Source organism: Amia ocellicauda, chromosome 2, assembly GCF_036373705.1.
Source record: "Amia ocellicauda isolate fAmiCal2 chromosome 2, fAmiCal2.hap1, whole genome shotgun sequence".
Lineage (NCBI taxonomy): Eukaryota > Metazoa > Chordata > Actinopteri > Amiiformes > Amiidae > Amia > Amia ocellicauda.
This window is the reverse complement of record NC_089851.1, coordinates 20046336-20190514: the sequence shown is the minus strand read 5'-3', so window position 1 is coordinate 20190514 and position 144179 is coordinate 20046336. Positions and strand designations below refer to the sequence as shown.

The following is a 144179-nucleotide window of genomic DNA, read 5'->3' as shown; positions in this document are numbered from 1 at the left end:
GAGGGGACCCGGCCGGCGGAGGTGCTGCACTCCCTGAAGGGCGAGGGGTACCTGCACCCGGTGAAAGTGAGTAGCGGGAGACTGGCGTTCAAAGGAGAATAAAAGACAGCGTAGCTTGCATTGAATAATAATATTAATTATAATGTCTACTTTTTACATATAACAGATTGGGCGATTTTAAAACTAGAGTTTAAAACTAGATTTGAAAAACAATTCTTAAGAGCCTTTTTGTTAACCGGTAGAAAGTTGGCTACTAAATTATTATTTGTATGCGAATACAAAGATTTTAATTTTTTTTTTTTTAATATATCTGTTCATGGAATTAGTAAATGTGTAATTTGTTTTATTCATTTCTTATAGCCTCCTACTTTGTATTTGTATAGCTGGCACCTTATTTAATTTAGAAGTATGAATATATATTTATACAATACATAATACAATGTAAGACATCTATATCATTAGTTTGAAATTCTTTAATGGCAATAACATGAGAAAAACAGCTCAAAGTATAAATCTGATTCAATTATGTAATCCCTGCATCCAAAATTCTGATCAATTTCAAAATTGTTCTTGTATAGCTAATGCATTAAAAGAGTTTACCTGTATAAGAAAGACAGAATGGTGGATATGTTGTTTTTACATATGTTAGCATAGCCTATATTTATAGGATATTAGTAACACATTGATACTATGCCAGAAGCTATTTTAATTGCTATTTAGGTACTGTTGTGGTTTACATTCATGGTTGTGAGCAAATCTATTTATTTTTTAAAATATTTTAAAAGGTCTTTGTGTACCTGTACCTGAATCTTATGCCTACTCGGTAAAACCTGAAGGAGTGTACAGCAAATGCATCACTTCAAAAACACTGAATAAATGTTTCTTTAATATAACTCTCTTTATCATTAACTAAAGAAAAATCCCTCTACTCTTTGATGAAACTTAAAATGAAGAAAAAAAATATTCAGTGGTGATGACAGCAAAAGGGATGCAACACTGGTAAAGAAAATATATTTTAACCAGGTTCACATTTATTTATTTATATATTTATTCATTCATTTTCAGAAATGGCCAATGCGATCCCGGTTGTACATTGGTGCCACAGGACAGTTTCTGAATAATTCGGGTCAGGCTGAAACCTCAAACCAAGGCGAGTCCTCGACTTCCCAGACGTAGGTTAAAAACTCTTGTCTTGTGTATGACGCTGTCGTTTACAAACACCAGGGCAAAGACAGTGTGAGCTTCTGCATTGTAGTCCAACTGTACAAGGAAAGGCCTACATCAGAGTTTCACATTTGTAATGGGATTGTCTTGCTGAAGGGACTGTTGAAGACCAGAAGTGACTGAAAGCTGACGGGGTATTCTCACTTTTTGTGGAAAAGGATTGAACAAATGGGATCAAATTATTGCCTTCATTTCAGAGGCTTTTTGGTTTTCGTTTGGTTTTGTTTTGTTTTCTGGAATGATTTAAAGGCTTTGGAGACACAACAGACATGTGAAAAACAAAACCCAGTTCATGAAGACAATGAAGGTCAGTCCTGGTAATGAATGAAAATGTTTAGCAAACCAAATGTGTATAAAAGTACATTAATATATATTTGCCAAAATCTGTAAATAATTAACATAAAACCTGCCATTCTGAGTAATTGGAGTTTTGTTTTTGTATGTATTCCCTCCTGTACGACTGTTGGTGTTTGTTTTTTCGAAATCTCCTACAACTCTGTACTTGTTTTAGATTCTTCCAGAACTATTGTGCTTTAAAAAATTCCATTTGTTAAAGTAATGAGCTTTCATGCTTGACTGGGCGGCTATGCACTTTCAGTTAAAACGTTTGCACTAAATGCATGTCTGAATAACTTAACATTTGTCATGTGAAGTGGTCTGTCAGACTTGACAATAGTGGTAAAAACATCTTAATTTCTCCTATGTTTCTTTTGGTGAATAGTTGTAAATAATGACTATGTATTATTAGATAATGAATTGAAAAAATAAAAACGAGTGTTCCAGTTGCTACAATGAATTCTTGTACATAGCCTACATATTTACTTTGTTCCTCAGTTGCTGCTGTGGCTTGTACGAGTACAGCTTAAGCCTTACAAGGTGAAAATCTATTTGATGTATAATATTGACTGCTTAATCAGGTCTGGTTACAAATAATCCCAGTTCATAGTTTTTATCACAAATTGGCAGAGAAGAAGAAAAGAAGGGGCAGCTCTCATGTTACAAAACACACACAAGCATATTTTTTCAGAATCATCAGAAGAAATGTAAAAAATCTGGTCTTTAAAAGTAATTAATATTCTGCAAATGGAGATAAATATATACCTTTCTTTTTTGGGGGGAAAATCTATTAGCAAATTAAATCCTGCTTTAATGAGAACAAATTACAAAATTAGCTTCATTTATATTAACATGAAAGGGGGAAGGATGTAGTCTTTTTAATGACCCATAACAAATCCTGTAATTTTGTTTTTATGTGGAATTAAAATGTTGAGGATCACTACAGTCGAACCTTTTTGCTGAAAGACAATAAACACTTTGATTTACATTTCTGATACAGTTGCAAAGTGATTGCTTATTTCAGCTGGCTACAAACACAGTATTAATAATAATCAGTAAAAAAGTATAGTGTATGAGATAGTGTAATAATGCTGGCCTGCCCTTATAGTAAATACAAACTGTCTCTGAATGTTTTGCTCTACACGGCAGATGATTAAAAAATCAGTGTTCACTTACATCATTGGAACACAGTCTTAGATTGCAGACGTTGAGGAGATCAAGTTGTAAAGTATCATTTTCATAAACGATCTGTCATCTATAAAGATTAGCAGTCCACTTTTCACCTGTCATTCTGTACAGAAAACAAACGCATATGATACAGGAACCTGCACAGAGAAGATTGAAGAATTCAGCATGCCATGAAGAAAATGTCACAGTTACATTACTGTCCAGTGAAAAATGATCAGAAAATTACTAGAAACCTGTAAAGTATATAACTCTGAGTGTGTGTGTGTGCGTGTGTAAGAGACTGTGTTTGTCATTTTCATATCTTTCACATCTTTATGCACAGACTTTAAAACAATTAACATCTAAAGTACCCTTATGATTTGTTGTTTCTAACATCAGTTATATTATTTGTCACATTATACTTGAGTGTTTTACTTTTTATTTTGATGTTATTAAATCCCCCTTTTGTAGACTCTTCTTGTTATAAATAAATAGATACTCTGAAAGCATTGCATGGAATATGTGCTCAAATGGAACTTTGTGGTAAAAATTAAGAAACAAAACACAATCGGAAAACTTCTGTTATTCCTATTAGAATATTATCTTTATTATGTTTATTGAATATTTGTATAGTGTATGAGGTTATTTTTTTTGTAATGGGGTATCTTCAAAAATGTATTTTAAAACACTTGCATTTAGAATATGAATACGTATAAATTAGATTATTTACCAAACTGACTAACTTTTCTACGCAGAATCATAATGGTGTTTACATTTGTTGATTTATTTTTTGTGCAGTGATGGGGTCCATTGGTTATTCTTATCACATGTTAATAAACAAGCAAAAACAAAAATCACACAAAAAGAAATATGTTTTGATTGAAAGCAGCGAATTGGGACAACAAATTATTTTTAAAGAATTGTTTTTTGAGGCTCATGTTGTTTCTGTTTGAAAACATATTTCTGAAATTTACATTTAAGAATACATTTTAAATTACAGATTTCATATATATATATACATTTTAAATTACAGATTTCATATATATATATATATATATATATATATATATTGTCTATATGTTTATGATGATAATCTATTTTTCTGAATTAGAGAAACAGCAGTGCAGTTTCATCACAATTTATGATTTACATTAAGACCCAGAATATATCCAAACTTCAACCCACACACCAATCACATCTAACAACCCTGATACATAACTGTGGTTTTTTGTTTGACAGGGATATGTTGTTTCTGCCCAATGGAAATAATCAATTTCTGTGTGAGTCATTTGAGACTGGCCAACAGATTGCAGTTTTCATGTTGGTTAAAATGATAGCCAATGATGTTCCAGAATGTTTTTCAAACATCTAATTATTGATATTGATTTTATAAATATTTATACATATTATATTTATATTTATAAAATATATATTTAAACAGAGTTGTGTTTTCCTGCATTCTTTGAATGAGTGATTAATTAATGTTAATACTGTATATTCCTTTCCAAGTGAAGTAGTCCACCAAGTCCAGATTCAGTGTTGAGAATTCAGTCGTGTATTTAAGTCAAACAAACAAAGAAAAACATTAAACTATAAAATAATTCAAGACAACTTTTTTGAGGAAAAGCTGCTACATGTGGGAAATTAAAAATTGCTGTTAATTACTACATTGTGTTCACACTTCTTAAAGCTGAACAGAGCGGTTATTCTTTCACAGAGAATGTATTGAATGTCAAATAGGTGACTCTACAAATGATTTAGTACAGGCGTTAAAGAGAAAGTGCAATAATATTGACATTGTACACTTGGTAATGTGTAATTCTGCTAGTTAAGACTTTTTAAGGTGCTTGGTTATTAACTAAATCAGTGTCTCTTTCATCTCATTTCATCTTTTCATCTCTTACTGAAGATACGTGCAGCACATAAATAAAAGTCTTCTAGGTATAAAATGTCTTCCTGCTTGTGGAAATGGTTGATATAGCTGCCCTCACAAGTTTGTACACATTGAGGAGGACTTGTCTGGTAGACACAGGGTCTGGAATTTCCAGACTGGAAATAATCTGAAATTACTACAGTTGATCAAACAATTTCCTTTTTTTTTTTGTAAATTGTACTTTTTAGCGGTCTGAGTTTAGGATTTGCACAGAATATTAAATAAATAACTTAATAACAAACACAAACACATACCAAAGGCTGAATCATTATATTAGCCTTTTTTAGAGCTTTCAACTGCTCATAGCAGAGCCAAACATTAATGCAAAATATGCTTTCTGTAATGGTATACAAATCACTGTATGGCTTTGAATATATTTAATCAGCTTTTGCAATGAGTTAATTAACTGAATTAATTAAAGAAGATACTCAAGGTAAAGAATGGAAACTGTAGGTTGACAATGAGCATTTGAGTGCAGCCCTTACAGGGTTTGCCTTGTAGTTTATTTAAAAATGTATCTGTAAGATTATGGGGTTTATTTACTATTTTAGAGGGATTATGCATGGATTAGAACAAGTATACTCCCAGTCAAAGAACATTTTATTTAAGCTAAATTAATTGCAAGCAAGTGTTTACTCAATAGAGTCATTCTTATAGATTGTCTGTAACTCCTTGTTAGTTTTATGCCTTAGGACAGTCAAATATGACACAATTCATGTATGGAATGCACAGCGCAGAACAGTGCAGTCTACAATCCAGTGCAGCGACTGCGTGGCTTCAGTCTTGTCCATGTGGCTGCTGTTTACTAAGGATTTGGCTCCCTATCTGGCAAGGCAATAATTCTTGGATATTCTTAAGCAGTTCGTTTTGACACAAAGAAAGCTTTAGGTTAAAGCTGCAAAGCAAACTGTTAAAGCTCACTATCTCACCACACGAACATCTGCATCAACACATTGTCCTCTGCAGGGACAGATTATTTTGGATTTAATCTTCACGAATTCAAAATAAATATTTAAAACACACATGGTTCCTCTGGAGTAAGAGACACGATTTCGGTTTTGGTGATATTGTTCTTATTCTTATTCTTACTATTACTATTACAGCAAAACTGTATGTTCATGTAAACATGTTAAAATCGAGCAGGAGAAGATAATTACATTTTTGGTGCATTACAATGATGCGTCTTTTGCTAATGTCTGGTAAAGCACACGGGTAAGCGATGCTCACACCCAGCTCACATTTAAGAGACAGGACGCAGCGCAGCCGCAGTGCTACTCCACTCCAGCCTCCTATGCCCGTTGGCCGCACGGATTCTCTGCACGGATCTGCGCTGCTCCACCAATGGGATCGACGGGATTCTGCAGACCTGCGCACAACTGCGCAGAGCAGCGCTAAAAGAACCCGACCATTCGCGCCTGCGCCAGTGTTAGCGCTTCCTGAGCAGAGCGCATAAAGACGGCAGTCACGCATGCGCCGCACACTGGAGACGAGCAGCCTGCCAGCATGGCGGCGGCTGCGCCACTCATTTCACAATTGTTGCTACTTTCACCAGGTAATTGTTTTTTGCTTAGGTATGATCTACCAATTCAACTTTTTATTATACTCAATGCATGTAAGCGTAAGTAATTTTATATGAATAATCCGCTGAGTTTAGCTAGCAGATGTGTATTTGTAATGGCGTTTTGACGATCTTCTCAAAATGCTTTTATGAGGCTTATTTTTCGCAAATGTTAGAAAAGGCGACTGCATGGCAAGAGACAGAGCTGTAGACCCACGTCGAGCAGGGCGGCCGGGTTTGGTGCAGTTAGTGCCCTTGCTGGAGCTGATGGCCGGTGCATTGATCGACACGTGTTCCGCATGGCCTGGGGGATGTGGCCCTTGTCCCGGCGGGGTGAGGGCTGCAGGCCTCCGGGGAGCAGTGCTGGGTGATTCTGGTAAATCGGGCCTCTGTCGCCATGCTCAGGGTTTCAGTTTGGTTAAGGCAGGGGTGCTGTGTGCGGTTTTTCCCGCTGAAAAGGGCCGCCATCTCCGCATGGTCCTGTGCGCGCAGACATCTTGGGTGAAGTAACTATTTTAATAATGCAATCCTATTTCAAGCTAGATCCCCACCTCCCTCGCAAATAACACGATCAAAAAGTGACTGGGCTTACCTGGTTAGCAGTATGTTGTGCATTGTTTTGTACATATCGCTAAGGATGTATACTTGTCTGTCTTAATCTGGAGGTTTGAATGTGCAGTTCTGAAATGTGATGCGATCCTATAACTTCGCACATGCTTTCATTTGTCAAGTGTTTTTGTTAATAATACAAAACTGTATTTCTGTAGACCAAAGGGACATCAGTTCTTGTAAAAACAGTATGTCATTGTCAGGTTCCCATAGACCCATATGACAATGCATGCAGTGCTCTTAATCCCAAAGGTCGAGTAATCATGATACTTGGAAAATATAATGTAACCATGTTCAGAGATTCACATAACATGTGACCCATATCCCAGCAGTGTGCGGGAATCACGCATGGCAACTGAGCTGTTTTCCAGCTGTTCATGTGCTGTGAGGCTGTAATGGTGAAAATCCTGGCAAGCAATTACTTGAAAATATGAGGGGGAAATCTGATAAATTGAACAAAGACTCTAATATCCCCACAGTGTCCTCATAAATCATGCTAGCAGCTGGTTGTCCCAGTTCCAGTGATAAATTGCCCCTTTGCCATTTGGGCCCCTGTGGTTGGGGCTGTCCAGTGGCCCTGACCGGGCTGAGTGACGGGCCTCGCATGGCTACTGGTTAGGGAATCTGTTCTTGGGGAAGTCTGACTTTGGCCGTCTCTGAGGTGCTGCGGTCTTGGTAAAGGTCCTGACATTGAGTTGAACCTGCCGGGGAACAACTATCATGGCACTGCTAAGAGCTGTGCTACCAAGCTGTGCTACATGGGCCCTTTGACCCCCAGTTCATCTGTCATCCCTGCTGTCTGACACCATCACGCCTACATTGGCTCTTCTTTCAGTGCATCTTATCTTTTTTTGGAGAGGGGGGTAAAAAAATCAATACCTCTGCACTGGATGAGCAATCCGTCATCATGAAAAATTGTCAGTTTTCCGTGCATTTGTTTTGTATATGATGCACGGGTAACTGAGTTATGTGGTATTGTTTGAAGACCACTTTTATAGTTCGGCTACATATTTTAAAACCTATATTTCAGTTGTGCAATAAGTATAGATTGCTTTCCTCTTAGGCTCTATATAGCTGCAGCTTTTTTTCCCCCTGTAATAACCATTTCTACAATGAAAATGTGCGGTACCTCCTGGGATGTAATGCTATCTAGCACTCCTGTCCCAAAGCAATAATCCATCATTTGGGGTAAATTGAAACTGCTACTTTGTCATGCGTCGGAATGTATATATTTTTTTTAGGCTTATGAGCAAATACTGAGCAGAATCTCTGGAATGTTCACATACTGCACCCTTTATATTTTGGGGGGGAAAAATAATTAAAATTTAGTCAGAAACCGCAAAGGATTCAAAAATTGTATTCGTCCAAAGCCCTAGAATAATGCCATATACTGTATTGTAATGTACAGTTAGTTTTGGATGTAATTGATCTAATAAGAATTGAAAGTGCTTATTTACACTTGTGTATTCGATAATAGTTTAGAGACTTAAGAAAAAATAAAATAATTAACAATCGTAGACTGACCGATTCAATTTAGCTGGTCATTATTTCCGAATTGTGAAACGTACCTAAAGTAATACTGGATTCTGAAAACACTATGATTAACATGCTTTCCTTATGAGTTACTAGTAATGTTCAGTGTTTATTGTCCATTCTAAATATTGTTTTCCCTGCAGGTCTATTGATGTGCTCTGTCGAGAGAAATTGGTCTTCGTGTGAAAGACTGAAACTGTTAGTGACTCCATCATGACAACTTTCCAAATATAGGTAAGGTTTTCAAGTTTTATGGATGTTGACTTTAAACCTACTTCAAAAGGCTTGTTGGCCTAAACTGGAATTTGGGGGGGGGTGGAAAGATACTGAATAAATTATACACTTTAATGTAGGCAAGCTATTGAAGGAGTTTTGTTTTTTGTTTGACCTGGCAAATGGTTTTACACGTTAAGTGCTGGTAATCAATATCATAAGATAAGGATGATGTTGATGTTTCACAATGGAGAATTAACTTGACAGATGCCTTGATTAGTGTAGGCCTATAGTAAATCTATGATCCACCACAATCCATTCAAGCAAGAATGACACTATGAAAGCTGCTTGCCCTGTCAGGGTTTAAAATGAAAGACTGCTCAGCTTACATTTTCATTAATTAATGTCCAGTAATTACTGTGCACTGATGCTGGAGCTGTGATGATTTCCTTACTTTGCCGTTTACCCATCAGACTACTAGCTGGGGTGCTGACACTGTGATGATCTGAGTCTCCAGCACTTGCGCCAACATTCAGACCATATTCTAGCAGTTAATATGCACTGCTATAAAGCACCTACCTGGTGTTTTAGTGTATGAAGGCAAGTAGAATTTCACCTAACTAAGTATTCTCCCTTAGGAAGCGGTGGATGGTGACATTGTGGGGGCTGGAGGACTACTCCAGTGGACCATGGTAAGCAGGGGAGTTGGGGATGTTACAGTTGGGTTGGGTTTGGAAGTCTGGGTGCTGTGTAATGGGAGGTCTGTTCGAAATATCTAGACTTAACCTTCTCTCAATGCTACCGCCATTGTAGGAATACTGGTAACCTGTTCATCACAGATGGTGAATAGTGTTTTGCACCCAGCTATTGGTTAAATCAAAATTGTTTTTGTATCTAGATAAGTTTAGTGGGGACATGGGGTGTTGTGTAATTCTGGTGGTAAAGGGGTGATTGACAGAGAAGGAGTGGTAGTCAATGCTGTCTTTAGATCTGTGGTTGTATTACCATCTGAAGTACCCATATTTGAATGTTTTCCCCAGTCAGTGCATTGCCTTTGGAGCTGTGATGATTTCCTAACTTTGCCGTTTACCCATCAGACCTAATTGGGGTGCTGACACTGTGATGATCTGAGTCTCCAGCAATGACCTAAGGGAGCACCCTGAGTGAGGGGTTTGTTATCCAGCTAGGTTTAACAGAATGTGGTAGCTCTGACATTCCCGATAAATGACCCAGAGAAGGCTGTGCATACGTCATGTTCTGGAATCAAACCAGGATTTTGTTTTTTAGGGAAGACCACAGAACACTGGCCACTGGGAAGTTTCTCGGACCTGATCATGGTAAGTGTGAGATGGAAGGATTTTGTGTTTGTGACGGGCAGGGTGTTGGAAAGCTGAATAATCCAATGTGTACAGGGCTTGTGGGTTATTCACTGCAGCATCCCACTGGAATAAAGGCAGTTTGTGGGTTGGGCGAGTTCCGTGTAGAGGTGATTAATGGGGAAAGAATGATTTAATGCTGTCCTTTGAACAAAGGGGGCTGATTTCCCTCTGTGGAGAAATGTGCTCTGTGTATCCCTATGATCGTAGGTAAAAGTTCTGCCCCTCTTAGATGAGTTGATGTGTAACATTTCTTATGAGTTTAGTATGAACTCGGAACAGTAGTTAAAGGTGAAGAAATGCTGCCTTTGACCTATTACAACGTACCCCTAGAGTCTCCTGGTCAGTGTTGCTGCTGGATCTGTGATGATTTGCTTCTTTGCCGTTTACCCATCAGACTCTAGCTGGGTTGCTGACAATGCACTTATCTGAGTCTCCAGCACCAATACGGACCTAGGTAGACTGGTGTATCAATGGATCTGGGGTCTTGTACAGAATACTGTCTATATGCTCCCTGCTGTGGCTTCTGCATATGCTTTTGAAGTGTTTTTTCAACAGGTACCAGTGCATCGCTTCATCCAGAACATGGCTAATTTTAAACTGGTTGTTTCAGTCCGCAGTGGATCGTGATGGTGAGGAGCACGGAGGACAGCTGACAGCTAGGTGAGTTGGTGGCATAAAACGTATACATTTGGCTGAGTACACATGGGCATATATAGAAAACATTAGTTGCTTAAATTGGAGGAGGGGGTGGGGACGACCTGTGGACTGTTGTAGTCAAAATGGGTTGCTGACTTGTCTGTTAGTCTTTGGTCTTGGCTTGACTTGCTGAGAGGGGTGAGGCGAGTACAAATCAAGCAATTGGCATTATTCTTGCCCATGACTACATTAGTTATTTAGCAAACCCATATCCAGAGCTGTGTGTGGTCTAGGCATTGACCACTACTGCAACAAGTAATTTACACTCTCTTCTGAAGGCCCCGATTTAAAAAATTAGGTGATTTGCATGGTCTGTGTGTTGCTGCTGGAACTGTGATGATTTTTATTTCATTTTGCCGTTTACCCGTCAGACACTATTTGGGGTGGTGACAATCTAATGATCTGAGTACCAGCAGCACTGAATACAATGCTGTCAATGTATAAGGTGCCTTACACAGAGTACAGCATTTTAACTTGCCTATTTTCACCTGTGGAGATACTATGAAGCCATGCATGCTATGTTTTAGGCAGTGGTGGAGAATGACATCGCAGAGTATGGCGGACTGCTCTCGGAGAGGACAACCAAGAATCCATGGAAGAGGTATGTGGAAGAACGTAACTAGTTCTCCTGAATTTGAGAACGGTCTAATTGTTTAGAATTGATTTGGGTATTTTTGGGTACAATTTCTCAGGGTGACAGTGATGTATATCATTTCCATTTGGCTTTGTAGAGTATCTACTGGGACTTCCAGTCTGGATATGCTTAAGTTTTGCAAAGGAACAAATGGTTAAGTTTTTAATTGTATTGATTTAGCTTTGTAATGGATTGGAAAGTCCATTGGGCACTAGTTCCAAAATGAAAAGTTAATGGTATTGAGGTACTGCAGGACTGCTGTTCCTTGCTCTGCATCTATAGTCGGTGTGGTGCTGCTGGAGCTGTGATGATTTACTTACTTTGCCGTTTACCCATCAGACTTAAAGGGGTGCTGACACTGTGACGATCTGAGTCTCCAGCACCAGCACTGACATGTAGAGCATCTGAAAGCCAGCAGCCCAGAATTGAGTATAGTCAAATAGGCATCGTGACCACCCCAGACATCCTGTTCTAAGGGGCTTGTGTTTTTGTTTAACGCAAGCACTGATGGGATGGATGACTTCTGATTTCTGTGTTTACCAGGGTTTGGGTCAATTCTACTTTTCCATTCCAGTTCAGTTTTAATTTATTTTTGCCATTGACACTGGGCTCTATTGCAATTGAATTGAAAGGACTTGGAATCGACACCAACCCTGGAGTTTATGTTCGTATTTCACATTATATTAACATGTTTCCTTTTAGGGATGTGAAAATCCTGTGTTTCAGGACTATCTTGTGACCGGACTCACGTAAGTTAATTTTAGTTGCAAGAGACTATGAAATCAGTAGTTATTGATTTGATAGAGATAGATCCACTATTAGTAGTTTTATAATTGCTACTTTTGGTCCACCACAGTGTACCACAGGTGTGTCCTAGTCAGTGTGGTGCTGCTGGAGCTGTGATGATTTCCTAACTTTGCCGTTTACCCATCAGACTACACGCTGGGGTGCTGACCCTGATAATCTGAGCCTCCAGCACTGCCATAATTTTAAAGAACCACCAATAGGCTCATATAGGAAACGCGAATACATTTTCAAGTGATGATTCTTAAAAATGATCATAGCATTGTGTATACTGTAAAATAGTCTTGTATCCCTGGTAAAGAGGTATACTTTTTATGCAGGCTTTTAAACCTCATGTCTTATAGATTAACTTTCAATAACCACATGCTAATGAAACTACATGTCCTACAGAGGAAGGCTGGATAACCAAGAGGCAGTGTTTTCTGTAATTGCTGGAAAGCATGGGATCTTGCATGTAGTATATAATTACTTCTTGACCACAACTGCTCTTTAATGATGGGATTGGGCTCCAGTGGTTTAATGTTTCTAAATTTAATGTGAATTTGAGGATGTTTTTATTACATTAACTTTTGTACCTTTTATCCTTACTGCTGTGGTTTATTTTTCCAGAGGTGAAGACTGAAGACTTCAGTTGTTGGAGGAGCAGTTTCAACCACCCTCGATTGGCTGGATGGCAGTTTCCAGTGTGCAATTAGTCTTTTGCCCATCTTTGAATTCATGTAGAGGTTCTGACCAATAAAGGGATTCGCATTCAATCCAGAGCATACATCTTAATCACTTATTTTCTTTGTAATTTTCCACTGCAGAGGTCTGTGAAAGTATAGCGGTGAATAGATCACACTGGTGTCTCGCTCTCTGCCCACTTCCTTCTGGTTTAATCGCACATTGTACAATCTGAATTTTGAACCTGAATGATTACTTTAAACTAGACCAGTTAGAACATACCATTCATAGAGAAGTGAACAGCCTTTCTATGGGGGCAGATATGTATTACCCTTGGTGTCATTTTTAGGATTCAGCATAAAAAATAGTCTGGTCTCCACTTTTGGTCACATCTAAAGTTTCTATTCTCTTGCCTAAAATGGATTGGAAACTATTCTTCTGGCCTTATTTAAAGAGGAATGTTGACCCCAGGAAGTTCTAATGCAGATTTGGACATTTTGTATAACCTAGCATGAGGCTAAAAGATTAAGAGCATCTCCATTTAAAAAGTAGATCCAGAAAGTAATTTATGGTCCAGAAAAAAAATGCCAGTTTATACACTGGCTTCAGAGAAGTTGTGTGTAAGCTTTTGACTGCTGCTCAGAAATGGAGCTGATTAGTAATTTATTGAACCTTATTTAAGTGAATTGCAGGAGAATGTTAAAAAGAATGGTGTGAATATTTTCAAACACAACTATGTAGTGGAGGATAAAACCTTGAATGCTGGACAGGTAATGCACTGTCAAAACCTTTCAGAACTGCATGCACTGCAGTGTAAGTTACTCTTCAGAAATGTAAGCTGTGGCCCCAGGTGCGTAGGAGAACACAAACTGCAGGATCTGCTGATGGACCTGCTGCAAGGTAACGTCCCTCCTGTGCAGAGAGTCCTGGTCATGCAGGTCACATGGAAATACAGCATTAGGTGGTATGACCAGCGCCGAGGCACCTGGAATTCCCAAGGAAAAAAAGATGACACACTGACCACCCCTAAGCCAAGCAATGCACTCTGTTCTGGAATATTATTTTTGATTTAAAATGTTTATATATTACTTAAAGCACATTAAAAAAAAAAATGCAGATGTCTGAATGTATACTTCCACTACTAAGCAATGCAGCTAAATAAGAGCTGATCAAAGGTCATTTGGTGGTATTCTCAGTTTCTCACAGAATGCATTCAACTATAATTGGGGGTTTATATTGAGTCTGATACTGATGCTGCCTAAGTGTGTGAGGGCCACAGCGCGGAGCTCACCGTGTTTCAGGGTGAGGGAGTTCTCACACAGCAGGACTGCGATGACTGTGTCCTCCTCAAGCACCCTGCTTCTCAGGCAGAGCTTGGCATGTGCTTCTGCCAAAGAAATCCTTATACAAGCATAAACACATTTTATTTTTAAATCTGAAGCATAAAATGCAAGTAAAATCATAGAAGTGTTCATGTGTGGGCAATGCAATTAATTTAATTTAACCATCACAAAAATGTTATGATATAGAACCTGACTAGACCCTTAAAAAATAAATATATATGCAATATTCCTATAATAACAATGTGTTGCAGCTTGAAATATTTAAATAGTTAACATCTGTGAACAGGTCATGTTTAAAAAATGAAGGAAAAAAACTCCCTCTGGTGGACAAGAAATGTAATTCACAAACTGGTTTGTTTAAAAATTGACTTTCACTACAAGCTATTGGCACCTAAATAAGAAATTCAGAAGAGTTTGCATTTTGATGTTACCCATCGCATGCAGTGAGCTTAACCTCTCGTGTGGTGCTTTGCTTACAAGAGCTTGATGTACGATGCAGGCAGTTTGGCTGTGTCTGAGCGGACTCTGCGGCTGGCCATGTAGTAGCCGTGAATCAGTTTCCTCGCTTCAGGACACAGCTCCACTTCCAATCCTCTGGCATAGGCAAGGAACTGTGGAGACGTGGTCAGATGAATTTTGAATTAGGAAACAGATACCGGATTAACAAATACCAAATTCCTAACAAGAAAGGTCAAGTATTATATTCTACTGCAGTGGATGTCTGATCTGTTCAATATTTGTGGAAATACAGTCTGTAAATAAATGGAGGGTCTGCAGGTTTTTGTGTGGGTACAGATGTGTTACCGCTTCATAATCGTCCGTTGTGAACTGCATACAGGCTGGATATGGGGGCTCTCTCGGCCTCATGGCCCGACGCAGGGTGTGCACAGTTAACACTGATGACCATTCGCTGGCAGCTTCTTGACAGTTGATCACAAGACCAAAAGCATCGCTCATCTGGGAGGGAATTGCACCTGTGTCCTTACCCAAGAAGAAACAGGTTTTAAAATACTAAAACTGCTGCAGCAAGTGGAAGGGCATGCACCGTTTGTTGAAAAAGTGGTTTTATGTTATTGAAAGAATACAAAGGATCTGTTTTGCATTATTACATTTTCATTCTGCCTTTAAAAAGCAGCCCCTAATCCACAAAATATAAGATCTTTGAAATATTATCCCACTTTTACAGAACAGGAGGACTTCATTTATAGCATCTGTATGTTATTTATCAATTAAAATAAAGACAATTCCACAGAGGTGTTAAAATCGTTTAGCATTTTCACTGGGGCCAGAACTGAGTCAATCTGTCCCATTGTTAATCAGTAACAATACAAAAACCCATACTGGAAATGTGACCTGTAAATAATTTCCCAGTAAGAAAGTAAGTTACGTCCACATCCTGTCTGAATTCACATTGGAATATCTAATATGAAGAAACCGTCAACAAACTCCTCCAGATCGAGAGAAATAATCACTTAACGTCGTTCAAATGAGTGTTCATAGGAAACAACTATATTAGAGAACACATGCAATTATATATATTATCGTTTTCTTATAACTTCTCAATATTCCTAATTTGTCTTCACATACCACTGATCCCAGCACGGCACTGTCACACTTCACAGACTTCTTTGCAGACAGTCCAGAATCAGCTAGTGCCCAGAAATTACACTGGAGTGGGAAGCACAGCTGCTGGTCAGCGTCTTCTCCGTACTTCTTCCCTGGAATGAACACGGCAGCCGCCCTGGTTTCCAAAGCTGAAAGGGCACAAAACCTGAGTTAGCTACTGGCAAAGGGGAGTAATGATAAGAAGCAAACAGCTGGCGTCCACATGGTCATAAGCCTTAGATTTATTTGAAATAGACAGAGAATAAATCACAAACTGATAATTGCAAACACAAGATCTTACCTGACTGAAGTAATTCCAGCTTCTCTCTCTTGTAGGAGGCAAGGTCTCCTATGAAGCAGATTCCTCCAGTGGCGAGCAGGGCAGAGCCAGCCTGTATGTTGGCAGTCCCAGTTCCATGCTGGTCTTTAGTCACCGAGGGAAACATCTCACCCAACGACCAGTGGCGTATCGCTCGAGGGACAAGGCCAAGACTGTAGGTCAGTAGCCTGCCATTGGAATAAGAAACTATCTTTGACATTATTCTGCTTACATATGCATCTCATGAAACTCCTTTGAATGTAATTTTCTAAAAATAGACTTTCTGAATGAACCTTGTGTTTTGGATGGTTTATATAATTTACAGCAGATGTCAAAAATCTGCACAAGAAACTATTCTAAATGTTGTAAACTCACTCTTTTACTCACATTGTAAAACACAGTTCTTTAAATCCAGTGCTCAACCCACAAAGGGTCTGCTGCTTTTCATTCTGCATTAATTTAATTCTGCATTCAGTTTTTTATGAGTCAATTAAACTATTATTAATTAATTTCTCTAGGTCTAAAGCAGGGGATGGTGGATTGGGGTCCTCAAAGACTGGGTCTGGAGAATACTGCCATAGAGAGACCCTCATATAATACATGTGTGTATGAAAAGGCACTTGCTATATAAGCACCTGTCTATTATGAGGCTGTCGGTAGTCAAAGCCAGTACATCCAGGTAACCGAGTGTGTCTCTGTCCTCTGCGCTGGTCTGTACCAGGCTCAGTAAGAGGCACAGCTTCAGGGTGGTGTACATGCCAGGTGGAACTACGTGTGACCCAAGAACATTCGCCATGATGGCAGGAAATCTCCACGGAGAGCAGGAAGTGACCCCCAGCAAAGCCTGGAAATTATTACTGATGAATGAAGGACCTGAATTCAAATGACAGAATGGTCATATGTAGATTGACTGCAACTGTGACATTTGAATATTTATTTTTCAAACATTATTCTAGATTTAACTTATAAACGTGGACATACATTCTGGGGTCCAGGGCTGTATGCTATTGGCTTCTACACTCAAGATCACATCTGGCCACTGGTGTACATGTGCTGGGATACCTACTATCCTGTACAGTCTGCCTATTTTCATGGTGTTGCAAAGTTCATCTAAATATTCAAACAAGCAAACAAACAATAAATACACAAGAGGTTAAAAATATTTTATGAAGCTTTTCTCACATACAGATGTGCTCAAATTTGTTGGTACCCCTCCACAAAAAATGAAGAATGCACAATTTCCTCTGAAATAACTTGAAACTGACAAAAGTAATTGGCATCCACCATTGTTTATTCCATATTTAATAGGAATCAGACTTTGCTTTTGATTCTGTTTTTCAACATAATATTTATAAATAATAAAACAAATGAAATTGGCATTGACACAAATGATGGGACCCTCAACCTAATATTTAGTTGCACAACCTTTAGAGGCAATCGCTGAAATCAAATGTTTTCTGTAGCTCTGAGTGAGACTTCTGCACCTGTTAACAGGTGGTTAGGTCCACTCTTCCTGATCAAACTGCTCCAGCTGTCTCAGGTTAGATGGGTGCTTCTCCAGACTGCAAGTTTCAGCTCTTTCCATAGATGTTCGATAGGATTCAGATCAGGACTCATAGAAGGCCACTTCAGAACAGTCCAATGTTTTGGCTCATCATCCTGTTGGAGGACCCATGACCTGTGACTGAGACAGAGCTTTCTGACACTGGGCAGTACATTTAGCTCCAGAATGCCTTGTCTTGAGATTACATTGTGTCCTGCAAAGATTCAAGGCACCCTGTGCCAGGCGCAGCAACGCAGCCCCAAAACATAACCGAGCCTCCTCCATGTGTCCCTGTAGGTATGGTATTCTTTTCTTTGAAAGCTTCATTTTTTTCGTCTGTGAACATAAAGTTGATGTGACTTGCCAAAAAGCTGCAGTTTTGACTAATCTGTCCAAAGGACATTCTCCCAGAAGGATTGTGGCTTGATAATATGCAGCAAATTCCAGCCTGGCTTTTTTATGATTTTCTTTTAAAATTGGAGCCCTCCTGGGTCTTCTTCCATGGAGGCCACTTTCGCTCAAAAAGCGACGGATGGTGCAATCAGAAACTGACCTACCTTCACCTTGGAGTTCAGCTTGTATCTCTTTGGCAGTTATCCTTGGTTCTTTTTCTGCCATTCGCACTATCCTTCTGTTCAATCTGGGGTCGATTTTCCTCTTGCGGCCGCGCCCAGGGAGGTTGGCTACAGTTCCATGGACCTTGAACTTCTTAATAATATTTGCAACTGTTGTCACAGGAACATCAAGCTGCTTGGAGATGGTCTTGTAGCCTTTACCTTTACTATGCTTGTCTATTATTTTCTTTCTGATCTCCTCAGACAACTCTCTCCTTTGTTTTCTCTGGCCCATGTTCAGGGTGGTGCACACAATGATACCAAACGGCACAGTGACTACTTTCCTCCATTTAAATAGGCTGAATGACTGATTACAAGATTGGAGACATGTGTGATACTAATTAAAGAAACTAATTAGTTTGGAATATCACTATAATCCAATTATTTATTATATTTTCTAATTTGTACCAACAAATGTGTCCAGGCCATTTTAGAATATCGCAATATAGAATGAGCAATAATTCATCTCTTTTCACAGCTTTTTTGCTTTATTCTCTGACATATCAAAGGCATGCAGGTATACATGATGCAATAGCTTTTAATTTAATCACTTTTCAGGAGGAATGAAGCATTATTTCAATGAGCTGTAAGGGTACCAACAAATTTGAGCAAGTCTGTATGTCTTAGTGCAGTCATAAGCAAAATCAACTAACTGTTGCTATACCAAGATTCTAGTATGCATAATAAACTACATATTTAAAAGGCATCTTAATAACTAAAGCTGCATTTGAAGGTGTTCACAATAAATTCCCATAAGAAACTGAATAAAAAAAAAGAAAGATAATATTTTGAGCAGGGGGTCCCTGGAAAGCACTGGCATGAACAATATGAATTGGATTTGAGCAATGCATATCTTACAGGGAGGGGTACTGCAAATATGCAGGGCTGTTTTACTATTTTTAACACTGTTATGAAGGATGTCAATTTCTACATTCTGTTTTTTGTGTTGGTCAATGGGAAATGTATGGGAAATTAAAAATCTCTCAATGAAAATAAATATATATGCATGTAGAACTTCACCAACAACCTAAATGTCAAAGTTGAGGGAAATTACATTTCTGGGATTGGAAGTGCAGACTGATTTGAAGTATCTGGGACAGTGTAATGAAGCAGTAAGAGAGCAATAAAGAATATTATGAATTTTACAAGAGACAGTACAGTCCTACCTCGCAGAAATACAGTCATAGACTGATACCTAAAGGAGTCCAGAGGATGTGTTCTTAGGACATCAAGGGCTCCTGCGTGGATCATTTCCACCAGCTGTTTGTCTTTCATAAGATAAACAAGAGGAAATTACAATGTCCTTTCTAACATCTTCAATCCCTGCTGAATTCTCAGGAATGTCGCTAAGGGCTATGTATAGCTCAGGTACCTCTATTTCTGTAGCATTTAAAAGTTATAAAATGTTCCTAAAAATCCACAGCCTACACAGGCTTGTCCATTTCATTGGGCTCATTAATCACCACCTTCAGGGTGCATGGTCAGCCTTACTCACAGCATGAGCACTGCTTCAGTAAGACAAGCCACACATACACATATGACTTACTGAAACTGTTACTATTCAGAACTAACCAATTACTTGTCCTAGTTCAATGGAAATCAGATTACATTAGACATATTTAGACCTTAGAATCACTGAAAGTGTTTAGTTTTTTTAAGTAATAACAATAAAGTCCCCATTAAGCACTCATTGTGAACTGACTATTATGTTTCATGTACAGAAGGCTTCTGCTTATAACTGAACAAATGAAAGCTTTTTTCACATTTCCTTGCTGCATGACTTGATTAAAATGTTAAGTTACAAATATAATTTTAAACATACTGCACAATTTTGATCCGTGGACAAACTCAGGTCAAGCTCTCCATCTAATACATTTACTATGGAACAGGTTGTTTGCCCTATATCTTCACAGGAAAAATAAGGATCTAAAGGTTTTATCACTGTGCTCAATTTCTTCCATTTAAACACCATATAGAAGAAAAAAAAATAAAACAATATGATGTATGAAAGTTAAACTGGTGCTTACCACCCAGCACTCTGAACTTGACATCCTCTTTAAGCGGAGAGCAGCACAATGCACAGCTGAAGTCGTTCCTCACGGTGGCTGACTCTGTGGCTCCGGGAGCATGAACCCGGATATTATGAAAGCCTATAGAGTACAGAACATCAATCATATAGTAAAAAGTAGGTAAGACAGTGTTATAATAATGGGGTATTACCTCACTGACTCACACTACGTGCATTGAAAATGAGGCAATGTATGCATGTTGATATAATGTCTTCATCCTAAAACAGATTTTGCTGTATTACCTAATTATATCTGAAAGCCTTCAGTTGGACACCCTATTCTATTCGTATTATCTTGAAAGATGACTTTCATATTCATATTGTGTTCACTGTCCTATAGTGTGGTTGTACTTATTTGCTTATCCAGAAGGCAGTTACATTTATTGTTTGTGGATACAGAGAAAACAAGTACAAGAATACAACCCATGAGAAAACATTGCACAACAGAAATGCATGTCTTTGGTTGAGAAAGACATCCAGGTTCATCCAAAACTGTCTCACCTTAAAACTATCTGTGTAGATTATTTGCAATCACAATAAACAACTAACTTCACTCAAGGTACAGTTCAGTTTATTTTCAAACCACAATGAGGGACAAGGGAGAGCACCACAACCTACACAAACCTAAATTAATTAGTCTACAACCCAGATTGTGAACTGGTGTGAGTAATTAATTGTAATGAGGTTTGGCTTTTTCTCCTGACTGGGCCCAACCTTCAAACTCCCCCCCATTGCAGGGAATGAGTCAAAGAGCTGCTGCAGAGGTTTTGGACTGGGGAGGAGGTGGGATGTTAAGCAACGAATGTTAAGGGTGCATGACAGACACTGGGTATTAATACATTACTGGGCGGAAGTGAGTGAGCCGCATTGGAGTTGTCTACTCCCAAAATGTGATTATACTTTTCAATAACAGGGTTTAAAAATTACGGTCAGTGTACAGTATAAGGAATGGGATTGTCTTTTGTTCTTGACTTGAAGGCAGATCCTGTGTGGTCTGTAATGTGCTTTTACCTCTGTTAATAGATATCTGAGCGATACCAAAATCAAGGTACAAATGAGAGACTCTCACATTACCTTTGGAACAGGGGCAGGTGTTCTCAGTACACAGGAACCTGGCGCCCTGGGTATACTTTGTCACGCAAGTCATGGCCATCACCAAGCCCTCCATTACAAAGGGCCTCACAGGGCCGTACCCACGGGGGAAGTCACGCAGATCCAGGAAATAGTTTTTGAAGGGGGGCAAGTGTGTCAGCTTCAGCACAACATTAACCTTAAAAAAAAATAAGAAAACTTCTCTTTAATTATCATTAAATGTCAGGAGTATGCTTTCTGTAGTACTTAATATACCATAGGGGATAATGAACACTTTATGACTCTAATGCCTTCCTGAATGTAAACACAATCTGACCCACAAGTTACACACACACACACACTGGAACTCAGTATAGTTTAAGATCCCTGGCATTCATGTTTTTCCTTAATAATGTATTCACACCTTAGCCTCTCTAGAAATTACAGAACAGATGCACTTCACACAGACTTGACACACTATCTTGAACTAATGTCAGATCCTCATTTCATGACGTTCAGTCCGAGGGAAACCTCACCTGGTTTTCTGTGTGTATTTCTTCAATGAGCGAGAGCGTCTTGATAGAAATGAAACACACCTACATGGAAAAAGGGATATTTATATTAAAGCAATGCACTCATTCAAATATGGATTTAAGATCCTGAAATATATATTTTGTACTTACAGACTGAAAAAGGCCAGAAGCTTTAACAGGGTCATGCAACACGCAGTTCCCAAGTCTAGCATCTATTTCGATCAGATCAGAAGGATTTACATGGATACAAAAGCGATACACTGCCACACTTTGCTGAGAATCTGTCAGAACAATAAAGTATCAATACTGGAACAAAACTGATCTTCTTTACTGAAACAAAACTCAGACAATTGCATAGGTGGAAACAACAAACATTTGGGAGAATTGTGGAATTGAAGATAATTAAATAAGATGGGCTTATTTACAGACCCACTGAAATGGTTTAAGCCCAACCCACTGAATATACGTCAGCTATCTAGCCCTGCAATAATGGCCAAGATATGAACTAGTCATTTTCTCGCCTTTTCTATTATCATGGCATTTTCTTAATTACGTCATAGATTGTTTTTAAGAGTCTTTTATCTGTATGCTGTTTCATTAACCATGTTTAAGAGCACATCCTAAGGCCACCTCCCTGACTATTTGATGGTACAATGTGAAATAGGTGGTGAACAATGACCTATCTCAAAATGCGTCATTATTAGCCTATACCGTTGTATTGTTTACAGTCTTCAACCAGCTGCCTGAGGCCGCCGCTCCTGTCCAGATAGGCGAGTACGGCCTCCTTCATCTCTAAGACACCGGCCGCCATGTTTACAACACCCTCGCCACGGCCGTCTCTGATACTGAACTGCGGACGGGATGCAAACACAACACGTCCATGTGCGATAAGATTAAAATATCGCATTTATTTCTCGACCGTTTTAAGTCTTCATGTATTGCAGTGATGGCCGGCGAAGTACACGACACCAGGGCATTTGCCCAATTACTCGACGCAACTCATAAATGTGTTTAAAAAAAAAAAAAAAAAAAATATCTATACACTGGTTGATTTCAGATTCACATTTGTATATTCAGATGATCTTTTCTCCGCTGCAGGGTTTCTAGGAAATGTATGTCGTTGACAGGCAAAAACACTGGCGGTCCCAGTGCTTACGTCACTGAAAACAAGATGGAAGAATGGACAAACCGCCGGCACGACAGACCCTGGGTGTCCGTTTCATATTGTGGACAGGCTCATAATGAAAACAAATACTTTGCATCACAGAAAAGCACTGATTTTGAGATTGCAATCGTCCTCTCCTCCTACATCCTTTCCCTGTTTTAAACTCGGTATACACTGGCTCATTGAGCACTGAAATACCACTGGTAACCAGCAAGCTAAATCATTTCGTTGGGATGCACTGAACAGCATATTGAATATATTCTGTAATGCTGCCCTGAAATCACTGTTTTTCTTTAAGACTTTACAGTGTAATGAATGAATGCTTTTCTCACAGTACTGCAGAATAATAGTGTGCTTTGTGGTGTAATAATTTAGGTTATTGGTACTAATGTTCAATGCTGGAGATAGGGAAGAAGTTAACCAGACTGACGCTCATTTCATGCCGCATCCGACACGTGTGGAAGAACCGGGAAGAACGCAAACCGTCCTAATGACGAAAAATACTGCCGTAAAGAGTGGGATTTGCGACACCGCGATATAGCATAATATGAAACGATAGACGTTTTTCTATCGTCATACGATATATATCGTCATATCGCACAGCCCTAATAGAAACTACTTAGAATAAATACATTACAAATAATAACGTCTAAGTCCCTCTTGGACCATAATATTTATTTCAATTTTACAATTCATCTCAGAAAATTACTAATATTTGACATCTTTTAAACAATTAAGATTTTGATAAACTGTTTGTAACATTCTGCCTCCAGCATTGAAAACATATTTTGGCATGAGCTCTAAACTATATTGTGGCCTTTAAAGAAAGAATGATTAGAGTATAGGAAATTAAATATGAGGAATGAAAATTAATGGAGAAATATTTATTAAAATAAATACTTGATCAGAAATGATGTCTGCTGTAAATAATTGTCAATGTATCATGTTACTAAAACAGAAAAAAAACAAGAATTCCAGACATAAGTCATTATAACATGTCCTTTAATGTTTACAGTGTGTGTCTGTATATATCTATATAAATACTTTTAATTTAAAATGTTTGAAACCATTAATATCATTGCATTACAGTGCAATGTATTGATGTACCAGTATTTTCCATTGCATATTAAGAAGTCTTAAAATGATTGTTTTCATAGAGACATTTTTTATAAATCCAACTTTTAAGGCAGACATGTTTAAAGTTTGGCATATTATAGAAAGACAAAAATATTGCTTCGGTACAGGCAAAACAGACATAAAATTGTGAGACATTAGAATACAAGCATACATGTGCGTCTTGGATGTATAATGTCTACAACAATATTAAATATAAACTGCATAGGTTAATTTGAATGTCTCTGCTTTCAACTTTCATTCTTACAGTACCTCTCCTAATTTTAGGAGAGACTAGTAACTGCTGCAATGAGATGAGAGTTTCTGTAAAATCTAGCCTATGCACAGTTCATCCCATAATATGGGACCCACACTTAAGTATGCTCTTTGTAGGATACTTGTGTGAAATTCATATTTCAATAATCTTTCATATTCAACAGAGGTTCATTTTAAAATGATGCACTGACACATTCGGCTGTATAAACTTTATTCACAAGTGCTTACTCAATATAAAGGCTTTGGCTTCCTGATCTAAAGGTATGATCCTATAGACAAGAGAAATTCATCCCTTTTAGGAAAAGTCCATTTACACGATTTAAGCTTTGAGTAGGAGCTTGATGTTTTGCAGAAAGAAACACCTACAGAACCAGTGTTAGATTTCCGGTCTGTTTTTACAGGAAAGAGTCATCAGAAGGCGGAGCATAGGAAAATCCCAGAAATGCATCATCTGCCTCCAGAACACTGGCATTGAAGATGGAGTGGTCAGAAGAAAAGCACACAGAGTTTGGAACCACTTCCTCAGTAAATTCTGTGTCAAAATTCCCAATGTCATCTGGAGAGTTCTATAAAATAAATCAGTAATGTGATCAACAAAACGTCTGCAAAACTATTTGTAACTTGTTTCTAGGTATGTGTTCCTTACATCACAGATCGTCTATGTTAAAAAGCTTCATCCATCTCAATAAACATTTGTGCTGCATATCTGTCCCAAAAGGTCAAATCCTCAGAATGAGTTTAGTCTGGTATCAAAGTCATAACACGTTTTGTCAAATGTGTCAAACCACACATGAAAGTGTATACTTCCTTCAGCTTATTAGCACTGAAATACTTTTTCAATCCACTCAAAGACAGTAATAGAACAGAAAGAACAGACAATAAGAAAAGTGGTAGAAACACACATTCCTTGCTGTGTTAAAATGTAGTGTTGTAAGAAACCAGTAAGACAGTAGCTTAGAAAAACTGAAAATGTGAATGAACTATAACCACTAACAGACTACATACCACATTTGGATTAAAAGCAGGAGGAATCCTTTTCTGCTCAAGGTCATCCCAGTTAATAGAATTGAAGAAGGAGTGTCTTTTGATCTCATTCTGTGAAACAAAAAAACATTCATAGCCTAATCATTAATCAAATGTATTAAATAAAGGTCACACTAATCAACACTCAGTCTCATATTGAAATATTTACAAGTATTTCAAAAGATGGAAACTACACTTATTAAGATTACCCTGACTATCATGCAGTTACCATCGTAAGTGGGATTTTTACAGTGTCCAAAACAACAAGGTTCCTGCTAGCCATGGTGTTTCATTTGGGGAAATGAAAGTGCTCCCATTTGCACAAAAAAAAAAAAAAAATACATTATTAGGTAACAAAGGAAAGTGGGGTATTTTGTTTTAACAGTTCAGAAAGACAGAACTTGTGGACACATTGAGTGTGGGAAACTAGGGTACTGAGCTGGGGAATACCACAACGTTACAGTTATTCTGAAGCCACTAGGGGGAGGTCCTCCTACACTTACAAAGTCTTCTCTGGAGCCCAGCCTCTGCGTCCGGTCTTTTTCAAGCAGTGCTTCCAGGATAGACCAGGCTGTGCTGGAAGCCCCAGGTCGCATTGTCAGTGTCTTGTGGAGGATGTTATCATACATCTCGTGAGTGTCTCGACTGTAGAACGGTGGCTGCAGGAAAAGCAAACACAACAGAGAACACATTCAGTTGTTACAAAATTTGGTTAAATTATTACAAGATTTTTTTTATGGGGCTCAGTTTTGTCTGGAGTGCATGGCTGTCAATGAGAATGAGGGCATTTGTTATGAAAAACGAAAGCATGTGGCTGCTTCAGAGACCACAATATATTCAATACCCATTGGGGACGAACAGTCCAGTGAAGACCAATGAATAGAAGACTGAGATTACAGATGAGTTGGAGTAATGTCATGAAATGGACACTGATGCTGAGCTGAACCATGGTGACAGAAGAAGACTCTTTTAAATGAATTGCTTTAAAATTAGTTCAAAACTGTAGTGTTACATACAGTGTTGTAACAGACCTGGCAAAGTCAGTTGCATGTCAGCCTCCTAGTGAAAGGCAAGGGGTTGGCTTAATTTCTTATGCACGTTACTGCTGAGCAGAAACAATATTCAGAATGCAGTTTACCTCACAGTAAATGTTAATTGAAGACATTAAGAGAAATGCACCCTGTACTGGCTAAGATATCTTAAAGCTGTAGTTATCATCAAGACAGTCTTACCAGGCCATAGAGCATCTCGTAGAGCACAGAGCCCAGGCACCACCAGTCCACTGTGTTGTCATAGGGCTGCTTCATCAGAACCTCTGGTGCCAAGTACTGGAATTGAAATGAGATGCAGCAATCAAAAAATAAAATCCAATATTATTAAAAAGAAAAAGCACCAACACAAAAAAAAGTCACTACTTTCATGATGTTTTACATAAAACAATAATACTAGTACCAGCTTGGACTTCATCAGAAGTGCATGTACATAATTAAAAATAATTATATCAAGAATCACCCAGAAGGGGTTACTGACAAATAAGATTGTCCATTTATAATTAGAGATGGAAAAAAAAAAAAAAAAAAAAAACGATAAAGGGAATTAAATTAAATGGAATTAATAAAATAAAAAACTTTCTATAGGATGCTTTGCTTTTTGGCATTTAGGTGTTGCCTTAAAAAGTGTCATTAAGAATTTGGCAATTTCACAAAAAGTACACCTTTGTAAATAATTTCGAACACTTCCTTTGTAACACCCGAGTGGGATATCGTTTGTTTCTATCATGCATATAGTTTAGCTACAATTAAATATGACATCATCACATTGATATTTGTTAAATGGAGAGTATATAACAAAATGCGAATATAAAATAAGCTTTTTAATGTTATATTGTAGGCTATTATTATAATTATAATAATAGGGGCATATGGAAAACTACTGAATAAGCATACAGAGAAAATCTTGAGGTAAAGCAAAATATGTAAAAAGGTAGAATTGTGGATATCAAAATGACACTGATGAAATATGTATTAAAAAACAAACAAAAAAACCCACTTACTTCAGGTGTCCCACAAAACGTAGTTGTAGTCTCATCTCGAGAAATGCCTTCTTTGCACAGTCCAAAATCAGTTAAAACGATATGTCCCTTTAAAAAAAGGCAAACGGCAAAAGCATTTATAATTATCTTCATCCAGACAAGCCATGTATTGTCTACAGGAATTTGCTGCTGTCCTGTAAGACTGTCTAATGTCAACCGCCTCCCACAGAGATTTTCTACATATTCTTGAGGGGTTTTTTTCAGTTATCATAATCTGAGTTTACTACAGGGTAATAAACTTTAATATTGTAAGTAAACGTATATAAATGTTTTTTTGTTTGTTTTCAGTTTAAAAGGCTCAGTACTGCCAAAGTATTTAACATTTTTCTTTTCCATTAGAAATAATCTAAAATGCAAGGCTGTTACATATAGAATACAGTTACTGCAGTACTTGAACAACATCTGCAAGCAGTACACATTGACCTAAAATTACATTAAACAATTAATAACAGTTTATTGTCAAATATAAACAGCATTATTAATTATAACATTGGGATAGGTTCTTTGACAGTCAGAACTTAAAAACTACACGATAAAATACAGTACATCAAATGCTTAACTGTGTACTCACTTGGGAGTCGAGCAGAATATTTTCTGGTTTCAAATCCCTAATAAAAGCAGAAAATCCTCAATTCATTAAGAAACAAAGACTGCATCCTCTCCCCACCCTGCAGTGTTAGGTCAACGGCTGGTTACGGACTTGCTTTGACTTATTTACAGCAACCTCTTTTGACAGAGACAGCAAAGAATCTACAATCACCACATTGTTTCATCTAAGTACAGTAAGTTTGCATTAAACCAAAACCCATTGAACTTCAGATCACAACAGGTGTTGAAACTTTAAGAGTTCTGCTTTCAAGACACCAGTCACTGCAATATGCAGTTTAAGTTCTAGATGTTGGATTGACTGCTCCTGCTAGTTGTGACACGTGTACATGCTTTAACCTAGGTACGATTCTGTTATTATTTACTGATCTTTTTAAGTCTCTAAGAAGAAAGAAAGTGGTGAGGATTTTCTTTTCAGAGCTCATAAGCAGCTCATAATTCATTTTCTCAGGAAACACTCCTAAACACACTTTTTCCATGGTGACTATCACAAGTCACCCACTGGCACACCTTGTCCCCCACAAGCAGCCACACAGAGACATCATTATAACATTAGGTAGAAGAAAAACTAATTTGCCTTAGTGGGAGGACTACCTGTCCACACTGCAGGACTTCCTGGCATATTCCCCATATTTGTTTGGGGAAGACAAACAAAATGTGCCCAAAAAACACAAGGTAATAATAAACCCCTCAGCAGTGTAAACACTGAAGCACAGGTTAAACATTCAGATTATCTAGGACATTTGTCCAGTGGAAAATTATAATCAGACAAGGCCTTATAATACCAGAAAATGGCTAGTTTTGGGTGCCTTATTAATCTACTGAATATGCCCTTTTGCTAACAGGTTTAACCTAAAATAATAATGTATAGAAATTTACAAAAACGTCTGTTTTCAAATGATTAAATAAATACATGGAATTTACCTGTAAACAATATTCAGTGAATGCAGGTAGCCGAGTGCACTTGCCATTTCTGCAATGTAAAACTTGGCCCTGGGTTCTGGAAAGGTGCGCTCTCTTTGTAGATGGAAAAAGAGCTGAAATTAGATGGGGGACAGCTGGTCAAGTGGAGCCATTGACACACTGCAAGACATTCTGCAAAACATACTGAAATTACTTATTTTCATTATTTCAATGTAATTAACATTGAGATTCACTTGGGAGAATGACAGGGAACAAGGCCTTTCACTTCCAACTGCTAAGTATTGTATCTTTATCTGAGAAAATGAGTAAAAACCCCTTTCGCAACACCACATCTGCCTCTCTGTTGTCGAGCCAGTCAATTAGTGTAGTATTGCCCGATGGCACACTACACATCCTTTCTGTACATTCCTAGGTAAGTATGAAACTGCGCTCAGCAGTGAAACACAGAAACTCTGGAGATCTTTTGTGGTTTTAGATGTCCTATTTTCCAGGAAGAATAAGGCATTATAAGGAGGATAAAAATACACCAGATACAAATTAGGGACTCAAAAATGTTCCTTCCACGAAAAACACAAATATTAATATGTAACAGCAAAGGCACATTCAGCTGAAAATACAGAGCAACAGACCTGAGCGGCTTCAAAACACTTATATTTTGACAAAACTGGCCTTTGAAACTTTAAGTGAATAAAGATTCCAGAAAACTAACAATATCCTGTCTAAATCAGAAATGTAACCACCAGGAACTGGATTGGCATTTATGAAAATACTAATAAAATATTTTCATACAGCTAGCTTTGCTTACACAGCATGAAGTGGTGCTAATTCACTGATCCCAATCTGTGAATAAATCTCCCACACTGACCATTTTAACTTACACCACAGCCGGGAGGACTAAAGGGCTTGTATCCAGATGGAAAACCTTTTCTTCATTTATTATAAATTGCTATTACAGCTGCCGTGTTGGGAGTCTTCATTAGAAACTTCCAGAACAATGGGAATTCTTTGTAGGTGTAACAGTCTATTTTTAACTGCTAGTTTGCACTGAAGAAACAATACACTATCTCCGCTAAATAAGGAGCTGATACACAAGACAGGCCGAAGGAGCTCTGTAATAAGTCTACAAAACTGTAGTTAACAAAGCCAGTATTGTCTCTACTACACATAGAAAACAAAGATGTGTGCAGATATGCTTAAACAACAGCCAGTATAAGCTTATCATCAGTGTTGGTCATTCCCACTCTCCAGGGCATTGCCAGAACCACCATTAAGGAAAAATCATTCAGTTCTGTCTGGCCCAGCATGCACTTTTAAGCAAGGAACACCAAATCAGACATATATGATGAATACTAGTATTAGTGGTATAGTAATACTGAAAACATAATATTAAGAAATGGTAAGCCAAGACCAGTCCAAGACCAGTATCCGTATTACACAATGAACTTCCTAATTTGCACCACTCGGGGCATTTCTTAATTGTTTTTGTTCCTCCAAAGATGACTCATAACAGTACATTAAAAAATAAGAAGCTTTTTACCTCTCCCCCATTGATGAAATCCAAAACGAAGTAAAGCTTATCAGTTGTCTGGAACGAATAATGCAATCCAACCAGGAATGGGTGTTTGACATTCTTTAGCAACACATTGCGTTCGGCCATGATGTGTTTTTGCTGGGAGAAAAACAAAGCAATGCCAAGTATAAATATACACGTAGAATATATATTTAAAAAGTTGTCACAGACAATTGCTTCCACATGCATCAGTTACCTCTCTTCTGTTCACAATGACCCTTTTCTGTAAGACTTTGACTGCATAATATTTCCCATCCAGTTTACGTTTTGCAAGAAGAACCTTGATGAGAAAAATAACAACATTTAATTACCGATTTTTAAGACACAACAGACAAGTTTGCCAGAAACTATAAGGGGAAACTAAGAAGTGCACCTTTCACTTCCCAAATAGAAATTCCATCTGCTGATCCAATAAGAAGCAAAGAAGACGGGTTAGAGCATCAATGAGAGAGACGTTTTGATCGTCTTGCTCCAAAATGTCACCAGTAGCATACATAAATATAATGGTTTCCACTCCAGTAAACACATGGAGTAAAAACCTTTTCAATAAATACCCTACAGAATCCCCTAGTGATCCACTTTATTTATTCTGATATTGATGCCTCACACATCGAATGCTTTTAAGTCCCAGAATGTGTAAGTTACAGCAGAACCTCAGTAGATCAAAAGAACAGAATTAATAAGAACATAGCTCCTTTCTGATGACAGCTGGTGACAGGAATTGAGTCATTATTTAGTCATGGTCCCACTATCATTGATGAGGAGGGGCATTTTATATAAACAATATTTTGGTTGGGATTAATTTATTACTGCAACAACAATTCAGAGATGCAGTGATACAGGCTCTTGATTCTCCTATTCCACTTTTACAACAGTTGCTTCCATACATACCTTGCCAAAACTCCCCTTTCCAATTACTTTTAGGAAGTCAAAGTCTGTTGGTTTGGCACTGAAATAAGTGACAAAATAAGTACAATTAGGATTCAAGAACAAAAGCTATTTTTTGAAATAGCATTCAGCAACACATTAGGGATCTGGAGTACAGAAAAAAGTAGAAAAATACTGATGTGGATTATGTTGTATTATTTATTTTATTTTATTCTTGAATACTGGGACATAAATATATTACCAACTAATTACTCTATCTAAAAGTTCTGTCCATAACCCTTGCCATGGAGTACAAGAACAGAACTGCATGCAGAAAAATAAAGATTTCCAGGAGGTAAATGGTTGGAATGAATGGTATATCAGTAATTTTGGTGTTACTTTACTGACATGCTGTTGCCACAGCTGGTGCTTTGTTCATTCTATCCCTGCAAGTGTTTAACACTGTACTCTTTATGAACAATCCATACTGTTTTTGTTGCCATATAAACATGGATGAATTGAATTCAGCTAATCATTACTGAGATGGAATAGCTGGCAGAATGCAACGGATGCAGTAATGAACAGTCAAGACATAATTTACAAGAAATAAAATGTAGGTTTTCAATTCCTGTGAGGAGTAAGATTGAATGATAATAAGCAATGTAGTATGGAAAGCGATGTTTTCATTTGAGGAAACAAAATCAAATACAAGAGGTAATAAAAACAGGAATATGCTTAATCTTACTGTGGATTTCCAGATGGTCCCAGGTTTATATTGCTGGAGGTAGAGTTACTCTAAAAAGAAATTATGTCATTAAGACATTTGAACACTTAGGCATTTGTGCCGATCAGGTCATTTCAAACAATCTCAAATGGAAGCATTCAGACAGAATTCCACACATTCCTAGCCATCCCAGGAGCAGATTATTTGCTCCGAATGTTAGATTTCACCCTTTCACTGGTGGCACAAAAATAAAAATAGAAGAGACACAATTGATAAAAAGAAAGGGAAGAAATAATTGTAACGATATAACAGCTTCTTAAATTTTATTGTCTAGAATGTATTTTCAAAAAGGGTGGAAATAAGAAATCTCCACCAAGAGGTGAAAAGATGTCCATGCTAGGTTGAGTCATGTCTAAAAATCAAAATAGCAAGATGGATGAATAAAAATATACAAAGAGCAAAAGCATGCAGTGATTATTTTCACTCTATTACAGTAACACAGTGCAAGGTGCAGCATGTTTCCTCAGTCCTGAAACATTTCACAAAAACACGATTTGAATAAAGAACTGCATTGTTTTTACTTGCAAAATATAAGACAGCAAGAGTTCTCTCTAATTCTGATTCAGTAAATTGTTTATTTTATTATGCTGTATATGCTTTAGGCCTTTGCTTACCTTTTCTTCTTCATCCTCCGAGGCATCACTGAGGTTCTTTGGTCTGTCCATCTGGAGAAAAGCTCTGACATCAGGACTGTCGATGGAGAGGGAGCACAGCGGTCAGGGGGGGGGGGTGAGCCAACTGAGGCAGGAGACTTTTCTTTGTGATAAAATGTCACTGTTGTTTAGAAACTTTACTGACTAGCTTTGTTCTTTTCTAATGTATTTCTTTTTGCCTTTCCTTTGTAGATGCAGTGGTGAGATTAAGTTTCAGTTTCAGTTTTTGTTTTTATATATTACTGCACAGAATATTTTTTAATGTTGTTTTAGAATGTTTAGGGAGATTTTTAGTTTTATTAGTTAACATTTAAGTTAAGTTAATATTAACCTATAGCCTTGATTGTGAATGTGCTTAAAACAAACTCAAAAACAAGACTACTGGAATTTTGGAAGCCAAAAATGAAGTCATGAAGAATCACTAGTGTTGTGAAATAATGCAGCCTGAAGACATACAAGTTAAAGCAATCCACACAGAATGTACTGTATTTCTAGAGCTGTTTTCCAGTAAGGGAAACTTTTACTTGTTACTTTATTTATTTATTTATTTAGAGAATTTTCCTTTCCCCTTTGTAGACAAATCTATTACTATTGCCCTCAAAACATTATCTCCACATATGAAAATGACTGACATGAACTATAGAACTGAAAATGATATAACATTTCTTAAGAGACTGATTGCTGTAAATAAATAATAAAATAAAACTATCTGTAAAAGGTTCTTAAATTGTAACCAGTCCCTTTGCAAAGTGCAGAAGCTCAATAACAATTTAAAGAAAGTGCAAAGTCCATCACAGATTTAAGTCTTTTAACAAAGCAATCTGATCATGTTGGCATCCTGGTTTTACTGCTTTGGAATACGCAACCGTACACGATACTCGTATGTCATACTATTGATTTAGGGCTTTCTTCCTTGAAAAAACAAACAAGATAATGATTGTATGATTCACATTCTAAAAGAAGAGGTGAGGAAAACAACCACAGAAAAACAACTGATACCAAATTCCAGTATAATAAAGCACACTGGCTGACAATAATTTAAGCACATTACAAAGGTATCAAATATAATGCATTTCCATTCTGAGGAGAATACAAAATAAGATTTTAGACATTAACTGAAGGGGAAATTAATTAAACAAATGAGCCAAACAACAACTGAAAAGGAATCAAACAGATACACCCCTACTGTTCCCAGTACCTCACTGCCTCAACTTTACGGAGACAATGAGAAAGACAAGGAAGAGACTTCAATGTACAATTCAAGGATTGTACTGGGCTGAAGATTACCCAACCTATTTGAATGTATAAGGAAAAAAAGGATATTTCTGTATAATACTTTCTTTTTAGATGCTTGTTGTATGCTGAGTTGGCTTTCTTTTACAATTGTAAGATACATATTAGTCAAAAATCTGTCAATGTCAATTTAATCTCAGTAAAATGTGTAATGCCCTAAAACATGTTTTATTTCATATAATTAGTATACTCAATCCTAATAACTACAATGAAAAAGAAGAAAATTCATCATACTTACTGGTTGCTTAGCGGAGGATGCGAGACTATTTTCTGAATGAATTCATGGAGCCCTGTTCTTCTTTGCTTTATAAATTCTGATGAAGAACATTTGCGTTATGATAATGAGGTGTCACTCACAGAACACTATATTACCTCAGGCCAAATTACAGTGTTACAACCTCAAAATAAAAATAGCTGATCCATTTCAAGCTTTTATTTTCAGTCTCACTGTATTTGCCCCATAGACAATATACACAATTCACAATAGAGAGTGTTAAAATAGTGAGCTAATCTAACTCCAAAACATCATGTATGAAAATAATCTTGCTGTGGGTCTAGATAAGAAGAGAGTTCATGTTCTCTGTGTTATAACTACTCCCTGCACCTATTACTCAGGACCTCTATTAGCACAAGTGTCTTCAAAATGTATTTACAAATGCAACTATAAGCCTGTCATCCTCAACACATGTCCTTTGGAAAATCTTTAATATCTGCATCAATTACAGAGAAGGGCCACTTGTCTCGCAATTCAAAAATCAAGAGAAATGTGCAGATGCATGTACATTTTCACTTCAAAGAAACTACCAGCATAATCAGAAGAGGCCTAAGAGCACCCCCCACCCACTCACCCAAACACACACACAATATCTGGTATGAAAGAGAAAAACAATCTAAGGGCCTGGATTAACAAAAACTTTCTTCCACCTGCAAATCAAAAGTTACAAACCCAGTAATTGATAGCAGATTTGTATCAGATAATGTGGAAAAATCTGTGACTGCCCACAATGTCAGTGTGTGGATTTAATCTGCATACAGTATTTTATTTAAATTTTTTCCTTCTCTGAAGACTGTAAATCACAAATGTGTACTATAGATCTGTTGCCTTATCAGAAGCATATATTTTTGTCACAGGATCCATTTTAATGAACGTACCTAATGTTAAACATTCCGTTTATATTGAACTGTAACAACCCACATTTCTTCCCCAGGATTTGTACTTTGAATAATAAATATGCGGGATACTTCAAGGCTGCTAAGAATATACATTGGGGAAAGCAATGAATTCTAAGTAAACTACATCACAGTCAACATTTGCCCATTTACTGGCATCAGACTCCAATAACATACACCAGATTGGTAAATACGGTCTTCATGATGATAGTACTGTCTGTTAAACGAGCTAACTTCATTTTATAATTATTTCATTTAGAGGAATAAAAGTATGATGAATGGATACATTGTTTTTCTGCAGCAATTGAATGACTTTAAAGAACTCCTTTATATAATAGAAACAGGCTTTTGCAAAGCTCAGAGAAAAAAAAGAAAAACTATCTTAATGAACAGAGAACGACAATTAGTTGATCAACAGTAGACAGATTACATCTCTTCTATAGCAATATGCAGGCCACAGGTTGTATATTTTTGTGGTACACCAGAAAAAGTATTTTGGTTGATCTTTTCAAATAATATTGCAATGCTGTTCCTTGAATATGAAGTGCAATTGTCTAGGTTATATTCACTTTATATTCGCTCATGACTCAAACAAACAAAAAACTGAGCTGGATACACTCACTAGTAATATTAATTATAACAAAATAAATACCTGGGTCAAAATTGTCTCCAAATATTCGCTTTGCTGGAATCTTCAAGTTCATGGATGGAAACTGTTTCCTTAGCTATAGAGGGAAAATACATGTTTAAAAGGGCAGGGGGGAAAAACAGAAAGAGTACTATTTTTATCCTAAAATTACAGTTTCAATTCACTATGTGCTGGGACTGTCAAGACCCTAACTCGGATGTTCAGAGAGTTTGCATTTTAATTGGATGATGCAGGAAATGGAGGCCAGTAACACTTCTATTATTTGAGGTAGCTGGACCACAACTAACCTTCAGTTCTTCCCACAGGAATTTCCTTAGGAAGGTCTTTCAGCCAAAACAATTTAACTCTTTAACTCCTTTTTGATCCTGAGCATTTCTTTAGTCATTTGTTTGTCATCTGCACAATAGTAATTACACACAGAAAACCACTTCTGATAAATCTGCTATTCTCTACTGTGTCGCTAGAGCAAAGGATTTTAAATGGCCTCTGGTGTTGATCGCTGCAGAATAGTGAACTTGGGAGTATAATTGAATCCATACCCAAAACGTTTCTTAACAGGAACCCATTACTGAGTGCCGTGTGGTGTTTTTCAAGACCAAACAACACAAAAAGGCACCGGACATTTCTTCATATATTACAGGTTACAATTCATTTAACCAAAATGAAAGAGGAACACAAACGAAAAATAGGTTCACCTGGTACTCACATGTGCAAGGAAATTCAGTGGAACTGTTACTGTATTGTTGCTCTTAAAAGCGGAAGCATTACTCAATCTGAGTTTTGGCAATCACCCGATCACCCCAATAACTTGAGTTTTAATTAAGCAACCAATGGCTTGAGGCATTGAACAACATCTTTCACACCAGTAAACCATTCAAGTACTCTGTGAAACTGGATTACAGGCTCCTTGAAATATGCAAAAATAACAAATCTGTGAGATATTCAAAAACATTAGTGCTACTCACGGTGTTGTACAGTTTGTCGAATTCTGCATATCTCCTGAACACAAACCATTCATATCTTCCAACAGACACCATTACCTTGTAGACCTGGAAATAAAAATAGGTTTTTGTTTTAGAGACAAACAAAAAGGCACCCATATAAACTATGTTGCTCAGTTCAAGTGATTATATATATTGTGGGGGGAATATAGATTATGCTGGATCTCAGACTGTATTCGTATTAACAGTATGGTGTTCCTATGGTTGCTAAGAAAATGTAACGAAAGGGCAGAAGTGTTGGAAAACCAGCTACCAAAAAATGCATTCATACAATGAAACACTACTCAGCATTTGCTAGGGATCAAGATATTTCATACTGTGCCCTTGATTAAATGGAGGGTTATTTTAGGCTATACACTAAGGATACATAAAGTGGATTAAGTCATTATATGGCTGTGCTGTATGAGCCACATGTTCATAACAGGATATCCTTGTTACCTTTAGAAATGACTTGCATCCAACCAGATGCCACAATAACATCATAATATTGATTATATTCCCATAAAATAATTTGCCTCAAACCATCAGGATCTCCAGAATATTTTGTGGGCAGGCACTGTTATAAGTGTGTCATAAAATACAGTCCTCAGAAGCATGATGTTGCACTCACAGTGTACCGCTTCTTCTTGTCTCTCTGTTCATTGTAGCAGGGAATGCTGACATTGGGGCAACTGGGCTTCTCCTCCATCGTGTCTGCTCTCACAGTCGGGTAACAATCGGCAGCAAAAGGTCACAGGTCAGGCATACAGCACAGGTTTCACGACTCAGATTATGTCAAGCACTGCCCATTCACGTAATGCTCACATCCCATCATGGCACTCTGTGGAGAAAATAAATATGATTTTTTTCTGTCTCTGTGAATTAGTGTCTCTTACTAAAGACCACTGAACTGAATCCACACAAGTTCTGGTGGGGTTCTGGGATACAGAGAGTATGCCAAAACAGTCAAAGTCACTAATGAGGCCCGATCTTGCCTTGTCTGAAAGACAGCCTATTAGAGGCAATGCATTACCTCTCCCAAAGAACGAAAGAATAGGCTACTACTCGTAGCCTCCTCTCTGCAGCTTCCATAGTGACCATCAAAAAACAATTAGCTAAACACCCATGTCAATCTCTTTTAATAGTGAATTACTTTACATTACTACAGGTCTACTGTCCTGCTTGCAATCCATATGAGGGAAAAAAGTGACACACAAGAGACTTCTCTTTACAGTACATGGTTCACATCTAAACAATTTCAGATACTGCTTCAAAAACCTTGTCAATCTTAAATCAATGAAAATAAACTACTTAAATAGGAGTCAATAAAGCTCTTTATTCTGCTGATAAGGTATTTCTATGTAGTGTCTTACTGTTGGCATTGCCTTTGTCAGCTCTCAAAGCATGATGACCACTGTCTATCAGCTCTCAAAGAATTATCTCAAGATCAGCATATTACATGCTGCAGCTTACACATGGAGTTGTGTTTCTTGAACAAGCTGTAAATGTGGGTTCACCAGTTCTACTGATAAAGCAAAGCTCTTAGCAAGCCTGCATTTTCAAGTGTACAATGCTCTGCATATTTGCCATAAAAGAAGCTGTCAAGGAGGTCCTGCTGTGAATCATTAAGAGGTGAATACATTATGCAAAAGAAATCCCAGTTTTGTCATCTTGAAATCCCTTCCAATGGAACTGAAGGGAAGGAAATACTGAGATAGCCAAGAATGGATCTTTCAAGAGCAGTGATCCTTGATCAAGTCAAACTTTCACAATGGGGTTTGTGTTTCATGTGTTTTTAGGATACATTTGTATTCTGCATCATCAGAATGTTGACTGACAGCAAAACAGGTTATTTAACATTCCTGAGAAATTTTGGTTAGTTGCTCTGAAAGCCTTGGGCAAAACATGGAATTGATGTTAACAAATTGAAAGACAGTTCAAAGTACTGTCATAATCATCAAGACTATGTTTAAAGTGAACAGGACATTACTTTTAAAAGGACTGACCCAAAAATGTTTGTTAATCGCATTGCAGGCAATCTGGATACTGCAGCTACTAATTCATACATAACAGACAAAAGTCACTTTTCATCAGCCTTCGATCTGTATTATCAGCATTCTTTTATCTTTTATCTATTCTTTTAACAGCCATGATTAATAAATAATGCAAAATGTTAATTACAAATCCTGTTTAAAAGGTTTTGTGCTAACTGCCTACGGAAATAGGCTTAGTGAACTTGCTCTGACTTGCACTAAATATTTGGTAATGTAAAAAAAAAAAAAAAAAAGAGAGCAAGAGAGAGAACACTCCTGCTGAGCTTTTCACACTCTTCTGGTACGCATTCATGCCCAAGCATGCAGATAATTCTTACAGAGCTAAACTGAAGAACTTTTTCAGAATACACAGAAATCACTTCCCTCCAGTAACATGAACCTAACAAGCAAAAAGTTTCAGAACATCTCCTTTTCCAACTAACACCAATTCTATTTGATCATTCTGTGAATTGTGGTGGGGAAAAAGAAATAAACATTTAATATATGACCATATATATAGGGGAAGTAACCCAATTTAGCCCACCAAAGTTTTGCATGTTTTCTTATAAATATGTGAACTTCTTCCCAATAAAGTGGGTATTAAATCAAAGATTTCTCTCTGATAGATTTTGTCATAAATTGACTAAATTAAATTATTCCGGAGTGGGCTTATAAGGTACATATGAACCCTTTAAGCCCACGTGTCCCAAATAAGCCCACAAGAGTTTTAACAGTAAATACATCAAATTGTATTGATTAAGCACTTCATATTTGATAGATTATTGAATTCAGACCTCAAATAACCAACCTAACCAATTAAAATTGTATTTTTATTTGTATTTCTAATTTCCATCACATGGAATTATTGTACTTGGTTGTTGGGGTTGGGGCCGGGGCTGTTGGGTCTGTGGAAGTCTGCACAGGTGCTTCAGAAAATGGAGCATGATTTGTGGACACTTGTCTGTCCACCCGGCTCTGGCTCACAGGGAATATTCCAGTGCTCTCAAAGCCACCGATTATGTTTTCTGGCTTGAGTGCAATGGAAAGCACATCATGTTTTACAGGGAATTCCTCCTTTCGAATGTTGTCCCTGCTAACACCAGAATAGCAGTGCAGTTCTTTCCTCCATTACTTATTGACTGGGGATGCAACGATCAACTGGCCACCGATCGGTATCGGGACGTTATGGCAAAAAATATTATATCAGCTATTGGTGGATTCCTTTAAAATGGCCGATATTTCTGACCGATATTTCTGTCTGATGGTGCGGCTTTTATTGCGTCTAACTAAGCATCCAATTTGATCTATTCTACTCGTGTACTCAAAAGGAATGATGCACACGAACTGCAATGCAGTTCCCCCTCAACCTGCTCTCGTTCTATAGGTCAGTAAATAATAGGAAAATATCAGTTATCAGCATCGGCCCAGAATTTTCATGTGGGTGCATCCTTACTTTTGACTTCACCAAATACTGTCTTGTCCAGTGGCTGGAGGATGTGGGTGAGGTGAGTTGGGAGCCGGAGAAGCATTAACCTCAATAATTTTATATCGAGTTAATGTAAACATGAAATAAATAAAATACATTATTTTTTTAGACTTAGACCATGTATATTATTGTTGGTAGAACACATTCAATAATTATTTTGCTTTAAAGCCATGTGCTAATAGGCTTTTCAAGGGCGCTGTTCCTTTTATGCCCATATGACAAAAACAATTAAACTTTATTATAATAATTGATAGATCATTAAATATTGTTTTATCTGAAGAAGCTTCTAAAATGCTTTGATTTACTATGGTCATCAACAGTTTCTCAATTTGTGTTCTATTGCATCTATTTGTGTGACCATCATTCTGACAGTGTCCCAAAACAGTGCTTTTAAATACCAAGCACATTCATCATATAAGGTTTCACTTGATTTATTAATCTCTTAATTGTATAATTCTTATCAATATTCACCAAGTGTGGTCACCAAATTCCAGAAAAATTGCTTATTGGGAGGCCCCTCATAAAACAAAGTTTTGGGGTGACTTCTAAAAATGATGCTGCACAGTGGCAGCACAAAGTCATACATAACTCAAGAACAAAAAATGAGATTGGCTCCAAATAAAAAGAAACATGACAATAACAACTTTGTGCATTTGCTCTAAAACAGATCATCCTTCTAAAATGTCCTGTCTTTTTTGTATTTCAAAATAAAAGAGCAAGTGGGCTTATGTGGTATGTGGGCTTAATTGGGTCACTTCCCCTATATATATATATTCAAACTTTTAATTAAAATCATACTGATAAACTGTACAGTACTAGACTACATATATCTCAATACTGTTGAAGTCATTTAATTATGGCTGATAAATATAAAGGAAGCAATTACATATTTTCTTGGTGTGGTCATATAACAAGGACCTGATATGACAGTTCTTCTGGAGTTCTGGAAGCAAGCAGTAAACACAGTGGCACCCCACAAAAGCCCTGACACAAGACAGTTCCCAGGATGCACTGTGAGGAGGCTGACAGAGAACACTTCTTTCAGATTTAAACCAATTAAAATAAACTAATCCAGCTGCAGAAACAGAAGAGACACCTGTCATAATTTAAGAAAAACTGAAGCCGTTGTACAATAAAATGTAATGCTTAGGCCTAATGCTATTAACTTTTTCCATGAATATACAGAACTTAGACAAAGCCCAACTGAACCATACAGTAAGTTTCTTTACCTCACAGCACAGAGGGAAAACTGCAGCACACCACACTCTGAGGCAGGGTTTTCAGTAAATCAGCAGAAATAAGACCTGAAAGTACAGCTCCCCAAAACAAGGAAGCACACTGTTTTGATTCCCTCAAACTGCACTTTGTACACCTGATTGTGACCTGACTTTCCCCCCCCTTCTTTCACATCCTGATTACAGTAATGGTAATGACAGCTGGTAAATAAGGTGCAAAAAACCTTCAAACACTCATCTATGTTGGTTTTATCAATATGGAGTTCTTCTATAAATTATGTAGAATGGAGTGCACCCATGTTTTCTTCATTATATATGAAGTTCAGTAAAATGCATTTTTCAGTAGGGATACCAGTGTGACATCTATAGTAAAGGTTCTTATTTAAAATAAATTACTTTAGGAGTTGTTTTTTATGCAAGAACGGCATTACCCTCTTCAAATGTAATGCAGTTCTTCATGTTGCATGTAAAAAAATATTTTATTTTAAAAAGTCATAAAATGTAATGATGTTAATGATTAGTTCTATTTACTGGTTTGCCTATTAAATCCAGCTACAATATGCAGAAACAGGTTGGCACCACATGATAAAGCATTTTGATCATCATTCTAGATACTCAACCCATATTAGGTCTACTCATTCATCCCATCACTTTTTAACATAAAGGGTGTGAATAAGGAAACTAATTAATTAAAAACAGAACTAGGAAAATTAATTATAAAAAACAAAAACAAACAAAAAAGAAACATGATGCAGCTTCTCAATTTGGCTACAAGAAGAAAAAAAGTTGGAATTGTTCAGATTCTCTCCTTCCGTTTTTGAACATTGCAGGAGGATGTGGAATAATCACAATGCGGAAGTGAAATTAGATTTGAAGGCCAGTCGAGTATTGCAAATTTTCTGAGGTCAAAAAGGTAATACTCTACTACAGCATAAAAAAATCGACACTTTGCTGCAGCTATTTTCTTCCTAAAGTAAAGGTGATTGTCTTTCAAGTTTCCTTCTGATAACTTTAAAAGGCTGCAGTATAACTCATGCACTGTGCATTTGTTTCAAGGTGGTGTTGTGGTTGATCATTTTTGCTCACATACATGAACTCGTAACAGAGCAATAGTGACATGCAACATAACGGGGGGGCAAATCATTAGATGGTGCACTGGTAATTTATTTCTTGTTTAAAAATCCTCTCCTCTGGAAAAGCTCAAAGTAGATACCCCACCAGGTTTATGAAAAACATGCTGTATAAGACTGTTTTGGGAAATGAAGAGATGGACCTCAACCTTTTACTGGAAAAAAAAAATCAATTAAAAGGCAGATCTAAACTATGAGCAAAAAACTGCTGTTGTATTACTTGAACAGAGAAAGCAACATGGAGAAATACGATTTGTTATTTTCCCGAAACCCCACTATTTGCTTTCTGTAAGGATTCTTTCAGTTTGATTATTGGCTATTTACTTTCTTTTTGTTCACCCAAGATTCACCGCTGCTTCAATAATACTATCTTGCCAATATGCAGGTTTATACCTTGAAAAAGTATGTTATGCTTAACCAGATTGACTACATCTACATGCAGCTCTTTGTAGGAAGCATGGTGTTAAAATACATGTTACATTATGTTTTAATTGCTTCTGGAATCTGGGTACAATAAATGGAACCTTCTATACACAATATTTTGAATGTTGTTTGTACCTTTTAATAGCAAACCACATGGTCTCAGAATTACTAAATAAAGGACAATATTCCTTGGTGCACTGTATTTTTTCAACAAATGTTTCTACCTCATACAAATTGTTTTATTAGGCACGGTTATACAACTCATTCTGGTAGCAGTGTTACACTATCTCTAATGCACTTGGAAAGGTGCAATTAGGGCCCAAATGAAAGCTGAGATAATCTTCTTAGATCTTGTTGAGATTATATAACATCCATCTTCCTGTTTAGAATAACATAACTTCCCATTTCCAGCCGGAAACTGGACAGCATGTTGTTTTCACCCTTATAGCTCAAAAGGCCATCTATTGTCAAATGGAAAAGACTAGGCCTCAGTCTGAAAAAAATGTCTTTGCTCCCATTAGAATTTCTACAATGAAGTTTGAAATAGAACAATAATGTTCCTTTCACTTTTGTGGGCAAGAAAACATAAATGCATACAATGTTTGTATTCTTACAGTATGTACAACAATAGACCCATTTGATAAATGGTATTTTAAGGCTATAAGAAAACTTGTGTTTAGATGGCTGTTAATTTACATTCCGTCCCAATTAAGAATTCAAATCTAAGTATGTCACATGGTTTCTGTGCATATGGTGTAAAAGAGCATGCACTGACCTCATAACACCCACACTTAATAAAATTAGACTATCACACAAACTCTTTTATTCCATTCAAGAAGACCAGCTTTTCCTTTTTAGGTTTTTTGATCTATGCATTAGATCATGCTACACTGAGCCTCTTCACTAACACTCTCTCACGTTATGGAAAGTTCTCAATTTAATTGACAAACTGAGATGCGTATTTCAAAGGGGGTTGTGGGTGAATTCCAAAGATAAAATATACTGTACTGTAAACATAGTATAGCCCTCATTTATTTTAATTAGTCTTGTCATTTGCTTACAGTTTGGAACACTGAGAATTGTGTGAGGCCTGTTGTGCATTTTAAAATGAGCCCACAGCTGAAGATTCGGGAAAATATTCAACATTATGTGCCATGACTGCATACAATAAATCTAGGCTATACATTTCTTTAGGGGGATAGTGAAGAAGCACTCATTCTTTCAAGAGCAAAATTGTAACATACACCCATATCATTATTACCTGAAATATACAAGTATCATGTCAATAAGAACAATCCGGGAAGCACAGACCTTCAGAAATAAGAACCATGGTCATTGTTCTAAAGGGGTTAATTCTATTCTGGACATAAATCAGGGTACCTAAGTGACATTATAACGATCCACTGTCTTTGATTTAATTAAACTGTTTTCATCTGGCATTGTCTATGGGACAAAATCACATCTGCATTTTGATTGTACCAGCTGTCAGATATTATAGAGACTAAACAATGTTGGTTTTAAGCACAATTATGGTGATCATGGGATAATTTAATTGGCCGTTGCTTATTCAATTATGTTGTTAAAAGTAAAATTCCCTTTTTTCACATAAAAGTTGAATAACATGTAATCTTGAAACTAGAGAGCTGAAAGCTCAAATGTGAAAGCTGGAATCTCGAATAAGGTACATGAAACTAATTCTAACCGAGACCAGTTCAAGAGTAAACAGAGAAATGTGCTGATTACTCAATCAGTCATGCACACAAGCAGAATACCAGCACAGAGGATCCAGAGCCACAGAATGAGACATTTTAGGTTTCCTCAAATAATGAAATCTAAGTAATGCATCAAGCCATGTGACCATTTCCTCAACCAGGAAATACAATATTAGTTCAGCACACAGAATAAAACATCCAACCATGTATCGTAATAAGTTTAAGAACATTTTGTAACCATGCAAGTAAATGTCTAACTAAATTAGGAAGGTTATGTATTGCACAACACAATGTTTTGAGTTGTCTGAGGATCCCATAGTCAGGAGGCAAACATATATTCTGCAGAAAGTGAAGGCAAGGAATTTGTATCAATTATTGAGAATTACATTTTTAAAGAAATCACAAACAAAAATATGCAGGCATAATACTTCCGATATTAATTAGTAACCACACATATTTATCCTCCGTATAAACTTTTTTAAGTTTAAGTTTTTATTTTTATTTAAGAATTAGTCCTACTATTGTAAGATATAGATATAGCTGTGTTGTCTTTAGAATGAATGGTGTTAAAAAAATAAGTTTGTTGGCATAATTTTTGCCAAGAAAATCAGCTATACTTAATGATATGACATTTTTGCATTATTAAATGAAAACATTTAGCCTATGTGATATGAAATCATTTATTTCCTAATTTATACATTGTGAGAACTAGATATAGGATAATTAGCCTACATTCATTTGAATGTTTAATACATTATATTTAATTATTATGAATATACATTACTTGTATATTGACAATTTTCTTAAGCCGGTGACATTTGTTTTCATGCCATCAGTTTGTCCTTTTTGGTGTTCTACAGTACAATGATTATGACTTACAAAAAACAAAAGTGTGTTAAAACATCCCTGATGTTGAGTGGTGTTTGGTAGTATGGCATTACTGTGACAACATTCCAATGAAAAAATAACTCTGACCCCTTCCTCCCCTGAAAAATAAGGGGCGTACGACATTCAATCTTTCAGAAAAACAGCTGGATGGAATCATGAAATGATGCGTTTCTCCTATAAAAATAATAAGCTTTGAAGGGTGGGCTTTCACTACTAATGGTTCAAAAAACATAGCTGCCAAGCAGTATGCCCAATTATACTGAATTACATTTTTCCCAGCATTTCAACAACATTTCCAGCACATTATTTACTTAGGGCTTTCAAAATTGCCCAGGAATATGACAAGCCTTTCCAGTTATCATCTTCTTGAGCAACAGTCAACATAGTTCTGCTCAATGAGACACTGAGTTCCATTTCAATTCAGTTATGTCAACAGATTTGTAAGAGTTATGTCACAAACTAAATATTAATTTCTCATCAGTAGACTAATGTTGCCTGTGCTGTGAGGGAATAGGCACAAACTCTGGGGAAACATGGTTTTCTCTCAGTAGAATGGTTGTGTGAAATTACAAAGTGTAAACATCCCCATAAATCTCCCCACCTGTTCTGTATGGCTGTCTAGATCTAGGCTGTCTAGATAACAATCTAAAAAACTTTTTTTTTTAAATCTGAATCTAGTCTAAGCATTCAGGGAAACAGGAAGAAAACAGTCGAATATCAAATAACACAGAAGTTGATTTCCATCTCTTCTTTGATGCTGATGTTATTCTATGGAATAAGGTGTGGTGGATGGAAATAATTTAAGATGTGTTCAAACATTATTAGAAGTCAGACACACCTAGAAATGGTACTGTTGGGACTGGGAGGTACCCAGTAATACACAACGTCTTGCTGAACTTCAAATTGTAAAAAGCGACCAATGTGTATTACAGCTAGTCAGAGGTAGGAGGGTCAATTGCAAGGTGCTAGTGCCAGCAATTGATCATACTTGTAAAACTGACACTGCTGTGGACTTAACACCATATCAGATCAGTTCAGCCATATACATTTATATGTGCAGTAAAACTCTTTCAGGGCCCAAATAAAAACATTATACTATAACTTACATTTTATAATATTAGCTCGGGTTACAATGAAAGCATAGTAAACTATTTCAGCCACAGTACTTAACTGGCAAGTTAAATAACATAATATAATTAAGCATAGTTACACACTGAGGCAAACAGGAAGATGGAAAAGCTTAGTCCAAAATTGTATAATAATCACTACAGTACTATACAGACATGTATATAGCTTCTTTGAGCCATTTATATATTTTATGGAGGACTACTAAGCTGTAACAGGTTAAATCAGCCATGGCATCATCTTTTATCAGAGGAGTGGTTTACAGAATCTATAATATCATATGTATCTGTCAATTCCGATTCCTCCAATTGATACTGCATTATTAATTACGAGTGCAGGCTATACTGAAATCAAGTGAATGAAGTTAAAAAAAATAATAAGCAGGAAAAAAATTATAATAAATGAACGTGCTAGATTTATTTTTGGAAAAGAAAAGCAGAACTGTGTATAAAAGATTAATAAACTGATAGTTTGTGTTTGTGAGAAGAACCTTGATGAGACAGCCTAATTCAACCACAACTCTTCCACAGAATTAGCAACACACATATAATTAGTAATATTCCTTTCCCTCATTCTAAAAGGTTATACAACTGCAGAACACAGAGCATATTTGTGAATGATCCGGACAAATATCTGTGGACATTATTCCAAGTAAAAGATAGTTTACTTTCTGGGAAGTGAAAAAACTACATTGGATAGACAAATACTGATAGGGAGAATGCACTGTCAGAACAAAAGGCAAAACACACAAGTAGGCATTGACTAAAGCGGGTTCTTCATCTGTTTGGGTAAGGGGAATCCATGTGTATTATAGTATGAGAGTTTAAACTTAATTTAAGATCTTTATTTTATTTTAGAATGTCAATGCCATTGCACTTAGTGGCAAAAAATAAACATTTAGAGTTTCAAGGTAACCTTTACGTGACTTTCGGTCGAACTGGTTTATTATGGCTTTGTACAATCTCCCTCCTTGCTCTGCTCATTAACTGTCTGTTTCCATCACACCCTTATACCGTGCACTGTAGCCCCACAACCAACACCTTTCAGTGGAACATTTCCAAATTCCAACACTGTGCTTCCGGTATTCAGGGACACTCCCCTTACACAAACCACTTGGCACAGCCTTGCTCCAAAAACAGGGGTGCTACTCATTAAACTTCAATGCAGCATCCGCCCGGGCCAGAAGGATCTCACCAGTGAACACACTCTCTCTCTTTTACATTGATTTGGGAAGAGATGTCTTAGTAAAGTCTCACTTTCAACAGCGTGCGGTTTCTTCAAAATGTACTCCAACCCATTTCACTCTTTCTTCCATAATATCTTTATCTGTACTGATTTGTTATCCAAGGCAGACATAATTTTTGACCTTAAGTATCTGATGATCTGCTTCAATTTTCTTATATTTAACAAAGCTGCTGAACATGACTTTGGTTTTACTCCACTTCATTTTAAGTCTAGTTTTATTGCTTTCATTCGAGAGTCCTTTAATTTGAAGCTGCAGGTCTTCAGGTATTTCTGCAAATCAGTCAGTTATTCAAACAAGCTCCCGTTGATCTTGATTCCTTTTTCTTCCCAGTCCAAAGTCTTGAACACTTTTTCAAGAGTTGCTGTGTAGAGTTTGTGTTTCCCTGATGTACTCCTTTGTAGATCATGATCTTGTCAATGTCTTGGTGGAGTCAGATTGTTGAAGATATGTTTAATAAGAGTTATACATGTTTCCCTCCTGACGGAGTTTGTATATTGAATCAAATGCTTTCTTGTAGTCAAAGTCCAAAATAAAGAACCCATTAAAAACCACCGGAACATAAAGCATGCAAAAACATCTCCAAATAGGAAAATTAAATCATTGCCATAAAAAATATGATGGCACAACAATCAAAATACAAAAAAGAATACTAGAGAAACAAAGTAATGACGACAGCAGTAAAGAAAAAGAGGTCTTAAGGAACACAAGTGAAATATCAGATGTGATTGCAGAAGACTTGGCTATGCCATAAAGAAGAAGAATGGTAAAACACCTGAAGATACAGTGGAGATCCTGAGGGAAGCTGGAGACCAAATGCAGAAGATACTTCCAAAACTTTTCACAAAGTGTCCCATAATGTAAAACATCCCAGATGAATGGAACAAGGTAACAGTCTTTCTCCTTCACAAAAAAGGCGACAAAGAAGATCTGAAGAACTATACAGTCTACTACTTCCCATCTTATACAAATGATTTACAAAGGCATTAACACATGGCCTTCAAGACACCCTGGACTTTGCCCATCAAAGAGAATAAGCAGGATTCAGCGGTTGACTTAACACCTTTCCACAAAATCTTTAACTAATAAGCCACTGCAGCTACATTTTATATTACACATGCGCATGTATTAGATTTGCCTCAGCAATACAAAACAGATACATGGTTTTCTTGTTTGTTTATTTGTCAGGACATGGACATGAACAAGACTACAAAGCAGGCAAAAGAGAGGGAAAAAAGTATTTTGGGGTTAACAATCACTTAATGATTAATTTACAAACTTACACTTATTTGAAAAATACTGTGCTATGGGTCTTAGGGATATGAAGTATTACAATCAGACTAAATGTTGTTTTTTTTTTTTAATCTCTATTTAATTGATTTCCTTCACAAATTATTCATTTTCCTGTTAAAGAGAATACCTTTACAAATTATCTTATGTGAATACATTGACATGTCAATTACAGTAATGTGGTTAACAGACAGCTATGCAGAGATAGCACTGTTCGCATTTCATACACTAAAATATTTCAAACATCCACAAGAACAGTATTCACATTGTACTATTTAAGTTAATCAGCTCATTTAGATTGTATTTGTACTGTACTGTTTGTGGAAAAAGTCAAGGAGAGGTCAGTAATATAACACTTACAATTATGATCTAGGGTAACCTTTTTAGAAGGCAAGCAAGTGAATTTTCATACAGTTTAAAATTTGCCAAAGATGGTTTTGTCATTGTTAAACTTGGTTGTAAACAAAGCAATAACTGGATTTGGTTCAGCAACCGCCAAAACACAGAGGCACGTAATGTGGTCGCTTAAGAAACACAAAACATCTCCAAAAACATAATGTGACTTCATTAATTCACAAAATCTCAAATTCAAATACGACAAAGTGAATGAAAACTATACTTTCACTGCTGGTGTGCAGTGCTTGATCAAGGCCGGTTGGTTTCATTTTCAGCACAGAGACAAAGCTTGGAAAATAAACATAAAAAAGCAATATCTGGAAATCCTGGATTGTGTAATTACTTCATCAAAACACCAACTCATAGGTATACAAGAGACTTGCTACTAGACTGGTGTGCAATGCCAAACTGGGTACATCACTTATCTGCCACTGATGAGATACCTGATGCACAAACAGCAATTCAATATTTTATGTTATTCTGCATTTCCACGGTGTTCCAGTTTAAAGGGCATTACAATGTCAGATTATTAAAACAAAAAGCAGGCTACAATTAAACACACTAAAAGGTAAATCAGAAACTTATCAGAACAATTATCACAGATGACTTCAGTGCAGATTTGAGCAGAACTATGATCTATAATTGTATTTTAGAACAATAAGGGTATTTAAAAACGCCTAAATATGGTTTACCATTATTTTGTCAGTAAGAAAAATAATCTATTTTTCTAAACATCTATATTTTAACAGCTAGGATGTTGGTCGTTTGTTTAAAAATAAAAATAAATCATGTTTTATATTTAAACATGTTGCACAATTGAAGAGACGCATGCAAAAGTTTCATGCAATATGAATTTGAATACCTGTAGGCTATTGCATTTGTTAAAAAGCTGTCTTCAGAGACCTGTGCCATATTGAAAGACTGTGCTGTCGTGGTCTTCCCATACCTGCACCGTAAAGTGTGAACGGCAGTCCTGTCAGCCCGCACACATACTGCACTCAAACCTCAAACACACCAAGTCCGTTGTATTTTATTATGTGTTGTCTACGTATTTTCCTCACAACACGAATGAAACTAAAGCAGGAGCCTTGTCGGAAAACCGGCATGGCGTTTAACTCCGAAAGACAGAAGTACATTTGAACTTACCCTCCTGGTTTGGGAGACTTTAAAACGCAGCCTTGTCTTATTGCTCGGCTCCTTCGCACAACTGCCTCCCCCGACGTGCCGGAGGCCACCGTGGCTCATGTAAGTAAGACCAGGATGCAGTATGTTTTCCAGTTTACCAAATGGTCAAGAACTTGTCCCCTCCACGACAGCCCACTCCTCCATGCCGTCCAGCTCTCTGTCAAGTGGCGGCCAGAGCAGGAAACAGGGAAGTCACCCTGCGCGGCCCGGTGGAGGGAGTCATGGGACCGCAAGACATGACTAAACAGCGGCCTCTACCGGCAATGTGCTGGAACGCCACTAATATCAAAGAAACTTTCCAAAAAGGAAAACAATTCACTACTACTACTACTACTACTACTACTACTACTACTACTACTACTACTACTACTACTATTACTACTACTAATAGTAGTAATAATATATCATTCTTATTCTTATTTGTATTAGGTCAGTTTTTCTTGGGCAGCTATAATAAAATATAACAATCATTTCACTCTAACATTTTAACTAGTTATGCAATACTATGGATGCAATTGGCTGTCCCCTATGATACAGTCTTGTCCTCAACCATACTCTCGTTGTCCACTACAACACTTTGTTAGTCCTGTATGACACTACTCCAGCATAACATGTTTTGGTGGCTCGTGACACTTTTTAGTCCTGTATGTAGGTGACATTGGTTTTGATCTTGTATGAACTTGCAGTGTGCTGGAACATGGTCAAATATGGTGAAGTGTAGGGTGGTGTACCGGGGTGAAAAAAATGGACAGTGTATTGTACATGGTATGAATATGGTCAAATGTAGTGCAGTGGAAAAAATAAATAGGGTGGTGCGTAAGGTGGTGTACTATTGTAAAACATGAAAATATATGGTAAAGTGCATTGTAGTAGAACCATGCTTAGATCACTGTAAAGTGTAGTGTGGTGTACTGTGGAAAAAACACAATGACATATACTATTTATTGTGTACTGTGGTAAAAGCACACCCACAAAGGTGTAGAGTAAACTGGAATGTGGTGTAATTCAGATTTTCTGCATCTGCTTCAAATTCTATAATAACCAGTAGTTTGTATGGACATTCATCTGCAACAATAAAATATATATACCAATGCCTTTATTTGAAAATATAATGAATCTGTCCATTCTCTACATCATGCTTATCCTCCACTCCATCTGCTGCTGCAGAGCTGGCCTTTGCACCTGACTACACCACCACAGTCGTGACTAGACAGTGACAGTAATGCAGAATAAGCCCTGTTCCCACTCACTGGGCTCACAGTGTTGTGGTGAGGTGGAGGTCTGACAGTGTTAATCGCAAAGAAGAAGCCGGCACACCCACACACTGACTTACAAACACTAACACATAGACCAGTAGTGTAGCGATACAATAATAAGCAGGTTTTCTATTTGGGCCAAAGATGAAGCAGATGAAGATGAAGCAGCAACCATGACATTCTCCTCTCCCCTACAACACTATTGTCTTCTTACACACTTTTGTGATTGACTGACTGATACAGTGACTTGTTGCCTGTGTCATCTCTCTGGGAGTTTTTATAGTCTACATGTGGCAGGAATGTGATGGATGATGATTAGGACAATCACTTACTCCTTCCACAGCTAATATGAAATATCATGCAGTGAATCTGTAACTTAGGTTGCTTGAGCTTTTGTACCCAATATCATCCAGTGGCCTTAAGACCTAGGCTATCCCAGCCCACTGTACAGCATTGGCATAACTTTCATTTCAGAAGAGTGTTTGTATGGGAGTGCTGCAGAGTTGTGTGTGTAGAGGGGGGGACATGTCAAAGTATACCCCTGCATAACTCCATTGAATGATTGCATTATTCATAAAGTGGCACCTATGATTGAGTGGGATGAATCCTCCCCGTATGCATTATAGATACCTAATATGAAACCATGAACTCCAGAGCATTAGTACCTAAGAAGTTGACTCATCCTTAGATTAGTTCTCCCCACCCAGCTGTCCTTCATTGGGATCAAGCGTAATGAAGTCAGCTACAAAGCAGACAATGTCACTGATCCCTTCCACATCTCCTGTGCTATAGTGGGTTTTATGCAACGGGTTTGTAAATCAATCTGCTTCTATTGAGGTAATGTGATCTTGAAGATGAAAGTAGTAAAGCTATGCGAGTTTGAAGTGTTGCACGCCTATGTATTGCGTTAACTAGGGGTTGATTGATCTTGACGATTGATCTGCAGGGTGAGAAGCGTGGCAACTTTGACTGATAAAAACAAAGCGTTTAAATGTAACGTTTGCCCCTTTTCTGTCCCTCCGCTCATCTAAACAAAAAGCTAAATGTCACTGTGTGCATCACTACACTGGGTTAAGGTAGTCAGTACACATGCACAGTGTTTTATGTGAACTGCAGCTATGTGTCCCTCTTTGATCGTGAGAGAAGGGAAGGTTAGTAATAAAACTGCTTAGACTAACATACCAAACTATAATTGATACTAACCCGCATATTAAAAATTAAAAATAATAATAATGAATCAATAATATACTACGCAAAAACTATTTATCCTAAATGAGGAGAGATTTTCTTCTCCCAGACTTAACCGGATGCAGTCTTGGGTCAATTGATTCTTTACCTTCCGGTGCACTGACGCAACAAAAAGGTAAACAAAACAAGTGACAGTTCTGGGAAATGTGGGAGTTGTAGTTCATTATGTTGCGTTGTAAGGACATACAGATGACAACTATTATAAAAATGAACTACAGTTCCCGTCGACAATGAGCATGTCACAACGTGTGTAACAGATCGCAATTCATTCTGGGATTTGTTGTTAAATATATAACAGAGATCTATTTATCTGAATGGAAGAACCCCGCTGTCGTAAACTACAAATCCCATAGTCCTTTGCTCGTTTGCCTGGTCCGTTACGTTCCGCAGCATATAGTGAGAAAGTCGATAAAAAAAAAGAACCGCTTCCGTGTTGTTTTGGTTTTGCAATTGAGATAAATAACAGCTGCGTAAGGTGAAACGGAATTGATAAATCGCCGGTGAGTAGTCTATAATGGTTTTCTAAAGACAACACACTATAACAATTGTTTCGCAAAAATGTCTTTGCAGCAGGGGTTGAAGAAGAAGGACAAGCGCATTTTGTCAGGTACCTGCCCGGACCCGAAATGCCAGGCGAGGCTGTTCTTCCCAGCCTATGGCTCGGTTAGTATTGAATGTACTGAGTGCGGGCAGCGGCATGAACAGCGAAATCTCCTAAAAGTGGAAGAAGTCACTGATCCGGACGTGGTGCTTCATAATTTACTAAGAAATGCCCTTCTCGGCGTTACCGGCGCCCCCAAAAAGGGATCCGAGTTAGTCAAAGTGATGGGGCTCTCCAACTACCACTGTAAGCTGCTATCTCCAATCCTAACCAGGTACGGAATGGATAAACAGACAGGGAAAGCCAAGTTATTAAGAGAGATGAACCAGGGAGAAATGTTTGACTGTTCACTGCTGGGGGACAGGGCTTTTCTCATCGAGCAGGAGCATGTGACCACTGTTGGCTATGGCAAAGATCGCTCTGGCAGCCTTATTTATCTGCATGACACTTTGGAGGAGGTGAAGAAAGTCAACTGGAATAAAGAGTGCCTCATTCCTGTGCATGTCGATGGGGATGGACACTGCTTGGTCCATGCTGTGTCTAGGGCACTGGTGGGCAGAGAACTATTCTGGCATGCCCTGCGCGAAAACTTAAAGCAAAACTTCAAGCAAAACCTGGATCGATACAAGGCTCTCTTTCAAGACTTCATCGATGCAGCAGAATGGGAGGACATTATCAATGAGTGTGATCCCTTATTTATTCCACCTGAGGGGGTGCCCCTAGGACTGCGTAATATTCATATATTTGGGTTGGCTAATGTCTTGCACCGCCCCATCATTTTGCTTGACTCGCTGAGTGGGATGAGGAGCTCAGGGGACTATTCTGCCACTTTCCTCCCAGGGCTGGTACCAGAGGAGAAGTGCAAAGGGAAGGATGGGCAGTTCAACAAGCCCATATGCATCGCCTGGAGCAGCTCAGGTCGCAACCACTACATTCCACTTGTTGGAATAAAAAGTGCCCCTCTGCCGAAATTGCCTGCAAGGCTGCTCCCAAAGGCCTGGGGCGTACCACAAGAACTCATCAAGAAATACATTAAACTGGAGACCGATGGGAGCTGTGTAATTGGCGGAGACAGAAGCTTGCAGGACAAGTACCTGATGAGACTAGTTTGTGCCATGGAAGAGGTCTTTATGGATAAGCATGGCATCCACCCCTCGCTGGTGGCGGACGTGCATCAATACGTGTACAGAAGGACAGGTGTAATAGGAGTTCAGCCTGAAGAAGTTACAGAGGCTGCGAAAAAAGCTGTAATGGAAAACCGCCTTCACCGCTGCTTGATCTGCAATGCACTTTCAGAACTCCACGTGCCTCCAGAGTGGCTAGCCCCTGGGGGCAAGCTCTACAATCTGGCCAAAACCACCCATGGGCAGCTGCGGCCTGACAAGAATTACAGCTTCCCCCTGAACAACGTTGTATGCTCTTATGACCCTGATAGGGATGTTTTGCTTCCTGACTACAAGCTGAGCCAATTAAATGCATGCAACTGGTGTCATGGCACTTCTGTGCGCCACGTCCGCGGGGATGGCTCTGTGGTATACTTGGATGGGGACAGAACCAACACCCGCTCTCAAGGGGGCAAGTGTGGCTGTGGGTTCAGGCATTTCTGGGAAGGGAAGGAGTATGACAATCTGCCCGAGGCCTTCCCCATCACTCTGGAATGGGGAGGCAGGGTGGTGAGGGAGACGGTGTACTGGTTCCAGTATGAGACTGATGCCAGCCTGAACAGCAATGTTTATGATGTTGCCATGAAATTGGTCACCAAACATTTCCCAGGCGAGTTTGGGAGTGAGATCCTGGTGCAAAAAGTTGTGAACACCATTTTAAATCACACTGCCAAGAAGAATCCTGACGAGTACAACCCTGTGGCTATCGATGGGGCGCACGCACAGAGGCTGGGTGAGGTCCTGGAAGGGCAGGCAGCCGGGGAGGTGCAGCCTCCAACCAAAATAATCTTGACTGGCCAGAAAGCAAAGACCCTACATAAAGAGGAGCTTAACATGAGCAAAGCAGAGCGACATCTGCAGCAGAGCATCAGCGAGCACGCCTCAGTCACACAAAAAAAGAGGACGGACAAGCTGAAGCAGGAGCAGAAAGGTCAGATGAGACCTGCTTCTCCAGGCCCCGTCCGAGAAGCAACCTCTTCAACCCCTGCCACCCCCACCAAAGCTCCTTACTCGCCTAAGTCTAATAAGGAGAAAAAGATCCGTGTGACCACCAATGATGGACGGCAGGCCATGCTGACACTCCAGGCAGAGACTACTTTCTCAGAACTCCAGAAGAGCATTGCCAAAGAATTTGCTGTGCCTCCAGCCCAGCAGTGTATCCGCTATGACTTCCCTCCGAAGGAACTTTTCCCCCCTAAGGAGGGGCAGGAGAATGAGCCAGTGCCCCTGCAGCATGGGGACAGGGTGACTCTGGAGGTGGTGAGGGATCCCAAGGAGAAAGAAGTGGCAGCCCCTGCTGCCTCCACCTCCACCTCCACATCTGCCCTCCATGCAGTCAAGAGCGAGGAGCCTGCCTCTTCCAGCAGAGTGAACTCCAGAGAGCTGCAGGATAACATTGATCTTGAGATGTCCTCCCTCTGCCTTCTAGCAACCTTAATGGGTGAGTATAATTAAGTTTTGCTATTAGGTATAAAGCTTACAGTGAGTAAGTGCTAAGTAGTCATACTAATATTGGAGGGAGATTGTTACTTTTGGTTTCATTTCTTTCACTTGTCCTTCATCAGTTAACTTTCTATTTTCCCTTGTTGCACAAACCATGTGAAAATGTACTCTGACAGAAATCACTTGAACTGAGGGGGCACACCACTATCTATCTATCTATCTATCTATCTATCTATCTATCTATCTATCTATCTATCTATCTATCTATCTATCTATCTATCTATCTATCTATCTATCTATCTATCTATCTATCTATCTATCTATCTATCTATCTATCTATCTATCTATCTATCTATCTATCTATCTATCTATCTATCTGTGTCTATCTATCTATCTATCTATCTATCTATGTGTCTGTTTCTCTATATTTGTTTAAATATACATTATAAGCAAATAGTCTCTGATTCTGTTTAAAGAAAGACCTTATTATAGGAGACATCTGCTTCTTCTGTCATCTGGTTGACATATTTCATATAACCTAGTATTTATGCCAGTATAGTATTCTTAAAATTATAGAAAATCATTGGTGGATATTTTGAAAGTAAGTTCCACAATATTAGTTAAACCTACAGCATCAATACAGCAGTTCTAGTCAAGGGTTTGCTGGTTTCGGGTAGTTTCAGTCCCATGCTGACACTTTCCCACTCCAATGGTCTTGTCTTTACTACAACATGAGCTAAGCACAAATCGTATTTTTGAGTTAGAATAATGGTAAAATATTTAGTTTCTTACACCGATTATTTTAATGACTTGATGATTTAATTTCAGTGACCTCTGACATGTAATCCAAGACCTTAGCTATTGCTGGGTACCCTGGTTCTAACATCAGAGCAAACAGGATTTTTTCAGACAGCAGATTGTATAATTCTGTGTGAGATTTTCATATACAGTAATTCAAAGAGTGAGCTGCATTTGAAATCTAATTCAGCACTGCAATCTATCAGACAATCTGTTTTTCTCTATTACACCATGTTCCTAATTACCATTCAGAATGATTCTGTGGGATTCATTTGGTGTTTATTAGAGAAATCATGGGCTAAAATGGCAAGATTACAATTTTCTCTTAGTTACAAAATAAAATGCTGCAGTGAGTCAGGAACTATTCGAAAACATGCTCTATCATTACAGAGAAGGTTAATATGATAATGTCACAGGTTCCAGTGAATCAAAGCCAAAAAAAATATCAATTTTGTTGAGCATTCTTCTAAATAACATAATAAGTGTTATTTTATGTATCATTGGAATTACATTTTTGTATGATCCTGAAAAAAAAAACTAAAAAGCATTGGTTTCTTTTATCTCAATTTTACGTATATTTTTAAACTAATGTCATTTGCTTGAACTCTTTGAAAATGATCTCTTGCAAAAAGGTAGGCCTTTATTTTTATTTCATTATAACAATTCTTGCATTATAGCAGTCATTGTACATTTGGTAAAGTGTGGGAAGCAGTGAGAATGAAAACAGTGATTTCTCAAGATACTGTAAAGAGCGTGAATTTTGTTCAGTAGGTTTCTATTGAAATCCATGAGCTCTTTGTGAGGAAAAAGTATGCAAGTGAAGTGAAGCTGTTTAATGGTCTCCTCCTTTCTCCGGCATTTGTTTTAAGCAATGCTTTAAAGGCCTTGCTGTAGACTTACTTGAAGATTGAGGAAATGAAAAATGACTCATATGGGTTGGGATTTGATAAGGCTACTTTAGTTATCTGATATTCTTTTGGGGGTATTGTGGAGGGAGGTGATGTAGAGAATGCTGTCCATTGTAATGAAACCATAGTGTTTTAGAAAAGGTGAGAATTAAGAATTAAAATAAGTGGAATCTTTAACATTAAGGGCTTACAATCGATTTTAGATGTACATCTAGAATCTTAACTCTTGTTGCTCTTACTACCAGTGTAAGATACTATTGCCGTAGTTCTATAAAGCCTAGTCCACTACATTTCTAGTGTTTTGTTGGCTTATGCATGTATAAATATAAATGTGAGCTTGAAGATGTACAATACCAAAATATGAAGGAAAAAAGGCTAACCATATGAGGACTATTTCACATTTATAAGCAACAAAAGTATAACAATAATAAGGCATCTTTGAGGTGTTTTTTTTTCTGGTGACATCTACTGAACCACAATCCAGGGAAAGGCTGATAAAACTGCTCTTACAATCACAAGCAAAATTAGTGTTTCAGATATTAAGGGGAGTAAGAATCCCACATTATTACTGCAGTGAGTGGGTTGGTTTCAGATGATCTGCAGCATATTCAGCTGTGAGAACGTATTGCCTGTATGACAGTGCATAATCAAGGATTTGTAAACTGCAAATCTACACAGAAAAATCATGAAGAAAAGCATTATTACTATATAATATGGTGCAACCAACACTTAAATCAAAGATCCGCCGTTTTGTTTAAAAGTTTCCTTACTGCCGACATGAAAACCACATTTTATATTACTCTTATGACACTGGCTGGTTTGATGGAGGATGGAGACAGTGTCCGGTTAACAAAACTGAACAGTTCGGATACATCTGTAAAACTGAACCATGTGTTACAATGCCTGGAACATTCTTGCAGCAAAGGGGTTTGTTGTTTTATTGTTTTATTGTTATTGGTCTATAGTGGCCTCCCTGTACAAGGAGAAAGATTTGTATAACAAATTTAATAAAGAAAAAGAGCAGTGAACATTTATAGGATTCTTGGTGTGAGTGGAGTGAGATTGTCTTTTTGACTGCTGAGGTTTTATTATAATATTAGACATTTTGTTGTTTCCTAATCATCCTTTGTCAAAACTCATAATGCAGAACATTAATGCTTCCAAGTGCTTTGTTTTTCTAACATACTTTGTTTCTAAATTATATGATTTGCTAGAGGGAAAAACTGTTTTGTATGGCTTTTAAGAGGCCATGTGTTAGCCTAATGCATTAAAATTAGTTCTGCACACACCTTGTAGGATTTCACAGAAAGTATAGTCCAACCCTCTGAATAACATGAGTTGCAACAGCAGGTGAAAATGCTGGGTGTTTTACAATCAATGATGTATGCATGTTTATATATTTTTTAAATATTATTTTTAATATTTTGTTTTTAATATTTTTAAAAAAATATTTAAAAATGGCTTCCAGTTGAAACTATGTGGACCATTGCAGATTCTCACAGAACCAGCTGCTTGTGTTAGTGTGAACTACTGTAGATATCAGGGCTTTCACAATGAAAACAATCAAAGCAGGCAGTTCAGTCACACAATAACACAATAATGATCATGGTGCATTTCAGTACATAATATACACAAACTATGAACAGTAAAATGCAGTGCTCATTACTTTACAAAACAAACCTGCCTCCCCCTCCCCCCATCTTTCAAAAAATGTAAAGTAGAATTAGGCTACATCTGCAGAAAATGTATTGAATGATGTCAGACATTTTCATATTTCAATTGAAGTTAGACCTGCTTTCTGACAACAAGAGCTGTGGTTTCAGCTTCTACGATTATTAACTGTACAGGCAGTATCCATACAGCCATTTTAGTTGAGAAATCCTATCAGTGAATTTGCCTTTTTTTGTGTGTGTGTGTATATGTGTGTATATATATATATATATATATATATATATATATATATATATATATATATATATACACATACACTCACCTAAAGGATTATTAGGAACACCATACTAATACTGTGTTTGACCCCCTTTCGCCTTCAGAACTGCCTTAATTCTATGTGGCATTGATTCAACAAGGTGCTGAAAGCATTCTTTAGAAATGTTGGCCCATATTGATAGGATAGCATCTTGCAGTTGATGGAGATTTGTGGGATGCACATCCAGGGCACGAAGCTCCCGTTCCACCACATCCCAAAGATGCTCTATTGAGTTGAGATCTGGTGACTGTGGGGGCCAGTTTAGTACAGTGAACTCATTGTCATGTTCAAGAAACCAATTTGAAATGATTCGACCTTTGTGACATGGTGCATTATACTGCTGGAAGTAGCCATCAGAGGATGGGTACATGGTGGTCATAAAGGGATGGACATGGTCAGAAACAATGCTCAGGTAGGCCGTGGCATTTAAATGATGCCCAATTGGCACTAAGGGGCCTAAAGTGTGCCAAGAAAACATCCCCCACACCATTACACCACCACCACCAGCCTGCACAGTGGTAACAAGGCATGATGGATCCATGTTCTCATTCTGTTTACGCCAAATTCTGACTTCAGGAGATTGTCTTGACCAGGACCACACCCCTAAATGCATTGAAGCAACTGCCATGTGATTGGTTGGTTAGATAATTGCATTAATGAGAAATTGAACAGGTGTTCCTAATAATCCTTTAGGTGAGTGTATATATGTATGTATATATATATATATATACACACACACACACACACATACACACACTACTGGTCAAAAGTTTTAGAACACCTAATTTTTTTCAAGTTTTTATTGAAATTGATGCAGTTTAATGTCTCCGTGAAATTAAAGCATAGAACAAATAAACAATTGGAGAAATCATGGAATTGTTTTGTTTAACAAAATTTAACCCCTTAGTTGTTTGTTTGCCAAGTGTTTGGTATCCCATGAAAGCTGAGACTCAGTGTGAAAGCTTTCTAACAGTGTGAAACATTCTCTGCGGTGTAGTTGTAGAATAAAAAGGAGCAGGTGCTGAACGCACTGTTTTTATATTAATTGTTACGTTAATAAGAGGGCTTTATTACTTATTCTCTTCATATTATTCCATACATATACACAGCGTAAGGAAATGTTTTAAATACATTTATTAATAATTTTAAATATTTAGAATTGAGAAGCATGGGGTTGAAAGAGTGGCGCCGCTCTGCCGGCTCCACTAGACCCCTGTGTCAGAGGAGGAGTTCTGCCTGGATTTTAAAGTGCCGGAGTGGCGCTCTGGTCTAGTGCACTCCGACAGCATTACAGCCCTATCTGTAACAATCACATAATCCAGTCTCTCTGTAAAAGAACATCTGAACCGTACTGAGTGAATGAGTGGACTGAATTCATGCATGTGCGTGTTGCAGTGGTAGACAAAAATATTTTGCTACAATTTCAAATTCGTTTGGTTTAGTATTCGACGGAGTTTGGATTTGCTAAACATGTGCAAAGTTCGACATCTGCGAATGCAGAATCGAACTTCATCACAACCCTAGTGTACTAATAAACAACAATGTTACATAATTGGATCTGAACTTCTCCATGTTTAATAGGACATCAATTAATATATACTGAACAAAACAAGCCTATTTTGCAAATAAATCCGATCGAAACTGAGTGATTTGTGAAAGTCTGAATGAGACCCACCCCCACCCCCAGGAGCAGACTTATTTTACCCCCCGGGCTCTGAGTGACGGCAGGTGACATGGAAACTGTAAATCGGATGTGTTTGAGAATGAAACGCGCTGGTACCCAAGAGAATAACCTTTTAAACAATGTGCGCATTGCAGGAATACAGTGTAACTTCTGTGTACAGGAGCTGTGCGTAACACTGCCAAATAATGCTTAAGAGGGTGTAGTAACACAGTATATAACTCACTACCCACTAGCCAAACCCAAAATTGCACTAGTCATGGACTACTCAAATTCTTTTTAGGTAGAGTAATCCTAGACTAGTCTTAATCAAGGTCTGTGAAACCAGCCATTAAATTGCTTTGGCTATAATATCAGGCTGTTATTATTATACTCTCACTGCTAGGGGAGATTTTTTTTTTTAAACTATACCTGCTGATGTTGTCACAGAGCTAGACTGAACAATCATGCACATTTTTGTATTCTGCCATTGCTCTAGAGCAATCTGATTTATTCTACCTTTAAATGGCTCAGCACTGCACCCCTTTCCTGAACAGAATGCTGGGATCTGTCTCACTGAACTATTGCTGGTCCTCCAGTCTGTAGGTTGAACAGCAGGTCAAGTGAATTGCCAAAGGTCATCTTGGTACAACTTGAATTTGATCCTTGGCTCTCCCAGGTCCTTGTCTCCTGCTATAGCACTGGGATTTAATTACCTTGTAATATACCATGAGATTAGCCTTTCAGCAGGTCAATATACTATTAGCTCAAATTGTCAGTAATGGAAAATAGAAGCCCATCAAATATGAAACAATTGGTTACATTAGATTTAAACTTGAGACTTTTGTTTTTGTGTGTGTGTATTTTTTGATTGCTGATGGCTTAAGCTTTGGAACAATTACTTTGGCGTAAGTAGCCTAATATATTTTGTTAGGTTTACATTTTCTGTTACCATTTTCAATAGCAATCTTCTCCAATCTCCAGAGAGTAGTCACAATCTGGAACAAACTCCCCAGCGATGTGGTAGAAGCTGAAAATTTGGGAACATTGAAAGTCAGACTGGATAGGATTCTTGGATCACTTAGTTATTAATGGACATCAAACGAGCACAATGGGTTGAATGGCCTCCTCTCGTTTGTAAGCTTTCTTATGTTCTTATGTTCTAATAAATAGGGTAGGCCTATATAGTGTATGTTGTGCGTTTTTGTTTGCTTATTATAATCTAATGCAATGTGTTTATGATATTCTAGCAGCACATTTGTTCTAAGCAGGTACAGCACTGAATAGCTTCAACTGTGATCGTTTATTTAGGACTAGTGGACGTTAAATCGGATGAACTAGACCACAATGTCAAACAGAATAAGTACATTAATATTGGATACATAACACTGAATTGTAGTCAATTGCAATTGGCAGCTACTTCATTTGTATCTTAAATTATGATGATTAAGTTTAATCTAATGTCACAAACTATTTTATCAATGTGTTTCCATATAACAGCAGGTGAGGCTAATTAGAGCCTCTATAGACTCCTGGTTATGAGCTCTCTGCTTATGTTTTTACAGGAGAGGATGTCTGGTCTTACGCAAAGAAGTTGCCTCACTTATTTCAGCAAGGTGGAGTTTTCTACAACATCATGAAGAAAGACATGGGTATTGTATTGTATCTACTTTAGTGACTTTTTACACACCCTTAATTTAGCAGAACATGTTCCAGTATGTAATGCAACTTTCATATTCTAAAATAAACTTTTTTGGACAGTACTACATCTTAACTACATCTGTAACCTGTAACCTTTTGCATTTTAAGTAGCAGAAACTAAATAAATTAAACCATGAGAGGCTACAAATTTGTACATTGTGATTCCCCGGGAGGATATTGTTTTGATTCAATCAAGCTCAAAGTTAGAGAACAGATACCCGAATCAAATCTAAACCCTCCCCCTCTCTTTGTCCTCAAAGCTTGTGACAATATTCAGTTTTAGTTAATGGAATTTGCCAGTAAAGAAATTAATAAGATAATTTAGAAATACATTTAGAAACTGCTTTAACAAACTTAGACTGTAATTATGTCAGCCTCATGTTCCTCTTTTTATCGGGAATAGAGTTTGCAGCCTTACCGGCCCAGGGATATGTAATTCAGGGTGTGCCTTTCTTGTTTCCTCTCTGTAGGTTTGATGGATGGCAAACACTGCACTCTGCCCCACATGCCAGGGAAGACCTTCGTGTACAACGCGTCCGAGGATCGCCTGGAGCTGTGTGTAGACACTGCAGGACATTTCCCTGTGGGCCCTGACGTGGAGGACCTGGTGAAAGAGGCTCTGACACAGCTGCGCTCTGAGGTGGCCTCCAGGAGCAGAGAGGGCAGCCCTTCCCATGGCTTGCTGAAGCTCGGTAGCGGAGGAGTGGTCAGGAAGAAGTCCGAGCAGTCGCACAATGTAACTGCCTTCCAGGGCAGAGGCCACTCTCTGGGGAGCGCAACCGGCAGCCCACCCCCGGATCAGAGGCCCAAGGAGAAGCCCATCTCACGGAAGCACAGCAGCGGGGTGGACCTGAGCGGCAGCGTCTCCAAGCAGGAGGCGGATCTCTCCGACATCTCCGAGGACACGGCCAAGGAGCTGGTTCGCATGGCCCCCGGGTTTGTGACCATGAAGGATGGAAGGCACCTGGACCCCAGCATGATTGAGGCCCAGCGCAAAAAGCTGCAGGAGATGGTGTCCTCCATTCAGGCCTCCATGGACAGGCATTTACGAGAACAAAGCCTAGGGGATTCTGGGAGTGGGGGAGACGCCACTCCAAGGAAGGCAGATGCTGGAACCTCAACAAGTAGGACAGAAAGTACCAGAATGACTGCGTCCGAGTCTGGCTCGGGGACCGGGGGCCACAAGACTTCAGGGATGGAAGTGACTGCTGGCATAAGCAGCATGGTGGAAATGACTGCAAGTAAGCCGACAGGGAAAGGCATGACCACAGAGGAACTGGAAGACATGGATAGCCAGGACACAGATGTGACCAATGCCACTGAACCAATGGATCACTCCTGATGGGAAAAGTGCTTCATTGACCTTTGTTTCAGTTGGAGAAGTCATACCCTAAGTATGATCCATAATAGGCTAGGCTGCGTATAACGGGGGCTTGATGTAGTGAACCAGTTGGGTTGTATCAAAGCATAGGATTTCTGTATTTTCTCTTGTCTTTACTGCATGACAGCAAGTTTAAGATTGGTAGTGCACATGAAAGCTTCTGCCTTACTGCTGCCCAGGAGGATTATCAAATCTCTGTATATAGGACATGCACTGTGAACAAAACAAAACAAGAACACAAGAGACAGCTTAGCTCTTCTGTATGTGTGGTTTCATCATGTGGAATTCGTTTCTTTAAACATCATTTAAGTCTTAAGACTTCTGAATGAATAGACCAGAGGTTGAGGGGACCACTGATTGTGGTCATAGTGGACCATCGGAAATTTTTGCTAGTAGTTGTAACCAAGCACACCTTATAATAGTATGGTCCATACTGTCCTTAATTTAGAACAAAACAATCACAATCGGGATCTAAAATACAATTTTGCTCTTTGTTAGCAAAGATTTGTTCCTCATAAACCATACTATGAATAGTAGTGCAGCTTTAATACAATCTACTTTCTTTCTATTCATATTCACAAAGGGGCTTTGTGCTTCTTATACAATGGTTTTGTTGCCACTTTATGCTGGTGTTAAATTCATTGTAATTAAACTAAGCACTTAGCACTAACAAAACACTGCAGCCTGGCACCAACTGCATTTTGGAGGTAGATGATAAATCTTAATGGTATTTCAATCACTTTATTGCAAATGAAGTTCAAGTTTACTTCTGAAAGATTATTAAACACAAGTTTGATCTGAAAGTAAGAACTTGTAGGTAAATTGTGATTATTATTTTCCCCTTTTTTTCCCCTCTCAGCAGAACCTCTTCTTGAATAGACTAGTTGATTTGGCACAACAAATACCTGTATAACAAAGACTTGACGAATCTGAAGCTTTTTTATTTATTTATATTGTAACATAAATGTGTTTAATTTACACTACCAGTTTTGTGCAAACGGGAACTGAAGGAACCCTATCGAATTATTTCTGGAATTGCTAACAGCCCCCCTACACCTCAACACACACACACACACACACACACACTTTAAATGCAGACCATATAGACATAGTGCTTTTTGTCGTGATCTATAACAATTAGTATGAGGCTAATGATGAGTTTAAAAAAACATTTATAACAATGAAAGCGATCTAATGTTGGTGAGAGAAAACAGTATTTTGTATTTAGCACTAGGTTGGAGTGATGAAATACAGGAACTTAGGTTCAGTTTCAGGGTACATTCACTAATGGTGAGGCAGATTTTCAAAGAATAGGTCAATTTGTATTCTTCTCATAGGTTACAGAGTATTTTAATGAAAACAGAAGTCTATAAAAGCTGCTTATCCAGTACTTTTTGCATTTTATTTCTCAGTTTAGTTTGTGATTGTGAGAGAAGATAAACTGAGCAAAAATCAATCAATTCATGTTTTTGCTTTAGGATTGATATTCCAGTGAAATGTTCAGAATAGCCTTGCAGAATCCAATATGCACCTAAAAAGTGAGGACATGTTTTTTGAGAATTAATAATTTAGGCTGGGTCAAAGAAGTCAAAACTAAGCCTTCTTACATCTGGGGGATAGTACCACTGTTTTATTGTCTGATTTCCACCATTAGCTGTGTGGGTTTTGCTGTCCTTTTAAATTAGATTACATATATATTGGTATTTTTAAATATATTCTTGAAACACATCAGCACTGCAGTATTTTTTGACAGCCAGTAGCTCAGGTTTACAGTAAGGAAGATGTGTACATAGATCTTTATATCCTCATTCTCTGAATTATAAATGATAAAACTATAAAATGGTTACCAGGGTATATACATAAAAGTAAGAAAATGTAATATTAATATAGCTCAGCACATTTAAGGCCTACAGTTACTCTTATAACATTCATTTCTCTTCAAGTCTGACAAGTTTTGGGGGGGAATTTCACCAGACAACACAGAAATCTGGATTCCACACAGTAAAGGACTTAATAATTTGGAATGCAATGAAAACATTATTAGGATGTCTATAGAATCCTACAGCGCTTTCACATTTAAGTGAAAATAGTTAATTTGTATTCCCTTTTTGTTTCGCAGAATACATTTGCAATTTGCTGTGGTAATAACATATTCAGCCAGACTCTGTGGGCAATATTGTCGCTGAGTCACTGTCTTCCCTGTGGGTTGTTCTATTCCAGAAAGATAAGTCTACGCTTGCATTTGTGTAGATAACCTGAAGCATGATATTGTCCAAGCTTTAAAAAGAGAAAAGAAAAAGCTTGTCCCTATCATGTATTTCTTGCAGGACAGTTCATTAGATTAAATGTCATATGGAAAATATTGCTTTATCTGCTTCCTTTTTGCCTTACATTTCAGTTGACGCTGACCATAAAATAAAGAGTAACTGCTGTATCCGTGTACGACTTCATGAACTGAGTATTTGGAGAAACAAAAGTGAAAACCTCACAGAAAAACACTTTAAGGTCAACACATACACACACGTATATATCTGTCTTTAAAAAGGTGCCTCAAAATGTAGTGTTCCTAAATGTGGTGAAATAGTTTTTGATGATGGTGGTACATCTATTTCATGAATGTGGTATGTGAAATTCAGAAAATTATAGCAGTCAGTAGACATCGTGTGATGTACCTTGCATCAGATGCAATGCACTCCAATTTCTGTGCCATTGTCTTTACGTATGGGACAACTTTGGAACTCTTACTGTGCCAGTTCGACTGCTGACACAATCCAGATTCAGAAGTGATGTTGAACTTTACCTATGTTCTTAAAGAGAGGGAATTCTCACTCCATCTTAAAAATTGAGGCTGAGCAATAACTTAACAGCCACAGAGCATTAAATGCTATGAGTGGGTTGTCCAAAACGAAATGTAAACAAACATGTTTGAGCACTTTCAGAGTAAGAGGGGATGTTGTTAGAATGTGTATAAATAGTTTGTGTTAGTGTGTATATAGTTCTGTTCTAGAATATAGTCTATATAATTGTCAGTTCAAGGAAAGAAGTGAAAAGAGGTAGTATACTTACCTAGTCCAGACAACACTGGTTATTTTCAACAAACCTGAGGTTTGTTTCTTTGTGACTGCTGTACTAATTATATGTAATGTAAGCCAGTGTATTATAATAGTATATATATTGTACTATACTTTGATCTGTACAGAAATTGAGGTTGTTTTTTTATTATTTTAGTTTTTGTTTCTTGTTTGCTAATAAAACAATTGAAGTTACCAAGGCTACGATATTGCTGTCAGCATGCGTGATGACTTTTCAAACTTAGTGCAATAAAGTAATTGCTTCACACAACCTTGTTGCATTGTGTTTCATTAAAAAATGAATGGTCAGTATCTGCACTTACATTTCTTTATTAATTGCATAAAATAGCTTTATGTAATTAGATCTGGAGAGCATTGACTGAAATCTGTTTGCAAATTAAACCAACCAACAAACATCCAAACAGATCCTCCATAAATTAAAGTAAATTTCAACATCTTCTGTTCACATTTTGTTGTGATTGCATTTATACCAAGGATAGGTGATCTGAACTGGGAACATGTGCACAGATGGATATGAAGAGTGATATAGTAACTTTTTGCTGCAGAGAGGGGGACATCATCTCTAATGGTTTCTGTCAACTGTGGGGGGAACCATCAAAATGTGAAAACTTAATCTTGACAAGTCAGACAAGGATTTCAATCATGTTGATAGCTAAAATGATATTTCATTAAATTCATCTGTCTTGCCAGTGGATATACACTCACCTAAAGGATTATTAGGAACACCATACTAATGCTGTGTTTGACCCCCTTTCGCCTTCAGAACTGCCTTAATTCTACGTGGCATTGATTCAACAAGGTGCTGAAAGCATTCTTTAGAAATGTTGGCCCATATTGATAGGATAGCATCTTGCAGTTGATGGAGATTTGTGGGATGCACATCCAGGGCACGAAGCTCCCGTTCCACCACATCCCAAAGATGCTCTATTGGGTTGAGATCTGGTGACTGTGGGGGCCAGTTTAGTACAGTGAACTCATTGTCATGTTCAAGAAACCAATTTGAAATGATTCGACCTTTGTGACATGGTGAATTATCCTGCTGGAAGTAGCCATCAGAGGATGGGTACATGGTGGTCATAAAGGGATGGACATGGTCAGAAACAATGCTCAGGTAGGCCGTGGCATTTAAACGATGCCCAATTGGCACTAAGGGGCCTAAAGTGTGCCAAGAAAACATCCCCCACACCATTACACCACCACCACCAGCCTGCACAGTGGTAACAAGGCATGATGGATCCATGTTCTCATTCTGTTTACGCCAAATTCTGACTCTACCATCTGAATGGCTCAACAGAAATCGAGACTCATCAGACCAGGCAACATTTTTCCAGTCTTCAACTGTCCAATTTTGGTGAGCTTGTGCAAATTGTAGCCTCTTTTTCCTATTTGTAGTGGAGATGAGTGGTACCCGGTGGGGTCTTCTGCTGTTGTAGCCCATCCGCCTCAAGGTTGTACGTGTTGTGGCTTCACAAATGCTTTGCTGCATACCTCGGTTGTAACGAGTGGTTATTTCAGTCAAAGTTGCTCTTCTATCAGCTTGAATCAGTCGGCCCATTCTCCTCTGACCTCTAGCATCAACAAGGCATTTTCGCCCACAGGACTGCCGCATACTGGATGTTTTTCCCTTTTCACACCATTCTTTGTAAACCCTAGAAATGGTTGTGCGTGAAAATCCCAGTAACTGAGCAGATTGTGAAATACTCAGACCGGCCCGTCTGGCACCAACAACCATGCCACGCTCAAAATTGCTTAAATCACCTTTCTTTCCCATTCAGACATTCAGTTTGGAGTTCAGGAGATTGTCTTGACCAGGACCACACCCCTAAATGCATTGAAGCAACTGCCATGTGATTGGTTGGTTAGATAATTGCATTAATGAGAAATTGAACAGGTGTTCCTAATAATCATTTAGGTGAGTAGATGCCCCATGTTTGAAATGTTTCAAGATAAAATCTTTATAACAATACTTCAGGTCAAACTTGGATTCTTTCAAAATGTGTTCTGTGTAAGTCATTCTGTCATAACAGGGCCTCTCTTTCTAAGCACACGCGAATAGAGCAGTTTCATTATATTCAAATTAAGTATTTACTCGATTAGTAAGCTTAGTGCATAGAGTCTGCATAGAGAAACAAAACAAAAATCAGCATGCACACTAGGGGGAAGCAGCACGTCACTTTAAAGCATTGGGTGTACGGCAATGAAGTGCATTGGAGCCAGGATTTTCATTATTTTTCTTCCCACATGCAAGACAATAGTATTAGATCATCAGAAGACAGATTATGGTTTGCTGGAGAGCTCGAATGTTACCATTAAACCCTTTTTAGGGCATATTCTCAGCACTGTTTACTCTCTGAATTATAGGTCTGTTTCAATAACGTTATTCGTGTCCCAAATTTTCAAGGAGCGTTAAATATATTCACAGTATCCTCATAGGCTTTTTTTTTTCCACCAATACGGTAATTAAAATTTAAAAAAGAAATCCGAGCATAAAGGAAAATAAACGTTTTAACGTATATGAAATATCCGCTCGAGTAAAATACAACAATTGAATGCATTGCCATCAAATGATGAACATGTCCTTGTGCAGCACCATTGTGCTTAACGTTTGTTTTTTTTGGAAATCAGCAACCAGTATATTCGTCAACGCTGCAACTGGCTTACACTGGGGCCTGCACTTTAAATGAACTGCAATTCCCACAATCCTTCGCGGATCCATTCCAGCCCCGCCCATATCACGCTCCCCCGCCTCCGGCCAATCAGCGCCCACACCGCATGCGCAGATTCAAACCCTCTTCCAGAAGGAGGCTGGGCGCGAGAATCGGCGGGATGCACAAAAAAAATCCGAAGTACGAAAATAAGATCAGTGTGCAGTCCAGGAAGGCAGGGCGAGCCGTCATCGAGGCGGGTTAAAACCAGAGAAAATATGCGTAATTCAGTGCCCCAGTGCGGACGCGGGCTGCACCCAGAATAAGTCCTGATTTCAGTCGTATTGAAATCCGTCTAAGTAGCGACACATTTCCAGTACAGTAACAGAAATGTCACCCTGTGTGTGTTGTTTTAACGCTCCTTCAGCGATGGCTAGGCTGCAGTGACAGCGACTGGATTTGACAGTTATTTTGAACAGCAGTATTCGCGGATCCTGACCTAATCTGATCTGAAAGCAGCGGACTGTCCATTTATTAGCTGCGTCTCATCACAGGCTCGCCATGGCCAGCGGGAGGTCGCGCAGGTGAGTCGCCGATTCGCCCACGTTGTGGAGGACGGGACGATCTGCTCCCCGACCTCGTCCTCCACCTCGTCCTTTTTGTGCAGGAGCTGCAGACCTGAATCCAGGAGTTGCCAGATAGGATCCTAATGTGTTTAGGGACACTTGCATTCAATCACGCTGAAGTAAACAACCATTGCGATTATGCATATCTGTATTTCTTCTGACAGAGTTTCGGTTTCGTACACAATCACGTGTTATATGAGGACTTTCTCTTTGACCTGTTGTAATAACCGCAGCACAGGGTGGAGTGAAATAGGCCTGGCGTGAGCTGCAGAGGTGATCGTTTGAGTGTAGATTAACATTTGGGGTGAAATAATTGTTGTAAATCTTCAGTAACTGTAAAAAAAAAAAGTTTCTGCCGACCGTCAGCATTGCCACATCAGCACCTGCTGCCAGACTGACAGCTGCGGCGGCAACAGAGCAGCTCCGACTGCTGTCAGGTCGCCTTATTCTTCTTTTTGACACCTTTGATATCTTTAAAACCTTTCAGCCTATTCGTATAGCATGCTGTAGTCTGCTATAAGGTGTTTGCATCTACTTTTAACTGATTTTAAGTATTGAATACGTAAAAACGTAGGGACTAGATCATCAAAGAGACCCCCCCCCCTACACTGAACACCATATATACTCTTGGAAGTGGGAAACTAATATTTTGTTTTCTGTGTAAGTATTTGCATAGTTTCTGCATTATCATTGGCTTTACAATTTATTGCGCCTTTTACTTGATGCGCAGCCAAGAGCACTTTTTGGGAACTTTTCCAGTTTGCAGGTTCATTTCAATAACTTCTGTTTTAATTTCCAAATGGCACATCCAACCGTATAGAAGAATACATGAATAATGCAATATTATTATTTGGCGGTTGTGAATTACTAGCTGCCTAAGGAAAAAAAAAAATCTGCAATCATTATAATAATCTTGTCCGTTAAATTAGTATTTAGTATTAGTAGTTTTCAAAGCCAACACAATATGCAGCCAAGGGGAATTCCACTTCACCCTTGTCGATTATCTTTCGTGAATAAATTGGATCAGACCTCGCACAATATGTTTTGAATCTGTTACATGTATACAACTTGCAGCATTTGACATGACTACATTCATAAGTTCATAAGTTAACTCCCAAGACGCGCTGTGGTCCGATGTGCATTAGCTTGACATTTAGCATGCCTACAGAAACCATCAGTTTGTTTATTTACTATTGTATTTAACTCACCTCAGTTTCCTTTTTGATAGATCATATTATGCTATATTATAATAAACTTATAACTTAGTGGATGAACTGTTTAAGCAATACTGTTATTCATAGCTAAACATTTGTCCTGTTTTCCTTGATGAGTAATGCAGTAATAACCACATTATAATATACATTCATACACAAATAATGCCAAGCTGTTTCTTAAAAGATTTGAGAGGACCTGCTTCAATAACATGCCCATGGTAGTTTGTTCTGATTCACCTGTAATATGCATTCAGTTTTCACATTATTGCTTCCATGGCTGAATTAAAATGTATTTGATCTCTCTTGTCTCTCTGCACACTGGAGGCAGTTGGGTCAGGTCCCAAAGGCTATTTGTTTTAAGAACCTGCCCTGCTGCATTAGTCTGTGTAGAAACTGTAGTAGCTGCTTCACATTAGATACAGTTTATGGGTTCATAGTAGTGACTTCTTTCTGAAGGAGCATACTTGGAATTACTATTACAGGCCAGTATATTATTTGTAATTTAGTACTCTGCGACTTCATGTGCTTGTTAGGCAACTTCAAGTGGCATACTCTTCCCAGGATCAGATGGAGGGGATATTTAGTTGTTTTTCCTTCAGCTAATCCATTTTTAGAGAGAGAGAATATTTTCCTTTTGATTTTGTTTTCTTAACTGGTCTATCTGCTTTAGGATGTGGAATGTGGTTAAACAGCTAAGAGGTTTCACATTTTTGTTTCCGCACTCCACATAATCTCATAATGGATTTGCTTTAACATAGATTTTACTTTGTGTGTTTCTTTAACCCACAAAGATGTTTATTCTTTAGTTTTTTTATGGGGTGGACGTCTCTTCAAGAAAACCTTTCTTTGTGAATTTGATTGTGTTACTGCACTTTTGAAACGCTTTGAAGTAATTCTCGTGCAAACTGTAAATTGCCCTGGATTAGGGCGTTGACCTAATAATAGTAATAATTTGGCATTTTTAGCCACACTGAAGATTCATGTAACATAACGAGGAACTAAGAAACGTATAGGTCTGATCTGAAACGGTCTGGAAGGCAAGAGCCTCCTTTACCATGTTGTTGAAGCAGAATGAATTGAAATTAATGGATGGGAGAAATAAGACTTGGTACAGTGCAGTGCTTCAGGACATTGGCAATGTAATAAGAAAACCGGAAACAAACCTATTATGGCCAAAGCCAAACTATATTTGTAGCAGCTGTTTGTAAGTGTTATACTGTATTGCACATAAGAATGGGTCCAATGTGCAGATTTGTAATAAAAAGGTATATAAATCGATGGAATCTTGGATAAATGTACAAACCCTTTTTGGCAGCTTCTGTTATTTATATTTGCAGTTTGAGGAAAAATATGATGAAGAGGCCTGTTGAAAATATACACTCTATTATAGATGCTTAGCTTTCTGCTTCAAAGTACTTAATCACTCTATTTTAAAAGCACCACATTAAATTATTAATGTTTTGCAACACAACATGCAATATAGGCCCTATTCTGGAACTACTGACAGTTGATGAGTTTTTATTGATTGATTGATTGATTGATTTTTGACAGAGACTTGACAGACTTTTCTTTCTAAATAAACAAACGTGAACACGATATCGTTTGTCCGTTCATGTGTGACCCACCCTCTAAGCGAAACCATTGTACCAGAGCATAGCGTCAACTAGGCCTACTTAATGGGGCGTCATCAGCAAGATGAGCATCTTGTGTTGTTGTGCGTGAGCAGGGCTAGTGGAGCAGAAGAGCAGCCTGTGGTGTCATTCTGTGTCAGTGTGCTGGGGACAGCTCCTGCCCACTTCAGGGGCCTCATTAAACCCCTTGTTCTGACAGCTTGCATACAGACCTTCCTGCGTCCTAAATCACAATGGCCTCTCTTTACAATAACCTAATCAGATGAATGCCCCCGGGCTTTTTTCTCTTGTTTTAATTTTTTTATTAACTATTATCGGAGGGAATTACTCATCAACGTGTGTTGTACGCACGTGCTAGTTAGCTCTGAGCAATATGCCAGATTAGTTTCCCGCCTGAATTCTGAACATTCACATGTTTCTGTTGTCCCCCCCCCCGCCCTTTCACCTGAACCTTCTTTATGTTTAAACAAAATGCTTTTATTTGTAGAAACATGTCTGTAAGTATATTCTGTAAGAGGATAGCTTTTGTGCTGTTGTTTTGTTCACATTTTTAATTTGTTTATGAATTGGGCACCTTCCCAAATCAATATTGATAATATTAATCAATAATTAATCATATATATATATATATATATATATATATATATATATATATATATATATACATATATATATATATTTGTTCTTTTTTCAAAATATGCATTTAAAATACACAGTTTTATTCTGTTAAACAGCTATCAGTTCTGTTTGCTTTGTGGTCTGAAAAATGCTGGAGTTACACCCTTAGGAGGAACAGGTATAGATTTGAGTGTGGGCATTGTTCTCTCTCTCCCTAGTGGTGCCCACAAATGTGCTACATTCAGGATAGCATGTTTTTACAGTGCATGAGAGGGTGGTCGAGTGTTCATCAGTCTAGACCTATTCAACCAGATTGTGTGGTATAAATGTGATGTAGTTTACAAGAATCCGCAATCTCTTTTAAAAAGTTGAACCAATCCAGGAATGCAGAAGGTGCCCTGTTCCCAGAGATAAAAGCAGTTCGAAATGGCACGCTTTTATTCATTTCAGAGTTAAGTTGTGTAACATTCCATGACAAAAGTTAGTCTTGCAAAAAATTACCAACAGATTGAAGATGGGGCAGCATTTTTCCTCAAAATTGTTTGCCCTCTCTGTGGTTAATGTTTGTTGAGACCTTGATCCTTGTTTCAGTTGACATCCTGCACCTGAACACAGGTTTTCAGGACTTCAGTGTTTTACAGGATAGTGAATAACCCTTTCAGTTTGTATTCTGAGGTTCAGTCTTCTGACCTAATAGAGCACCCTTGCTATGGCTTCTGCAACAACTTACTTTGCCTTTGTTTTTCTTTATTTTTTCCCCAATTTTTAAATCCTTCAATGCCTGTGATTGGTTAAAAAGCAGGGCATTACTGCTGGAAATTAATTTGGAAACAGTTTTTTTTCCTTCTTCTTTCTTTCTTCTTGTTCCTCTTTGGAAAGAGATTTATCCTGTAATTTGATCAGTCTGATCCAGTGCCTTTCTAATTCTTTTATCAGAAGCCAGCAAAGTTAGGCATCACAGGGAAGATCTTAGCCCTTTCATTTCCCAACTGCTTTTTATTTTGTATTTATTTTTATTTTTAACAGATGTTAATTCTAGATTTTTATATTTGAAGGAAAGCCATAGCTGCAATATCATTCTGGCAGTGAAAAAATGGGTTAGGTTGCCTTAACAAATAAATACATCTCTAGCTAAAATGCTTATCTTGAATTTATACTGTTTGAGTTGTGAGTGACCACAACAACATTTCAGAAATGAATGCAGCTTGCTATATAGGTACTGAATGCCCAGTTTGCAGGGAAAAGGTTTTAGTTCTTAACTCTAAGCAGCTTTAGAGATGTGGTGAATCAAAATGTTGGTCAAAGTTGATACTTTCTGAACTATCAGTAGTGGGTGTTATTCACATTTAATCTCATAAGGTTGTTCATTAAGTGAGTAACAGTGAAAGTATTGCGGTGTCAGAGCCAAGACCTGAAAGCAATGAGTAACAGAAGATGGAGATTTTGGTGACTTGGCTCTGTTGTCCAGAATACAGTAAATTGGCTCATCTTATATTGGGGTTCATTTCATTTTTGTCATACCTGACTCCTTTAAATTATAGTGGTTGAATCCTCTGTTGAGAAATAGTAAATATTGGAATATTCCCCAGACTTCCTAACCAGGCCAGGGTTTCCCAGAGTTATATGATGTGGGCTTATTTTTCTAGGTGTTACTAAAGATTTTTATAGTGATTTCACAGTAGACCAATACACAAGAATGCAGCAATGGTGTATCCTGTATCCTGTATTTATATTAATAAGAAAAGCTAAAACACAGGTTGCTTACAGAAATTAATTCCCGAGGCAACACTGTCAGTTCTGTATAAAGAACAAATTATATGCTGAGATAATAAACACGTTTAAATTCCTTTTAATCAGATCCCCTGTTTTTCTATTAAAAATAATAAACATAACTTGTTGTTTAGGTTGTTTTTTAGGGTCACTGCGACAACGCCTATTTTTTCTCCAGATCTGCCGACAAAGCACTTAGGGAACTGTTGCCTGGAAACAGGGCATTCCTGGAGACTGACTATGACACTCAGACAGGCTTTACTGTTGGGGGAAAACCGTGCCAAATATTGAAAACACTCAGAAAGGTGTTTGGGGTTTTTATTTATTTTGAAGTGACCATAGAATTTAATGCATAGAAGCAGTGACTCACATTTAAGGGCTGATTTAATAGAGTGTAACATATAATTTATATAATTGAGCTCAAACGTCAGTTGACTAAAATTGTCTGGTGTCTGATTTAAAGTTATTTAAGTCTCTTTGAATCATGTGCTGTTTCCTGTCAGACACATTTTGCCATTTCAGATTTCCTCATTATTTTAAACATTCAGTGTTAATTAGTGATAATGATGGATTTAGGGTTTTTATTTATGGTGGTGCTTTCTTGTAGTCTGGAAGAAAACTAAAGGAAGATACAAATCTGATACTTGTGAAGCTTTTACTTCTACAAATAGGCTATTCTAAATTGTAGATTTTGTTCTTTGCTTTAAAACCAAAACTTGTATTAAGTGATTATTTACTGGTATGGGGTGTGTGCAGTACTTTATGCTTGTATTTCCGTCATTGATTGTATCTTAACCACTTGTAAATAATGATAGTATCTAAACTAAACAAAAAAAATACCCTTTGCACATTTTAAATTGGAATGAAAAATTAGGGACTGATTAATTTACTGTTTAATGTACTTTTAAGGACAGATACAGAGAGGGTTTTAGGTACTTGCCCTTGTAAAGTACCCAGTCTTTGCCTATAAGATGTTTTGTGGCCTTTGAAATTGGTAATTATTGGTAGCCAAATGCATTTGTGTCTGAGGCTTATTCCTGTGATTTATTTTCTTCTGAAAGTGAGGATGAGGAAGAGGATATGCTCTACGTAGATACTGAAAACAGTCCAAGCGACATGAAGAACTCCAAGAAGCTGATCAACAAGGTCAAGTGGACTCGGGAAGAGGTAATTCACATTGCAATGTAGGCTAATGTTTTAGGGGAGGAAGGGGAAGGTTAAAATGAATATGTGAAACCTCTGATGGTGACGATTCGCACCACATTTTTAAATGTGAAAACCAGCGCCTTCCTATTCACTTAGAATCCCTTCACTCATCACTTTAAAAGAAATCCAAGTTCAACTTAAATTTTCCTGGTGTGAAACCGAACTCAAACTGAAAACAAGTGCAGTAGGTGTGAAAGTGCCCTAAGGATATGTGAACATCCCACTGAATTATATTTCCTGAAAATATGATTGCTTGGCCTGGCTCTTTTGAACGGCAGTAGTTCTAGACCTTAATTTCCTGATACCCCCAAAGTGCAGCCATTTCTTAATTTGCCAATAGTCTTCCCTGAGGGATTGGTGGGGGAAGTGCCTGGTTAATTTATTTCATTCAAATAATTCTGCTCTGTGTTTCTTAAGGGGATAATTGTTGATTTTCTTTCTGTCTTGTGCATTTTAAGGATGAGAAACTCAAAAAACTAGTCGAACAACATGGGACAGAAGCTTGGGGTTTGATCGTGAAATATTTTCCTGTAAGTACTATTTTACATGTCCTATACACCACTACCTCTGATTAAGTCCTTGCACACTGCCCATGCTGGAATATATGACTCACTGGATGAGCTCACAGAGCACATGTTATGTAAAGGTTTTTTCAATGGTGGTGCTTTCTTGTAAAGATATCTATACATACTTTATAAAATAAGCCTAAATGCACTGAGACCTTTGTTGGTATTTTCTGTGAATAAATAGTTTAATAACCATGAACATACAGCTCATTTTGTAATGCACTCTCCTTTGATACAAGTATCTCCAGTAAAAGCAAATAATGACATATCTACATGGAAGTGCTAACATAGTATCCAATAATAAGAACATGAGATGAGGTTACAGTACCAAGGCACTAAATCGACACAGATCGTGTCTGCTGTCTGGCCAGTCATTGATCCTGCGGCTGGTTCTTAACTCCTCAGCAGCAAGACCTGTTGCTTGTTACTGAATTGGGTCACTCATTGTTTAAAATGAGAAGAAACGTGCAATTGTGGGCTGTGCTGGCGGGTCCCAGGTGCTCTGACGTGTCTTTTTTTTGTTTTGCTCTGACAGAAGAGAACAGATGGTCAGTGTCAGCACCGGTGGCAGAAGGTGCTCAACCCAGAGCTGGTGAAAGGGCCCTGGACAAAGGAAGAGGATCAGAGGGTAATGGGAACTGGGGCGTAAACTCGGCCTGGAGACAAAGCTTTTCTAACACTCCACACCGTGCCCTTGTAGCCATTGAGGGCCAAGGGAGCAGACTGCTTCCTACACGTGTCATCACTTAGCTGCCTCTTTATTCATTTTCATTGTCTTTTGCACACACAATGATGATGAAAGGAAAATGAGTCTGCACACCAAATATGTGTTTTGGTGATATCCAGTGAGGGTCTTTTTTGTGTGTGTGGTTTGGCTGCCCCAGTTTCTCTCGGTTATATGCGGGTTTCAGTATGACCTTTTGAAGTTCAGTATTGTTTTGCCTCATATTTTTCCAGCTGAGGTTTCTGTAGCACATTCTCTTCCCCCTGTATTTAGATGTATTGCATAAACTGTGCAGGCTAGGGCTCGCCTACCTGCCTCAGCTCTGCGTTCAAGGACACAGAAGGCTGTCTATGCCTGCCATCTTTAGCACAACGCCTTTCTGGACAGTCTTGCACACTGGCGAAGCACTCAGTGCAATCTCCCAATGCGGGAACAGTGCATTCCTTCGAACTGACTGCATTACATACAGGCTGAAGGAATGTCAGGAATTGTATCTCACTCTTGAGAAACTGCTCTCTGATCTTACAATCTAGCCAGGCACTTTTTGGTAGTAAACAGATGACATATGATTAATTATTCGTAAGACTTTTACTACTCATCAATATGTTTTATTGATTTATTTTTACGGACCAAGCCATATACAATTAGTCACAGACTCCGTAAAAATCAATCAAGAGTCATTAGGATTGACAATTTCAGAGACCAATCAAAAATCAGAACTCTGATGAGCACGTGTTTAGGCTTCCTGTAAACCCTCGTGTGTTTGTCCCTGTCCAGGTCATCGAGTTGGTGCATAAGTATGGTCCCAAGCGCTGGTCTGTTATTGCCAAGCACCTGCAGGGGAGGATTGGGAAGCAGTGCAGGGAGAGATGGCACAACCACCTCAACCCAGAGGTCAAGAAGTCCTCCTGGACTGAAGAGGAGGACCGCATCATCTTCGAAGCCCACCAACGCCTAGGAAACCGCTGGGCAGAAATTTCCAAACTCTTACCTGGCAGGTGTGCTGCACTTTCATGTTACTGTGAGACACTGTTGATTTGGGGCTATATCGAATATAATTTCCAACAGAAGAATCCAGTTTCATGGGAGCATATAGAGTTCCCCAGTACAGCCAGGTAGCCCAATGTAGAGTTTTTCATTTATTTTCTCAAAATTGTAAATGATGATGTTGTAATCCTATAGTCTTGTTAGATCTTAGTTTCCATGAAAAACTTAACGTGAAAAACAAAGAACTTATGTTTTTTAAATGTGTTGACAAGTGATTTAAAGCCTGATTTAAAAGCAAACAAACATCACAATCTTAAATTGACCATCTCTATTGGTGCTGACTATAGGACAGACAACTCAATCAAGAACCATTGGAACTCGACAATGAGGAGGAAGGTGGAGCATGAAGGGTATCTCCAGGAGGGGTCTATGTACAAGTCCAAGCAAGCAGCCAAGAGACGCCCCAAACCCTACACCAATATGGAATCACTGCAAACCCACAATCAGTTTGTCATGACTTTCCCTGCACAGGTAAACATTCTCATTGATTAATGACATTAATTAATCCTGAACTTCACACCACAAGCAGATCTCACTGATATGGTGACGATGGAGGTTCTGCTGCCTGCCTTTGTAAAAGCATATGCAGAAGCCGCTTAGAGCTGCAATGTCTGTCCAGCTCACCCTGCCCATGTGCTTTTTGTTTTGTGAAAGATTGCCGGGTACTCCTTCAGCTCTGCAGATGTGAGATGTGTGGAAGAAGTGGCTGAGGCCTTTGAGTCCGTAAGTAGCTTTCTGCAGGCTGTTGTGTGCTTCCTGGGCCGGTCTTTTCTGTGGCTACTTACTCTTCTTTGTCATTTTAATCTTTGCTTCTTGTGGGTATCAAAAATTGACCAGTCTTTCTGTTTTTTGTTTTCCTTTGTGTGTGTGTGTGTTTGTGTGTTTTAACAACCTGTATTGAACCTCTGCCCTTGGGTATTCTAATTGGGTCTTTATCTGAGTTCTCATTGATGCATCACAATCTAAAAATGTTTGAAGCCTTTTCAAGCTTCAGTGTGTTGAGGCGTATATGAAAAAAATGGTAAAACGTGTTCCCATGCTGTTATGCAGCCTTTGAAAGCTGCTGTCTACTAATTTGGAATGCCCTAAATAGGCTAACTCTTCTTCACCATTGGTTTTTCAAGAGACCCACATTCCACAAAAATATATTAATACCTTTGAGCCCACTTAATGCTTTATTGACATCAACTTAATATCGTTTACTCATGTTAATAAGTTTATTCACAGTTTAATGCATTAACTGAGTTAGTAACACCTGCTCTGCCTTAATGCAGATGAGATAGTTATGCTGTAACCCCTGGTATGTTCCTGCCATTGCACAATCATTGTTTTGTTCACCATTGTTTTTTTATTTGTTTGTCGCATTAAAGGACACGTTTTCAAATCTGGCAGTTCCTCCCAGATTTCATGTTTGTATTGTTTAACACACTTCCTAGATCTCAAATGAAGCAGAAATAGGACTAAATTTAGTTATGCAGCAAGGTCACTTAAACAAGAGAGAGTTTAACACTTGTCTGTGAACGTCTGGGAGTCATTCATTTGTTTTATTGAGTGGAAAGGTAAACGAAGAAGAGTCGCACAGCTTTCTCAAGCATCTAGGGTTTTACACAAGCATAACGCTGGCAGTCAGAGATGTTCAGTCTGTTCTCTCCCATCCCTTCCTTCGATGCATCTCTGAAAACTTGGATGCGGCCAGCTCTCTGCATTGTATCTTCAATAACAACGTGTCAAGTAAACCAAATGTTTCCCCGTCTCTCTTCCTTTCCCTTCCCATCCTTTCCTTTCCTGTCTTGTTCCACGTATTTATTGCAGCAGCCATGCCATGATGATCCTGATAAGGAACAAAGAATTAAGGAACTTGAGCTGCTGCTTATGTCAGCTGAGAATGAAGTCAGAAGAAAGGGAGCCTCATGTGTAAGGACATTGTGTGTGCGCGCCCACAGCCCCTTAGACCGCTTAGTCTCCTCATTTCCATCTCACCCACTCATCCAGCTCCTGTTAGCTCTGCTTCGTAGTCCCGCTAACAGCTTCCTGGCGATTTTGCAGTGAACGGTCATTAACTGCTTGTTTTGCACAGCAGCAGGAATGCACAGTGTGTTTGTGGATTAGGCCTGTACCAATAGGGACCGGGCAAGCTCCTTTTGGTATCTACTTTGGGGCCGTGCTGCACCGAAGTCCTGTTCTGACTGAATCGGTTTCCAAGCATGAAATAGGAGAAATAAATGAACTTCTTCACTTCAGATTCCATCTTAATTTAATCCGTTAAACTGAGAAATTGCGCACTTATTCAGCCAAATGAAAATGGCGCCTTTTTGAGTCAGCACCACGTCTTGAGCATTGCTGCTGTCGTCTTAGATGTGTGAGGAATAAAAACCCCCTTTGAAGTTCCAAAATCATATCAGAGGCATCGATTATAGTGAATGACTGAGGGCTGCTTTGACTGTTCCCGATTTGAACCCAATTCCGGACATGGAATAGTAGGCTTAGTTTGTTTCATCCCAGAGTTATTTGTAACTGTGGCTGCAGTTACAATTCCATGTTCATTCCCATATCCGGTTCCTGTGTCTGGGTGCCTGGTGAGGACGTTTTGATCCTGACCTGAGCTCCCATCTTCTCAGCCCTTCACCCTTTCCTCAGCCACACAGCTTGTTTGCTTTGTGGCCTGACATGGATTCAAACTCTGGGCACCAAGGTTTGAAGTCCATGCGTTGGTACTCACCTTTGACTTTCTGATTTCCCTCCTGTTGGCAGCAGACTGAAAGGCACTCGAGCTGGTCTAGCAGCATGACTGATGAGGGTATGACCAACTCCACCATGAGCAGCATGGATGACCAGAGCCTGGACTTCGGTCGAGCTGAGGAGACTCCCAGGCCGGCAGCCTCCTCACAAGTGTCTCCCAGCAAGTTCCTCGCTGTGGAAGCCAGTGCCGTCCTGTCATCCTTACAGACAATTCCAGAGTTCGCTGAAACGCTGGAGCTTATAGACTCGGTGAGGCTTTTGTTGTGCTACTCCCGCCTGAGCCATTACAGAAATCGGGAATGACACATTTTATCATTTTGCTCACTACACCTTTAGCGTAAGTAACTAAGTGTGTTTGCTTTCCCTAACAGGATCCCGTGGCCTGGAGTGAAATGGCCAGCTTCAGCCTCTCCGAAGTCGTCTCACCGATGAAACGCAGCACTTCCTTTACACACAGCCAGGAGGGCGACCTGGGGCATGTAGGCTTCCAGTTCAACGCCACTGCCATATCTGACATAAGCAAAAACTGCAGCACTACCAGCCATAGGGAGCTCATTCCCTTAACCTCACCCATCGTGGCCAAGTTCAGCACGCCTCCCTCCATCCTCAGGAAGAAGAGGAGGGATAGAGGGGACCACTCTCCCGCCAGCGAAAGCAACGCTGCTCCCACCTTCTTGGATACAAGCAGCGCTTCCCCCAAAAACACTCCTGTCAAAGCACTGCCCTTCTCCCCCTCACAGGTTAGATGCAAGTATACGGTCTTCAGGATTTGAAAACAGCTGCTTGGCAGGAGTTTCTGAATATTTTGTTTAAAACTAGATTATGATGGACTTAAATGAGAATTGTTACTCTGCTACAACGGCGATCATTACATTTTCTTACTTTGTCTTTTATTTTGTTTTTTACCCTTGAATAGTTCTTCAACATTTCGGGGAATGAAAATTTAAATCTTGACAACCCAGCACTTACATCCACGCCTGTGTGTGGACAGAAGTGTCTCACCACTCCACTGCAGAAGGAAATGACCCCTAAGCATCAGAAAGAAAATGCAGGGTAGGTTGGCCATTTCCTGGTGGTTAAATCCTGGCAAAATCTTACAAACTATGAATTGGCCTTCATTAAATATATATATATATATATATATATATATATATATATATATATATATATATTGTCTAGTTTTAATGGCCACCTCTCCACAGGTTCAGGACCCCTAAAATTCGAAAATCTCTTTTGGGTCCCACTCCAAGAACCCCAACACCCTTTAAGAATGCACTGGCTGCCCAAGAGAAGATGTATGGGCCTTTGAAAATGGTGGTAAGTTTGTATAAACCTTGAAACCTTGAAAATTAGAGACACGTTTTGTGTTCCCTCTGCTCTCGTGGGTTTCTGACCATGTCTGTGCTTCTGGTATGTTTCAGCCTCAGCCTCTGGCCTTCCTTGAGGAGGACATTAGAGAGGTGATGAAAGAAGAGATGGGGACAGACATATTTACCCGGGATGAACTGGAGCCCGAATTCAGAGCTTGGAGACATGAGGTAATCTGTAATTCCCCTTAACTTGCCATCCTTGGTGTTTGAGGCAACATAACTTGTAGATTTAGTAGTGTACCAGTAAACCTTTAATCTTTTGTTGTCTCTCATAAACACTTTTTTTTTTAAATCCCAGCACAATGCTCCAGCCAGGAAAGTAAGAAAGTCCCTCGTTTTGGATTCCTGGGGAAAAGATGACCTTCATGTTCAGTTATTCCCCCAAGAACAAGTTTCTAATGCACAGGTAAGTTCAGCTGTGTCTCTTTGTGTGTTTGTGTTGTTTTTAATTTACCTCTGTCTTAACCTTTAGCAACCCAGTGTGACATGTATGTGTGTTACTTGCGACTTTTCCTTTGCCTTTCCCTCTCTTTAGCACTGTATCATGTCTGCACTTGATAGCTCATTGCACTAGGATGTATGTGTTTTGTATTTTGTACCGATTGTATTAATGCACTTCGTAATGCTTTAGTTGAGCTGTGAGAGCAAATGGCGGTGTTACGCTAGATTGTTAGTTAAATTTCAATTGGCCTCCGACACCAAACAAAGTAAGAGGATAAAGAAACGAACGAGGTGCCTTTCACGGAAGTCTCCATTCGTCTGTGTCTGGGAGTGTAAGCACATCCTCTCTCTCCCACCTCCAGGCCGAGGACCTCCTCACCAGCTCCCTGCTGATGACCCCCTTATTGGAGAAGGACAACCGAGAAGATTCCCCTGGCGTGGTGGTGAAGGAAGAACCGTGCACTCCGGCCGCAACTTTCAGCCCATCCGTGAAAAAGGAGAGCCTTCCTGCACACAGGAATTTAAGATTCGACACTCCCATGCAGGTAAATCCTTCATTCGCAAGTTTCTCCTTGTTGCTGTGGAAATATTACCAGATCTTAGGATAAAGTGCATTGAAGACTTTTTTTGAGGCTTTGAGACTTGACATCCTTCTAGCCACTCATTCTCTTAGGGCAATATCTGACAGGATTTCTGCTGAATGACTTGGACAGTGCTCTGGTTCATTGTTGTCCCTTGTGGTCATCGCCGTCACCCTCAGTTTATTCGTCTGTTTATTAATTTCTGCAGACACCGGAAAGAAAATTGCATGGTGACTTGTTTTTCACGCTCTCAACAGATGAACAGCGAATGGGAAACTGTGGTGTACGGAAAGACTGAGGACCAGCTCATCATGACAGAACAAGCCAGGAAGTATCTCAACTCGTACACCAGCGGCTGCACTTCCAGAGCGCTGGTGCTCTGATTCCCAGCTCAGCCTGGCCAGCACTGGCAGACTGACCACCGCTACACTACAGAGTGAATTAGCCTGAGCAATAGTACAGACGTAACACGGCACTCGAAGGAAGATTTAACACTCTAGACAGTTTTTGTTTTAGGAAACTAAAGATCTAATGATGGCCCATCTGTAACAGAATGTATTAGACCATGGCTGTTCATTTAAGCAAGCAGCAGCAAATACATTTTTATTATTTTGACAGAAGTGCATTCCTCTTCAGCTCTTGGTTATAAGATTTTTGTTATTATTTTTAATTTCCTGTGCTTTTTCCTACATTATTTTAGGAGAGAAGTTATATTATTTTCTGAAATTAAACCGATCCAGAGATGCCAGTTTGCCTAGAACAAAATTGTCAGGTTTTTTGTATATGCCGTCCTCCTCATAACAGAACCTACTTTATCGACTATCTAGGAGAGTGTACAGGTACTATACTAATTCTGAAATCGATTGAGGCTCGAGAGGTGCACAGAGGTTATGCTGATTTCTTTGCTTGTACAGACATCCTAATTTTGGAAATGTTCTGCCTACAGCGAACATCTCGAACAAATTGAAATATATTACAACTGCCATTTGAATTGTAAAGACAACAAATTGTAAAGCACTATGTTATATCTTAATGAAACCGCTTGCATAAGGGTTATATTGTTTCTGCTTCTATATAATTGCCTGTTTAAAAATAACTTATAACAGCTGATACAGAGTCTTAAGGAAAGGAAAAGCACTGTTAACATTGCACTACTGGTCTCGGTATGCTGAGGAAAGGAAAAGGAACTAGTAAAATGTTTAGGAGCAACAGGATAGCACTTGAAATGTGATTGTATCAACTCGATGCAAAGAAGTTTGTTCTCCTTCACAGTATTTCTTTTAGGAGTCTCATACAGAGACGTTTATTGAATGTATTGTACAGCGTGTAACCACAGAGAAACGTTGTAAATTGGGAAGGTACCTTTGTCTAATTTATTTTCTGCTCTAAAGCTCAAATGTGTATATTTATGTATATTAGACATCTCGAAGTCTTTCTGCTGTTTCCTGTAAAGATATCCTACCTGAGTTGGCAACCTGGTTGCAGCAACACCCTGTCACTTCTTTCCAGACTGTAAAATTTTAACCTTTATGGCTAATATTGCACCAGCTGCAAATTACCTAGCTGCACTTCCATGGTATTTGACAGGAGCAGGTGTATAGCGAAGTTGGATTTCTTGATTGTGTAGGGCTGTAGGTTTTATTTATTAAATGTTTAATTATTTATTTTGACGTTTTTCGTGATTGTTTTTCATTAAAACTGAGTCACATTATTTGGCAACCTATGTGTAAAATCTCTACATAGCTGACATGCAATGTAACAAAATCAAATCAAATCACTGCCACCAAATTTTCACCGATCAGTTCTCACTGTACAAAAATGATTGTTTACCTGTAGTGTGGATATTTGTTTACTTCCAAGATGTAGCAAAATGATCTGAAGTTTTTTTTCCCCCAAGTTCTCGGATCTAAATCCCATTTATTCTGTACAGGTAGCAGCATTCGGCTTCAGAAGTCTAAATGTAGGCAATTTGCACTTTTATTGTTTGAATATAAATTTCTGTTTTTGCTTTTGATACAGTCTTTTTTTGTAATTATTAGCTGGTGATGTTGGCTGGATATAATTGTGTGCATGAAAAACAACACTGACATTTAAAAGAAAAAAAACGAATACTGTCATATGTATATGAGCAATTTGATATTGACTCTTCCTCCCATTCTCTGAGGTGTGCTGCTGTGAATAATAGCAGGGTATGCTTGCTGCTACTGAGAGATGGAAAGAGAGAGCACATGATGCACTGCATATACAATCGAAAGCAAATCTATAGGATGGAAACAAAGAGGTTGTACTCCTCTGCCAGTTTACACCAGATCTGACACTCATGGTCTTCAGTTACAGGTACGCCATGTAAAGCAAAACAAAACTTTAGGTAACTGTGCGGTATGTCTGGTTTTCCATACTGGGGCTGTGAACGCTTTGATGGTTAAAAAAAAAGATGTAATAATTGAGTAGATCTTTGAAAATTCCCAGACTTAGTGTTTTATCTATTTTCTGGATTCCACATTTAAACACATACAAATAACGCAGTATTTGTTTTTATATATTTTTTTTTACATTTTTAGGAATGTATTTACAACTTCTTAAGCTATTCATCAGCAGTGCAGGAGCTGCTGGCAGTGACACCCTAGGGTTCAAAAGGCCCCTCTGTGTTTGAGATGGAGACCCATTCTGTTTTCTGCTTACTGCTAATTTTTTTTTGTTTAATATTTAACATTTGTGACTGTAAGACTCCATAAGTGTACACACTAGCGTACTAGGGAGGTAACCATAGAAACTCACAGACAAAGCCTGTGAATGGTTTGCGACATTATATTCCAGAGGATGAGGGAAACTGAATCATCTAACCCAATCACAATCCGTTAAAATATTCAAATGTGGATATCGATTGAAACTTGGGTGACAGCTAAAGGTCTTGTGTTTGTTTTTTGTCTATTTTGCTTTTGCGTGGAAGATTGTAATATTTTTGTTTTGTCTTTAGATCACTTTAAGTTGCATTTTTAACATTTTGTGCTTTAATACCCCATCGCCTAATTTTAGGTTTTAAGGGAAGTAAGTACATGTAGCAGTTATAATCTGTAGGAACAGACAGCTGACTTCTTACAATGTATTTCATGTTGCAGATGCAACACTCGCATTATTTTTGTTCAAGTATTTCAAAAATCCTATTATTCTGTACTGCCGAAGGATTGTTACACATGCCTTATATCCACCAGTGCCATAGAACCTATACAGACTGCCTCTGTAATGCATGTACTTCATATTAAACAATAAAATGCTGTATGCAACAAATCGCAAGTGCATCTGTGTGCTTTGTTTTACATCAAACACATTGAAAAGGCCAAGGGGATCATTAAAATCACAAAAAATCCATTAAAAAGTTATACCAGATACCTTTGTTATAACTTTCAAGATTGAATTTGTTCATATGCCTCACTGAAAATGTTACTAAACTGGTTTAACATAATGAGAAACTAATATGCTGTTTTTTGGTCAGAAAATAAATGCTTTTACTTTGTCATTAAAACTCTCTAAATGTGATTCTTGGTTGGCTTAAAATGAAAGTTGACCGTGACATTTAATGGTGGGAAGTACTTGCCATGTCATTACCGCAAGAAATAAAATTAAAATGGAATCCTCTTTCTCCCACTGAAGAGTTAGTTCAGCTTTATCAGATAATTTTCATCTTAACTTCTAGGCTTGGCAGCCATGAAGTCCAATCTCAGCAAGCAATCAGCTCTAATACATCAATTATTGCATCCATTCATTGGTTCTTGCTTAATTGTAATGTTTCTGCTCTCCCCTCTTCTATAATATTATCATCTCTATACACTCACCTAAAGGATTATTAGGAACACCATACTAATACTGTGTTTGACCCCCTTTCGCCTTCAGAACTGCCTTAATTCTACGTGGCATTGATTCAACAAGGTGCTGAAAGCATTCTTTAGAAATGTTGGCCCATATTGATAGGATAGCATCTTGCAGTTGATGGAGATTTGTGGGATGCACATCCAGGGCACGAAGCTGCCGTTCCACCACATCCCAAAGATGCTCTATTGGGTTGAGATCTGGTGACTGTGGGGGCCAGTTTAGTACAGTGAACTCGTTGTCATGTTCAAGAAACCAATTTGAAATGATTCGACCTTTGTGACATGGTGCATTATCCTGCTGGAAGTAGCCATCAGAGGATGGGTACATGGTGGTCATAAAGGGATGGACATGGTCAGAAACAATGCTCAGGTAGGCCGTGGCATTTAAACGATGCCCAATTGGCACTAAGGGGCCTAAAGTGTGCCAAGAAAACATCCCCCACACCATTACACCACCACCACCAGCCTGCACAGTGGTAACAAGGCATGATGGATCCATGTTCTCATTCTGTTCATGCCAAATTCTGACTCTACCATCTGAATGGCTCAACAGAAATCGAGACTCATCAGACCAGGCAACATTTTTCCAGTCTTCAACTGTCCAATTTTGGTGAGCTTGTGCAAATTGTAGCCTCTTTTTCCTATTTGTAGTGGAGATGAGTGGTACCCGGTGGGGTCTTCTGCTGTTGTAGCCCATCCGCCTCAAGGTTGTACGTGTTGTGGCTTCACAAATGCTTTGCTGCATACCTCGGTTGTAACGAGTGGTTATTTCAGTCAAAGTTTCTCTTCTATCAGCTTGAATCAGTCGGCCCATTCTCCTCCGACCTCTAGCATCAACAAGGCATTTTCGCCCACAGGACTGCCGCATACTGGATGTTTTTCCCTTTTCACACCATTCTTTGTAAACCCTAGAAATGGTTGTGCGTGAAAATCCCAGTAACTGAGCAGATTGTGAAATACTCAGACCGGCCCGTCTGGCACCAACAACCATGCCACGCTCAAAATTGCTTAAATCACCTTTCTTTCCCATTCAGACATTCAGTTTGGAGTTCAGGAGATTGTCTTGACCAGGACCACAGCCCTAAATGCATTGAAGCAACTGCCATGTGATTGGTTGTTTAGATAATTGCATTAATGAGAAATTGAACAGGTGTTCCTAATAATCCTTTAGGTGAGTGTATGTCAACCTGATAGTTGTAGCTGGTGACTGAAACATTCACACTGCAATTTTAACACACTAAATTCATATGCTTTTTGGCTGATTATGGAAAAACAAATGCATTGTTTAAAAATTGTAGTTATTTTTAAGGCACGGTTTGATTTTGTTTGGTAATTCTTCCCAGGCAGTGTTGTGCATCCTCCATTTCCTCTGGATTATTGATTATTGAGAATTTGCACACCTGCATTTGGCCTCTCTTCACGTGGTGAAATGTGAGCAGTGACATGTGCGTCTCTAGATTAATGTATGTCAGTCATTTAGTATGATTAATCTCCAGTGTTGGGAATAGTACAGTGCCTTGCGAAAGTATTCACCCCCTTGGCATTTTTCCTATTTTGTTGCCTTACAACTTGGAATTAAAATTGATTTTTTGGGGGTTTGTATCATTTGATTCACACAACATGCCTACCACTTTGAAGATGCAAAATATTTTTTATTGGGAAACAAACAAGAAATAAGACAAAAAAAAAAAACAGAAAACATGAGCATGCATAACTGTTCACCCCCCCAAAGTCAGTACTTTGTAGAGCCATCTTTTGCAGCAATTACAGCCACTGGGATGTTTGCCCATTCTTCAAGGCAAAACTGCTCCGGCTCCTTTGAGTTGGATGGGTTCTGCTGGTGTACAGCAATCATTAAGTCATACCACAGATTCTCAATTGGACTGAGGTCTGGGCTTTGACTAGGCCATTCCAAGACATTGAAATGTTTCCCCTTAAACCACTCGAGTGTTGCTTAAGCAGTACGCTTAGGGTCATTGTCCTGCTGGAAGGTGAACCTCCGTCCCAGTCTCAAATCTCTGGAAGACAAACAGATTTCCCTAAAAAATTTCCCTGTATTTAGCGCCATCCATCATTCCTTCAATTCTGACCAGTTTCCCAGCCCCTGTCGATGAAAAACATCCCCACAGCATGATGCTGCCACCACCATGCTGTGATGAGAGGTGTTGGGTTTGCGCCAGACATAGCGTTTTCCTTGATGGCCAAATAGCAAAAAGTATCTTCTTCCATATGTTTGGGGAGTCTCCCACATGCGTTTTGGCAAACAGCAAATGTGTTTGCTCATTTTTTCTTGAAGCAATGGCTTTTTTTTGGCCACTCTTCTGTAAACCCAGCTCTGTGGAGTGAACGGCTTAAAGTGGCCCTATGGACAGACACTCCGATTGGGGAGGGGGTTATTTGAAAAGATACCGCAGCTTGTGTGTTGAATCTCTGCTGTGGAGCTTTGCAGCTCCTTCAGGGTTATCTTTGGTCTCTTTGTTGCCTCTCTGATTAATGCCCTCCTTGCCTGGTCCGTGAGTTTTGGTGGGCGGCCCTCTCTTGGCAGGTTTGTTGTGGTGCCATATTCTTTCCATTTTTTAATAATGGATTTAATGTTGCTCCGTGGGATGTTCAAAGTTTTGGATATTTTTTTTATAACCCAACCCTGATCTGTACTTCTCCAACAACTTTGTCCCTGAACTGTTTGGGGCGCTCCTTGGTCTTCATGGTGCTGCTTGCTTGCTTGCTTGCTTGCTTGCTTGCTTGCTTGCTTGCTTGCTTGCTTGCTTGCTTGCTTGCTTGCTTGCTTGCTTGCTTGCTTGCTGGTGCCGCTTGCTTGATGGTGTTGCAGACTCCGGGGCCTTTCAGAACAGGTGTATATATACTGAGATCATGTGACAGATCATGTGACACTTTGATTGCACACAGGTGGACTTTATTTAACTAATTATGTGACTTCTGAAGGTAATTGGTTGCACCACATCTTATTTAGGGGCTTCATAGCAAAGGGAGTGAATACGTATGCATGCACCACTTTGCTGTTTATTATTTTTTATAATTTTTAAAAACAAGTTATTTTTTTTCATTTCACTTAATCAATTTGGACTATTTTGTGTATGTCCATTACATTAAATCAAAATAAAAATCCATTTAAATTACAGGTTGTAAATGCAACAAAATAGGGAAAACGCCAAGGGGGGTGAATACTTTTGCAAGGCACTGTATCTGGATTAGATCTATTCAGAGCCGATTGTTTTCAGAGCCCCAGTGCTCTGGATCAGATGTGCTGTCCTGGGCGGTCCTCAGTGTCGAGGGCTGTGTCTGCGGCCTGACCTCCTCTCCTCCTGACTGGGGGGGGTATTCTCTTAGCCCAGGCTCTCCGCTTTCGGGGTCACCAGCCCTCCTCCCGCACAGAGGGCCCTCCACAGGTCATCTGCTCGGGGTAAAGGCACCCACTCGAGCGTGAAATAATGCCTTTTGGCTTCATTGTTCTGTAAGTCTGTTAGTTTTACAGTCACATGCACTCAATTGATTCTGAATGGAGGGACACACTGCCCGATCAACATGCCTTCTGCTTCTGAAAGGCAATACAATCACACAAAGCACATGTGCGCTGAATCATGCGCTGTCCTGTCATGGCGTCACACTATGTACACTGCTTTACATCCATGTCTTCAACCCGGGGAACCATTTTCTGCTGGTTTCCTCAGCCAAAGATAGACCATTTGTTTTTTTATTTTTATTTTTAACAGTTAAACATTTAAACAGTGCATTGACTTACAGCTGTGGCAACGCTCCACAATGTCAGTTTGCAGAGGTGTATCTCCAATTATGGAAATTAACTGTGCCAGATGACTTATCAGTTTGTTTCCAACAGTTTAACAGCAATGTGAAACTGTCCCCTGGTGAGGGAGCTTCACAGGTGACCCAAGGACTTATAATCCCACCTGTAACTCATTGAGACAGCTATGATATATGTGTATATATATATCTGGAGGTCATTTATCACGTAGGATAAGTCAAGGCTGTGCCAAGAAGAAAAACAATCTAAGCTTGCCTGGGAAAAGAAAACATACCAGTGTGTCTGAAAGATTAGACGCCAATGCAAAAAAACATTGTGCTTATTTTTTTCCTATCCGCTTGACATTTTAGCAAGAGACTCGTACTTCACAATCCACTCAGCACATTCTGAATCTAGTCTTGTTCAGTGTCAACCTTTTGGCATTCTGTATGACGGGTAAGGTTTGCCAAGGTCTCTACTGAAGGTTTTAAAAATATAGTCCCACTTTTTGTTAGGTATTAGAATAAAACAAAAATATGAATGTAGGCTCTATAAGTAACAGTGTGTGGACAATATGTTCCAAATTTGACACAAAAAAAAGGCCATCTTATTTCAGAGCCAATGCTAACTGTGTTCAGAAATGCATTCATTTTTTATTGTTAATAATAATATATTATTTTAAAATTTGAATGGTTTGAATGCAACACATTAATGTACAGTAAGTCCTGGAAATTATGAATGGAAGTGATTTATTTCACTGCGGGAGCTGATTACAGTGTTCCACTAAGCGTCATGTAAAATGGGCTTCTTGTACAAAGAGACAGCTTGACTTTCCTAAAGAGCCCTGCCAGTGTGCATAAGCTGGGAGCTGCCGCTGACAAGCAAGGCCTTTCAGGGTTCAGAAAGGCTCGGGTTTACAAATGTGGGCAGCGCTGTGCAGCATGAGGGCTGTGTGGAGCCAGCATGTGGTGTGAGAGAGCCCGCTCGGCCCAGCCCCCCCGGACCCCCGGCCTCTCACACTGCCAGCCTTTGTGAGTGCCAGACAGCAGATGGCAGTCAATTATAGTTGTGACAGGAGAATCATCTGGCAAGCACCCTGCAAACACAGGGCCGTGGCACTTCTGGCGGGAAATTTAAACACTCGGGACTGCAGTCTTGACAGCCTAACTAGGTCAGTATTCCTTACAGCTGATGTTTCCAAAGCTGAACCCTGTTTGGATGCATTGCACTTTCACACATACTGTAAGTCCTATAGTACTGTCAGATACTTGTGGATATAACACAGGTGGATGTTTTTACTTCGATGAGATGCTAAATGTTTCTAGTTCCCATTGAACGTAGCTACTTTATTATCCAGGTCTCATATTCTTTAATATAGAACATTACATTAGGAGCATTGACTTGTTTAGAAGTATTTTGATATACAGTGAGGGAAAAAAGTTTTTGATCCCCTGCTGATTTTGTACGTTTGCCCACTGACAAAGAAATGATCGGACTATAATTTTAATGGTAGGTGTATTTTAACAGTGAGAGACAGAATAACAACAAAAAAATCCAGAAAAACGCATTTCAAAAATGTTATAAATTGATTTGCATGTTAATGAGGGAAATAAGTATTTGATCCCCTATCAATCAGCAAGATTTCTGGCTCCCAGGTGTCTTTTATACAGGTAATGAACTGAGATTAGGAGCACTCTCGTAAAGGGATTGCTCCTAATCTCGGCTCGTTACCTGTATAAAAGACACCTGTCCACAGAAGCAATCAATCAATCAGATTCCAAACTCTCCACCATGGCCAAGACCAAAGAGCTGTCCAAGGATGTCAGGGACAAGATTGTAGAGCTACACAAGGCTGGAATGGGCTACAAGACCATCGCCAAGCAGCTTGGTGAGAAGGTGACAACAGTTGGTGCGATTATTCGCAAATGGAAGAAACACAAAATAACTGTCAGTCTCCCTCGGTCTGGGGCTCCATGCAAGATCTCACCTCGTGGAGTTTCAATGATCATGAGAACGGTGAGGAATCAGCCCAGATCTACACGGGAGGATCTTGTAAATGATCTCAAGGCAGCTGGTACCATAGTCACCAAGAAAACAATTGGTAACGCACTACGCCGTGAAGGACTGAAATCCTGCAGCGCCCGCAAGGTCCCCCTGCTCAAGAAAGCACATGTACAGGCCCGTCTGAAGTTTGCCAATGAACATCTGAATGATTCGGAGGAGAACTGGGTGAAAGTGTTGTGGTCAGATGAGACCAAAATCGAGCTCTTTGGCATCAACTCAACTCGCCGTGTTTGGAGGAGGAGGAATGACCCCAAGAACACCATCCCCACCGTCAAACATGGAGGTGGAAACATTATGCTTTGGGGGTGTTTTTCTGCTAAGGGGACAGGACAACTGCACCGCATCAAAGGGACGATGGACGGGGCCATGTACCGTCAAATCTTGGGTGAGAACCTCCTTCCCTCAGCCAGCGCATTGAAAATGGGTCGTGGATGGGTATTCCAGCATGACAATGACCCAAAACACACAGCCAAGGCAACAAAGGAGTGGCTCAAGAAGAAGCACATTAAGGTCCTGGAGTGGCCTAGCCAGTCTCCAGACCTTAATCCCATAGAAAATCTGTGGAGGGAGCTGAAGGTTCAAGTTGCCAAACGTCAGCCTCGAAACCTTAATGACTTGGAGAGGATCTGCAAAGAGGAGTGGGACAAAATCCCTCCTGAGATGTGTGCAAACCTGGTGGCCAGCTACAAGACACGTCTGACCTCTGTGATTGCCAACAAGGGTTTTGCCTCCAAGTACTAAGTGGAAGGGGTCAAATACTTATTTCCCTCATTAACATGCAAATCAATGTATAACTTTTTTGAAATGCGTTTTTCTGGATTTTTTTGTTGTTATTCTGTCTCTCACTGTTAAAATACACCTACCATTAAAATTATAGACTGATCATTTCTTTGTCAGTGGGCAAACGTACAAAATCAGCAGGGGATCAAATACTTTTTTCCCTCACTGTATGTATATTTTTAAAGTGAAGACAATTCTCCATCAGTAGTGCAGACGTAGTGTCCCTGATTACGTGTTATCAGGTGTCACTGGTGTAAGGGGTGTGAATTATCCAAAGCAATATCGTGAATTAAACAACTGCGAAACAGGACTGACATCTGCTGTGTGTAACAGGAGATGCGCAGTGATACAGGTAGCGATGGAGAACACATGAAAGCCCCCAGGGAGAGCGTATTGCAGGTCTGCACAGGGGACTGCACTGCTGTCAATGGGCAAGACCCGGGCGCGGGCTGTGCAGCTGCTCTAGGTAACACTGCCACGCCAGCTGCAAGGCAGGTGAAAGGGAATTGCAGAGTTATAGCTCTTGGCAATGAGCTCTTTGAGAGAACAGTGGATCTTGGTGTAGTAGGGTCAACCTGAACCTGAGACAGAACTGGTCCACCAATGTGAGAACCAACCCTACCAGATTGGTTCAGATTGTGCTTTCCCTCCAACAGCACACAAACAATGAACAATGAGGCAGGTGGGAGTCAACACACAAGCTGCGGTATCTTTTCAAATAACCCCCCCCCCTCAATCGGAAGCTAGGTAGCTGCTTTGGGGGAGGTTTATCTAAGTTGTTAGAAGTGTGGAAAAAATGAAGTCAGCAGCCATGTATGTGCATATGAAAGCACCAAGCACATACAAGTTTTGGGGGCTCATCATCACTTCCCCAAACACAGCAAAATACTGTGTGCTTCTAGCAGAGAGAAGTATCTGATTTTTAATCAAATGGTTGGGTGATTTTTGTGGTCATTATGATTATAATTATTTCTATCATGAATTGCTATAAGCACCACTTTTATGATTAAATTATCCTCAAAAACAAAATAACATTTGAGTAGTCCTAATCCTTTTTTATTTATTTTTAATAAAGGATCTCCATTCAAGTAAGTGAGCTGCTGGAGGCTCGTGTGGTTAATATCTTCACTTGATGAACGGCCCTATTTGGCAGGGAGAGGATATTAGTAAACTGCTCTGGTCCTGAAGTCCAAATGAAGAGATCTCCCACAGTTTATGATCTTCATTAAGACACTAGGGGCAGCCTGCTTGAAAAAGTGGTGCAGTACTGAAAAAGCAAGTGTATAAAAAGTGTATACATCCTGCATTATTCATCTAGCACCCAGGGAGACAGTCTTCTACTGAAATAGCCATGATCTGAACTGAGCTGTTTCACATTTCCTGTTATATCTGTGGTGGCCAAATGAATGAAAAGCTCATTGAGAAATACAGGACTGGAGGGCAGCGCTTCAGACTTTATGGAACTAATGAGACTTGTTTTTATGTCGCTAGGAAACCCTTCATAACAATGATGCAATTTCTTTTGGTAAAACATTTAACTCCTGAATAACTAATTCATACTGTTCAGAACCCCACCTTTATTATTACATTTCAAATAAAAATGTCTTACATACATTAAAATAAATAAAGTACAAGATATATGGCCATTGCATACATTAACAGTATCACAAATGTAATAAAGCCAAATGCGTAAACATAAAAAACACTTTACTTATTATGAATGTATTGATCACAATTGTAGTAATTTTATATCAACCAATTAATTTTGTTTTTCATCACATAATGAGATATTAATCGTTGGCAAACTTCTTTTCCTTATTTTTTTTAAATACCATCAGCCACAGAATTTTAACAGAATGAAGGGAAAATATATCCTAGTCACATAATGGGCCAACTAGGAAACTGAGAGACCTGAACTGAGCCAACACAGACATATGTAATGCAAATATTTAGGCTGATGATGATATTTTGAAGCTTTTATCTGTGTTCAAATGACCATTAAGTAATTTGCCTAAAACACACTTCTTGTGTTTCTATGTGCCATGTATTACAGCATAAAACTGTGTTATGAACATGTTTCCCTGTTAGCTTAATCTTTGAGATACAGATACAGATACATATATATAAAGTTAGTGGGCTGTGCCCCTGCAGTACGGCCTATATGGACTGCCAGGAGGTTATATAGTCTGTGTGCAGGGCAATGACTACCTGACAGCAGCAGTACGTATGTGTTGAATTCAGTCAGTACTTAAAATAAGAACTACTTCACTTCCTGCTACACGTATCTGATCAACGCAATTGCATACGACTTCGTGCTCGACTTCCTGACGCACGTCCCTCAGTCGGGTTCAAACGCGCTGTTTGTGGCCCCCTGGTACGGTCCCTTCTTCTTATGCTTCAGGAGGATCTTTTGCAGAAGGCTGGGGGAGCTGTGGGAAACGCTCTCTGTAAGGGGCAACGAGGCCTCAGGCCCCACTGCCAGAAAAAGGCCCTCCTTCCTACAGCTCGGTGACTTCAGGCAGTGTCTGCTAAACAAAACAAAAGCGGGGGAAAAAAAAAGGAAAAACATAATCAAAGGATCTGTTTATTGCGAGTGACCTAAATTCCAAAGCTCTCAAGGACGACAACAACAGTGCTGTTCAGCTCCAGCCACGGCCTGCAGACGCTGCCGTAGCCCCTAGCAACAGCCCTGGCCCAGACAGCAGGTTACCTGATGGGCTGTTAGAGCCTGAAACCTCACCGCCGCGCTTACTGGTGTCAGAACTGCAGATACATTGTACAATCACGTACACTGGGGTTTGAGGTATGCTGATAAGCTCTTTTGGAAAGTTCTAAAATGTTGTTGAGCAGATTTCTATCTGTTATTTCCCTTGTATTTAAATATATTGATTATAAAAAAATCTGAAATGTGTATAACGTGTCCGCTAAATATGCACATTTGTAATCTCCCACATGAATGTAAAAATGTTCTCTTAGTATTTCTACACTAATATGTTTCAAGGCAATGAAGAACATGAAATACATCTGCTTTTAAAGGTCATGTAAAGCATTGTTTAAAATGGCTTATTATGAGCTGAGCTTCTTAATACTTCACACATACACATGAATATTCAGTATATGGAAAATATATTTTCACAGCACAGCTGTCAGTGGAAAATGCACCTGCAAGTGTAAATGGAAATATTAAAAAAACTTAGATTTTTCCAGTGATCACCAAGCACAGAACAGAAGTTTTCCAGTTTTACTGATAAACACATGAAGCAAGGAACCATTTATGTCCTAGCACCATGTCAAATTTAGCGCATTGGTTTGTGCAGAATATTATTTTCACTTGTGATTTTTAAAATGTGTTTTCATAAGCACATTTTCCTGGGCAACAATAGTCTCACAGATGTTCTGAGAGTCCAGAGATTTGTGAGGGTGAGCAAGCGTTGTGCCCACGGCCTGGGGAATCCATTGAGCTTTAATCAATTATAAATTGCTCGGACTGAAGGCATAATTTGCAGATGACACGCCTGTGCTTTGTCATCTAATGAAGTATGAGATAGGCCACCTGCTCGGGGTGTGATCCCTGTGGACTGAGGGGGAGACAGGCGGCTCTTCTCAGAATGGAGCAGCTGGGACAGAGCAGGGCTGGAAACAGCGAGACACATACCCTTCAGACGGAGCAGGGACATCTGCGGCCGGCTCCTGGACTGAGCTGCGCTTTAATGAGCTTCTGAGGCTTTCTGACGACTCATCTTTCTAGCAAACAAACACAAGGCCAGTTCAACTGGAGAGATTATGGAACATTAGCTCTTGCGTCTAGGCATATCTGCCCAAGAAGTGGATGACTATTTCATATTTATTGATTTCGGCACCTCAGTGATTTTTATCTTTAATAAGAGAATCTGACCGGTCAATTGTTTTTGCCCAAAGACAATATATTAGCCAACACCATTAATATTTAAATGTATAAATGAACTTAAGAATAATAAATAATATATTAAAACTGTTTCACAAGATCGATGAGGCTTGTTTTCAATAATAAAGACATCTGGGCTCTTACATCAAATATCGAAGGCCTTCTCTTGATAGCTCTGTATCCCTCTGTGCTGGAGAAGGACACCCTCCTACCCAGGCTACAACGTGACTGCAAATTGGCACTTGTGTCTTCATTTATACCATCTGAAAACATTAACAAATAGAATAAACAAATAGAATTACTTTTTTCATATCTGTTAAAACCAGGCAACAACATTGTAATTCACTGCTTTTCTGTCCTTCAGAGGGACAAGTGTAAGTAATAACAATAATTTAGCAACAATTGCTTTCCTTTACACGATTAATCACAAAGAGTTGACTCAAAGTGTAATTGCTTTCTTCTGTAGTGCAGACTCTATGATTTCTTATAATGTCATTATACAGTTGAAGTAAATAAACATGACATAAACCCTGAACAGAACATAAAACTAAGTGCATTTTCACTGAGAGAGAGAGAGAGAGAGAGGAGGGAAAAGAGAGGGAGAGGACTATTTAATATAGTTTGCTGTTTAGTAAATTTGTATTTTAAGTAATATATATGTAATTATATATATTCTATCCATTTTTTAAAAACACAGTAATTGCACATGGAAGCTATAATTTCGGGATACATTCTATAACTAAAGGAAGGTCTGAGCACGGGACACTGAACTCACTCTGTTTAGTGACGTGATTGGAGGGGAAGTACCCTTGTTCCCCATTATGCAGGCGCCCAAACCACCAGAGTTCATCATCCTTGTGGAGAATGTGGATGACATCACCCTGGCACAGCTCCAGCTCATCTGGCCAGTGGGGAGTGTAGTTGAGCACTGCTACCACCTACAGGACAAAAGCATAACTGCAACTCAAGACATTCCAACCCATTCCTGTTTGCGATGCTTTTGATCACAATTTTAATTTGAAATGGATTGTTTTATATCTCAGTGCACCATTTTCAATTCTAAATTCTGACACAAAAAACAAACTCAAATATAGGCTGCCACGGGCATTAAGGATGATTGAATAGATTGCAGAAGGGGTTAACTTAAATAGACTTAAGGATAGGCTTTTGAAAGCAGCAAGCACAAATGTGTTGTGTATACAAAGCCTGTCATTATTCAATCAGGTTCTTCAGTGCAGTTGAATAGGATGACTGAAGTTCTTGTCTACTGTTCTAAGTTTAATTTAATCAACACATAAAGAGCACTTTGCTTGGTATTTTATACGTTAATTTATTAAATTATTATTTAGTGTGTACTACTAAAGGTGCTGGTTTTCCATGACTGGTAATAAATTATATATCTGCTTATCTGAGAACACATTTTTGACATGTTTACATCAGACTGTTTTAGAGAGAATTACAGTACAGTATCTTAATCTACTCCCATGTCTTTAAATCCAAGATGTCACATTGTATTACCTTTAGAACATAAGAACATAAGAAAGTTTACAAACGAGAGGAGGCCATTCTCCTCATCGTGCTCGTTTGGTCTCCATTAATAAATAAGTGATCCAAGGATCCTATCCAGTCTATTTTTAAATGTTGCCAAATTTTCAGCTTCAACCACATTGCTGGGGAGTTTGTTCAGATTGTGACGCCTCTCTGTGTGAAGAAGTGTCTCCTGTTTTCCGTTTTGAATGCCTTGAAGCCCAATTTCCATCTGTGTCCCCGGGTGCGTGTGTCCCTGCTGATCTGGAAAAGCTCCTCTGGTTTGATGTGGTCGATGCCTTTCATGATTTTGAAGACTTGAATCAAGTCCCCACGTAGTCTCCTCTGTTCCAGGGTGAAAAGGTTCAGTTCCTCAGTCTCTCAGTAGGACATTCCCTTCAGACCTGGAATAAGTCTGGTTGCTCTCCTCTGAACTGCCTCTAGAGCAGCGATATCTTTCTTGAAGTGTGGAGCCCAGAACTGCACACAGTATCCAGATGAGCTCTAACTAGTGCATTGTACAGTCTGAACATTACTGCCCTTGTTCTCAATTCTACACTTTTGACAATATAGCCTAACACTCTGTTTGCCTTTTTTATTGCTTCCCCACATTGTTTGGATGGAGAAAGTGAGGAGTCCACGTAGACTCCTAGGTCTTTCTCATGCGTTTCTCATACATTGAGTCCAGATCATTAATATAGATTAGAAAAAGCACAGGCCCTAGTACTGATCCCTGTGGAACAACCTCACTCAGTTAGAAGCAACTCCTCTAATCGACACCCTCTGTTTCCTATACATCAACCAGTTCATAATCCATCTACTTACATTACCCTGAATGCCTACAGCTTCCAATTTGAGGATCAGTCTTTGGTGTGGAACCTTATCAAAAGCTTTCTGAAAATCTAAGTATATCATATCATATGCTTTCACATGATCCACAGCTGCAGTTGCATGTTCAAAAAACTCTAATAAATTAGTAAGACATGAACTGCCTCGTCTAAACCCATGTTGACTATCTCCAAGAATATGGTTTTCATTGAGAAGCTCCTCTATTTTCTGTCTAATCATCAGGTGAGACTGACTGGTCTGTAGTTTCCTGGCTCAGTTTTGTCCCCTTTCTTGTGGATTGGTGACATTTGCCATCTTCCAGTCAGTCGGCACATCCCCTGTTCTAAGTGTTATTTGGAATATTTGAGTTAGCGGCCTATTCATAATTTCCCTAATTTCTTTAAGTACTGTTGGAAATATCCCATCTGTCCCAGGTGATTTTTTTGTTTTTAATTCTGCTAGTCCCTTTAGTACCTCCTCCTCATTTATCCTGATCTCTCTGCTGGGGTCACACAACATGATTTCTACAATCCGAACCGATTTTGTGCACAGTGCGCAGCTCACACTTAACCACTGTTTTGCACCGAATTGATGTCTTTTGCGTCGTGAAGGAGCGCACACACCCGGGCGCTTCAGTACAGGGGAACACACTTCACAACTGATCTGACATCCTTGTCGTGGATCTGCGTCACAGCCTCCACACTCCCCACATCTCGCAGAAACATGCGTGATCCACACAGCAAAAAGGTCAACAGACAGGGATGGACATGTACAGGTCATGTTTGTGAAATGCAGATGTCCGCAATTATGCGCAGATCTGCGCTGCTCCACCAATGGGATCACTGGATTTCTGCAGATCTGTGCAAAACTGCAGAAATCTGCACAACAAGAACATGACCACAAACTGCTGTTGCTGTCCGTGTTCATGTGTCGGACAAACACACAAAGCGGAGAGAAAAGAGGATGAGTGTGAAGACATGGCCGTGAGAGCTGCACTGTGAGAGCTGCACTGAGCAACACACAGCTCTATCCATCCCACAGTGTGAGCAAGCGCTTTGTAGGGATCAATATTTAGCGCAATATACTGTCTCAGCTCCCACCAATAATGGATATCTAGCCAGACTCTACAAAAATAACAGAGCCAGCAATCTTCCAACCAGTTAGGGCCTCTTTCCACAATGAAAACATTTTATACAAAACCGCCATCAGTTTACTTCATTTTTTGTTTAAATCTTCTTAAGTACTATAATATGTAGATGGAGAATGAAATATACTATAAATACACACTTTAAATACATACTATGAAGTGTCTCTGCCCTGTAGGAAACTAACTAAATAGCAGACATCAGGACAGATTGAATCGTATTAACAGGAGTTCTTACTCCTGCCCAGTAATTGTGCTATTCTTACCTTAGTAAAAAGGATTACATGTTTAAATGTGTAAGGATTACTGTACTTACAGCTACGAGTCTATTCTAAATGTGGTAACATGGATCTAATATGGCTCACAAGAAGATATATATATATATATATATATGTATATATAAAAACAGATAATCCAGTCAAGGAAGGATGGACAGCAGCTCGCGTCTAAAACAGTCCACATTTACCAATGTCACAAAAAACTATTTATTGGAGAATAAGTGAGCATCACGAATGTGGACTGTTTTTAGACAGGAGCTGCTGTCCATCCTTCCTTGACTGTATTATCTGTTTTATTTAAACTCCCTGGGATAAGGCACCCCACATTTAAGGTTTATTAAAACTATTGTAGCGCCAGCAATTTTTCAAACTCATATATATATATATATATATATATATATATATATATATATACATATACCCTCTCAATTTATATTGTAAAGATACTACTTCTGTATAAAGTATTGTACTTAATCTGTATTAAGTATTTTCAGAGAATTTATACAAGTTTTTAAATAAAACATCATATGGTTTCATACTATATACTAATTTAAAAGATTTTATTTTTATCACAGATTAATTAAATACTCATGATGAGAAAGAACTAAAAGTGACTGCATCAGATGATTCTCAGGAACTAGTCAGTCAACTAAACCAAGAACCAATATGAATAGGATTCATTATTGGCACTCACAGAAATCAGCCATTTCTCAGTGCAGGCAGAAGCATTTGTTAATAAAGTCTCTTGCTCAGATCACTGCGAATATATGGGCAACACCAACTGACAACAACATAGGCCCTTCTCTATGAGGAGTGTCTGTATCCTAACATGGCACCGGGAACAGGAACACATTTCAGAGTAGGAAGTTATGGAGGCCGCTGGTGCTGGAGAACATTTTTTCTTATAAAGGACTACATGAATGCAAACACTTAGTGGGATATCTGAAGCATTCTATTAAATCAATCAGTGTTTATAACAGATAATGCACTTTGTAGTAGTTTGCTATATTGTGGTTGTAAAGAGTGAGAGATATAACAGACACAATCTTCTATACATTCATTACGCATCTATAGTAATGGACATTTACTTATTTTCGATTAAATGGATCATGTAGCAGAGGACTTCCCTTCAGCACAGACTCACAGGACAGTGATGTTAAAGTTTGCACTGGTGCTCACTGATCAGTGGTACTATCCTCCTGTCTATCTCAAATAGTTGTTCAGTACTATCCACTTTGCCCAGATCAATGCTAGTCTGAAGTCCAGTCATTTATAAAGCCTCAGTCAGCCAAATGATCATCTTGAATCCAAACATCTTGCAAAACCATCGGTATAACCAGCTCTGACATGACATGGAAATTTGAAGTGTGCACACGTGCGTATTAGATTCAGTGCAGACCAGATTGTATAGTAATATGAGAATTTAAAACTTTGCCTTTCTAAGAGAGAATCAAAAGTATTTTAAGGTGACTTATTAACCCCCCCAGATTAATTTTCCATCCTTACTTACCTAATATCAATTAAATTAATTATCTTGCTTCTGGTATTCTTCACCACTGACAACATGTAGTTACACATTTTCAAAGCAACAATCAGTACAGAAACAAACAGAATAACTTACCCTTTCTCCTCTTCCATGATATCCACCAATATGTTGGCTTCTCCTGCAAACTGAGAAAAACCACTGCATCAGCATATAATAGAAAGACTGAGCTGTTCATATTTCTGTTGTTTTTTCAACTGCATATTTGCAGTTTTAGTCAGAAGTATCTATATCCTTTAATTGAAACAATGTTATTTGTTGATTCTCTTAGTTTCATACAAATTGTTTATCAATCTGTATATATACATTTTTATTTAGTATAGCTCCCTTTGCAGGGTAGCCACAGAGTGCTTTACAGATTTAAAATAAACCGACAAATAAACTAAATAAAACAAATAATGAACAGTGCCTTAAAAAACAGATTTAACATGAAAATTACTTAATATTTGAAATCTGAAATAATGTTTCATAGACTTTGACTCATCAGCAGTCAAAGCAAAAAACAAAAACAAAAACTTGATGGAACCATTTAGTAAAGAGTGCAAGAAGCACATGTCCTGACAAGAAAATAGGTGAATGAATGATAGAAATCTGTCAGAGTGTCTGCCATCTATTGCTGCCAGTAATGATGCCTGCTGTTGCCTGGGTGAAGCCAAGAGCCTGCCTCTAGCCTGTACTTACCCTTTGGAGAGAATACAGTGGTGAACACCTCAAAGTGCTTGTCGCTGCTGTTGTAGATGACATCCATTGTGCGATGTTTCAGACACACTGCCTGCCTGGAGCTCTGGCACCGAGCTTAAGATAAACAGGTCTCAGTAATCCACTGCTTTTTTTAAATCACATCACTGTGCAGGTTTGTACTGCTGCACACACACACACGTGCACCTCCCACCCACATGTGTGAAGACCTCTGCTGGGGCACCCCTTTGCTTGATTTTTCTTCTTACTTGCAGCTGGACGGCATCATCCCAACTTTGGTCAGCTTTCTATGAGAGCAAGACACTGAAAATCATAAATGTCATCTGACAACGTTTACAATAATACTCAGATATAGGTTAATAGTGTAAATTGTAGCATTGTCTTCATTTGGGTCAGGGCAATGAAGGAAAAATAAACTTTTACACCATCCAAACAATTAGGAAAATAAAGAAAGTATATTTATATTCCTAAAGTTACTGAAATACTTATCAAAAACTATTACATCTACATGGATTTGTGTTTTCATAAAACCCATTTCAGTCCACAACTTAAAACAACAGACCTCCTTCATTTTACATTACAAAGTGTTTAATATTTACAGAAATAAAACTTGCTACTTATTTGTCTGTGTATCTATTGGAGTCAGTTACTGAAAGAGAAACACACACATTTATAAAATAACAGTAATATACAACATTAATATTTAGTTTAAACATAAGTTCTGTCTAGTTGCCATTGCAAATTTAAAAAAAGCACATTTCAAGGGAAATTAACAGCACTTACAGATATTTTTGTCTACAAGATGCCCTATACAAAACATGTGAAGGGATTTGGTTCTTTGCAGAAAACACAACAAAAACAAACATGTAAATGACACTTCAATTAAAATATTGATGAATATGTCTTTGCCATCTGTGTCAGAATGTGAATAATATCCTTCTGCTCTATTGCTGTGAATTAATGCTCAGAGATTGATTGAGTTTTAATTCATGGCGCTCCATATAGCAGTTCAGTGTTGGTGCTTTGTAACATCAGACAGGGATGGAAAAAGATTTGGATGAACTGTTAAGCACAGACCAGTCAACAGATGGAGATTGGCTTTAGTGTGATAGGACATCGCTGTCCTCTATTGTACTCGTGTCAAGCAGTCAAACACCATCCATCAAGTGATACATAGGAAAGATTAGGCACAATTATTTGAATTTAGATTATATATATATATATTAAAAAAAAAACAGAACTGATTGCTTTGGGTAACCAGGGAACATAAAGTAATCCAAGTAATATAATTATATCAATTTAAGTATATATAACACTTATTACTAACTGTTTGTATTACAATCCCTTTATCATATATTGTCACGGTATTTATTTGTATTATTAAAACTCTACAGATGTCCCACAGAGTGCTGACTCGATAGAAAGTGTTGACATAGTATGCGCTGAAGTTCCCTTTTAATTTTGGTTGCATGTCAGTTGGATACAAAGTGATCTTAATGTCTTGTACATGCTAACTCAGGTTTGCCATTTTAGAAGAGGATCCAAGTCCCTCAGCATTGGAAAACTAATGGCCTTGACAGCTAATTACCCTCATTGTTATCCCTAGTCTTGGCTGTATCTTTTCTTCCTAGGTCCATCCAATTACAGTCCTGTAACCGAACAAAAATAAAACTCTTTAAGATTAAAAATATCCGCCATGAGGATGAAACGTCATTATTATTTCGCCACATTGATGTTTGGTTACCTCAGATGCTGTAAGCAGGCACCGCCTCTGCCTTCAGTTACGCAATGAACACGCAAGTATACCTGTGTGACATGTTACATAACTAACAGTATACCATGTATCCTGAAAAGACAATAAGCAAGCAGAAGCTGTGCACCAAACATATATATATAAAAATGCTTTTTAAAGAATTAAAAAGTACATCTTAACAGGAGGCGTATTTCTCCTTCATGGACACCTGCAGTGAGACAGATGTCCCACAGGGTGCTGACTAACACCTCAGCTGTGTTATGTTCAGTTGCCAGGCTTGAGTACAGATCTATTGTCCAGACGGCACAATCTTCACATGTGTGCTTCCACTCCATGACAGCCCCACAACCCTACTATGCAATGGGGCTGATTTTGGACTTTGGTTGCATTAACACTCTGATCTTGAATAGTTTATTACAATGCCTGTAAACACTGCACACTGTGACGTATAAAAGCAGTATGTTAACCGAAGACATTCTTAGTTCTAAGCTTCTCTTTACATGACAGACACTTTCAGTAATCCTCAAACCTAATCTACCTAATATCAGATTAAGTAGCTACTACTTCTAAGTAATTCTGTTAGGTTAATAATGAATCTATATATTTCTTATTAGCAGAAATGATATTTCAACGTCTGTCTTTACAGTGTTGCTCTAGTTAGACAAGAGTTCAATGGGTCAGTGGGCAAGTCTAGGATTATTCTTGAAATAAATGAAAACTGGAAAAGGAAAGGTACTAAAAAATATGTATTTCGGTGTTCATGTATTTATTCATCTTGGAAGGAAGTTTTGATATTTGATACAGGGTTTGATAATTCACATATTTACTTAACTTGTTAAGAACCTACAAAAGTGTGACTCATTTGAACAGTGCTTTTTACATCCTGTATATAAAGTGACTTTCTATTGAACATATCCAACTATAGAGAGAACCTTCCTTTTACACCAGATTACACTCATCTATTACTAGTGCTGTTCTGCTATGTATAAAGACCTTGCAAAAAAGATCACAAGGACAAATCAATCTCAGCACTCTCATGCAATCAAAGACCATTCAATTAACATTTGAGATTCCATTGTCAGGCAGTCAGCATAAACCTGTTGATGAATACAGTTGAGGAGGTGAAGTAACTCTAATCTGTAATTGTATAACATACAATTGCAAAATCAAGCCAGATGCTCTATAACAAAAACAAAATATATAATTACTATGATGATTTTACTATTGCATTTTTAAAAAGTGATTTCATAGTGCGGTGCCCTTGGCAGTGAGGTTGTGCAGAGACAGACTCTGTATCAGAAGAGTTTCATTGCAGATTCAAACAAGCCAGTCAGGTCCTCCTCAGTGTGTGGCCTTGGTGCCAGTTTGGTGACTCTTTCCTGTAAAAGGAAAAGTGGAAAATTTTCTTTCGATTTTCTTCTTTAACTTAAATATTGTCTAATAACTTAGAGTTACTGTAGCAAAAACATGAATTAATATCATATTCAAATAAATAAAGAGCTAAAATTAAATAAAATGATTATGCCAAAACTAAGAGACACACATTATCAAGTGTATAAGATGTATACGATATGAGACACCATATATTCTCATTTACCTGAGGTATAGTTCCTCTCACTAAGGCAGGAATATCGTCTTTAGTGTAACCAATAGCACCCAAGCCATCGTCAACATTCAGATCAAACAAGAGTTTCCGCAGGGTGTCTGCCAGGACAACCCCGGCATCCTCTCGCTTTGCACTGCGGACGTCAGCTCCTGCACCGAGACAGAAACATGTCTGTTCAGCTGAATCAGGGGAGGAAATCTCACACAAACACAGCCATTCAATTGCACACAACTCTGTGGAAAAGTTGCTGCAAAGAGAACTTACTCAAACAAGTCTAATAGATATAATCAGATGATCATAATTTATATTAAACTGTTGCTGAGGATTAAAAAAAAAATCCATTACTAAACTTGACATAAAAAAATCCTGCTTTTAAATTCTGTGGGCCTGAGCACCTATTATGTCAGTATATAACCAACATATCTGATTTTAGGTCTGAAACCTCCTGTACTTCAGTTAAACTTCTTAATCTTCTTAAAATTATTATTAAAGGAACAATGAAGTAATCAATAATTACAATCCATTATAATTGGAATCTAGCTAAAATATACCCTAATACTGATGTGACAAATCTACAACGGCCGAATGTAGTCCCCTGGCGTATGTAGTCACCCAGTATTTCAGCTGCTTCCAGGTGGCGCTCGGGGCACATGCACCCTGTGAACATGAACACTGCGGGCGAAGTCAGCACCACTGACAGGCCATGAGGCTGCAGGCATGAAACACAGGAAGTGTCAAAGAACAACGGAAATACAACAGCATTTTAGTAAATAATATACCTGGTTAAACGTATTTAATATATGAACCCTTACTATTTAGTTATAAACCTAAAAGAGTGCTGTACTGTAGCAGCCTACTTGTGTGTTTTTTTTTTTCCAGTCATCACAATAATAGGATATCTATTCTGAAGGCTAAACTGTAAACTAAATAATGAATTATTAAATGTGTCCACCCATAAGCCTTTAATATATGATGCATATTAATAATTATGAAAACAATTGCATACCACTAAAGGATGGTCCACATTATAGTCTTTTGCTCTGAAGGTCTTGACATGTCCAGCGATAGGATAAGACATTCCATGGCTAGATTACCCCCAAAAACACAAAAAGCAATAGAAACAGTCAACTTCAATTGTTTTTGAAAATTAAATATTTCTGGCACTATTTTAAGGCATGCCTTACTAAACATCAACTATAAAAATGACCACCTCTAATTACCACATCAAGCTTATCACCACAGAGGAAATTACAGCTGTAATCAAGAAGTATCACAGGGATTGATTTACCAGAGGTGGACCCCAGCATTTCCAAATCCTATTCCTGCAAACACACTGGCCAAGTGCATGCTGGACCTGGCCTCCATGTCCCCAGGATCCCTCACTGCTCTGGAGACCAATCGACACATAGGCGGTTAGCATAGACAGGAGAATAAAATCAAACAGGAATGGGCAAAGCTGGTCATTATAGATGGTATACTGCAGAGGGAAAACATTTATTTAATTCATATCCATAGCCCACATTATTAGAGGAGAAAAAATAAACATTATATAGTTTACTGTTCAAATAAAGATATTTTACATAAATTATAAAAATGTTTGTTTACCCCATGTATAAACAAAGACAAATAATGTATTAACGATTTAAAATGGAAAACACTGTATTCTGTAAGATCTGTTATTTGGAATAACTCCATTGCTCAATTGTGGAGATTGTACACATCTAAATCATGAATCTGTCAAGGACTTGAATACAAGCATAAGACATTTTCTGCCTCAGTCTGTAATGTTGAAATAAACATTACTATCTATGGAACAACAATTGTACAAGGGAATCTTTTCAAAATATGAAGCATGAGAACAGGCACAAAAATACAGTAGGTGTTAAAAAACAACACCATTTCTTTTACTAGATAATAAAGTATTACACTATTGTATGTCTTATTAAAACAGAGTAAAATTTCAAGCTCCTACCGCTTCAGGTACTTGGCCACAATGTGCAGCGCGTGTCGGGACCAGACATCGCTGATGGGATTACTGCCCTGGTACGCAGGCCTGCTGATGGGGTTGGGAGGACAGGGGCTACGCATATGGTACGGCAGAGCGGTGTAGGATTCCAGTGCATGACTGTACATGGAGAGAAACCAGAAAAAACTAACTATCCTCCCGTCTCCTCTTCTTTTACGGCTATTATTTTGTGCCATCTGGCATAGCCGGCATCAGGGCAAATGGCAATTTACATGACAGACTGAGTAACATAAATTGATTTATAGCAGGGGCAGCTCTATCAAAAGGACATATCAGGCACCATAGAGATCTCGGGTGTGTGTGAAAGGAGTTGCTCATGCAGAAGACCCTTATTAATTTGGCTGGCAGCAAACACAACAACTCCCAGTGTTGACAAGTTTTAGGGAAATCGCATTGAGGCCTGTCAGTGGTTTACATGCTCAAATTCACATTACAGGAAGAAAACTCCTCCTGAATTACAAGGCAAATTTACATATGTGTTCTTTAAATATATAATTTCACAATTATTGTATTATACCCAAACATTCTGATGAGTCTGGAACATATTTTTTTATTAGGAGACAATTAAAAATATATAAAATAAGTGTAGGAGAATTAATTGCAGGTCAGAGATCTATTTTACCCCACTCTGCCTTTCTTCAGTCAATGATATTTACAAGATGAACAATGCAATATTTGTTTTCTAATTGATTCCACAATACAATAATGTTATAATCTTAATTAAAATTTCATACTTTAATCCCACAGTACACAAATGGGAGATATTAAAGAGACATGAATGTATTATGCAAAAGGATATTTATGAAATCAAATGTTCTGAATACACTAACAGCTGTCTTGAGCACAACATATCTGTTAAGTCTTAGACTTAAGGAAGAGCAAAAGCAAGACATGATATTATGATTTATAATACAGTTGAATCAAAAACAGGCCTGCTAATTGCAAACAATAAACTAGTACCATGTTTTTATTTATCTGTTGTAGAAATGATCTGGTAGAGCAGGGGTGGCTAACCCTGGTCCCGGAGAGCTGCAATCCTGCAGGTTTTCCAGGTCTCTCTAAATTACCAATTAATGGATACCTTGAACACGGGGACATTTTGCCTAATTAAGACCCACAATTGGTTCAATTAAGCAGTTAATGATCTGGATAGAACACAAGCCTGTAGACCCTGTGGCTCTCCAGGACCAGGCTACCCCTGTGATAAGAGGTTTGAAATTTGTGAATTGAGGGTAGTCATAGCATATAGTCCACAGTACAGTCTAGGCCATAGTATTAATACAGTACATACCACAGTACATCAAAGCCACTGTTGGCAGCTACTCTCTGGGGCATGTGCAGGGTGTGCAAGGGATCCACCATTCCAAGTGTGGGCTTTATAGCTCTGCTAGCAATGCCTAAACATTGGTCAGGTGATCAAGCACAGAGAAAATTACATTACTTTGATGAAGATTTTAAACTGAATATATTAATCAGAAGACAGCTTTAAAAAACACTTTTATTGAAATGAATACAAAATCAGGATTGAGGATGAAAATCCATAGGGCTCAAGTTACACACATCTGATTGAGCTAAATGGGTAACTACTTTTAGATCTTTCATCTCTTTGTAGTGTCTTGTAGACACTGACCAAACTTTATTTTGTGAAGATGATTGACATTTAGAAATTACTAATAAAACACAGATGAAAACTGTTTATTTTAAAGTTACGGAAAATAAATTCAAACAATGGAATTAAATGAGAGCAAATTAAATAATTCTCAATTATTCATCCAGTGACATTTCCCTGTATTTTTCAAGTGTAAAATCAAAATTATACAATTACTTTTTTGTTAATGTTCACTAAGAGTATAATGTACCTCTCCTCACTGTCCTGTCAGTGAATAAGATCTGAATACCTGAAGCATTAAGGTGCACAACAACATAAATTAGTTTTGTGTGTGTTCATTGCTAGATATGGTGTTGCTTGCAAACAGTGTACATATGGAGTACATTTAAAAAAGAAATGGTAAGTAAGTAAACAACTTCATAGCGGTGACGGATTGTGCCTACCGGTTTTTGCTTTCAAACTTTCAAAGTCAAATATCGCTACACCTGTTGTTTCACTTCCTGTCCCAGCGGTTGTAGGCACTGAAAAGAAAGAAGACAAAGAAAGAAACAAACTCATTCATTTTATGTGACAGGTTTCTGGGGAGGGGAGGGTAATCATCTAAGCAGGTTCTTTCAAAATCTATTTGTCTTTACATGAAATGGAATTTTAACTCTATAGTATAGGTTTATTAACTTGAACCGTGTGTTTCATTTAATTGACACTAGATGAGTAACATACAAAACATTAACATAATTGGAATTATGCCAATTTTATTGATGCACTTTTTCAATGTTTTTAATAAGTAAGTAATTAAGTCTATGAGTTTATTAGTGAATATACTGGAGGTACAATCTGTAAGAGGATGTGAGGGCGCCACCAAGAGGTGTTCATGATTTTCACAGTGCATCACAATTACTGATAAGGACTAGCATAAACATTACATTAACAGTACAGGTTATGGTATAGTAATGGCACAGTCCATATTATATGACTATCATCCAAAGCCACAGATGTAAAAGTCAGCCTTTAGTTATACCTGCGATCAGGGGCTTTATCGTAGCTGTGACTGGCTTTCCCTTCCCAATAGGGATGTTTACAAAATCAAGGAAACTGGCCTCTGGGTGGCAGGCGTACAGGTTGGCAGCTTTGCAGGTGTCAATCACAGACCCTCCTCCAACAGCCACATAGGCATCGAAACTCCCTCTCTTGGCAAAATCAATTGCCTCCTTAAAACTGGAAAATAAGAGCGAGGGCTCAGTACAGCTATTCAGTAAACAGCTTCAATGGCATGAGTCTGTTTATTTATGTATTCTTAGTGGAGAATTTACTCTCTTTGAAAAATAAATCACTTACTAACTGGCATCATTAAATCAGTATCAATTAATCAAGACATAGACCAAATCAGAACTTAGACACACCCATGAACCACAAACTATGAAGTTGTACCCTATATTGTTTTGATTTATAAATAGTAGAAAGTGGCTTTTAACAAATTAAACCATGATAAGGTACAGATTTGTACTTCGTGATTCATTGGTAGGTCAAAGTTTGTATTTGGTCTAGTCCCTAGTGTATGTGTGTGTGTGTGTGTGTATTTATATACAGTGTCATCAATGAAGAACTCAGGGTTTTCAAACTCCTGATTTCAGAAATAAACCCAGGAAATAGATGCCATTCAGACACAACACTGCTGCTAGGGAACAATTTTACTGAGGACAAATAAGATGAAATAAACACTGACCTGGTATCTGTTGGTTCCACGCGCACCTTGTCATAACACCTGAACTGAACCCCATGCTTCACCAGAGAGTCCAGGACAGCTTTGACCGGGGGCAGCTGGGACAGGTTCTTATCTGTCATCAGGCACACATTTCTGGCTCCAAGATTCTGGAGATCCTGCATTCAAAAGCAACATCTATGTGACATACAGTTATGACTACACATTTTATTTTATTCAGTTACTCATTTACTTTAATATCACTCATTAAACTAAACTCATTTATCATTTATATATTGTCGCAGATTGTTCTACATGGGGTGTGTTGACTATTATGATTTCTACAGTTTTGTTAGTCAAATGTTTAAATATGTCATGTAGCAAACTGGGAGCCAATGCAGTCAAATGTTTTCTTTAGGGTGAATCTGTGTTTAACAAACTCTGAGAATAGATATTATTGGCTAAATAAGTATAGTGTAATATAATATATGTATTAAACTAGTTGAATAATTGAATAATGTGGTTTCAAGTGAAGGATGTGAATACCTTTGACTACAACTATACATTATAGTCTTAATCTATTAATCTTTTGACAAATTATTGTTCTATAATAGACATATTCATATATATACAGTATTTATTATAGTAGTCACAAGGAGATACAAGATTTGGGAAGGAAAAAAAATATTACCATGCCAATTTCTTTCGTAACTCCTTCTCCATATCTGATATTTGAGCAGGCCATCTGAAGCACAAACAGGGAAACCAAAATACTTTAGATTTTACATGTAGGTGTCAAGTATAGTTTAATTTTGCTGTAATTGTTAAACTTAAATTTCATACCTCAAATGCATAGTCTGTTTTTCCACATGACGTATGCTCTGAAGCTAAAACACACACATGCATCCATGTTATAAGAGGAAACAATTGTTGCAAACAAAGTAAAAAATGCACTGTAAATTTACCTGCAGTAGTTACATTGTTAATTTGTATTATTGTACCGTGAAAAACAGAGAAATTGACCATTTTGGAAAACGTGCCTGCTTTTAATGGGCACCTTTCATGTTCGATTCAACAAGTTGTTTTAATAAAACTAGGAAGAATCACTCAACGCAAATGTTGCATATCTCACTGGAAAATAAGTATTATCCCTCATTGGAGCTTACTGATAATCGATGCTTTCTGCATTGAGTTCACCCTTTCACTTAATTATATGTGAAAAAAATACCTTGATAATAGCTGTGTGAGTGTGCAGGACATCTGCATCTGAAATACAATAAGGAGAAATTAATGCCATGTATTTCACTTTGTAATCTTCAATGTCTTGCAATCTCGTCAAGTAGTCGACTGCCAGGGGATGTCTGTGTTGCAATGTGAGATGGACAGACACTGAATACTGATGGCTGGATTTTAATCCCACTGACATTTGATTTACGATGACGTATAGCATTTTAAAAACCTTAGTTCAAAAGAAGAGTGCATCCAGATTATCAGAAGACGTCAGAACAGGCATAGATACATTGGTGAAGATGTATGGCAGATTGCAAAAATATGTGCAAGTGACTGCAAGTTACATTGTGTCATAGGCCTATAGCAATACGATTGTGTGATTCTTTTGCTTTGCTTTACACTTGCGTAATAAAATAACTAGATTCCATCTCAGCCAACAAAAGGCTAGTTTAGTTACAACTTTAATTAAATTATATGGTCTGCATTTTATGTGCACGTAATTATGAATATATTTTTGTTCTCCTTTAAAATGTCGACTGCAGCGCAAACTTCTTGACTATACACGGTTGATTAACTCCGCTTGTACCGTAACTGCTTTGATATCCAGTTTTGTAAAGTAATTTTTAATAGCTTGCTAATAACCTGGGAAGTGAACTTACGCTGCCCTTTCCAGCTGTCGGAGCAGCTGAGCGACTCTCTCGCGTCCTGCCATTGCGCACTTGTCTGCGTCTCAGAATCTTTTCGGGAATTATGGGATATCGGAGGACCCCAGCCTGCTGTATTATGCTTGGACCAGCTTTTGTTTGTTTGACTTTGCAGGATATTTAACCTCATACAATGTAAGAGGGAACCAAATAAGTAATCTTAAAGTGGTTATAGTAAAATATAAACAATCAATGCGATTAAACCATACATTAAACTGTGTGCCATTAGCAAAAGTATCTGTATATTCAGAAGTTTTTTTTGTTTTTTTTTTGTTTCTACTAATGTCAGATGCTTTTGCTTAAGTATTTGTGACGTTTTATCAGCTTAAATCTTAAAAGTTTATGCTGGAAAATCTTCGGTCATCAGTCGAGACAAAAAAAAACAGTATATGCTTAATTATAATGAATCAATACTTTATCAAGAAGTCAATCAAACATTTAATGTGTTTTCGGAAAAATGCTAAATTAATCTGCAAACAAAAGATAATAGTATGGGAAAAGGTTACTCCCGTACCCCCTTTTACCCCCCACTTACGGTTTCTGTAAAAAAGACGAAGGTTAGAAAAAGCTGAGCAGCTCTGTATAGAAGGGAAGGGCACTACACTTCATCATATTCGTCCATTAGTTTGTAAACTAGGTAATTGTAACAACTGAGACAATGCTATATTAATGACAAGTTGAAACATTGTTTAGATCATTGGGGGAGGGGGTATAATGTAATGCATACACTGCAACGTCGAATCTCGAATCTTTCCAACATCACAGAAATTCCATTTTCATGCTGAGTTCTAAAGTTATGTACAATACTTGCTTATTTATGCCACATTATGAAAATAACTCCAGTTTGCATTTTAACAACCTACAATTACATTTGCGACAATTGTGAAATATTTCAGAACAATGTTGTAAAATGACACTTCACAGTCTTCACTATTTAAATGTTCTTATATATGTGAGATTCGTGTGTAATTAAAATGGAATCACCATAATAGAATGCTAAAAACTAAATAAAACCAATGAGAGATAATCACATCCCCAATAATACAAGTACTTCGGTAAATATCAATAAAGGTGTTTTATTTATTTAGAAAATAACGTTACATATAAGCGAGCTTTTGTGAAAATGAATCCACGCCACTTTAGCATAGCAAAAGTGACGAAATTACACGTGGGTGGACACCCCATGTGCAAACAAACGTGTGATATCCAGCCTTACAGAGAAGAAGCGATCTGAATCAGATCAGGTCATACAGGTCTTTCAAAGTCTGGAGAAGATATCAAAAGTCACTGGGTCATTTATCGTTTTCCGAGCTTCATGCGCGGTTTTCTGTTCTTGCCACCGCCACTAGCTTGCCCCTTTCCTTTGCCTTTGCCCTTCCCCTTCCCTTTCCCAGAAAAGTTACTCCTCCGTCCCTTTTTGCCCGTCATTTTCCTCCTAGAGCCGGATTCCGCGTCTTCCTCCCTCATCTGCTTGTTCACCGCTTTGTTGATGTCAAGCCTGGGTTTCTTGGTGTCCATGATCTTCAGCAAGTCCAGCTGTCTCTGCTTCTCCGCGGAGAAGTCGCCGATGAGGGGCTGGAACTTCCTTTTCTTCCCGGAGTTCCTGAGCGGCTTCTCCTTGGGGAGCCGGTCTTGAAATTTACCCACCGAGGCCGTGGACACCCTGGCCACCTGGACGGCCTTGCCCAGTTCGTTTTTGGACGGCTGGTCGGTGGGTGCCAGTCCCACCCCGGGCACTTTGATCTTCTGGGCTCGGGCGATGTTCCTCAGCCGGTTCAACTCGTTCTTCGCCACCCTCTCCTTCTTGGCCTTCACTCGCTTGGCGAACTGGTCTTCATTGGGGTCGGCGGTCTCCGGGACCTCGATCAGCCACTCTTTGGTGTCATCCTTGGCGCGGTTGTAGCCCCATCGCCTCTTCCACTCCTTGTGTACCTCGTCCCACACCAAGTTGGTTTTCTTTTTCTTCTGAATCCCCTTCAGTTTGGCGAATTCCTCCCATTTTGTAGGAGGTCTTGGTTTCGGGGCTGGTTTCTCTCTGGGTAGCCGGGTAGTGGGTTCGGGTAGTTTGACGACCACCACCTCCTCGACTCTCTCCGTCGGTAGTTTCCACAGCTCGTTGATGAGGAGTTGCGTGTTGTCCCGGGCTAGGGAGAGAAGAAACTGATCCTTATTCTGGTTTCTGAAACCCCGGCTATCGGGAGGGTTTTTATCGAAAGCCATCAGGTTCCCCAAGTCGAATTCGAGGTCCAGTTCTTTGTGGACCGAAATACTTTTGAGTTTCTCGGCTTCATCTCTCTCCGCTTTGGCGAGCACGTCTTCCACACTGCACGCCGCCATCTTGCACAGGCACGACCGGAAGCACGCTGCGGAAAAGCAAAAGGTCATACTAATCACTTCCGGTGCGTCTGATAGGGTAAGAGGATCCAATTCGTGAAAGATCCGCTAGAAGGAGACATTAAACTAAATTTCCGAAATATAGCTTTTGGAAATGAAACCAGGATAGTAATGCAATTAACATCTATAATTTTAGAGCAATTTACAATACTTGTAACTAATTTAAAAGTAGCCTGCACAGTGATGAATAAAAACAACTAGAATCACGTTTGGAGATAATAGCTCAAACACTTTATCTTTTGATTTCAAGATGTATAAATGGAAGTATCCTTTTGAAAATGTTGATGCTCTATGTTGAATACTGTATGATGGGACATGCCTTAATAGGAGATGACTGGAACCTACTCCTGTGACAGTCTACTCAACTGCCCTAGAAAATGTTTATTTCTATTTAAACTACCTCGAAGCTTCCACAATGCTGCTTTACAGTAATTTTATTATATTTTATAATCATGAACAAATTAAAAAACTACTATTTATCTCTATCGATCCCCCAGTTTCAGTTTCTTAAGGTTTAATTACTTCGGTACTGTGGATTGCTTGCTGAAACACACATAATTATATATATATATATATATATATATATATATATATATATATATATATATATATATATATATATATATATTGCTTTCATTTGCAATCATTTAGTTTTAATTAATTATTACATTTTATAAGATCAGTTTTATCCAAATTCATATAATTAGAAGAAAATAATAGTGTAACTGTTACTATCATCCTGTTACTATTTCTGTATTTCAGATCATTAAAAATGCTGCTGCAAGTGTCTTGACCAAAACAGAAAAACATTAACACTGGTAATAACTTCTCTTCAATGGCTCCCAATATGCTACAGGATAGATTTGTAATCCTCCTACAAAATATCAAAGCACTAAAGGGGCTGGCACCCCCTTAATTAAATACATTCTGGATGAATATACTCCAGGTCGGCCGTTACAATCCCTGGAAGCTGGTGATCCCAAACATACATGAGAAAACCACAATGGAAGCATTTAGTTATAGGGTCCCAAAACTGATCTTTCAGCATACGTAGGAGATGCCCTGTCTCAGCATTTAAATCAAGGCTGAAGACTCACTTTTAGAATAGTTTTTCCTAATCCTCATAACCCGTAGTGCCACCAGTGCTCCATGGACACGCTATACACATGGTCCTCTATTATCCCTGCATCGCACTATCAGTAGCTGATCACAGTATCTTCCCTACCAGAGGGAAGATCACAGATAGCAGCATCATTTAAAAACTTTCTGATCTTCATGCTGCTTGTTTGATAAGTTACACTTCCTGGAGAGGAGGCAACCATTAGACCCGGGGCTTAAACTGTGAACCCCCAGAGTTCTCACAGTTTTTCATCCTATAGAGGTTTTTATTTTTCTCTCCTTTGTACATATTTATTTATTTATTTATTCATTCCCACACTTCATAACAATTCTTCGGATCTGTAAAGTGCTCAGTGGCTACCTTGCGAAGGGCTCTATACCAAATAAAAATGTATTGAATTGACTATTATCCTTCAAGTAAAGGTGTAAAATGAGATGTAGCTAGTGGGTTAAAAACAACAAAGAGAAGTAATGATTACAAAACACCTCTGTCTTATTCTGGTTAACCACAGGCACAATTAATGTTTGGTTGGCTGATTTGAAGAGTGCCAATGTAAAATGGAATGGCAGCATTTCAAACAAAAAAGATATGTATTTTCTGCCAGCGGATCAATCTTTGTGGCATTGAAGCTTGTCACTGTGTCACTAGTGAAGCGAGGGGAAGTGGTGTGGACAGTTAGTGACACTACAGACAGCCAGAGGAATGTCAGCCCCAGAACCTTCCCAGTGCGCCACTTCACTCTCTCACTTGTGGCTGCCATCAGGGTGAGCCGTAATTAATGCCCCAGAGTTGAAACCTAATGTGATTGAACTCGGGAAAGAGGTTACTCTTAATCGAGCTGGCAAACAGACACTGCATATCCACCTACTGCACAGACTACATTCTTTGAACTTAGCTGTTAAACTATTCTATGCAGACCTTTTTGTCTTACTTCCATCTTGAATTATATAATTTACATGTTTTAATTGAAACCGCTATGCTGCACACAAACAGGCTTTATACAAATAGACTTTTGAAAGACAGAAACAATGATATTTGGTTTCTACAACTGGCTTAATTAATTGTGTGTTCAAGTTGCTTCATTCCTCTTTATTTATGTGCATATGAGGAAGCAAAACAATTACTATTTTGTTATGGAGTCTAAGAAAGGAATATACACTCACCTAAAGGATTATTAGGAACACCTGTTCAATTTCTCATTAATGCAATTATCTAACCAACCAATCACATGGCAGTTGCTTCAATGCATTTAGGGGTGTGGTCCTGGTCAAGACAATCTCCTGAACTCCAAACTGAATGTCTGAATGGGAAAGAAAGGTGATTTAAGCAATTTTGAGCGTGGCATGGTTGTTGGTGCCAGACGGGCCGGTCTGAGTATTTCACAATCTGCTCAGTTACTGGGATTTTCACGCACAACCATTTCTGGGGTTTACAAAGAATGGTGTGAAAAGGGAAAAACATCCAGTATGCGGCAGTCCTGTGGGTGAAAATGCCTTGTTGATGCTAGAGGTCAGAGGAGAATGGGCCGACTGATTCAAGCTGATAGAAGAGCAACTTTGACTGAAATAACCACTCGTTACAACCGAGGTATGCAGCAAAGCATTTGTGAAGCCACAACACGTACAACCTTGAGACGGATGGGCTACAACAGCAGAACACCCCACCGGGTCTCCACTACAAATAGGAAAAAGAGGCTACAATTTGCACAAGCTCACCAAAATTGGACAGTTGAAGACTGGAAAAATGTTGCCTGGTCTGATGAGTCTCGATTTCTGTTGAGACATTCAGATGGTAGAGTCAGAATTTGGCGTAAACAGAATGAGAACATGGATCCATCATGCCTTGTTACCACTGTGCAGGCTGGTGGTGGTGGTGTAATGGTGTGGGGGATGTTTTCTTGGCACACTTTAGGCCCCTTAGTGCCAATTGGGCATCGTTTAAATGCCACGGCCTACATGAGCATTGTTTCTGACCATGTCCATCCCTTTATGACCACCATGTACCCATCCTCTGATGGCTACTTCCAGCAGGATAATGCACCATGTCACAAAGGTCGAATCATTTCAAATTGGTTTCTTGAACATGACAATGAGTTCACTGTACTAAACTGGCCCCCACAGTCACCAGATCTCAACCCAATAGAGCATCTTTGGGATGTGGTGGAACGGGAGCTTCGTGCCCTGGATGTGCATCCTACAAATCTCCATCAACTCCAAGATGCTATCCTATCAATATGGGCCAACATTTCTAAAGAATGCTTTCAGCACCTTGTTGAATCAATGCCACATAGAATTAAGGCAGTTCTGAAGGCGAAAGGGGGTCAAACACAGTATTAGTATGGTGTTCCTAATAATCCTTTAGGTGAGTGTATATACAAATATAGATAATTTTAGTGAATTACATACCACCTAGATTTTAAGGCAACCAGTACCATTTATCTCTATGAATTGTAACCTTAGATGAAGTGACATCATTCACCTCCTTCTAAAATTGTTATATATAATATTTCTACATTTAATGTTTTAATAGTTTAAATTATATTAATTTTAAATGTTCATTTGTCAGAGTATTTGAACCTTTAGCCCATCCATCATTCACCCTCATATACAACATAATAGCAGCTATGTTACCTTTTTAGTCCTCCTGTCTATAAGAGGTAGATCAAGGTTTAAGAGTTTAACGATTACCTTACTTGTCATTGACAGGGATCTTGTGTTAGTAGTGCCTGTCAATGTCTACACCGGAATTGTGATGCCACTTTTGACTGGTAAACCCTTCTGTGACAGCTTGTTGCTTTCTGCATCATTGTATCGCTTTACTTTTCAGCTCTGAGAGGAGATGTGCAAAGACTCAATGCAGTCTCCTCCTGTTCCTGTTTAATGGTCAGTATTTGTTGTCCATTGTGGAGTTCTGGATGTCACAACTTTTGCCAACATGTAGCATGTGCTGCATGGATTGGCGAGTAAAGGAATAAGCCTGATATTTCTTCAATAAAATTGATGGCAGGAAAAGTGCATTGACAGCCTTGAAGGTGGTAAAGTGTACTACGTTATAACCAATGGTTAAAATGGGCCAGTATGCGTTTTTAAAAAAAAGGTCTTCAGAGTTTGTGCAAATAGCCTATATTTCCATCATTACAGTCTCCCGGAAACAGTTTTGAGGTCTCTCCACCACCCGCACAATATTAATTCAATATACATACAATAGCTACTCATTAAAATGAAACGAGGAAAACTACAAACCTACATCGATTCATACATTTAATTAAAGTTGAACAAAAAACATCGCCCACACTGACAGATGAATGTGAAGGTTTGGATGTGAACAAAATGCTGTCAACTATGGAGCGCCGTTTGTGCCAAAAGTGTTCGTCCATCACTTTGGTAGTTCATTGGGAAATTCATTTGGAAATTCATCAATTTGGCAATTCAGCCGGCAGTTTGGTCATAAAGTAATAAATTAATTCAGGAATCTGTCAAGTAATTTATTAATTTGTCTGATTCGTGTGTCAATTAATTAGTAATTACATTGATCAACTATGTAATTAACCTGACACGCCTATTTTAACCAATAAAACTGACCTAAGAACATATCTGTGTAAAAATGTAAAATGAAGCTTTACAAAAATATAAAGAAAAGATAAAAGAAACAGCCACTGTCTCTCATTGACCTTGTAATGTTCCAGTCCAGTCTCCAAGTCACCAAATGATCTTAGATTAGTTCTCAGAAGAGAGAGCAGTCCAGCATCCATGAGCACAGATTACGTGGAGGTATTAATCATTCTTTGAAACCAGAAGAAAGTAGAATGTATATTCCATATAAATCATACATTTATACTGCTACTACTAGTCCTACAATGAAGATAATGATAACGACACTGCAATTTACAGCTTTCGTATTTCTTCATCCAAAGGTATCTAATTAAAAAACCCTGATATAAAGCCATTTTACAAATCTCAGTACAATTTCCAAATCTTTATTCGTCTGTTCTCCTTGTCTTGTTAACAAGAAACTAGTTGTGCTGTGACAGTGGGAAGCAAGTAATATGAAGGCTCAAATTGTTTCTGAACTCTGACATTGTTAGTGGAAAGGGAGGCAGACTGGAAAACATGGTATAAAGGTACAGCTTAAGCACAGAAATTGTGGAAATGATGTAGCCAGGGAAATTAAGAAATGTTCTTTGAAATGCCAAGCCTCCCCCCATTTATTTGGACTTTTTCAAGCACTAGGCCTGTTAGTAACCCTTAAAGGGAAACATGCACTCACTAATCCAAAAGTATGGTTCTATGTGTCTTTGCATCTTTGTAGTGAATAAGTAGGATTTAAACCACTCTTCCTGATCGATTCTATCATATAAGCAACTCTTAAAACGTATCAAATAATGGCGGATGTCAGGACCCAACACGTATGCTCCTTCAGTATTTCAGGATGTGTTCCTGGATAGCTGAAAAACTAAAAAAATACCGGATTTGTCTTCCCTGTGGGAGCATTTATTAGTAAGTCAACCAAGTGTTACTGTTTCTTATTCCATACTCTTACTCCTTGATAGTAATGATAGTTTCCATAGTGTCAGTGTCCGCTGCTGCGTAAAAAACAGTAATGACAGAGGTATTCATCTCCATTCCATCAACAGAGGACATGGATACGCAGTGGAGATTGTTTGTGCAAGGAAAACTTCTGCAATCTGCAGCACAATTAACATTTGCATTACTAACAACCCACTCACCATTGCTGGTTTTGTATGAATGCTGCTGGGCTAATGCACAGTAATGTAAATTACAGATTTTCTGAATCAAATGTGTTTGTAGGGTAATACATAAACATGTAAGTACACACAAAGATGCATTCAACTGTGATTTTAGGACCTGTATGTGTTATGCTTAATGCTGACAGGTTTAAGACCAGAAGAAATACTGTTATAGAAGATCTTCCTGCAGAAGAAAATCTGTTGTTGAATACAGGAAACCTCACCAAAGTGTAGGAAAATTTGGTGCAAAACATTCCACCATAGAAATAATATTTAATTTGATGTTACCTCATATATACTATTTGACTACTCATTGTATCTCTCTCTGACCTGTTTTGCACCTTTCCAATAAAACTTGTCTGCGCTATTTGTTTTTGGTTTACTTTAGAAATAACACAGAACATTTTAAATTGCAGCAAAAACCGTTGACATTCGTCCTATGAGTCTTTGTGAAGACAAGCAACCAAGACGTAGCCGAGGATAGCAATAAGAATGAGGTTGTAAGATTAAGGGGTTCCGAGCACTTTCATTTTTAATTGAGCAGTGAGAAACATGGATTTCGTTCAGGAGATGTTGTCCCTGCCATCAGAAGCTACTTGCTTCATGTAGTTCACCACATCATCAGTGACTCAGAAAGCTTTTTACTGTGTGCTCTTGCTGGGCATCATTCTCTTCAAGTCCACAATTACAGTAAAAGTAATTATTTCTGTCTCTGAGGAAGTACACAGGGGCTTTGAAGTACAAACTCCATTCTTGGGCAGTGGATGTATGTTAGATTTGTTGCAGATATTGAGCTGTAGAAGCAGGGTATTGGTGCCTTGTGATATCTTTTACTCTTTGGTCCTTGTTCTAAATCATCAGCCTTCTATGGGTCCTACACAGATTTGTACAGAAACCAATTCTACTAGCAGTGCAATTTAAACCCTTCATTCTCGACTCATTCCCAAGGTGAGTAGATAAAAATAAGGGTATAATAGCTAGCATTCAGAGAAAGTCTTACTGAACAGAGTGCATGTAATCACAAGAACAATTTAGAGTGACATCAGGTCCCAGGACCATCATAGCTCTCCAGCATTCCTTTACTCTAAGTCAGTGGTTCTTGAACCTGTCCTGGAGAACCACCTACCCTGCTGGTTTTTGTTCCAACTGAGGTCTCAATTACTTAATTGAACCCTTAATTTAAGTAATTTGATTACATGTCTGTAATCTAATAAAAAGTTAGTTCCTTAATAAGATAATTAAGGACAAGGGCATCTGCTAATAAATAAATAATAATTATTATTTCCCTATACAAGATTATACTTAACTTAAAACCCCTACTGTTAAAAATAATGAAAAGGCTCTGATTTAGGAAATTATTAGTTAAATTAAGGGTTCAAAGTAATTGAGAGCTTGTTTGGAACAAAAACCATCAGGGTAGGTGGTACTCCAGGACAGGTTTGAGAACCACTGGTCTAAGTCATCTGAACACATGACATTACCGTTGACACTAATACACTGGGATTCTCAGAGAACAGTTACATTAATTGGTAAACCATTTTAAGTATTAAACATTCTCTGCATATGTAAATGTTTATAAGATAATACAGTATAATTTTGCAGATCTGTAGCAGGACCCGGGGATGATGCCAGTATTCCTTGAAGGAAATGGAAAGGTTTCCGGAGAAAGCAAGGGCTTGTAACCTGCAGTGGTGAGTTACTCATCTAATGAACATTTTGCTGGTGAAAAGCTTTTATATATATCTTAACTGTACAAACTGTACACAATTGACAATGTTCCCTGCAATACATACATATAGTTGGAATTTAAAGTCACACCCTTCATTTGAAACAATATGAAAGCTTTATGTGCCACATCAACACAAATCCATGGAGAATCACAGCAGTATCTGTAATGAGCTCATGTACACAATGAGCCCAATTACAAATCATATTGAGAATCTGTGGAAAACTTGAAAACTGCTATGTTTAAGCGACTTGAGAGAGCTTGAGCAAATCTGACAAGAAGAATGGGCAAAAATTGCGCCAAGCCAGTGTGCAGTTGGTAGAGACGTAGAGACCCATAAATACTTTAATTGCTGCCAAAAGTGCTTCCACCAAATATTGAATTGAGGTCTGAATACTTATGTAATCAACGTATTTCAGTTTTTTCTGACATTTAATGTAACATATCTTACCCTTAAAACTCTTCAGCTTGAGCATTCAAGTTTTTAATCAAATATTAAGTTTAAAAAAATATGTAACTTGTAATTTCACAAAATGGAACACCATAGAAAATGTCTGAATACTTCTGCAAGGCACCGTATGTGTGTATATGTATATATGTATATGTATATATATATATATATATATATATATATATATATATATATATATATATATACTCACCTAAAGGATTATTATGAACACCTGTTCAATTTCTCATTAATGCAATTATCTAACCAACCAATCACATGGCAGTTGCTTCAATGCATTTAGGGGTGTGGTCCTGGTCAAGACAATCTCCTGAACTCCAAACTGAATGTCTGAATGGGAAAGAAAGGTGATTTAAGCAATTTTGAGCGTGGCATGGTTGTTGGTGCCAGACGGGCCGGTCTGAGTATTTCACAATCTGCTCAGTTACTGGGATTTTCACGCACAACCATTTCTAGGGTTTACAAAGAATGGTGTGAAAAGGGAAAAACATCCAGTATGCGGCAGTCCTGTGGGCGAAAATGCCTTGTTGATGCTAGAGGTCAGAGGAGAAGGGGCCGACTGATTCAAGCTGATAGAAGAGCAACTTTGACTGAAATAACCACTCGTTACAACCGAGGTATGCAGCAAAGCATTTGTGAAGCCACAACACGTACAACCTTGAGGCGGATGGGCTACAACAGCAGAAGACCCCACCGGGTACCACTCATCTCCACTACAAATAGGAAAAAGAGGCTACAATTTGCACAAGCTCACCAAAATTGGACAGTTGAAGACTGGAAAAATGTTGCCTGGTCTGATGAGTCTCGATTTCTGTTGAGACATTCAGATGGTAGAGTCAGAATTTGGCGTAAACAGAATGAGAACATGGATCCATCATGCCTTGTTACCACTGTGCAGGCTGGTGGTGGTGGTGTAATGGTGTGGGGGATGTTTTCTTGGCACACTTTAGGCCCCTTAGTGCCAATTGGGCATCGTTTAAATGCCACGGCCTACCTGAGCATTGTTTCTGACCATGTCCATCCCTTTATGACCACCATGTACCCATCCTCTGATGGCTACTTCCAGCAGGATAATGCACCATGTCACAAAGGTCGAATCATTTCAAATTGGTTTCTTGAACATGACAATGAGTTCACTGTACTAAACTGGCCCCCACAGTCACCAGATCTCAACCCAATAGAGCATCTTTGGGATGTGGTGGAACGGGAGCTTCGTGCCCTGGATGTGCATCCCACAAATCTCCATCAACTGCAAGATGCTATCCTATCAATATGGGCCAACATTTCTAAAGAATGCTTTCAGCACCTTGTTGAATCAATGCCACGTAGAATTAAGGCAGTTCTGAAGGCGAAAGGGGGTCAAACACAGTATTAGTATGGTGTTCCTAATAATCCTTTAGGTGAGTGTATATATATATATATATATATATATATATATATATATATATATAATGGATCTAAGTGAATGATCAAACATGAACAAAATAAGTGACTGAATTGATAACCATATAAAAGATGGGAAGATTAAATAATAAAATTTACAGGCATGCCATGGAAAAAATAAGCTTTAGATCAAAACAAGTGGAAATCTGTTGGCCTTCATTCATCAGTGGATTGAAATAGGTTCATGATGCTGATAAACTTTACTACAGATTTAAAGATTATACTACTAAATATTAAACATTTATAAGGATATAAAACCTAAGCCATGTTCTTTTTAACACAAATACTGTATGTCTGGGATTTGATCTCTGCAAACTCTTGCCAATATTAATGAAGTACAATACTCACACTGCCATTGTTCACTGAAGCTGGGACCACCACTCCACTAGACACAGGCAGCACAGAGAAGCCCTCGCGACACAGACAGAGGCCAGGAGAGGGTGACCTCCATCACTGACCTTCATCCAGCTGTCATTTTGCTGCATTTAAATGTCACACAAACAGCTTTACATAAGTGTTTCTCGGTTAGACCCTGAGGAAGTACATACATCATAGTTTTTCTGAAGAATGCATAATTTTACCAGATTAACAAATAACTGTGGGGCAACACTGCAACAATATTCTCAAATAATTTATAAATTATATTATATGACACATATAATATCTCTTTTCTAGGTTTTGCCATTAAAGTTTGTGATCTCTGCTTCCCATCTTCTGTCTGGTCTTTGTCTTGGTCATTTTTTAATTTCATGGGATTCATTCTATCACTTCTTTAGTCTCTGATCTGTTCTTCTTCCAATGTGTCTGGACCATTGCCATTTTAACAACATACTTATGTATCACCCACTATATATGTATTAGGATTGTATTAGGAATTATTTATTTAATTACTTAGTATGTAAGCAAGTTTATTCACTAACATCAAAATAAATGATACCTACATGGCTTAATGAGTGATGCTTAAAATTAAGTGTTTTCATTTTCTATTTGCAGGACACGTCTTTTAAAATGCTGGTTATTTAGGCAAATATTGTGTTAGTAGGATATCAGCTAAGGAGTCATAAACAATGTTATAGCATCAAAGAGAAAATAAGAATTAATTATACTAAATGGGATACTTGCAGAGTTAACTTGAAATATGGAGTACTATGTTTACTTAAAAAAGTTCCTGGTTTCAGGAAATGTTGGGAGCTAATGCATATAATCTGTACTTGTATCACTAGCAGGTTCAGTTCATTTTATTTACTGTGCCTTACACTACATTTTATAATCAATATCCAAGAGCATACATGTTAATTATTAAAATTAAATAAGCATAAAGTCAATGAAAAGATTCCTGTGTTAAAATAAATATTGACAAAATGTGCTGAGGTGGACGTATGGATTCAGTTAGAAAAGGCAGGTCCCCAGTCACTGAAATTAATGCAGTGTAATATTGAACATATCAGACAAAGCAAGGGCTACCATGGAGGCAGATAGATACCATAGTACACACATGATAGTCTACAACAATTTCTTAAATAGCATTTTATAATGCAATTATGAGGGAAATCAAATCAGTTATGATACTATGCCTGGGATGCTTGAGAGGTTGAAACCTTTACAGTTTCCCTAGATCATTTTATTTATACAATTTCACACTTAAAATGAAAAGGAACCTATTAAAGATGTGTTAAATACTTACATTTCCCCTATATTTAATCCACTCAATTTTTCAGTAAAACATTTTCAGAGTGTATTTTGTCAACCTAGATTAAGTAATTGCACATTTTACTCAATTTACTTAATTTACAGATTATGGTTATATAGAAGATTAAATGGTATTCCATTTCATATGTAAAGAACAGATGTAATCATATTATAAGCCTGCAGCTGAATGTACACCTCAATGAATGGTTTTCTGTCAATGATGTGGGACAGTGTCTTGTCCAGATGTCAACTACACTCACCTAAAGGATTATTAGGAACACCATACTAATACTGTGTTTGACCCCCTTTCGCCTTCAGAACTGCCTTAATTCTATGTGGCATTGATTCAACAAGGTGCTGAAAGCATTCTTTAGAAATGTTGGCCCATATTGATAGGATAGCATCTTGCAGTTGATGGAGATTTGTGGGATGCACATCCAGGGCACGAAGTTCCCGTTCCACCACATCCCAAAGATGCTCTATTGGGTTGAGATCTGGTGACTGTGGGGGCCAGTTTAGTACAGTGAACTCATTGTCATTTTCAAGAAACCAATTTGAAATGATTCGACCTTTGTGACATGGTGCATTATCCTGCTGGAAGTAGCCATCAGAGGATGGGTACATGGTGGTCATAAAGGGATGGACATGGTCAGAAACAATGCTCAGGTAGGCCGTGGCATTTAAACGATGCCCAATTGGCACTAAGGGGCCTAAAGTGTGCCAAGAAAACATCCCCCACACCATTACACCACCACCACCAGCCTGCACAGTGGTAACAAGGCATGATGGATCCATGTTCTCATTCTGTTTACGCCAAATTCTGACTCTACCATCTGAATGTCTCAACAGAAATCGAGACTCATCAGACCAGGCAACATTTTTCCAGTCTTCAACTGTCCAATTTTGGTGAGCTTGTGCAAATTGTAGCCTCTTTTTCCTATTTGTAGTGGAGATGAGTGGTACCCGGTGGGGTCTTCTGCTGTTGTAGCCCATCCGCCTCAAGGTTGTACGTGTTGTGGCTTCACAAATGCTTTGCTGCATACCTCGGTTGTAACGAGTGGTTATTTCAGTCAAAGTTGCTCTTCTATCAGCTTGAATCAGTCGGCCCATTCTCCTCTGACCTCTAGCATTAACAAGGCATTTTCACCCACAGGACTGCCGCATACTGGATGTTTTTCCCTTTTCACACCATTCTTTGTAAACCCTAGAAATGGTTGTGCGTGAAAATCCCAGTAACTGAGTAACTGGCACCAATAACCATGCCACGCTCAAAATTGCTTAAATCACCTTTCTTTCCCATTCAGACATTCAGTTTGGAGTTCAGGAGATTGTCTTGACCAGGACCACACCCCTAAATGCACTGAAGCAACTGCCATGTGATTGGTTGGTTAGATAATTGCATTAATGAGAAATTGAACAGGTGTTCCTAATAATCCTTTAGGTGAGTGTATATTCTATTTGCACCATGATTGTGTAGGCCAAGTTTAGTAGTTACTGTGAAGCTGATTTTAGATAAACATTTATATCCATGGTCATATAGAGTACAGGAGACAGATAAGTCTTCTGTGATAAAGTTTGGGGTATCTCATTGATGTCACTGTAGTTGCTCAGCAACCAAGGGAGTAATCTTCTATATGATAGTATATTCTTTAGAAAAACTGTCGATGAGTCTTCCTGACTGGCCGTCTCCAGAGCACTTTGTTATAGTTGAATAAACTACTTTGGTATTATTCTAATCAGTTACTGTTACTTGTCCGCCTGGTTATTGAAGGGGTCAATTTCTCTCTATCAGTCAATCAACAAACAAATAAACTTCAGGAATGTGCTTCAAGAAGTTAGCCTTCAGAAAATGCAGTTTCATTTGCATTTACATTGTTTGGTTGGTACTGAACGTCTGTGTATAATGAAAATTAACAGAATGCTGCCTGTAGGATTTAAAGGCATACCTGTCAGATTAAAATATGTCAAAAGGGAAGTATGAAACATAGCCACTGGAGAAACTTAAAGCATCTGAGCACTGATACTGCTGAGGCAATATGTGATCACCTGTAGTAATGGAAAGCATGAAAACACAGGGCATTATAAAAACATATTTTTTGATGACAAAAACAGCAATTTAACATCATGCCTTATCCTAATTATGTTATAATTGTAATGACAGCTTGGACAGTGAATGAAGAAAGACAAGCGAGAGCTAACAATGTGGATCAATCCAGATGGTGATATGACAAATGGCTAAAATGGCTAATGGGAGAGCCTGTAACACAGCAGAGGATGGAAAGGAAGGAAATCAAATGTGATTGTCATGTATCTAGAATTAGTATTTAGGGACAGAAACTCACCACCCCCAAAAATTGTACTGTATTCATACAAACACAATTGATGGAGGCAGCAGGAAGAAAACAACTGTGACTTCTTGGCTCCAAGAAGAATGGAAGTAACCAAGGAGGCCACTCTTAAGTTTATTTGAAATGGATGCTAAATGTTTCCATAATAATATGTCTAATACTGTAGACTCCACATGGGCTTCCCTCAGAGATGCACTGAGGTGTTTGAGTGGAGCCTCTATATCTGACACACTCAGGCTGTGAACCCTAGGAGCTGCTCAACCAAGGCAGCTCATCTATATCAAAGCACCTCCCTGGGAAGAAGAATTGGAAGGGACAAATAGCCTTGCACTGGAGATTTATTTTTCTTAGCTTGCTACTGCTGCTGATTGTGTAAATTATAGGTGCAGTGCACTGAAGGTTAAAGTTACTATTTTAGTTTTAATTACTTAAATACATTTAAGGTGAATTAATGTCACTGACAGTATGGTTACTGACTAGTTTTCATGAGAATAAGATTCCTATAAAGAAATGTCTGGCTTCTTACACCTTCCTAGATTGATTTCAGTATGCAGTGTTCTGAAATATTGGTGATACAAAAAAAACTACTCACATATAATTAAATTATATTAAAATGTCTGTAAAACTCAGAGTCTTGTATCAATTGTAAATGTTCTTCACATATCTACTTCAAAAATGGCATGTGTTATTATGAATTCCTTTCTACAACCAACACACTAACATACAAACAAACAGACTTGAGTAATGTGCATAAGGCATTCCTTAATATTTGACTGCACATTTTAAGATTAAGCTGCTGTGGAATCATAAAGCTGTTTCCTAACATAAGTTACCCTTGGTCTACAAGTGTAGCAATAGGTTTTTTTTTTTTATCATTGTAGACAATTAAGTCGTGCTAAATCTGTAACACCAAAATTACACTATTAAGGTGGGTTTATGCAATAAAAAATATACATCAAATTACATTGTTTTATATTGGTTCTTAGTCATTTTATTTAGTAGTAAACACCTTCTGTGAATATGAAGCAGCTGACAGTCATGGAAATGACCTATGTATGCCTCAAAATAACACACTAATGAATACAGAAATTATGTGTTATTTCATCATAAAACTGAAGATTTTTGGGTTGTTCTTATTTTTCCAACTATTTAATGTGTGCACAAATACCTGACTTAAACTGTTCCTAATCAAATAAATGTTATGATTTTGAAATGTGCCTGCTTTCAAATATGTCACATTTGATCTCATCCACATCGGATGATGTCACAATGTATCCATTCTATGACACACAGACACCATGTCAGCACAAACATGGGGAACAAACCTTACACTAACTTGTTTACATGAAAAATAAATGCTCTCAATTGTCTATTGATGTTTTTTTGAGTATTTGAGTATCTCTGAAGTGCAGGAAAGTAAATTGTATGGTACCTTATGTGGTGGCAGGGAATTGAAGCTTTCTGTGTGTGTGTGTGTGCGTGTGTGTGTATGAGGGAGAGAGAGAGGGAGAGAGAGAGAGAGAGAGAGAGAGAGAGAGAGAGAGAGAGAGATTACTTACTGAAGCACCTACAGAAAAACAAAAAACAAATATACCATTCCCTTGTGACCTGCCTCCTTGTAAAGAGTATTGAAATGGTGTACAACATTATTAACATTGTTTACAAATTAACCCTATATACGGATTAATCAGATGCTAGTACAGTAAAGTTAGATTTTCACAGGAATACCTCCATTTGTCACAATTTCTGCTTATGGGTCTTGCGCAAAGTCCCCTTCCCTGTGCTGGCATGTTTTTAGTATACTGCATTAGGGTCTCAACTGTACTGGTATTGTATATACAGCTAACCCAGCATGTTAGGACATATGTCCACAGTAGTGAGTAAGAAGAGCCTGTTTATACCTCGGTAAAGGTCAGACTGTCATATATAGCTCTTGGAAAAAACGTTTTCCCTCCCTGTAACACCTTTTGACTGGTGGCACCTTCAATGAGAGCAGGAGATTGTGAACTATGAATCATTTAAATGTATACGTCACATAAGTAGACGCTAAGTATTTTTAAATTAGCTGTCAGCTTCGCACTTGTCTGGCTGACATATTTCTGTTGACCTGTCATAACCTGGAGAGAAAAGAGAGAGAGAGAAAAATATGTATGAGAATATATTTAATCGCTGTTATTGTAGAGTCAATGTGAATATGTATAGTCAGGTTGATAACAGGGCAGTTGGTCTTGTAGATATCTTAGGCAATGCATTCTATAAATAGTGACCTACTTTGAAATGCATTACCACAGGAAGTTCAGAATGCCTTCATTTCCAATTTACTAATCCTGTGCACTTAAACACCTAAACTAACCTGAAGTCATTCATTGAGAGGTTTGCAGTGTGGAAATACACACAGATTTGTTCTTAGAAATTGACCAACAGATTTGCATTCTCCCTTCTTCTTGTTTCAGATCACTATTGGGAGTCAAGAGAAATACCATGTATGTGTATATTTTCTGTGGCTGGAAGAAAGCTGATCATTCTGAAAATATTAATGTTTAAATTGTCATGTTTTGGGATTCACAGCTTCTGCATTCACAGTGAAACACATGATTTCTATTTTCATAGTGTATTTGTAACTCACAGAATACTGGACTAGCATCTTATGGTTTATTATTTGGTATTCTTGAAGTATTAATTTGTTTTTGTTCTGTTTTTGCATGTGGAAAGGCTACTGATATTATTGGTGTGGAGAAGAAACAAACAGAATACACACAAATAAAAACAAATGTTTCCTTCTTTACTGTTGTTGGAGCTGTGAATGGGTCTTTAATTGCACTTGCCTAGTACATTGATTATCCTTTAAACTGTCCACACAGATGTACCATGGTTATCCAAACATTAAAATGTCCAATCAATCAATCAATTGATGTCTTCATTAGTTGAAGAATGCAGCTGTGGAAAAATTACCTTATCAAGCATAGCATGTAGGAAAGAAATATAACAATGTCTGGTCGATTCTGTTAGTTTCTGTCTATGATGGTTGGGATGTTTCTATGTTTTTAATGTGCTGTACAGTGGCTTTTCACTGCTCTGATACAAAACAAGTCATCACAGTTAGGGTTAATTTATTTATTTTTGTGGCTAAGATCTGTACAAATCCAAAAGTCCCCATATTGCTTCATGAAACATTACAATGTTGCTCACGTAAACAGAGATAGAAGACAATGGCAGAACCTGATTTTTATGGCAGAAAGAACACTTCAGATTTTGATTTGAAATACACTTAATTGCATTACTATCAACCCATCCAACAAGTTTTACAAAGTGCTTATGACTTTATATTCGTATTATGAATATTCCCAAGTCATGTTTTCAGTGTTCTGTGTGGGTTCGATGTTGAGTGGTCTGTACACGAAGGTCTCCATGCTCTGGTACCACCAGCTGTCACAAGTGCGCGGACCTGAAGCATCTCTTTTGGAAAGAGAGATGTCGCACAGAAACAAACATCTGGACGATCGTGATTAGAAGTAACCTAAGTTCGTACTTCACAAGACATGTTTGAAGGGATATGTTGGGAGAGTTGCATTTGCATAACTGCATATATTTCAACACTTGTTTCTAAAAGTACTCCAGCAAAATGGAATATGTTAACAAAAAAGGAATCAGGTAGATCACTGAAGACAGTTTTGTGTTTGATTTGCAGAGGTTCTGGCTCATTTTTGGCCAGTATATGATCAAAAACACTTTGAAACAACCATACCTCAATCAATATTAATGTCTTGAGGGTCAGAACCCAAAAAATGGTAATCCAGATTGGGCTTTGTTATAGAAATTAATGGTGAGAGGTTACACCCCACCATCTAGGACACAAACTCTAGCCCTATATTATTGATAAATGTTTGATTAATAAATGATATTAATTAAACTAAATTAATCAACAAATAACAATGGAGCAAATTACATACAAAAAATTGAAAGGCATGACAACACATGCACTTTGTTGAAATATTAAAATAAACATAACTGTGCAAATACATTTACCAGTCAATAATGCACAAAATGTGGAAAATTTGTACAAATGTTGTTAATATAATAAATGCATTTTGGGTCTATGTTATATATATATATATATATATATATATATATATATATATATATATATATATATATATATATATATATAAACATTGATGTGTATAATAAGATGGGTTAATCTTCTGCAAGAGGAGGACAACAATGTGGAAAGTGTTCATTATATGGTGGAAGTGAAGGAGGTCTTATTTCATGACAGTCTCATTAATGATACTTGTTAATAGTATTGGCTGTGGCCATAAGACCTTTACTAACAGTTACATTTCAATTTATGTTTAGTTATGGTTATTAGAGAAATTATTTAAATTACTGGTTAAGATGGACAATCTCATAGAACTGTGTATTAAGATGAATAATTCCAATATTTTTGTATTGCCACAACACTGCATTACTGATTAATATTTAAATATATTACATTTTATTGAATCATATATCTGCATTAACCATCCCCATTTCAATGACTAAATCCACATAACAAAGTTTCATGTGATAGCTTTTAGGTCTGTAATTCACATTGTCTTTAAACTGTTGGGTATGAATAGTTGAAGATTAATGTGAAATGATTAAGAACATAAGAAGAACAAAGTTTTGTTAAATTGTCAGTTTCAACCACATTGCTGGGGAGTTTGTTCCAGATTGTGATGACTCTCTGTGTGAAGAAGTGTCTCCTGTTTTCCCAGGAGCCCAGAACTGTACACAGTATCCAGATGAACTCTAACTAGTGCATTGTACCAGTCTTAACATTACTGCCCTTGTTTTAAATTCTACACTTTTGACAATATACCCTAGTATTTTGTTTGCACGGGGAAAGTGAGGAGTCCATTATATTATTATCCAAGTCCCTTTGAATAACCTGTGCTGCCTAGATTGTATCTGCTGAGCCACCTATTTTAGTGTCGTCTGCAAATTTGACAAGTTTTCCAACTATCCCAGAGTCCAGATCATTGATATAGATTAGAAAAAGCAAAGACTCTAGTACTGATCCCTGTGGAACTCCACTAACAACCTCACTCCAGTTAGAAACAACTCCTCTAATCGACACCCTCTGTTTCCTATACATCAACCAGTTCATAATCCATCTACTTACTTTACCCTGAATGCCTACAGCTTCCAATTTAAGGATCAGTCTTTGGTGTGGAACCTTATCAAAAGCTTTCTGGAAATCTAAGTATATCATGTCATATGCTTTCACATGATCTACAGCTGCAGTTGCATGTTCAAACAACTCTAATGAATTAGTAAGACATGATCTGCCTCGACTAAACTCATGTTGACTGTCCAAGAATATGGTTGTCATTAAGATGCTCCTCTATTTTAATATTATTAGTAGTATTTTTATTATTAATAATAAAAGTAATGCAAGTGAGACTGACTGGTCTGTAATTTCCTGGCTCAGTTTTGTCCCCTTTCTTGTGCATGACAGAAAGGATGACATGTATGACATTAGCAGTTTTCCAATCAGTTGGCACATTCCCCTGTTCTAACTGTTAACTGGAATATTGTAGTTAGCGGTCTATAAATAATTTCTGTTGGAAATATACCATCTAGCCCAAGTGATTTGTTTGTTTTTAATTCTGCTAATCCTTTTAGTACCACCTCCTAATTTATTTAAACACACTATCTACGTACCTATTAACAAAAAAATAGAAAATATCTTACATTGTAATGCGCAATAGTCTCCATTCAATTGAAATATCTCCAAAAGGGTCCCAGAGTTGCATTACATTTGTTTGGTTTATGAAAAGGAATTAAATATAATTGGGGCTTTTTCATGCCTAATTTAGATTTCCAACAGTCTTGTAAGAAGATGTCACACTAGATTTTGTAGCTTGTCAGTATTACAGAAATTATTTGCAATTTGGTTATTGAAAGACACTATTCTAAATAATTAGCTGTAATCAGCAGCTTTTAGAGCATACTTGCATAAGATAATTTATCTCTTCACAATGACAGATAGATTGATGCTATAAGTACTTTGAGAGAAAAGCACTAAAAACCACTTTAATAAAAGAAATGTGCCCTAAACATACTTACCTTACATACAAAGTCTTATATGGTAAATTTTCTGGTAAATTACCTTAACTCTTATAATCCTTTTAATGAACTAATGAATGAAGTATATTAAAGTCACGAAAGTCACATTAGGCAATAGAAACACAACAGTGGTCATTCATAGGAAAGCCACAGAAGCAAAGGACACTGAACGCTGGTATAATGTTTTATATAAACTGTATAATGTTTTATATTAATAATAGTATGCAGACTGAGCAAATTAGATTTATCGAGCTAGCGACATCCAGGCAGTTGTTCAGGGCATACCCTCTAGACATTCCTCTCTCCACTTTGACTTCTGTTTATTATGATAAAAGGATCACCCAAACAGATAAATAGCCCACAGTTGCCAGTTTGCTTAGTATCTGTTTGTATATTTGTTGTTTCTCCAGACAGACAGGAGCTATCTTTGATAATGATTGATTGACAGTTGCTAATGATGACCCTGGGATCGGACCTCTCCCAGTTCATCAAAGGAAGCCATGTGGTTTCCGCATCTCACACCTCCCCGCAGGAAGAGAACCGCAAACATTACAAAGGTCAGTAACCTGACCTCAAAGCAACACTTCTTGGAAGCATGTGACTGGACCTTCCCACAGAACCACATTTCATGCATTGTATGAAAGCTGTTAAATGTTATTGTTCAGAGAGACTCCACTGAGGTGGAGAACTTCCATTCCAGGCCAGGCATGTTAAATAAATACATTATCCTCTGTGCTTCAAGACTTCAATTCTTTACTGGGTTCTTCAGACACATTCTGTGGATACTGAAACAGGTTGTTGCTGAGAGGAAATACTCCACTCCCCCCCCAGTTGTTTCTACAGTGAGTAGCTGTACTAATGACAGTAATGTTTGAAACAGTGGATCATGTTGACTAAATTGACTGTAAGTGAATCTAACAATCACATTCAATTTGTTGCAGTCAGTCCCTTCTGTCATTTCACACTGTGCTTGTTAAAAAAACATCCATTGTCAACACATTCAATGCAATAAGTCTCCCACTGATGCAGAACAAGACACTGTTCAAACCTCAAAGCAACTAAAATAACAACACTCTCTACAGTGCACTTTGAATTGATGTTCTATAGGTCAAAGACATAATTGCATCTACTTCGGAAACAGCATATATTATATACTGTAATTGCAGAAATCAGATAGCAGGATTCAGAGTTTTGACAACCAGGAAAATGATTTGCCTGAGATTCAAAGCTTTGCAGGTATCTGCTTAAACTCCAAACGGTCTCACTCTTGATTGCACATGCTTAGCTCACAGCTTATATAGCTCCAATAACAAGCTCCTCCTACTGTGGAATAACAAATCTCATCTAATGATTAAGATGATGTCCCATAGCTTACAAAGTTAATAACTATAAAATCATACTTTAAAACATTAAAGTATAAACTAAACATTCTAAGATATTGTCAGTTTAATATATACCATTGTATGGTAAATCTTAGCTTTTACCATGGGCCAGAATTAGAAACAATAAGGTACATAAATTGAATCCCACCTTGTCTTATAAATAGAGCATGAAGAGGTAGGCCTATGTCTTGTCCATTCTCAAGATGGATCCGTCTTAACCATTCTTTCCCACAACCAAGATGGCCACAATTCAAGATCTTGGTTTACAGAGAAGACAACATTTGTTTTCTAGACTTTTGATTTGATTTTCTCATTCCTGGGGTTCTGCAGCAACTAGAAAACGTACAAGATCAAGAACTGTCTTCACAACTCTCATATGAATGTTGGTGACATGTTTTCAATTAGGATCTTATGAGAATAATGATTAGGGCTAGGGTTAGGATTTCATATTTACAGTTAACTGTCAGTTTCAAGTGACTAATCAGAATATTGATTGATTCCAAATATAATATTTTCTGGAAGGAATAAAGGCATCATGATTTTAAGAAAGGATCTTGCTAGCATTTGGGAAAGGGTTTCATAGTTATTGTCAAAGTCGGCACCACATAATGTGGAGGTTCCTTATGGGTAAATTGATAGAGCTGCATATTGATTGCTGCTTTAAAAAAGACAGCTGATTGAAACACAGTTGTCATGTTTTCCATTTGAATATGAAAGGGATAGTGTAAGGGTTTCATATTTACCATCAACATTCATATCCAATAATGTGCAGGTTATGATTCTACTGGAGTACCCGAGCTGCAGATTGGTTGTAGAGTGAAAATACATTTTCACATATGCATTGATTGATAATGACCAGTTTTCATTAATCAGTACATATTGGAGTTGGTTTGTTATGTATGAAGTGAACCAGGACAGATAAGCCAGCAAGGATTTCCCAAAGTCGTGTATTAGGATGTCATGGTTAATTCTGTTAAAAGCCATACTGAAGTCTACTAAAATCATAACATTAACATGCCCTAGATCAGAAGACTGCAACACATTCAATATTTCCAATAGGGCCATTTCAGTACTGTGGCCAGGGGGAAAACTTTGATTGAAATTGTTCATAGATGTTATTAGCCGTTAGAAAAATGTGCAATTGGATAGGCGTATGCTCTAACACCCGAGACAGGAAGAGAAAATTTGTATGAGGTCAGTATTGTTAAAGTGAATCTTGATCTGCATTAGATTTGTGGAGGAGGGGTTTAATTACAGCAGTAGTAAAGGATTCAGGAATAGAGTCTGTAGACAGAAAGGCCTTCTACTGCAGCAGGGGAGCTGGCACAGCTAGACAGTATAATAAAGTTCAAAATAGTCTCTCTCCTGACCGCTCCCATAAGTTCCAATTAACCACAGCGTATACTTAATTTGTTACACCCTGTCTCTCAGTGCATCCCCTGCTTCCACTTGTTCCTGGCTTTCGGTCAGTCTCCTCTGGCTGTCACTCACACACTCCGGATCACTCTCGCACTCCATCAAAGGAATCCGTCAAAGGAATCCCAAGTTCAATGGCCATCAGTGTGTAAAGGAGTGCTGCCTCTGCCCACACGCTCCCCACTGCTGTGCTGTTGCTCAACCACTGTTGATGTCTGCTCTCCTTTCTGACGGTTTGGTTGCTATTTAAAGCCAGAATCACCTAAAAATCAAGGGTCAGGAGCCCAGGTGAGAGAGATCTCTGATCCTGGGCAGGTGTGTCCTGTTTGGTGATCGCTCGATATTAAAAATAAGACTTGATTAGTAATAAGCAAAAAAAGCAGTGAAAATAAACAAACCAATAATTACATCAATAATGATAATCGATAACAACAAAACATGGAAAATTAATACCAAAGTAATTAAGTAATAAGGAGCACTGTCACCTCCATGACACGTTTAAGACAAATATTACAAATACAACAACACATCCTACTTTTCATTGAATAAACACATATCGGCCTATTATTGGTTTTCATTTAATTAAGGAAATGAATTCCTGATGGTTCACCAAGTTAAAGTCTAAGGTAGACATGGACTGAGTAGGACTGCAAGTCCATCCATCCATCCATCACCTGTCCTGGTGAGGGTCACGGTGGCAGCATACTAAGCAGGGCAGACCAGACTTCCCTCTCCCCAGCGACAGATTCCAGCTCCTCCTGGGGGATTCCCAGGTGTTCCCAGGCCAGCCGGGAGATATAATCCCTCCAGTGTGTTCTGGGTTGTCCTCAGGGTCTCCGCCCAGTGGGGCGTGCCTGGTAGAGCTGCACATCCTTACCAAATGCCCGAACCACCTCAACTGGCTCCTCTCGATCCGGAGAAGTAGCAACTCTACTCCGAGGCTCTCCCGGATTACTGAGCTCCTTACCCTATCCCAAAGGGTGAGTCCAGCAACCCTGCGGAGAAACCTAATTTCCGCCGCTTGCACCAGCGATCTTGTCCTTACGGTCATTACCCAATGTTCATGACCATAGGTGAGGATGGGGAGGTAGATTGACGTGTAAACTGCAAGCCTTGTCCGAGGACTTAGCTCCTGCTTCAATACCATGGACCAATACAGCGCCCGCAATACTGCAGACACTGCAGCGATCCGCCTGTCAATCTCACGCTCCCCTATTTCCATCACTCGTGAACAAAACCCCAAGGTGCTTAAACTCCTCCACTAAAGGCAACTGCTCCCCCCTAACCTGGAGCGGGCAATCCACTCTTTTTCGAGAGAGAACCATAGCCACAGACTTGGAGGTGCTGATTCTCATCCCAACCGCTTCACACAGTGACATCAGCGAAACGCTCGAGTGCGTGTCGGAGATCACAGTCGGATGGGGCAAGAAGCACAACATCATCTGCAAACAGCAGTGATGCCACCTCCAAGCCTCCAAACTGGATACTCTCTCTACCTCGGCTGCGCCTTGATATCCAGGAGTGGGGACAAGACGCACCCTTGGCGGAGTCCAATTCCCACCTTGAACGTTTTCGACTTAACACCGAGAATACGGACACAGCTCTCGCTTTGGGAATAAAAGGACCGGATGGCACGCATAAGCAGCCCCAGCACCCCATACTCCCTCAACACCTCCCACAAGACATCCCAGGGAACAAAACACATGTAGACCTGCATACTCCCATGCCCCCTCAAATATCTGTGAAAGGACAAATAGCAGGTCCGTTGCTCCACGGCCCAGACGGAATCCACATTGTTCCTCTGAATTTGAGGTTCAACTATCGGATGAAGTCTCCTCTCCAGCACTCTGGCATAGGCTTTACCAGGGAGGCTGAGGAGTGTGATCCCTCTGTAATTGGAACACACCCTCTGGTCCCCTTTCTTAAAGATGGGGACCACCACACCAGTTTGCCAATCCAAAGGAACTGTACCCACCTTCCATGCAACATCGAAGAGGCGCGTCAGCCACTCCACCCCAACACTGTCCAGCGCTTTCAACATCTCCGGACGAATCTCGTCTACCCCTGCAGCTTTACCGCCGCGGATGCCCTCGACCACCGCAGCAACGTCAGCTACAGCGATAGATCCGATCCTGCTGGAGCTATCCAGCACTGCCTCCTGCAAGGAGGGCATGTCCATCGGGTTGAGGAGTTCCTCAAAGTGTTCCTTCCACCTCTCAACGATCTCCCCAGTAGTGGACAGTGTTTCCCCAACCTTGCTGAGAACAGCTTGGGCTGTCACCTCCTAAGGCGCCGAATGGTTTGCCAGAACCAGTCATTCACCATGGCCTCTCCAAACTCCTCCCTCACCCGAGCTTTTGCTTTGGTGACCTCTACTGCTGCAGCCTTCCTGGCCAGCCGGTACCTCTCAATCGACTCCGGAGACCTATACACAAGCATCGCTCGGAAGGCTCCTTCTTCGACTTGACAGCTTCCCTAGGGTCCTAGGGTTGCACCAACAACCTTCATGTCACAGCTTGTTGAGGCTGCCTCCACAATTGAGGTTTTGAACAAGGTCCATTCAGACTCAATGTCCTTGACCTCACTCAGGATACAGGAGAAATTTGTCCGGAGATGGGAGCTGAAATCTTTCTTTACAGTGTCGTCAGCCAGAGGTTCCCAGCAGACCCTCACTGCTCGTTTGCGCCTCCCGGGTCTATCCGGCCGGCGTCCCGTTCATGGGATCCAACTCACCATCAA

General features: G+C 38.5%; 8 protein-coding genes and 1 long non-coding RNA gene across 14 annotated transcripts in view; 4 read left to right on the top strand and 5 right to left on the bottom strand.

Moving 5' to 3' along the window:
• tcf24 (transcription factor 24) overlaps positions 1-2020 on the top strand; it is a 2446-nt gene extending 426 nt beyond the window's left edge. Inside the window, exons 1-2 of the mRNA XM_066689244.1 lie at positions 1-66; positions 1066-2020. The exon at positions 1-66 is cut by the window's left edge and continues 426 nt beyond it. Coding sequence (XP_066545341.1) covers positions 1-66; positions 1066-1176 — 177 coding nt within the window. The 3' untranslated portion in view covers positions 1177-2020. The remainder of the gene's footprint in view (positions 67-1065) is intronic.
• A 4077-nt stretch (positions 2021-6097) lies between these two features.
• On the top strand, positions 6098-12841 carry LOC136766821 (uncharacterized). Of its 3 annotated transcripts, none has more exons than XR_010821777.1 (8): positions 6098-6212; positions 8504-8594; positions 9212-9265; positions 9861-9910; positions 10563-10612; positions 11176-11249; positions 11985-12031; positions 12696-12841. It is a non-coding gene; the product is annotated as an uncharacterized LOC136766821 (long non-coding RNA). The 3 variants fall into 3 exon arrangements; XR_010821778.1 differs by having other exon boundaries at positions 10508-10612; XR_010821780.1 differs by having other exon boundaries at positions 6120-6231.
• A 668-nt stretch (positions 12842-13509) lies between these two features.
• On the bottom strand, positions 13510-22656 carry mcmdc2 (minichromosome maintenance domain containing 2). Its single transcript, XM_066689726.1, has 14 exons — positions 22557-22656; positions 21996-22126; positions 21849-21908; positions 21316-21511; positions 20201-20323; positions 19340-19441; positions 16998-17126; positions 16652-16889; positions 15999-16204; positions 15680-15846; positions 14897-15073; positions 14570-14703; positions 14041-14150; positions 13510-13734 (listed from the first exon to the last, which is right to left on the bottom strand). Exons 1-14 carry the CDS (start codon positions 22654-22656, stop codon positions 13568-13570), a joined length of 2040 nt encoding a protein of 679 aa, XP_066545823.1. The 3' UTR covers positions 13510-13567.
• A 1339-nt stretch (positions 22657-23995) lies between these two features.
• sgk3 (serum/glucocorticoid regulated kinase family member 3) lies at positions 23996-51341 on the bottom strand. Its single transcript, XM_066720636.1, has 17 exons — positions 51118-51341; positions 37642-37851; positions 36996-37079; positions 36034-36106; positions 34450-34525; positions 32880-32955; positions 32227-32276; positions 31506-31563; positions 30811-30894; positions 30582-30713; positions 29045-29157; positions 28086-28122; positions 27476-27562; positions 26655-26750; positions 25926-26081; positions 25405-25494; positions 23996-24965 (listed from the first exon to the last, which is right to left on the bottom strand). The coding sequence occupies exons 2-17, from the start codon at positions 37717-37719 to the stop codon at positions 24795-24797; spliced, it is 1461 nt and encodes a 486-aa protein (XP_066576733.1). The 5' UTR covers positions 37720-37851; positions 51118-51341; the 3' UTR covers positions 23996-24794.
• A 2734-nt stretch (positions 51342-54075) lies between these two features.
• Positions 54076-68644, top strand: vcpip1 (valosin containing protein (p97)/p47 complex interacting protein 1). Its single transcript, XM_066720624.1, has 3 exons — positions 54076-56865; positions 63786-63872; positions 64392-68644. The coding sequence occupies exons 1-3, from the start codon at positions 54219-54221 to the stop codon at positions 65261-65263; spliced, it is 3606 nt and encodes a 1201-aa protein (XP_066576721.1). The 5' UTR covers positions 54076-54218; the 3' UTR covers positions 65264-68644.
• A 2570-nt stretch (positions 68645-71214) lies between these two features.
• On the top strand, positions 71215-88860 carry mybl1 (v-myb avian myeloblastosis viral oncogene homolog-like 1). Of its 3 annotated transcripts, XM_066720597.1 has the most exons (16): positions 71215-71623; positions 77960-78065; positions 78563-78634; positions 79206-79298; positions 80172-80392; positions 80729-80912; positions 81096-81164; positions 82254-82355; positions 83193-83429; positions 83552-83920; positions 84097-84233; positions 84383-84497; positions 84602-84718; positions 84849-84956; positions 85354-85536; positions 85830-88860. In XM_066720597.1, the coding sequence occupies exons 1-16, from the start codon at positions 71601-71603 to the stop codon at positions 85953-85955; spliced, it is 2262 nt and encodes a 753-aa protein (XP_066576694.1). In that variant the 5' UTR covers positions 71215-71600; the 3' UTR covers positions 85956-88860. The 3 variants fall into 3 exon arrangements, with proteins under 3 accessions (XP_066576694.1, XP_066576711.1, XP_066576703.1); XM_066720614.1 differs by lacking the exon at positions 82254-82355 and having other exon boundaries at positions 83196-83429; XM_066720606.1 differs by lacking the exon at positions 82254-82355.
• Positions 88861-97603: 8743 nt separating this feature from the next.
• LOC136766769 (vexin) lies at positions 97604-108333 on the bottom strand. 2 transcript variants are annotated; one of them, XM_066720577.1, is made up of 6 exons: positions 105951-108333; positions 105348-105397; positions 100725-100887; positions 100094-100212; positions 99701-99789; positions 97604-98573 (listed from the first exon to the last, which is right to left on the bottom strand). In XM_066720577.1, exons 1-6 carry the CDS (start codon positions 106015-106017, stop codon positions 98384-98386), a joined length of 678 nt encoding a protein of 225 aa, XP_066576674.1. In that variant the 5' UTR covers positions 106018-108333; the 3' UTR covers positions 97604-98383. The 2 variants fall into 2 exon arrangements, with proteins under 2 accessions (XP_066576674.1, XP_066576682.1); XM_066720585.1 differs by having other exon boundaries at positions 97604-98570.
• A 137-nt stretch (positions 108334-108470) lies between these two features.
• Positions 108471-116649, bottom strand: adhfe1 (alcohol dehydrogenase iron containing 1). The gene is made up of 14 exons (XM_066720565.1): positions 116551-116649; positions 115890-115927; positions 115505-115548; positions 115353-115406; positions 114686-114840; positions 113981-114177; positions 113406-113483; positions 112645-112750; positions 111300-111452; positions 110616-110714; positions 110334-110412; positions 109940-110036; positions 109319-109476; positions 108471-109100 (listed from the first exon to the last, which is right to left on the bottom strand). Exons 1-14 carry the CDS (start codon positions 116601-116603, stop codon positions 109017-109019), a joined length of 1395 nt encoding a protein of 464 aa, XP_066576662.1. The 5' UTR covers positions 116604-116649; the 3' UTR covers positions 108471-109016.
• Positions 116650-117655: 1006 nt separating this feature from the next.
• On the bottom strand, positions 117656-118954 carry rrs1 (ribosome biogenesis regulator 1 homolog). The gene has a single exon (XM_066720552.1). It carries the CDS (start codon positions 118930-118932, stop codon positions 117892-117894), a length of 1041 nt encoding a protein of 346 aa, XP_066576649.1. The 5' UTR covers positions 118933-118954; the 3' UTR covers positions 117656-117891.
• Positions 118955-144179: the final 25225 nt, after the last annotated feature.

Excerpts from the sequence above, each read along its gene's own strand:
- vcpip1 (XM_066720624.1), top strand. The coding sequence starts at position 54,219 with ATGTCTTTGCAGCAGGGGTTGAAGAAGAAGGACAAGCGCATTTTGTCA. Across the intron at positions 56,866-63,785 it reads CCTTCTAGCAACCTTAATGG|GAGAGGATGTCTGGTCTTAC; the intron begins GTGAGTATAATT and ends ATGTTTTTACAG. Across the intron at positions 63,873-64,391 it reads CATCATGAAGAAAGACATGG|GTTTGATGGATGGCAAACAC; the intron begins GTATTGTATTGT and ends TCCTCTCTGTAG.
- LOC136766769 (XM_066720577.1), bottom strand. The coding sequence starts at position 106,017 with ATGGATGTCATCTACAACAGCAGCGACAAGCACTTTGAGGTGTTCACC. Across the intron at positions 100,213-100,724 it reads CAATCACGTCACTAAACAGA|ATGGTATAAATGAAGACACA; the intron begins GTGAGTTCAGTG and ends TAATGTTTTCAG. Across the intron at positions 99,790-100,093 it reads GAAGGCCTTCGATATTTGAT|AAAGATGAGTCGTCAGAAAG; the intron begins GTAAGAGCCCAG and ends TTTGTTTGCTAG.
- sgk3 (XM_066720636.1), bottom strand. The coding sequence starts at position 37,719 with ATGGAGGAGAAGCCCAGTTGCCCCAATGTCAGCATTCCCTGCTACAAT. Across the intron at positions 32,277-32,879 it reads CGGAGGATGAAGAAGAAAAG|AGTAACTCTACCTCCAGCAA; the intron begins GTAAGCAAAGGC and ends ATTTCTTTTTAG. Across the intron at positions 29,158-30,581 it reads ATTTCATCAATGGGGGAGAG|CTCTTTTTCCATCTACAAAG; the intron begins GTAAAAAGCTTC and ends ATCTAATTTCAG.
- adhfe1 (XM_066720565.1), bottom strand. The coding sequence starts at position 116,603 with ATGGCAGGACGCGAGAGAGTCGCTCAGCTGCTCCGACAGCTGGAAAGG. Across the intron at positions 110,413-110,615 it reads AATGCTGGGGTCCACCTCTG|CCATGGAATGTCTTATCCTA; the intron begins GTAAATCAATCC and ends GGGGTAATCTAG. Across the intron at positions 109,101-109,318 it reads TGAGAGGAACTATACCTCAG|GAAAGAGTCACCAAACTGGC; the intron begins GTAAATGAGAAT and ends TTCCTTTTACAG.
- mybl1 (XM_066720597.1), top strand. The coding sequence starts at position 71,601 with ATGGCCAGCGGGAGGTCGCGCAG. Across the intron at positions 83,921-84,096 it reads TGCCCTTCTCCCCCTCACAG|TTCTTCAACATTTCGGGGAA; the intron begins GTTAGATGCAAG and ends ACCCTTGAATAG. Across the intron at positions 84,957-85,353 it reads AACAAGTTTCTAATGCACAG|GCCGAGGACCTCCTCACCAG; the intron begins GTAAGTTCAGCT and ends TCCCACCTCCAG.
- rrs1 (XM_066720552.1), bottom strand. The coding sequence starts at position 118,932 with ATGGCGGCGTGCAGTGTGGAAGACGTGCTCGCCAAAGCGGAGAGAGAT.
- mcmdc2 (XM_066689726.1), bottom strand. The coding sequence starts at position 22,656 with ATGGCGGCCGGTGTCTTAGAGATGAAGGAGGCCGTACTCGCCTATCTG. Across the intron at positions 16,205-16,651 it reads GACAGCCTCATAATAGACAG|GCTACTGACCTACAGTCTTG; the intron begins GTGCTTATATAG and ends TTCCAATGGCAG. Across the intron at positions 14,151-14,569 it reads GCATCGTACATCAAGCTCTT|GATTTCTTTGGCAGAAGCAC; the intron begins GTAAGCAAAGCA and ends TGCTTGTATAAG.